Source organism: Corvus cornix, chromosome 1 (assembly GCF_000738735.6).
Source record: "Corvus cornix cornix isolate S_Up_H32 chromosome 1, ASM73873v5, whole genome shotgun sequence".
Lineage (NCBI taxonomy): Eukaryota > Metazoa > Chordata > Aves > Passeriformes > Corvidae > Corvus > Corvus cornix.
The window spans coordinates 52,235,135-52,378,800 of NC_046332.1; the positions used below are offsets into that span (position 1 = coordinate 52,235,135).

Below are 143,666 nucleotides of genomic sequence, written 5' to 3' on the forward strand. Positions count from 1 at the left end.
GCTGTAGTCCAAAATAAGCAAACAGATGGCATTCAGGACTGTCTTCCAGATGGGGACCAGAAGTTGTAGCTCCTGAGACCAGCAGCTGCAATCAGTACCTGCAGCTCTGAGCTTCTTCTTTTGGTCTGCTGCAGGATGCCAAGAAGCACAACCATTTCTTCAAAATACCTCATGTTTGGAGATCAGCAAGTAAATGCATTGAGAAAAAGAGAAGTCAAATGATAGAAGTTGTCCAAAGTCCAACCTTCCTCTATTTACTTTATGTCAAAATGCTGCAGCACCAGGATTTCCCCATCCCAAGAACCTGCAGCCTGGGGCTGGAAACCTATAAGCCATGGCAGCAGCTTCTCCTTGTGCCCCTCTGCTGAGCTGTGGGCTGTTGGCTTCCCTTCTGCAACTGCTGTGAGCTGGTTTTGGTCCCCTATTAGCAGAGTGGCCTGGAAGTGCTCCCAAAGAGGGGGAAGGCAGCAGGCTCCCTCGGTGAGCATGTGTCTCCAGGGGCCCGTGGCAGGGGATGCTGCCAGCCTCTGGACCACCTGAGACGTTTCTCCCTGGTCTCCAGACATTCTGAGGGAGTCTTTTTCATCTGGTGAAGGTATGAAGTTAAAAGCTAATCAACTGCCCAGGGAATGAGGGTGTTTGGCTGCTAAACAAAGAAAGGCTGTCTGCTGTCAGACACTGTCCAAGATTTCTCAATGGGGCAACAGAAGTGCCGTTTTATTCCCACAGGATGTGAACCTCAGCTCTTTGGTGGCTCCTGGCAACCCCGGCTGGGGCAGGAGAGGTGGTTTTGGTCCTGCTCAGACCAGCCCTCTGGAGCAGTCTGCTTCTTGTTAAATGAGCTGTGGCAGTAAGTCCTAGAAGAAAGTGAAAAGCAAAGCTCAAGGAGAGGAGCTTCCTACCTGGTGAGTCACCAACACTGGCTGCAAGCGGGGCTTTTTCTGCTGCTGTCACTCAGGGTGTGAGTGGGAACCTGCTGCTTATCACAGATTGGTGGGCCAGAAAAGGAGTTAAATTCGTGCCTTAGAGAAAGCAGGCAGGCCAAGAGGGTGCCCCTGAGCACTAAAAAGCACCTGCTTATGGTAACAGTTGCACAAAGCCTGATTAAATGTTCGTAAAGATCTTAAGTTAATGACCAGAGAACACACAGTTCTGTAATTTCTAGGTTATTTCTTTTGGGGTTTTGCTCCATAACGTTTTGGCAAATGTAAATTAATTCTCCTTTTTGCCTGGTGCTGTCTCTCATGTGTCTGCACTTTAAAGGGGAACTGTCAGGGCTACTTTTATCTTCTTTATATGGTTCTTGATTAACTGGTCATACTGTGTGAATTTTATCATTAAAAAAACCCCAAGCCAAGCAAAAAAACAAACAAATACAAGAACGCCCCAGAAAAAAAACTCACACATGCATTTTACAATTTTTATTAGAAAATTACTATATTTTCAAAAGTCTAGTAAAATCAGCCCTTATGGCATCAGTGATTTACACTGAAAAAATGAGGAAAATAAATAGTCTCCAGCATCAGTGAAATAATTAACAGCAGAGATTTGTCAAAGTGGATGTGGTCTGAGCTTAGCAGTCTTCTTTCTCCTTCTGTATCCTTTTCCCCTTTACTGTAACTCCTGCTTTCATTTCCTTTACTGCACTTTCTCTGGATGAAAATGTTTCAAACATGCCACCTTCTGTCTTTTCCAGCTACTGCACAGCCCAAAGAAAATATACATCCTCTGGAAATGCGTAAAATGTGTGCATGTCCATGCACAGATACAGGCAGCCACACACGCATGCATGTAAATCTACACATGCACACACCTCCTAAATCCCTCCAAACTAGCTAAATCTCTTTGCTCACAGGCTTTTCTTTAGTTACAAGATTTGCACTCCAGCTGTTAGAATAAATGTGCTCACTACCGGGTTTTCAAGGAAACCAGAAATTAGGCCAATTCTGACCACTGTCACTGGAAAGTAAAGGGAAATGAGGAAGGTAGTACTTCATCCAGTCTCTCTTTAATGACTGCACTGAATGAAGATCTGTGTGTGCTCTTTGAAATTCTTATCTCCTTTACCTCTGGGTATACACCCACATATATGCATTTGCCCTCAGAGCTGCTCTGGGAAAATCTCCCTCCTCTCATTTCACTGATGCAGGAATGCTGAGGAGCTTCTGCTAGGGCAGATCCTGGGTATCCTCACTTGCACACCACAACAGAAAACAGTGTTGTGGGGAGATGGAAACACAGCTCCAGCCCCACAATTTTGCTTTAGTTCTTCTTGACTTTTAACACGAATTTTTGTATGGTTGATTATTCCTTTTCCAAAAAAAATAACAAAAAAAACCAACCCATCAAGAAAACCCCAACAAAAAACACCACAAGGGAATTCCTTATGCCACAACTCTCCCACAAGTTTATCCCAGTATCTTAGTCTTCTGTTATTCCAAATACAGCTCAGCATTATGGGTATGAGCAGATTCCTCTGCAGAGATTTTTCTACCCATGTTTTCTCTATTGCCATTTAAGGAATCTCCATAACTAAAGATAAACTTGGACTTTGGCAAGGCCAGGCTGGCTCTCCAAACTCCAAGGTATGAGAAATGCTTTATTTTCTTTTCTCTAACCACTAACAAGGAGCATGCCTCTTTCTAAGCAGCTGGGGCTGTGTTCTGAGGTCCTTAGATTCTTTTCACTGAGGACTTTGATAAGCAGGAGATAGTTCTGTGTTAGGTGACAGAGGTGAAGAGTAGACCCCATGGGTGAGGGCAGGGGGATGTACAGCATCACGTAAATGGTGTTTGTGGGTCTCCTTTGCAGGCAGATGCAGAGGTAGTCAGGCTACCTCTCTCAAGGCTGCAGAAAAGGGAGGAATGTCTTTTGCTTTATCTAAATTTGCATGAGGGGTTTTTTCTTAAGTGCATAGCTGCATTCTTCTGTACCTACCTTATACATAATTATCTTGCTTTTGGATGGTGTTGCACTGCTCTGTGTAGTGGATTCTGCCTGTTGGACTCCTTAGAGAGGGCACTTTCAGATATCTCAGTTACAGATAGGGTTATTTACTCTTTAAGAGCATGGTAAATATAACTAACACTGTCTTTATTTCTACTGTAACTCCCACATCAGAAGGGCTATCTGCAGACTGTAAAGAGGAATAAGTAGTAAAATAAATATCCTCAGAAAGTACATCTTTTCTCTGTTTTCTTAACCTCAGAGATACATGCTATGACAGAGAAGCCAAAGACCCTCTCTGCCTTTTCCTCTTTGCCAGAAATGTGTTAGCATTCCTAAACAGCTGGCCTTTTCCCTTAACGCACTTTAATTCCTATTAGAAGTAAAGTTAGTCCTCTGCCTACTGCGAAATAGAGGGAGCTTAAAGATGGTTTAAAGTAATCTTTTACCCTCCCTTCCAGTTATAAGTGGAATTTAGCTGGAACAGAGAATAGGGGCCCCACATTTTCAAGGCATCTGTTTTCCCAGATAAGCTCTTGACTCTTGGGGAGTGGGAAGAGTGTGTTGCAGTAAATCAGAAAGTCCATAAGATGTGCAGTGGGGTCAAAGTTCTGAGTGCAATAATCACCCCAGAAGGGACTGAAATGAGATAAACCTTGTACTTGGCAGTAAGGTGTGGTGGTCAGCACAAACCTTTTCATCTTGCTTTGCAGGGTCTCATGCCATGAGGCTGATGCACCTGGGCAGAGGGGAGTGTTCATGGCTGGCCCTGAATTGTGCTGCCAACTCAGGGCACTGATTTTATAAAAAACTTGCCGTGAAAATTTGTTTTGAACAGCACTGCTTTTGCTGGTTCATTCTCTTGCAAAATGATAAAATAGGGAAGCTGGATAAAATCCTGGACTTGTAGCTAGACAAGCTGGTTTTGGAGACAGGTGAGTAAAGGCTGTGATGCCAAGAGGTAGGCAATTGTCAGTATTCCAAAACGAGTCTTACCAGAGGTCTCTCAAAAGACAACATTTGATTCTGAACTGCCAGTGGGTTCCCTCGGACTTGTTTGAGGAGTATTATTCTATTTATTTCTTCCTTTCTTTTTGTTGCATGCAAGTGTTTAAGCACTTCTTGGAACAAACCAGGATGGAGGGCCTCCTTTCAGTAACCCAAACTGCTTTTTAAAACCTACCTATATGTATTGACTGTCACAGAGCTCGGACCCACAGGTCATGTAAAAGCATCCCGCGCTTTGGAGAACCACCTGAAGGCGTGGGAATCCGGAGCTGACTCCCTGTTGCTCCACGTACCAGTCTGGGAGGAGGAAGCCTGGGGTCTCAGAAAGCAGGGCTGGCAATTGCACAGTCCTTCAGGAAAGCTGCTCCACGGTGCAGAGCACAGCTGCCCTCTGGATGGCACCAGGACTCCGTTCGTGTTTGCATGCTCCCCTCCTGAGCCTCCCCTCCTGAGCCTCCCTGAGCCATCCCATCCATCACTGGCAAAACTGATGCTTTGCAGACAGGCACAGCAAGATTCTGGAAGCAAAATGATAGGGGGAAATTACAGATGTGAAAGCTGTGCAGGATGCTGTCATGGCTAATATTTTTAAAGGGGGAAATAATCTTTTATGGTGTGTTACTGAGATGGCAATGTTCTGCAGAGTGCTTTACATTCCTGTCCATACAAGCTGCTATTTCCAAATAATCACATGGAGAATAATAACAGATGTGGAATACACCTCTAACCATAGGGTAGAGGGAAAAGCATCATTTTTTTAACTGTGAAGTTACAAATCTTCCTTCTTGCTGCTCCAGGCTACAGTAACAGCAGTATATAAATGCTGCAGACTGTGCAGATTGTGGCTGCAAGATTCCGTGTCCTAAAGTATATTAACATCCCACATGTGACCCAGGTCAGAGGCATTAATGCTGCCACAGTGAGTCAACACTTTTTGATCCCTCAGTGGAGAATGCATGCAGCAAACTTATGGCATATATTTATAGAATAATGTGCAAGTTAATGCTCTTCTCCACAGCTACTGCAGCTGGGATTGCTGCCTAAATGTACATCTGCAGTGTACTTACTGAAGCCAAGAACCTTTACAGAAGTCATCAAAGAACGGGGAGCTGTTTGGAAATTTAGCAATCCATTACATTATGTTGTAATTCTTAATGATCTCTGACGACTGTGTTTTTATTTATTTATCACTGCTCAGGCAGAAGTGTAAAAGCCCATGAAATAGGAGCTAGCCCCAGATATAAAGAAGCTGCTGCTGCTGGTGATGCTCTGCTGATTTTTTCCTTTTTCTTTTGTATATTCTCCGTATTCTTTACACATACATTTGTAGCCTATTGTATTAGTGGCTGGTTTTCCCAGTAGTTTTCCATCCCCTTTCCCTAGGCAGAAAGACAAAACACATTCCAAGGGCCCCATCCTATCTAGGTTCTCCCTGGGAACCAAGGCCGAAAAACAACTCTTCAAGGCACATTTTCATCAGCAAAGTACAGCTGGTACCAAGGGGGACCTCCAGAAAAGGGTTGAACCAGAAGGGGGAATGGATGAAAAAGGCATCACTGGTGGCAGCAAGGAATGAGAAAAGCCTGCAAGGCAGAACACTGCACCCCGAGGCTGAGGTGCTCGGTAAGGGCCAGCCTTGGCAGCCCCAGGCTGTGTGTAACCTTGAGGAGGAACCTACTTCACCATTTAGGTGACAGAGGCCAGTGGGCTCCAGGTGCAGGGCTAGATGGTGTCCAAGCCCAGGAACAGCATAAGCAGCAAGGGAATTAGATCACAGATCTGGGCTTCTACCTGAGTCCTAGAGCACCACAGGCACCGGCTCTCTCAAACCTGCCCTTTATTTCTTCTACCCCACCGATCCAAAGACAGAGCCCACAATCACACCCAGTGCAGGGAGAAGAAGGAAAGCAAAGAGAGATGCCAGATGTGGATGGCAACAGCTGCCAAACCTCTCTGTCCCACCCCACCCAAAGAGGGGCGAGCAGAGGTACAGCCCCAGCCTTGCTTTCACAGCAGGGCTGCAGGCTGCCCTGCTGTCAGAGGTAGCAGCAGTGGGATCTTGCTGGGACCACAAGCTGACCAGAACAGTGCCGATATGTTTTTAGACCACATCTTGATGTGGCTGAAAATTCATCTTCCTCATTCAGAAGTCAGGTCAAAATCAAGGATGAATGGTCTGGAAATATGTCCCAGGTCACAAAAGTATTTATGTGTATTTTAAACCCAGGTAACAACCAAGCGCCAGAAAACTGCTCACTCATTCCCCTTGCATCAGGATGGGGAAGGAATTGGAAGAGTAAAAATGGGACAGTGGGAAGACAACGGCCATCATTCCATATGTCCCCCCCCTTCCTTCCTTCTTCCCTCAGCTTTGTATGCTGGGCATGACACCATATGGTATGGTATGGAATATCCCTCTGCTCACTTGGAGTCAGCTGTCCTGGTGTGTCCCCTCCCAACTCCTTGTGCACCCACAGCCCCCTGTGCGTGAGAACCAGAAAAGGCCTTGGCTCTGTGTCAGCACTGCTCAGCAGGAACGAAAACACCCCTGTTATCAACCCTGCATTCAGCTCAAGTCCAAAACACAGCCCCACACCAGCTACTCTGAAAAAATTAACTCTACCCCAGCCAAAACCAGCACAAAGTAGCAAGACATAGTCACATATTAGAAAAGGCAGATCCATGTGCCTTCCAAGATGTGTGGACTAAGTACATGAAAAAATATTTTTTGTTCACATCTTTTATAGCTTCACCTTTTTTTCTGTAGGTGCAATGTAATGCTAGCTGTGTAATCTGGGCAGGGCGTGTCTGACCCAAGTACCATCAGCAGGGCTTTGGGGACATCCAGTCAGTCCCCTTTTGAAGGCATCAATATTCCCCTCTGCATCTAAGCCACTGAGGGGGCAGCTGAGCTGACTTCTTCTGCATTGTTTTGCTGGAGGCGATTTTCTGTAAAACTGGGTTAGCGAGGGAAGAATCCTCCTATGATTGCCATGACCTGGCAGGGTACAGTACCTGTGCCTCACAGGACAGAGGCACATTGTTTATCCAAAGAGCTGCCTAAAAAGCTGAGTGTCACAAAGAGCCAGAGCTTCATGGATAAATTTCTGCAGAAAGAAGAGATCAGCATACATTACCTGAACAACTGTCCCACTGAGCTGCTACAAAAGCCATCCAGACTTTTCCCTCTTTACCAGGATAGCAGATGCCCTGCCTGCCACATGGGAAGGTGCTGCACTTCTTGACACTGAAACTGTTGTGACTGAGCAGCTTCTCCTTTATAATAAAAATAAAATTCTCCTGAGCCTTATATCCTGTCTCCTTTCCTCCTTTCTCTTCGTAGTTCTTCCTTGAAAATTAAAACCAAGGCATGAAAAAAGTGGGACAGCTTCTGATCTGTCAGTGGAGCTGACCTAAACTTGCTTGAGTGTGATGGATGTGGGAGCTGAGCCTTTTCCCAGCTTGGGAGAGGAGATGCTTTCTGGTGTCCCGTGTTCCTCTGAGTTACCGGGTGAAGTGGATGCTTTAGATTTAATTTGCAGATCAGAGCAGGGCAGGCTGCCAGTGGCAGGTAGGCACAAGGCTAGCTGTGGTTGTACATGGTATGGGATTTCTTTTCTCCTTTGCTCTGCCTGTAAAACATTTTCTAGTACAGTTGTGCAATCGTCTGAAACTTTAGAGTGCCCCCATGCAGCAAGTCAGGAAATCCTAGGAATGAGGGTCAGTAATAGTTATAATTTACTTCTCTAAAATTTTCCTGCAAAAGACTGGTTTTACTTGATTTCACAATATGCCTCCAAATCCACAGAACTGGATATGTCACCTTTGTTCTTACTCAGCTGCTTAAAATTTTAGCCTTTGCCACTGATAAGTTCAAGAAGCCTTTTGCTTTTTTAAACTTATTCTTACCTTTTACTCCCAAGAAAAGGAGAAGAAAAGAATTTCCTAAGGAGACAATTGTACTCATTACAGTCCAGAAGAATGGAGAAGTTGGGAAAGATCAAATTATTTGAAATACATTAATTTTTGTAGGTAATTTTTATTTGTTACAGCTGGTAACAAGGAAGAATTGGGGTTTCTTTGGGGTTTGTCATGAAATTGAAAGAAAAAAAAAAAAAAAAAAGAAAACCACAAAGGATTTGAGAACAAAAGAACAAGCCTCTAGATGAATATCAGGATATTTGAGTACAAGGTCAGTATTCCAAATATCCTATCTTATTTAGGCCAAGTTGTTTTATTCCTCATTTCCAACAGCTCTGTGCTTTCACCTGGGGTGAGAGGGTCACTTGCATGCTCAGGTATCTCCTCTCCTCCTGGCCATGACCAGTTCAATGACTTCTCAAAGGTGCCAAAAGCACTGAGATTCTGAAAAACATAGTTTACCAAAAAAACAAGGTGCATGATTACAATATGGTGAAATATTATGTCAGTAGTGTTATGCAATTATTGACCTAAAAGAATCCCTCCATCTTGCAACATATTAATTTTACAGAAGCAGTGCTGGTTTTGTGTGTTTTTTCACAAATCCTTTTTTTTTTTTTTTTAATTTTTTAACATGACATTCAGAAAATCACAGAATTTAGAGAATGAGGGAGAAAGAAGGGAGAAACCCATGAGAAAAATCTAAGGCTGGTTGCTTAATCCCACTGAAATCCAGACTCCTCAGCGAGAGCAGAAAATGCCTGGGTTTCCTCCTTTAAATTGGTTTTCCTCCTTTAAAAATATGATTTTTTTTTCAGTAGATACACTTAGAAGCACTAAATGCAGAACATTTAAAGAGTTTTTTTTTTATGGCAAAAGCATCTACAGCATTTTCATTTCATTACCTCAATTATGGTAAGAAAAAAAGTATAGTTTTAATTTACAATTCCAATTTATATTGACACTAAAGAGCAGCTATCCTGCTGTTAAGAGGAACTTTTCAAATTAGACCCACACTTCATTGTCTGCTGTTGAAAAAAGGATTTCAAAACCTAATTTTCTGAAATGTCAGAAGTGAAATATTGCCTTTTGTGTTTGTCACAACTCCCTGTAACTTGGCAAAGAGGATGTCACTGCAGTGCTTATTCGTGAAATGGTCTTTGTGAAGCTGTCCTTTGTACCATTCTGCCAGGCAGAGGTGAAAGAGCGCAGGACGAAAGTGAAAGAAGAGTTTGGTCTCGTTAATATTTAGGCTGATTAAGGGGAAAAAGGCTTTGGGAAGCTCTTCAAGCCAAAGAACAAAAACTGCTGCTGGTGCTCAAAACACTGTGAAATCCCACAAAGTTCAAACGAAGGAACTGAAAGGAGAGACAGCATATACTCAAAATAAAGCAATTCTGTCTCCCCAAGCCTGGGGTTCACTCACACATCAATCCCAGGCTGTGCTTTCCACAGCTGGACTGTGGGCCAGCTGAAGGATCAATAGGTGAAAAGTGGCTGATGAGTAAATAGGAAAGGACTTTGCTTTTAGAAAAAGAACAGGCATATAAGTTATTTTAGAGGGAATTTTCTGTGTTCTCTCTTGCATGCATATGCTGGAGACCTTCAACCAAGATTGTTTTGTTTTATTTTATTTTGTTTCATTTTGTTATATTTTAGTGTGGCTTTGGGCTGGAATGTTCTACATTATACTACAAATCACAGTGTGAAGAATTTGTGATACTAGAAAACTGATGCAATGGTTATTTTATACCAGCCCAGAGACAGAACAATTAAGCATAAGGAAATTTAATTCCCATTATATGACTGTTCTGTAAACTTGCTCTTTTGTGTTTGCAAGAGACAGTGAGAAAAAATTCTATTCAGTTGAAGTCACTGGTTTATATTTTAGTGAAAAAAATACCTTTATAAGAGTCAGAATGCCTCTTCAAGTATAAAATAGTTATGCAGCATATTGCTATGGCTAGCTGTTATGCATTCACATATATTTATTATTACTTCAGTTAAGGAAGAAAAGTGTACAAATCCAATTAAAATCAAGTGAAAGCAAAATAATAGCTTTTCCAAGGTCCCCTTTGGAAAGTGATCTGTGCAAATGTCTAGCTGTGAGTGCCTACATGGCTATTTGTATAGCTGTGCAAACAGACCTCAGTCCCTGACAAACAAGCCAGCCTGGACAATGGAAATCCCATCTCCTCCCCTCTGATAAAGATGGGCACAGAGCAAGATTTTGGTGTGACTTCACACTGCAGAGGTTTGGACCCTGAGGATCCACAGATACCTTTCCTCAAGTTTTCCTCCTTCCTGATGGCTGAAGTGAGAGTGGAAACCAGAAGAGGTGAAGGAAACTCACTGTCTCTTGGGGAACAAAAAAACCCCAACCAACCAAAAGACACAAACAACTATGCCTAGGGCAGGCAAAATGTAGCTTTTCCTGACATGAGTTTGAAGTCAGCTACTGCTGCCTACCCTTTCTGTGACTACCAGTGGACAGAGAGTACTTTCTGTCTGTTGTCAGACCTCTGGTCTCAGAGGCAGCTACCACACTTGTAACGCACTAAGTGTAAAATAGTGAACCGGTTTGTAGTCAGCTTCTTCTCTTTCCCTACCTCCTCGCCTTGAAAAGCAAGGCAAGAGATGTCACCACCTGCCTAAGCAAATGGTGGGGTGAGGGGAAGGTCCCATGACTGTGGGCAATGAGCCCTTGCTGTGAGTATGAATTCACCTTGCAAATAAGGGAGTGCTGATTTAAGGCATCCATTGCTAATAATTAAAGGCACAGACTTATCCATGGTGTATTAAAGAGCCTGGGATTAGCCATGTGATCATTTCTGGGATTTGACCTGCCTGTAAATCAGATGGGCATGTTTCCATTTTCATGGGTCAACAAAATTATGTTTGGGAGACAGCAATCCAGTAAAAGTTTGCAAAAAATGAGACCTGATGAGGGTTTCAGTTCTTTCATTTACCTTTGATCAAAACTGGTTCCTGTAGAATTATTCCTCAGATGGGCTTTTTCCCCCTGTTTATCAGTATCCTATGTTTTAAGACATTGTGTCCCATGCAGTCTGGAATGCCTTCAGCTGATGATTTATCTTACATGTTTATGCTGACACTAATTAGCCTCTGGAAAAGCCCAGTGTCTTGAACATAAAGGAAAATTGAGCTGAGTAGCTCAAGGAGAAGCATCAATTTAATTTTTGGTGACGTTAAAGCAGATTAATGCCTCCAAGCACCACAGACTAAGACTGAGTTGTGCAGGTAGATTTCCAGCACAGTTCCTTTGGTACTGTCTAAACCAGAAGGAACTTTCTCTCATCTTTGCTGGACTGCAGAGATGTTTGGGGTTAAATAAAGGCATAGAGAAGGTATCAGTCACCTCCGTTTGTCCTCATTTAGAAATACTCTACAGGCACTCCTTTAGCCACAGTGTCTTGTTTGACAAGGGTATTAATATGTGCACCACCAGCATGTCCATCACTATCGCTTGCACAGTTTTGCAAGTTATTAATAAATAACCAGTCTAGGCAACATTATTTGCTGCAATGTGCTGTCAGCCCATTTCCTACAGCCAGCACCTGCATTGATGGTGGCTCTTTGGTGCTTCTGTTCTGCAGATGTTGTAGAGTTTTCCAATGGAAAGGCTGGTATTGTTGGTGAGCTTTTGTTTGCTGCTGTCAAATACGCAACAAGCACCATCGTAAGTATATTTTATTACAAATTCTTCAATCCTAACAAATCCCTTGAAAGAGAAGGTCAGAAATATTCTCTCTCTCTCGACAGAGAATCAACAAAGCCAGTTTCTTGGACCACTGAAAATTTGTGTAACCTTCATTTGTGTAAGAAGTAAAAAGCTTAAAACCACCCTTTTAAGGCAGTTTTAAGGGAGAACTCTCTTAGGAACAAATAATTAAAAATGCCCTACTAAAGCATGTTGTTCACTCTGTTATAACTGTTTTCTCATCTATTGTTTGTGACATTCACTGGATTGAAAAATCTTGGGGGAAAGAAACCTCTTTAGTTGATTTATACATTGCAGAAAGCAAACGCTTAACTTTTGGGAGACCTTCAGTATTCTTCTGTACTTATCCTCTATTTTAGTGGAGATTTACATGTAAGTCAGGCCTTGTATCACCTTTTGCTAGGACTAACAGACTCTGAGTGTATGGAATTAACTATCAGCTTTATTCCCTGATTTCTATACCACACCTTTCATTTTATGCATTTAAGAAAGAAGAAACTTTTTTTATTTCAAAAAGTAAAAAAGAGAGTTCAGCCAACCCATTTTGGTAATAGCAAAATCATTTACCTTTCATTTTAGAAGTCTTCTGCGGAATAATTATTTTCCAAAAGAACCTGTCTTGAGCTCAGAACTGTTCTTTGTCTATGTGACATCATACATGGTGATACTTGGCTCTTCACACAGTTCTCTGATTCTTGTGTGTAAAATATACTTGGAAAAAAATGAGAGCAAGGATAATGATCTACATTTTAAAGGTCATGAAATCAATTACTAAGAAGCACCAGTGTAGAGTTGAATGAAGGAAAGTAATAAAGAGGAAAAAAAAGAAAATCCCAACCAGTTTAGCCTCCAACACAGCCCTTCCCAGGGCTGTGGTCTTACCTTCTGTGGTCTCCCATTTCCAACATTGCACAGTGATATTGCAATGAAGATCAGCTCCTTGTAGCCCCATACATATGGTTACATAGAGAATTGAGATCTCCTGACGTACTAAAGCATAAACTGGCATAATGTGGGTGCTACTACATGAAGATACATAACTTTGTAGCATTAATACCATATTTATGAATATGTATTCATTGTCTTCCAATGTCGTTTGTTTTGTTTCACAAAATTGAGTTTATAGAGTTTTCTCTAAGTATTGCATTGGTAGTCTCTGGAACATATTACAGGGTTTTTTCTCTCCTGTGTATAGGGACTGATGCTTTGTAGAACTTAAATGGGACAGTTCAGAATCTGGAGATCAGAGAAAATTATTTTCTTTTAACCTCTACTCTTGCTAACAAGGGCGATCTCCACAAGTCCCAAACTCAGCTATTCTGTGAGAGTCTGTTTTACCTTTAAAATTCATATTGCTTGGACATTCATTGAACATACTGGACAATCTATTTCTCTGTTGTTTTAGATTTCTTATTACTGCCCCAAATGTGGTGCATTTGGGCACACATGAGACGATAACAGTTCAAGTCCACGGGGCACAGAGCCCCGTGCAAGTTACTGCATACTTCAAAGATGAGACGAAAAATCAGCTCGTATCAGAGAGGATCTACTTTAACCTTAATCAAAATAATGGCTACCAAGAGATGAAAAAAATAATGGTGAGTCTGTCATCATAGTGATTAAAATTTTTTCGTTTGGTGATAAAAGCACATAATCTCAACTTGGAATAGGCTGGAACCGAGACAACACTGATCTCGAGAGACACATGACAAAACCAATTCCAGTGACAGCAGCACCCTATTCACCCAACCAGCTAATAAAACAATGCCTAATGTAATTTCAGTGGTAATTGTGAATATTCTTTTGTGCCCATATAACAAGACCAAGATTTTGTCACATGGTGATAAAGGAAATTTAATTTAAACACATTTTCTTGTTTTATCACTGTTGGGTTTTCTGCCTCATTTAAACTACGACTGCATTCATGCCTTTGGCTTACTACTGGCCATTTTACAGTACAGGATAAACCTTTAAATATGTGCAGTCTCTCAGACCAAAGCCTGAGTTTTTTCTGCATATTCTTAAGCTGATTGATTCTTTACATCCTGTGTTGCATCATTAGCTCCTGGTACAATTCTTTGAAGTCTGGCAGGATTTAGTCCAGTAGCACTAGTTTGGGCTATTTGGTTGGAAAAAAGCACACAGCAAGATTCAGTTTAGCTCTGGTTGGTCACTCCCAAAGCTAACAGCTGAGCTTTCAAATCGGGTTCCTGTTGAGGGTGATGTTTAGAAGCATCATATTATATATATGTTTAGAAGCATATAGACTGCATGAAGTAAAGCAGCAATCTCATAACCAAGATTTTAGCATAAATAGGGATTACAGGATACATGGTAAATGGAAATCAACAGGCATGTAGACTGAAGTCTCCCGCCTTGAATTATTGACATTGGACAGAAGAAAGTGTATTTCTGTGGTGGAAAATGGAGGATTAGATAGTATTTCTACTTTAAAAGAAATATTCACCTAGCAAGAAAGATATAACACCCAATAAGGAAGATATAATTGAGAATTTTCTGTTGAACGGTGCTAATGAGATTATTTGTTTCAGCTGTTGTGAGGCCTCAGCTATGTGGTCCCAAAGTTACCAGGCTCATCTCTGACTCTGTGGGGTTTCCCTTTTGTTCTCAGGTCAAGCCAGGGGCTCTGCAACAGAACCTGTTCAAGAAGAGTAATGTGCCCCATGTTCTGCTGGTCACTGAGAGCAAGGAGCTTTATACGACTGTCAAGAGCACTCGCATCCTCCTGTCCTCCAAGAAAGGCTACATTTTTATCCAGACAGATAAACCCATATACACACCAAGTTCCCAAGGTTAAAATACAAATGCTGCTCTTCAGGTGTTGAATATGGATGTTACAAGGGCAGGATTAGAAAAAGTAATAATGACCCAGTTATTTCTGCAGCCAGAGCTTCTGCAGGGTTTGCTCTGCACATTGCAGCAACTCCTGCGGAAATGCCTCCAGAGCCAGAGTCATTTTAAAAGGAGACAGACAAAATCTGCTCCTTTTTGTTCAAAAAGGTTAATGACAACTTACCTTTGGAAAAAAAATTCATGAGAAATCTGCCAAAAAACGAACCCTATTGCTTCTGCTTGCAACACTAGCAATACGTAACCTTTGCTCTTTAAGACCACTACTGCTTTGTTACTCATTAATTTAATTAATTAGCAAAAGAGGAAAGTAAAAAGAGGTTTTGAGTTTGGTTTTAGGCCTCAAATGCAGAAAGAATACAAAAGTGAATTAATTTCCCTGAGTAATTTTCAGAATTTGCTTCAAAAAGTCATGTAACATTCAAAGCCTGAGGAAGAATGCAATTATTTTTTTAATTCCTCAGACTTATTTTCACTAAAAGAAAATGTTTTATCTTAAATTCAGTAACTCAATTTACAGATTGCAATGATTAGTATCTAAAAAGGACAGAAAAATATACGTGAACATGTTTTTTCTTCTGTTAAACAGTCAGATACAGGATCTTCATTCTGGACAATGCTATGAGGCCGACACATGACACACTTACAGTTGCTGTGCTGGTAAGTATGCAGAAACACTGCTGATGAGTGCTTCTTCAGCACAGGAGCCACGGAAAACTTGCACAAAACATCCAAGAGCAGAACTAAAGCTATGACTCCTCTCCAGAAATCTGTATTTGTACATAGTGAGATATCTGTAGTTATTTTTGGCCCATATCAGGAACGTGGAGGAAAACGTGATGTGGGAATATTAAAGTAGGAAAGTAAGCAAAGCATTTTCTCTTCCATAGGACTAGTATATAAACTTGAGCTTTTGGATGTAAATGTTTGACACCTGGTGCATTATCTTGATGTTTGCTTTCTCTGTCTTAACAGAATTCCAAAGGAATGGTTGTCAAAAAGTTGGACCGGAAAATAAACACAGTGGTTGGTGATCACTTTGATATACCTGACATTGCTGAGTATGTAACTGTTGTGCCTTCTGCATTAAAACCTGTAGATTAAGATTTTTAACTGCTGAGTTTCTTGAATTACCTTTCAAAATTGTCTTTCTTTCACCATGGGGCAGATACTGAGCCTATGACTAATATCTTTTTACCTTTAAGCACATCATCTTGGAGAGATGAGTCCAGAATTTACTGTTAATATGCTGCAATTAGCAACATGTATCCTGGTAAAGAACAATTTAACAAACTTCTTAAATATTTGCTCAAACATATGGCTGCCTTCAAGAAAGGGCTAGTTTGCAAAGTGTCATTAATTATCTCTGATTTCAAACAGTCAAGCTTTTACTTAATATTCCATGTCTTCTGGCATGCTAGGTTGATTTTGATATCTCAGTGAAGATAAGGCATAGGAAATATTTCATGAGCTCTCTAGTTCTGAGGACTTTTCAAAGGTAGTGGTTTGCAAATATGTTATCTTGCACTTCCTCATAGAGTGTTTCCTAGGACATTTGGAAATATGTTGCTGGCTCCTCCCAGCAAAGAGAAATCCATTAATTAATTAGTTAGGGATGACATCAAAGCAAGGAAAATATTATAATTTAGTGATAATTTATACATTGGCATCATAAAATATCTGAGGAATTGTGATTAACTATTTTCTGCTGAATCTGGACTTTAGGCCTGGAACTTGGAAAATCAAAGCCTGGTTTCATCAACATGAAATGTCTAATGTTTCCGCTGAATTTGAAGTTAAAAGATACGGTAAGATATTATTAAATTTGTATTATAAATACAAATGCTATGTGTTAAAAGATATACTGAAGTGATTAAATCTGGCTGTAGTTAGGCACTAAGGACAACTTTCATGGTGTTTCAGCACATCATCGTTATCTCTGATGCACAGAAGAAAAACTCTGGGTTTTTGTGGCTTCCATGTATATTTAAAAAAAGAAACACCTTTGTTTTTATACAGATTTAGTAACTTTTTTAAGCACTTTTTTAACATTTTGTCACAAAACATTGGAAGAGCTTTCCTACTGTAGAAAAACAAATAAATGAGATGAGCTCCATTTTGAAGCCATTGCAATTCTGGCTAAAGTTTGCAGTGAAGACTGGGATGACAAAAAAAAAGCTGCTCATTTTCTCTCAGTAGAAATCAGTCTATTAGAGAATTCAGCTTATTAGAGTTATTCCTATACTCAAAGAATGTTTCTTTAAGTAAAATAAGGGCCCTGTGGATAAAGTAAAAATGTAAAAATTTAACAATTTGGCATAAGAAGTGGCTTGATTTATTTACACTGAAATTGTTGCTTCTTGTAAAATTAACATCGGTTTGTTGTTTCATACCTTTTTTTTTCCCTAAAGACAAAAGAAAATGTTGAGATTGTATCAAAATCTCAGTTTAACAGTTTAGCCAGTGGAGGCAGCAGAATAGTGGAGATTACTGCCTCCTCTCCAAACACCTGCAAGCAGGGGCAAATCACCCTGATATATCTTCAGGAGCAAATAGTTTGGCTTTACAGGAGCAAATTCAGTGTGACACAGCTGATGCTGAGGAGCTTGTATCCACACTCAACCCATTTCAGGCTGGGCTTAGTTCAGCCTGCTCCTAGTCCAGGGCACTTTATGAGCAGTTAGAGTTTATCTTCTGGCTTATTTTCACTGTAAATAAATAAATTTTGTGTGCTTGAAGATTGCTCCAGTATGTGAAGCAATGCAGAATAAGGGAAAATTATCAGGAGATTTGCTTCAGAAGTGCACTGCTGATTCAAACTAGAACATTCCCCCGGTGCAACTGCATCATCTCAGTGTGAGTTGCCACATTTCAGGAGTTTAAGGTATGTTTGAAACTCAAATGTCATGACCTTTTGTCTTCTTTCTTTTCCTGCAGAACTTCCAAGTTTTGAAGTCAAACTCATCCCACTTCATCCATACTACCACATCTGGAATGAAAGCTTTGTGTTTGATATCGAGGCAAAGTAGGTGTGCTCAGAGGCATGCTGTTTTAGGAGGCAGATAAGCAGATATGAGTTTTGTAACTTCTTCCTTTTCCTTGTCATTAATAGTTAACTAGTTCTGGCTTGACTTGGATCTGACTAATCTTATACACCCTCTGTTTCCACCACTGACTTGAGCCATTAGTGCCAAGTGCTACCTGGGCTCAATGGAAAATTAATTACACATGGTCCCATACCAAGTTAGAATGGTATCAAACACAGAGTAACTTAGGAAGGCAGACAATGAAAATGTAACCCATCAAAATATTTTTAATATAAATAATTTTTTGGCTGTTGAATTTTCAAGTTTCAGAGGAGTGGAAATGCTAAGAAACTGCCTGTTAGGAGAATGACTAAGTCAGAACTTGATACCTTTGGGTTTTTTTCTCTTTCTAAAGAGGAATAAATGTTATGAAATGAGAACAGGCAGGTGGAAACAGCTGGCCTTCTTTCATAATTGGGAGAAATCTATTCTGTTTCGGAGGAGTGAGGACTGTTGGACTTCTGCCTGCTGTCCTTGATTGTGTTGGTCCTTCTGTTCCCCAGCACACCTGAGAGAGCAGACAGAACCGGTATCCACCTCCTTTTGCTTGGCTGAACAAGCTCAACTCTTCTAATCTCCTCTTGATCACCTTCAATTCTTTATTTGGTTCTATTGAATAATTACTAGCTTTAGTCATGATCACTTGATATTGTGATATGAAGTGATTTCAAATCACTGGCTTGTGTATTTTAATCCTTTCTAAAGTTTTCTCTGTGCTATTGCAGCACTCTATTTCGAGGGCATGAATTTCATATGTATTTGATTCCTCATTAACATCATCATTATTTAAGAAGAAAAATTGAGGTTCTATAAATGGATACCATTCCTTCCTCTATTGGAAAATAATGTTACATGGGCCTGTGTGACTTTCATCAAAATCAGTATATGGAATTCCTGATAAATGAACTTATTTCTCTGAACTGGCCATGCATGTAATGAAGTTACTTGGTGTATTGACAATTGTTCCCCATTTATTAGCTCTGGCATTTAATGCAGTTTTCATAAGAGCCGCCTCTCCGTTGGCTTTATTGGTATAGATCAGTGCTGCTGACCAGGCCAATTTGAAAGAGGCTTTGTTTACAGAAAAAAAAGCCATTACAGGACTGCGGTGGAGCAGGATTTCCACAAGCAAAAGAAAAGAGCGTGGCCGTGACAGGTCCCATGTATCACATTGCACACTGTGCTGCTGGAGGATGACTGCCAGGGCTTCCTTGAGTAAGGAACCAGGTGCAACAACGTGCCCTATCCTCTCTCCCCATGAGCTGTATGGAATGTTCAGGGGTGTTCTGGCCATATGCTGCTCTGGAAAATATTTCACTCACAAGAAGACTCTATGCTATACTGCCTAAATCTGTAGGAGTGCGTAGGGCAGAGGGTGTCCACTCTACCCCATGCAGGTGTTAGAATATCAGCAGGTCTTTAGATGTACCAAATATTTCATATCAGTCCCTGAAATTACTTTCCCATCCCTTATTTTTTATGCTCTGCTCATGAGGTGTCTCATACAAAGGAATTAGCTGTTCATGCAAGCTAAATAAAGTGGACACCTCCCTTGCTCCCTCTGAACGGGATGAGTTGTGTAAGACCTCCCTGTGCAACTCAAGTTCTCATTCATTTGTTAAAAAAAAAAATTACTCTAGTGCAAATTTTATCAGATGACATCTCCCCATGTGATTCTGCCAATGTGATTTACTCTGTATATATCTTTGCATTTGATATCACCACTTGCTACACAGATCAGTAAAAGTTTTCATGTTTGCATTACAGGTGAGTGGGACTAATTTTTGTTTTCAAGCTGCTAGTTACAAATGGGATATTTTTTCAGCACAAAATGATTAGTCTGAGTTATGTTTGCTTTTTCTTAAGATAATGATTCCTCTCCTCACTTTCCTTCCTTCCAAAGACACTCTTATGGGAAAGAGATTCAAGGTGCTGCATATGTGCGATTTGGCATAATCGATGAAAATGAGAACAAAATATTTATTCCAGGCCTGGAGCAACAGCTATCAGTAAGTATTCAGTAGAACAACTCTGATTTCTTCTACCAAAGCTTTCAGGTTATTGTCAGAAATTCTGGAAACTTGGAAGTCCATCATACTGTAGTCATGACATAAACAACACTTTATTTCTAATGGCAACAAACCAGTAAGCGCTGTCTCTTTCCTTTTTTTTTTTCCCACTACTTTTGTTTTAGATCCAAAATGGAAAAGGAAGAGTTTCTTTAAATACACCTCTTTTGGAAGAGAAATTGAGAAAAAGTATTTCCACACTAGAAGGGTTTCATTTATATGCTGCTGTTACCACCGTAGAAACTGCAAGTGAGTCCAGTATGGCTTAGCTGATACGGTCTGTAAGATTCACACTGATCTTTCTCTGATGTAATCTGTTATGTGGGGAATCTGGTCTCACTGGATCCATCTTTGCTGCAAAGCTTGCTCATGCTGTAGGGCATGACAGTCTCTCTCATCTGACCTCCTTCAGTACAAAAACTTCACCTCGAGTGGGTTACACTTTTCTGAACCCAAATGTCCAGTACTGCTTTAAATGCCTTATGTGATCCTGTGTGATCTTCCAGTGCTGCTCCAGAAGTGCTCAGGCAGGCTGCCTTCCCAATGGTGCACTTGCTGGGCTTGGTACTAATTATATGCATGACAGGGCAAAGGGGGTGGGCCTACCTCTCAACCTTGGAGTGTTAAAGTGGAAAATCAGGATGTTAAAATATATTTCTAAGTGCATTTAATTTAAAGCAAGCCATGTAACAAGTTTCTTTAGATGTAGTTATGTGTAGTGGTGTGACTAGATATTAACTAGAGAAATTATTATTTTAACTAGAAGAATCTTAGATGGAAAGCAGATGCTCAAGCTCCAAGTTGCAGAAGATGACATTAGGTAACATTAACTTTCACCAGTAGCAAATGTAAACAAAATCTTTCATAAAATTAGATATCTAAGGTGTACAAGTCCATAGTTAGTGCCCCCATAGCAACACACACTGTTTGATATTAACAGGTGGTGAGATGAGAGAAGATGAACTCAGCAGTGTGAAGTTTGTGAGATCCCCTTATGCTGTTGATCTGTCTAACACCAAAAAGTATTTTGTGCCTGGAGCCCCCTTCTCTGTTGTGGTATGTAGTGTTCTGGCTGTATGTGTCTGCCTCCATAGCAATGCATTCATATCTGCCCTCTTTCCTTCTCTGGTCCAGTGGCAGCTCTCTGGGACAGAGACCTTCAAGAACAGGTCCAACACAGAGCTACTGTTTGTGTGTCTGGTTTGTCTCATTTCTGTATACTCAGAGCCTGAACAGCCAGAGAATGCTGGTTTCCTGCTCTAGAAGCCGATGTGCACTGTTGCCCTGCAAGGTTTTATAAAACACAACAATCTCTTCCTCACTTCCACATAAAAAGATTGAAAGAAGAATATTGTAATAAATTAATCCCACATCAAATTAAAATTCTGGAATCTAAAACAGGGTATTGTCTTTTAAAAAAATGCATTTGAGTTTTTGTGGCTTGAAACTTCACACCTTGAAGTTTTTCTAGTTTTCTAAGAAGAGTTAAAGTCATAAATTCACCTTATTATAGTTAATGACAAATATCTCTGGGATCTGCTTACACCAAACAGAGGTTTACTGAAAGTCTGGGGCATCTTGTAATCTGTACTCACAGATTTTTACCTTCACTGAAGTCCAGACTGAGTCAGTTGCTATCCCCTTTTCTCAAAGCTCAAATTTTTGAATGCTGGTGTGTACAGTTTTATATTTCTTCTCAATTTATAAAAATTATAAATTATCATTGCTTCTTTTTTGTGGACATTTTTTAAAAATAGGATTTCCTTTAAATAACAGAACTTTTTTCTTTCTAATAGGCATCTGCCACATTGGTTGATGGCACTCCTGCTGCCTTCCTATTTATCACTGCCACTGTTACCTTGCCTGGAACACCCCCAATGAAGAAGACTGCCTTCTGTAATAGAGAGGGTTTGGCCTCCATTACATTTGATATCCCCAAAGATGCTCAAAAGCTTGAAATAAAGGTAAAGAAAATGCAAACATCCATGTTTTAAATTATCCCACTGAGAATTGCTCGTAAAACAATTATAAATGACTGTGAAGATGATCACTTTTCATCAAATTAGCACCAAGTGTGGAACATGATTTCTTGCACCACCTGCAGAGCTTTGTCCAGATTGTGTAAGATATGTTAGGGAGACCAGGGGCCTGAGGGATGTTTCAAGTGAAGGACACTCTGGTACATCAGAGCCTTGGGAGTACATGCAATGGTCATAGTGGTGAATTTTTGTGTTTTGGGTGTGCATTTACCTGGCATAAGGAAAGAAATGGGACTGTAAGGAATATCACCATGCAAAGTGACAGAAAATTATGGGAAGAAAGTGACGGAAAATGTCCTGAGCAATGCAGAGAGTAGGCTACATCTGCCCACTCAGAGGGTTCAATTATGTGCACAATATAAAGTGGGAAAAAACTTGTCTGAGTACAAAACACTTTGTGATTTTTGACCCATTGATTCTCATTTAGAAAGAGCCAAGGGTGAAAAATACCAAATGCAAACACAGCAAGAGGCAAAATAGGGTGAGAGAATAAAATAATTAAAATCCTGGGGTTTGGTGCCAGGTTCTGCTAATGAGGTGTTAGCAATGATTCCTCTCACTTCACAGCATTTTCCAAATAACCTGGCACACTACGAATTATTGGTGACACTATACACTGTCTCCTGTGGACACTTTACTCACTCTGTCCTTTTCTTCCCTGACAGGTAAAGGCTGAAGAGGGTAAAGAAAGGTTGGAATCACCTGAAGCCAGTATCAGAGCTGAAAGGTACCAGTCTGCTTCCCCAAACTACCTCAGCATCAGCATCCCGCACACGGTTGTGGCACCTGGAGATACCTTACCCATCACCTTGAATGATATTCATCAGTCTGGCAGTGGAAACATTGGCTATTTCTATTACATGGTAAACAGAATAGTATCATATCAGTAATTTAGTTTAGAAATTATACAACCTGGAACATTTACCTAGTTATTAATACAAGGGAAAACAGAGGGGCCCAGCAAAGGGCAAGTGGGATGATCAGTGTTCTGCCACACCCAACCCACCAAGACAGGCTGAGGGAACTGGGCTTGTGCAGTTTGGTGAAGAGCCCAAGAGTGAGTTGATAACAACCTAAAAGTACTTGAATAGGATTTAAGCTATAATGGAGACAAGATTTCCTGTGTGGTGCCATGCAATATAACAAGGGACCGAGGTCAAAAATTATGGCCTGGAAGATTAATTTTGGAAAAATATTCATTAGTGATGAATGCAATATTGGAAGAGGTTGCCCAGAGAGTTGTGGGATTTTCCAGCCTCAGAAAAATTCAACAATCAACAAGAGAGAACCACATCTCACCTAATCTTACTCTGGTGATGTCTCAGAGCAAGCAGCTGGGCTAAAAATCTCTATAGGTCCCTCCCAGAATTTATTTCTATGATTCTGTTATTTTTTATACATTTGCATATATTTTTAGGGCATGTAAAGTGCACAGTATTTATCCTTCTGAATGAGACAAAGGTGTTCATGGGTACATTCCAGGAGTGACTCTGTTGTGTGTGAAAAATATTTAATCTCCTTCTCCCGCTCTGTCCCAATCTCCCTTGGCAGCCTAAATTTCACAGGATGATAAGTGCAAAGATATCAGTTCCCATTTATTTTTAATAGGACTCTGATACCTTGGAATAATTGTATCCCTAGGAGTTAAGTTTAGGCTTGGGGATTTGTTTTCATTGGATGATTTCTCACAGCGTTGGAGTTCGCGCTGCCAGGCTCTGGGAAGGCATAGTGCTGGGCAGGCAGGATGTGTGGGAGGGATGGTAGCAGACACTGCTGGAGCTCAGCAGTGAGTATCTCTCCCAAACTTTGGTCACCTAAACAAAGCAGTGAGGATTTCAGGCCAGGCTGTAGCATGCCTTTGTTTCTTCCTGAAACCTGTTCATGATGTGTTTAGGAAAGCTTCATGCATTTTGTTCAGGGAAGAACCCTATCAGTCCTGCCACTGGGTCTGTTTTTCATTCCTCTGACAACCCATGAATACAGATAACATAATGTAGGAAGGAAGGAGTTAAATAGTGAAAGATGGGCTGAAATAAATTAAAGACCAGTCTGTGATACTTCATCCTGAAACCTCCTGCTCCAACCCTTTCACACCATCAGAAAGATTCAGTACTGATTATATGTTAAATAATGCTGCTATCATCCTGGGTGTGATGACCAGACATTGTAGAAGACAAAATTTAGATGACTACTATCTGGGTACCCCTTCTCAAGCTGTAAGGTTGAGTGAAGGGTGACAGATTTGTGTTCAAACCTGGGCCACAAGACCAGTGTAGCAGAGATTCACCACCACAGTATGCAGGTCTCCTCCAGGCTACTGGTATACAGCTTGGGAATCAAAACTGTTAGTGCCATTAGAAGAGAACAGAAATTGCCTCAGGAAAAAAAAGAAAAATTATGCAACATAATGCCCTTTCTGGAGCATAGTCACAACATTTGATTTCTTTTTGTCTCTGCCTTGCAGGTTGTGACAAGGGGACAAGCTGAGGTTTTGGGAAGGGTCCCAGCCTCAAGCAAAGTAATAAACCTTAGAATCACTGAGAAGATGGTGCCTGCCTTTCGATTTTTAGCCTACTACTTCATTGGGAACGAGGGCCAGCAAGAGATTGTCGCCGATTCTGTGTGGGTGGATGTCATGGATGTCTGCGAAGGAAAGGTGCTTTCAAAGCTCGTGGCTTCTGCTGTTGCATTCCAAAATTAAAGAAAAAAAGCATGGGGTACTGGCAGAGCAAGTGCAGGCCTGGGATTATAAAGTGAAAGACATGTCGTTTTTATTGAAAAGGAGTCATCAGGAGTCATGCCAAAAGGCTCCCGGGTTGTGCCTCAAAGAGATGAAAATTACAGTTTTGTACAGAAAACATCTCCCCCTGTGAGCGTCTATATATTAGAAATCCATCAAAAATATGCTGATAGAATTGTTGAGGGGGCAGAATCTCTTTATAACTGTCTTTTGGTAGTGATTTATATCATATGAAAGAAAGTGAAGCCATTTATTGAGGAAAAAATATGAATTTGAAGTAATTTTTTAATCTTTTCAATTTCTGTTAAAAGTAATTTTCTGAGATTTGTTAGCATTTTAAAAGCATTTTAAAATAATAGTTTAAGTTAGAAAATAAAGTGTGGATAAAATAGGAGGCCCTCTAAGCCTTTCTTTCATCTTCCTCCTCCTCTTCTTCCTCCTACTTTTTGGGACCATAAGGTAAAATGAAAAAAATAAGACACAGGAAATTTTTCCAATAGCATGAAACACAACTGCTGAAAAGTATCAGCTGTCTAAAATTACTTTTTCCACTGAAAGTGTTTGTTTTGAAAAAATAATGGCATAGTACATTAGGCAAAAAAAAAAATTAAAGAAAAAATTTTCCATCTCTATCACACAAACCAATTTATACGAAGACAAAACTCAGTTATGTTCGCAGGCATTTCGAGTAATAATTCCCTATAATTTCATAATCAGCTGGGCTACTTCCTCTTAAACCACAGAAGTCTGTGCATCAGAACCAAATCTGTGTTTACTCAGTCATGCTAAAAAATTCAAGTGTGTTATAGAAAGCAGGCAATATTATTACACACTGGTTTAATTCGGTTAGTTTTGTACATTAATTAGATCTTCTGCTGTCTTTCATGGTAATTTTGTTTCCACTGGAAAATGACAAAATTATGTTGAAGACCCCAGTTCCACAAACCCCTTACACATACTTTTAATTTCCTTTGGTGCTTAAATGTCGTTGAAAGCCAGCCGCCAGTATTCTGGTAGACACACCTTTCAGTTCCCTGTGATTTCCTTCAGTGTGAAATATCTGCACCTACATGTTCCGAAACACAGGATCACAGGCAGAAACTCCACAAAACAGGAACTTCTCCCAGCCTCTGACTGCTGAAAGTCGCAGCTGACAGTATTCCTGGCCCAAAGAATCTTCACTTTTTATTAACAAATATGTAATTTTTGTTTCAATCTTCTCTATTTAGATTAAAGTGAAAACAGAACAAGAGATATATGAACCAACAGACCACGTCAACTTAGAGATTGAAATGGACCACGCAGGAAAAGTTGCCTTAGCTGTGGTTGATAAAGCAGTTTTTATTCTGAATAAGAAAAATAAGCTTACAGCCAAAAAAGTAAGATATTTGTAAGAAGAAAATACCACATCTACTAGTCAAACAAAATTTTCCATGACTAATGAGAGGATCAAAATGTAATTAATGGCTATTAATTGCTTAAACAGCGCTTTGCTAAACTTGAAAATGTTTTTTATTTTGCAGTTTAGGATCTATTTCAGATGAGTGGTATATTTAAGATGGGGATTCCCATTCTATGGCAGACAAGTTTGTAAATTAAATAAAGCGTTGCTTGAAAGCACTCCCTAACTAGAACCTCCCTCAGCTTTAATCTGCTTCTAAATGCAGCTTGCACCACCAGTTTGTCTTGCTTCTGCAAATTAAAGGCTACAAGAATTTTTCTGATATGTATATAAACCCTTTTCGAGCATGTGCAGCCATCTGTGCTATTTTATTTGGCAGGTATTTAATGCCATGAATTCATATGATCTCGGATGTTCTGCGGGTGGTGGTGCAAATAGCATTCAAGTTTTTACTGATGTTGGTCTGGCTTTTATATCAGACACAATTCAATCCAGCATTCGGGAAGGTAAGTGCAATCTGCCCTTTAGGAGTTTGTGTAAGACCACAGTAGATCTGGGGAGGCTGATTGCTTAATAATCAGACATTTTTACTACCATGTTGTAAAATCTTCTTTGCCTTTGGATTTTTCTTCTGCTCTTCCACTGGATGCTGGCAGCTCAGATATCCCAGATGGTTGGTGCTGGTCCTTTGGTGACCACCTCAGCTGGGGCAGGCAGCAGTTGGCTAGGGCTGGAAGATTTGTGGGTCTCTCTTTCAAATTGTGGGCCTTTTGTCAATGAGATGGGTCCTAAGACAGGTCTTCATGAATGATGTGAATGATCAGGCTGTTCCTGTTGTATCATCATGACCAAGTGCCTCTGTTCTGCCTTCCCAGGATATAAATGCCTCCAGGGTACCAGAAGGCAGAAGAGATCTTTGGATTTTCAGAAAAAAATGTCAGGAATTGGTATGTCTGCTCATCTGGATGGCCTGAAGGTCTAAACAGGGGGAGGGATCCCTAGGCAAAGGGATCTGTCTGAGATCTAGGGAGCAAGCAGTGATGGCATAGTGAGAGATGCCATGATATTCTTAGTCCCAGTTCTTGCATTAAGTGACATAACCCAGCACAAGTGTGTGTACTATGCTGTGTGACCTGACACATCATTCATCAAAACAGCTCAAAAAACAAAACCAAATGATGTCTGTAAATGGAAAGTAGTTCACCACTTTATAATCCCAAATGTGAAGCACTTCTACTGGATAACATGTCATGTCATCAGTCATGACTAAGAGGCTTTTCAAAATTATTTGTATGTTTAGAAAATGTTTTAAAACCTTTTTTTTTTACATTCTGCTTTGAAGCTATGCCAACTTTAGTACTTTGGGCTTCAATTAAAAGAAGAGTTAGTGTAGTATTTGGTATAAATTGGAAAAAAGAAAAATTATATGCAAATTGACATTTCCTTCCCAGAAGACATGAAGGCTTGAAGCTGGACTCTTCCTTGCTTTTGAAACCACACTCTTTATTCAAGGAGAACACTGATATTGCTACTTCTATTAAGAATTCCAGCCTGCAAGGCGGCATTTTTAATTCAGTCTGACTGTGAAGAGAGGGCTTAGAACAGAATGTCTAGGATGCCATAGAGCCTATGCTTTCCTCCTGTGTTTGTGGACTGTTCTTAGGATGGACTCTTTTCAGGGTCCCAGGCTGAAGCTTGACTGTTGCAATAAAAACTAATGTTAATGGCAAGGAATGACAGAAGTGAGCACAATAAACACCTTTACACTGATTTCTACTTACACAGCACTAATTCTGGGCTTTAATTCTATTGCAGCCAACACATACCAAAACCCTGATCTACGAAAATGCTGCCAAGATGGAATGAAATTAAGTCCCATGAGGTTTTCTTGTGTGAAAAGGCTGGAAAAGGTGTCTGGCTCCCATGAATGTAGGAAGGCATTCCAGGACTGCTGTGACAAAGCCACAGCCCTCAGGAAGCAGGCGAAGCAGAGGAACAGAGTGGGCTTGGCACGACGTAAAGAGCAGTGGCATAGAACTCTGCCATTTTTACCCTTCTTGTGGTGGCAGGGGAGGGTCAAGGGGCATTTTAGTGCTGTGGGGCTGGGGAAGAAGTTTTCACATCAGCATGTCAGAGAGCCCCGGTACAGTATGCAGCAGCCATGCAGCATTGCATCTTCACACCTGGACACTGGGAAGGTGGGAGTGGGATGGGATAACGTCTTGGGGTGAGAAAAGGCAGGAATCACTTTAGCCAGTGCTGGCCCCTACAGTCTTACAGAGGATCTGATGGCTCTGCCCACACCCCAGAGAGGCCACAGACAGCAGAGCAGGGGAGGGGGTGGTTGTTTGCATTCAGGGCTGTAAGTGGTCTCAGATTTACGACTCTTTTTTTAGTGGTACTACTGTTATAACACCTTCACCTTCAAAATGATGTCTTGAGAAAAGTCCACTTTAGCCAGGAATAATTTTTTCTCTTTCTTCTTTTCTTCTCCCCGAAGTCTATCACTGACCACACATTACATGTCCCCTCATGTTACCAAAAGAAAAAATTACTTTGCATCTAAAATAATCCTATTCGGAGTGTAATTTCTGCTACCATTTCTCACAGATTTTCCCTTTCATCCTCTCTCTGTCACAAGTGTGGGACAGTGGGAACATCTTTGCTAGCCTTACTACAGGGAACTGATTTCTCGTTTGGTACCATGTAGTTTTGAAGCTGTCAAGAGGAACTATCTTTTTGTTCAGTGACAAGCTATGGTCATTGCTTCTCTTTTTGCAACATTTTCTTTAATGTACAAGATGGAACACAGATGAAATCTTTTCATTCAGAGCATTTTTTGTGCTCTGACAAGCTGACTCTCTGCAAGACAGTGTAAGGTCAGCAACCAAAGACTTCCAAAAAGAAACCTCGCTCCTGTTTTGCAGAATACAACGAACATGAAGAATTGTTTGATGAAACCTCTGTCACCTTGCGCAGTTATTTTCCTGAGAGTTGGTGGTGGAGTTTTGAAGAAGTGGAAAGCCCTGGAAAGCACAGGTACTGTGTTGCCTGAATATGTTTAAATTTGTACTGTCAAATGTATAAAAATATCAGCTTTATGTAGTATCTGATGCAGAGGACTTCATAATATTTGCAAGTACTTTGTCTCCACAACTGAGGGAATATGTTTTTCCCTTACAATACTCAAACTTCATCCAATGACAACGTTTACATTTTATATATGCCTTCTAATAAGTCTTATTTTGTGTTTTTTAGTGTAAAAAACTTTGCTCCTGACTCTATAACCACCTGGGAAGTTCAGGCAATAAGTATATCTCCTGAAAAAGGTATAAGTATTGGGTATTTTTTGTTTGTTTGTTTGTATGGATAAAGAGAGAAGGTGTATCCTTTAAAAGAGAGATAAGTTATGTTGATAGTATAAAAAAGTCTGTACTGGAAAAACACAAAGTGATTTGTCCATGATATTTACTTCTCTCTTTTATGCCATGTTAAAGCCCAACTATAAGTTAAGGTATAGATTTATATTTATAAAAGCAACATGAAGGAGGGTCTTGAAGACGATGGATTGTACAATCAAAACTGTCTCTTATTCTTTCCACTCTATAAAACACCCCATTTTAGCTTTCACATGGCCAGGAAGCCACAAGAAAGGTAGCAGTAGTAACGTCACTTTTCTTTGAATAATTCTGGGACCAAATTCTGGCCATCTCAAAGCATGAAAGTCTGTGGCCTCTAAGGCAGAGAAGAGCACCAGGAAACCAGCAAAAGACCAGCAAGGTCTGGACACCAGAGAGCCCAGGTTCTCAGGTGCTGCTCTCTGGGAGCTTCTAGATGATGAGGATCATGCAGGATGGACAAAGAGTCTATCTTGTACTGCCCACTCCCCTTTGGAAGGGGAGGCTCATCCAGGGGTGCAGGGATGGGCACGGAGTTTATTTTCAGAAAGCAAGGAAAGGTCATTGTGTTTTAAACATGAAACAAAAAAAAAAAAAGGAAAACTGGGCCACATTTCACTCATGAAACATGCAAACACTCCTGCCAAAAAACCATGGCAGTGACTTCAGGGGGCAAACAAGAGACAGGTCTCTAGAGCAGATGAGTTTAAATTAGCTCTGAGTATGCCTGTTTTCCTCTCCTGCTCATTACTTCAGGGGAGCCCAGGTGCTGAGTTTTGATTAGACATTGAACTTCCTATCAGCTGATGTTAAGTACGGAATTCCCAATTCTAGTTGTTTTTTTCTTTTTCTCACCCCAGGGTTCTGTGTAGCTGACCCCCACACCTTTGCAGTTTTCAAAGACTTTTTTGTGTCCCTGAGATTACCGTACTCAGTCAGACGAAACGAGCAACTGGAAATAAAAGCAGTGGTTTACAACTACCTGCCCAATGATCTCCAGGTAGCGTTATCAACAGCTGCTGTGCCGTGCATGCCTAGCTAGCTAGTTCTATAGTTTTGTAAAATTTGATGTGAATGACCCTTCAGTGCCCTCCTACAGCCCAGACATAATTCTCCCATCTTGAAAGCTATCCCAAGGCCAGGATCCAATTCTACTTGCTAATCAAACTTACTTGCATAAAGCAGATCATGCTATATAGCCATATCCTTTGTCTTTTGGTACGTCTTCTTCCCCTCCATTGAAGCAGTCAGTTCCTTTCTTGATGCCTGCTTGTCTGGGCAGCACCCAGCTCCTGACACTGATACTTGCTGACACTTCACAAGCACAGAGGTATATTATGAGCACACCATCCAATATGTTAGCCACAAAACTCATTGTGCCTGCAACGTGAAGCCACTTTTTGTCTTCGTGTGACTCCTATGCAGTCCTGCATATGGTCACAGCTGTCACTGGGCTCAAGGCCTCCATTGTCCTAAGGCTGATACTCCTTTTTTCACTTCTTCCCATCTCCCAGCCAGCTGTTTGACCAGCATCTTCTGAACTGCACTGAATTGTGTAGAGCTGGGATGTATGAAAATGCACTATCCTTACTTCACTGTGGTTTGGGTGTAGGCCAAAACTCTGTTGCAAATTCAGTGTAAAGAAGAAACAATAGTTGATTTAACTTCAGAGCGCTAATCACTGTAGGTGAATGTTAACAGACCATAGGGTCACAGAACAATTTACATTGGAAGGGACCTCCAGAGGTATTTTCCCTGTGCAGTGATGCACTAAGACTGATCTTGGGCGTTGCCTTGTCCCCGCAGGTGGTAGTGAAGATGGACGCAGTGAAGGGGCTGTGCACCGCAGAGACGACGGAGAAGGCTGTGCAGCTGCCACTGCTGGCTAAGGGGAACTCAGCAACACCAGCCTTCTTCTCAGTTGTCCCTCTGATTGTGGGAGAAATTCCAATTACCATTATTGCTTTCGACCAGGATTCTGGGCACAGTGATAGCATTAGGAAGAATCTCAAAGTTGTGGTAGGTATAACTAATTGAGGGCAGGCACTTCACAAATGTGTGCTTGTCCTCAGGTACAACATTCACAGGCAAACAAAGATGTTGCATTGATTATTTAATACCTTAGCTCTCTTTCAAAATTATAAAAAGGAGGAGCCTTTAAGAAAAAAATGATGTTTCAAGCACCAACACAGACTCATTACAGTATCCAAGCCATCCATTGAGGGCTTTTTTCCATCCACACAAAAAGTGCAAAATATGAATCCTTACACCCCTGATATCAGGGGATAGCCATGTAGGTAAGGATATAAGGCATGGGATGCTGGGAACCTGCTGTTGTTAAAGGCCATAACTTTTGTAGGTATAAACACAGCCTCAGAGTTCAATGCTACACCAAAACATGAAAAGTAACTGTAAAATTAGCTTTATTAAAACTGGAAGTGTAGGAAGACAAATGTGAGCAATCAGAAGGAAAAAAGTTTAAGTCTTACACCAAAGACATACTCAGAATTTCATGGATTTCATACATGAGGGGTTTACAAACACGAGTCCCTCTGTGAACGTGACTCGATGGGTCGCAAAGCTGAGAATAAACTTTGAAGTTTAATTTTGGGGGGTTCGATTTGGTTAAAGGAATTTCATCCAGGGAAATGGTTCAATAGTAGCACAAAACATTCAGGAAAGTTTATTAGTATTTCTACTGGGAAACTGAAATTCTGATTTGAAGGCTGAGTTTTACCTAGAGAGAAATCTCCCTTCAAAATCACTTATTTGTGCCACCTGCTGGCCTAGTGCTTGTATGGAGCTCACGGGTTTCCTGCAGCTTAATTTCAGCCATGAGCGCTTGCAAATGTTTTGACTTTTCTTTCCTTAATTGTGCAGGCTGAAGGTGTTTTACAGAGAGAAGAAGAGACCATTTGCATTAACAGTGGCTGTAAGTTACCCAAAAGGGTTAGACACAGATGTGGTTTGGTGTAGGAATGAGGGGTGAATGATGGGCGCAGTGAAATATTTCTTAATGCGCAGACGTTCCTTTGGTTAACCAGAACTTGTCAGAAATCTCTCCATCCAATAAATAGCAAAAGACTCATGAAAAAAAAAAGTAAAAAAATTCTAAATTTTTAGAGTTGACTTATTTTACTTTTGTTTTTCAAGGTATCATTCTTTATATATTAACTGGGCATCTATTTAATTCACTAATGGGTCTTAAAAGGTGTTAAAAACAAGTTTTGTTTCAAGTATAAAATATTGCTAAAGACTGAAAATTAAATCAATTTAAGAAAGATAAGTATATTTTTTCTAAAATTACATAGTATGCTGTTTATTTTTTTAAAGTCTGGATGTAGATATCTATTTATTATTTATTTACAGTGAAGTCCCATACTGTGGACCTGAACAGACCATCTAACATGGTACCGGGTTCTGATAGCCACGTGTTAGTTAGCCTGAAAGGTAAATGTCATTTTTTCATCAACAGCTTCTCCATAGGTGACAAGGCACAGGCCCCTCTGTGCTGCTCATTCCTGCATGGCAAGTCTCCATTCTCTCCTAGTTTTCCTGTTATGACTCAAGTGGTCTGTGCTACATGACCAGGTCATAAAATAAAACATTCCCAAGGTTGATCCAGTACCTTTTCCTCTTTCTAATTACTTCTTCTTACTTGTAGTGGATGTAATAGCTTTATGAGATCCATCCTTCCTCACTGTGCTCGGGTCAACATTATGGGAAGGCCAGAGGTGAAGGGAAGAATTCATCTTCTCTAATAACCCCACGCTGCATGTAGGGCTGTAGAAATCTGCTTTAGATTTCAGAAATAAGGATGCCAGACTCTGATGTATAGGTTCTGAGAGTTCTGTTTTTCTGAAGAGGAGATATGTGCAACCATATATTCATTTAATGAAATATAACTGTATGCATATATATACACTCATGCATACATATTTTAAAAACATCTATTAGCAAGCACTTTTATTAGTGATAAGTACTTTTTTTCCCCCCCCAGGAAATGTAAAAGAATGCATTTGTGACACAAAAGGTATTAATTTCCATTTCAAATCCCTGTTCTAAAGTAAAGGGATCTTTGAATTCATCAAGGTATAAACTTGCAGAGAAAAAAAAGACAAACACAAAATGTTTGGCACAATTAATGCACAATCTTTTTATCCCTCTGTGGGAGGATCAGGGCTGGTCTGACAAGACTTTTCCAAACCTGATACACCAGTCTTTCCCCCTTCCCTTGCTTCCCTGCCTCCAGTAGCCTCAGGGCTTTTTCTCCTTCATATTCCTTCACTGGGCCAGCCTCCTTTCTCCAGCTTTCCCAGGGCCTGACACCTCATCCTTGCCCTTCTTCAAAGAGCTTTATGAAGTAGCTAAAAACAGTGTTTAATAGTGAGGAGTATCAGGCCATGCTGGAATGTCAGCCTACAGTTATTATCACCTTTATTCATATTACACCGATCAGTTTTACATAAGGTAACTATTACAGCTTGTGTTTTTAACAACAGGGAACATTATGGACGAGTCTGTTGAAAACTGTCTGAGTCTCAGTGGAGTTGAGAAGCTGATTCAAGTGCCCACAGGCTGTGCAGAGCAAACGATGGTGAAAATGGCCCCTGCAGTCTATGCTATAGAGTACCTGGATGCCAGCGAGCAGTGGGTGAACTTTAACCCTGAACGGAAGCAGGAAGCCATTGGTATGATTGAAAAAGGTAGGCAGAAATAAAAACAGAAACAAAACAAAAAAACCCAAACCAACCAGAAGCCAAAGGATGGGATCTTTGTTATCTGTTTGCACTGTGCACTGGCTGAGGCTGCTTCCTGAAGGAATGCCCAATGTCTTACCCCAGCCACACAGAAATGCCCCTGACTGTCTGCAGACAGACATGAGAAACAGAACTTGTGAAGAGGGCTTGGGAGACTAATTGCCAGAATCTGACACTGGGTGGTATTGACATTGACAGCCCATCCTCTCTCTTGCCTAATTTAGAAGTAGAACATAAAATCTGAGCCGATCAATGAAAACTCTTCTCAGAGTAAATGAACAAAGGCCAGTTATTCTTTGCCTCCCAATGTTCAAAATCAACCAAGGTAAGCCACATCCTAAAAAATGCTTATTTCTCCCCATGGATCACAGACACTGCTTAGGATAGCCAGCTGGGATGTAGACATCTCTGCCAGTGGCTATCAAGAGGAATATGACAAAAGAAATTCCCAGTGCTAATCATGATATTGACGCCTTCCCTTCCCCACTCCTGTATTCATCATTACATAAGCTAGAATGAATTCAGCAGCCTTGGACCGAGCCAGGGAGGGAGTTTCCTTAGGGAGAGGACACCTGTAAGTCTGCTTCTGGAAGACTCCACTCCAAGATGAGATCCAAAGCTGGTATTAAACATACAGCAAAGCCAGGACCACAGTATGTGGAAATGTCACTAACACAGAGTTGTTAGTATTGGAGCAGGTACAGCTGATCTGTCTAACTGTAGTGATGTGCTTATGGCATAAAGCAATACAATGCACCTGTCATTATGATCTTCAGATGTGAGGCACACATTTTATATGTGATAAATAAGTGTATAAATAGAGATTAAAAGCATGCTAGCAGTTGCTGCGTGGAGATCTTTGCCTATTTATCCAAGACTGCCAAATGTGACGTGAGATCCTGCTAATTAAGTATTTGGTATTATCATCATCGTTTAGTCCCTATATTACGGATTCTTATTGAAGTTCATCAGAGTAGAAAATGAATTGTGTGGCTATGATACAAACTTCATCAAGATAACAGCAGTCAAGATCAGAGGCCACAAATTATGATTTCTAAGCCTGTGTCTGACCCAACAGGTGATGTTTTGTGTACTTTTTGATTCAATGTACCATAAAATCAACAGCTTGAAAAGTTGTCAATAATGGGAAATAATTTCCCTTTATTCGCAACACATAAAATGTTTTGTAACCATAGGTATCTGCAGTTTTCAGGTTATTTTCAAGGCTCAGTTAAGTCAAACAAGACAGAGGACCTTCTAAGCCTGATCATTTTTCTGTGAATTTCTGCTGACCCAGTCATTTCCTCCTTACACACCAGTGAACACCTCCACGAACTCTTCGACCAGTCAATACAGAATGTATCCATTATAATACAAGTGATGTAAGAAAATGCCCAGTAAATATGGGTGTTCTCTGAACAGTTATGTGCTCTCCTGTTCATGCAGGTTACACTAGACTGCTTGAGTTTCAGAAGGAGGATGGCTCCTATGGAGCATTTAAAGAAACCCCCAGTAGTGTATGGTAAGAGATTTTTTTTTTCCCTGGGGTTTTATTTTTGGGATTTTATTTTTGTTTATTTGGTTGGTTTTTTTTCAATTTACCTCCAGTATCATTTGATGCATCAGAAGCTTTTCTTTGGCGATGGACTTTGAAAATCTGGTGGCTGCCTAGGTACTTTTGTCATGAATAATCAGCCACAAAATTCTCTGAGCATGTTCAGCCCTTGGTGAAAGAGATTTCTACTGAGCCACTGATTATTTTGCATTTGCCACAGAGTAGAAATATTCATGCTGATGTTGAGCAATAACTCACTAGGTTCCAATGAGTGCACTATACTGAATATGAGTCTGTGCATAAAATTAGTATGTTTATCTTTCTGTCAATATAGTCAGCACATATAAATTCTATAAATACCTGTCATCACAAGTTTGGAAAATTTTCCTTTGTGCAGGTTAACTGCATTCATTGTTAAAGTACTCACAAGGAGCAGAGAATACTTCAGTATCCAAGACAGTCACATAATCAACTCCATTTCCTACTTGGTTAATCAACAGCAGGCAGATGGTTCATTCCATGACCACCACCCTGTAATGGACAGGTCGATGCAGGTAGGTTATCCATATTTAGAAGAATTTGTTGTGCATTTAGGGCTATGAGGTATTGAAAGGAATATTCTGAGTTGTTGAGTAACAAGAAATGTATCTAAAGAAAATAAATCTGTAATGTAAGTACAAAATCTTTAATGTAAAATTAATTTGTTAACAGGTCTGCAGGTCTGTTATGTCAGATGCATAGCTAGCACTTCATCACCTTTATCTTTTTATCCAGTCTTAGCTACTTGTTTCACCTATGCCTATAGAGCACTTAGAAAATTAATTTTGAGGGTCATGTTTGGTGAAAAAGTATGTCTTTTATTGCCAAAGGAAATAGAGTGTAGAATTGTAACTTCATTTTGAAGGGGTGTCCAGAAGATCAGATTGTACAGGACCATGTCCAGATGGGTCTCAAGTACCTCCCAGTCTGTCTGGGTAAACAGCTTCAGTATTTCACCACTCCCATGGTGAAAAAAGAAAATGATAACACTTAGTCAGAATTTCTAATTGCATATCTTGGTCTACACATCCTCTATAACTGTGTAGAAACACAAACTTTTTATACTGCCCGTGAACTTAGTCTAGGAAAATAATGTGCATCTTCCAAAACTCATTGGAAATGCAGTGTAGTGACCATATATAAAATAATCATGCATTAATATTACTAATGATCTGTGTCAAATAGCTAGTGAGGCTTTCACCCTCAAAGCCAGTTTCACAGCTGATGTAACACTATTGGGGAAAAAGAAACAAGTAGCTCAAGGATTGGTCAGAGGGTTTTTTTGACCTGTGTTCAAGCTGAAATAATCTTACATATACTTCAAGAACTTTCAGGGGAAAAAAGCTAATGAGGGCACTGTGCTTACTTTACCAAGAAGAGGGATAAGAAATGATCTGGTATTGGTGTATAAATACCTCTATAGGAGAAAAGTTCTGTCTGCAAGGTAGAGGGCTCTTTAGTGTGTAGAGCAGCACAGAAATGAAAAAAGACCTCACCTCCCTAGTGATTGGAAATTGAAACCATGAATGTTTCAATGAGGAATTGTAAATTGTTAGCTGTAAGATAAATAACTAAATTTTTGATTATCAACTGAAGAACGTGGCAGTTTCCTTATCTCTTACACTGTTTAATGCAAACTGGCTGCCACCGTAGAAGACATACCTTAGAGGGACACATATTATTGAGAAAAATTTAAGGCTACAGATACATGGTACATGATCAGAGGGTTTGCATAGAAGATTCTTACCTTAATGGAAAGTGACTTTCTAGATTTAATCACAAGCATGTCCATGCACTTCTAACTTTTCCTTTCCATGTTTCATCTTTCAGGGTGGCATTAAGTCAGCAGAAGAGGATTTGGCAATGACAGCCTTTGTAACCATAGCATTGCAACAGACCCTGCGTGTCTACCAGTCACCTGATGTGGTAGGAAGCCTGACTCTTTAAATCTGCAGGCTCTTGCACGGGGGCATATCCACCCTACTGTCTCTTGAAGAACTGCGAATGAGGAGTTTAAAATCTGCTCACATCTGTGGTGGATAGGAAAAGATGCCATGGCCTAATATACAACAAGGTGTTTTGAGCTACACGCTCCATCATCAGTGGCTTTAATCACTAAGCAAATATTATTATAATTGTCTTAAAAATTACTACAGTGAAGTATTCCAATTTCCTGGTATTCTTGCCAGAAGTTACAGTAGGTCTCAGTGATCTTTACAAATGGATCCATTCTGTTTCCACAGGCACGAGTGATTACAGGAACAGTGGCTTACATGAAAAATCAATTTTCAAGAAATACTGACTGCTATTCTACAGTAATCACTGCTTATGCTCTGACACTTGTGCAGTCTGATAGTGAAGATGCTCAGTTTGTGAAAGAAAAATTAAGGGACTGTTCTTCTTTTGATGGAGGTACTGGTAACCATTCTTAACAATAACTTTTGGAAAGCACTTTTCTTAATTGAAACACTCTGAGCACACTTACATGAACAAAACAAATTGAAGTAAATTAAGAACAATTAATTTTATACAACTGTATGTATGTACATACAGACAACTGTATGTACATGTGTACTTAATTATTTAAATTGTATAATTAAATATTTCAATGTTTGAAATTTTAATATGTAATTTTTGTAATTAATAGCACTATAAAGTGACAGCATAATGAAGCTTGGATCATGACCTTCTCTGATTCTGGAATTGGAACAAAACAACAGTAACTATTCATTTATATTTTCTGCTTCCCCTGGGAAGAAAAAAAGTCCAAGCCAAATGAGAAAGAAGAAACTTCATATGAGAAAATAGTAACATACAGGAGTAGTCCAGACCGGATTTGTGGTCAAGAGGGAGGTGTCTCTTCCAGCCCACCTGCCTTCAAAGCCCCCCATGAGTTCTGAGTGCTTTGTCCCAGCTCCCCATGGATGTCACCACTTACCCCACAGGGTGACTGCTGAGTCAGTCAGCTGCACGGCCGTCCTGGTAATTCCTCCCAATGCGTTTGGTAAATACACTGCAGTTTAACAGCCCCAGTTTAAGCATAGGGAATATGGTTCTCCTTAATCAAGGCTGGATTTGTGGCCATAATTAATACTAATATTAATAATTATGCCTGAAGGACCACCAGACACAATGCTACCTCTCCATCAGATGGACATCTTTGTACAATGGGATCATTAGACTGTGATGGTTGGAGAAGTCAAAATCAAAAGTTGTGGGTTTCCTTTTCCATTTTCTTTGCTTGCCAAGTGATTTGTTGCTCTCACAACAGCACCCGTGTCTTGTGGTGATGCCTTATCCTGGTCTTAAAATCAAGAGTCAAACACGGTTAGAAGGGAAAAAGGGTTTTTACCTTGGTATTTATTTTAAGGATCCTTAGGTGCACACGTCCAGGTCAAATGCACCAAAATGCACCCCGCAATTCCCCCAGAAGATCTGGTATAACATTATAGGTTTTACTGATTAGCATATCTATCAAAAATTCCCCAATGAGAGGCTTGAATGAGCCCCCCTCCCCAAGGAGCCTTCCCCTGCATGGTTCTATCTTGGTTTACAGAATGTGTTCTGGAGAGGACCTTGGGGTCTGGGGCACACTATCCTCTGCCTACAAAGCTTCTAAAATGTTGAGTCTCTCAGCCTGACAAACAAGTCCAAGAATGCAGGTAAAAAGCACTAGGAATACAGAAGTTGCAAAAAAGGTAAAACGGGTATAAAAGAAAAGGCAAAAAATCTTCATGGCATCAGTGGTTCCGCAGTGCCATGACATGAAATATCCACTGTGTAGAGCAATAGCGATTTTTGGCAAATGTCTCTGCCAGCGGCATTCAAGACTGAATTATTCTTGCAGCAAAGCAGCAGCGCCACTGGGGAAATGGCAACAACGCAGTCTCGGTGGAAACCACTGCCTATGCCCTGCTTCAAACCTTGCTCCTGGAAGACATGGAATATGCCAGGCCTATTGCTGCATGGCTGACAGAAAGAAGGAACTACGGTGGAGGGTACTGCTCTACACAGGTGCCTGACCACCAGTTCAGGGGGAGTCTTAAGGGGAGGGAAGGAAATAAAAGTCCCATAAAAACTTTTTCATTTATATTTGAAAGCATCATAACAGTTAATTTTCAACTTCTTTGGTGTATGAAGCACTTAAGATTTTGAATCGTTAATTAGCAATGGGCCCAAGTAAAATAGTTAAAAGCCAGCAAAGAAAATTCTTTGTCTTCATGAAGACATATGACAATCTAAGGTCAGGACTCCAATTTGTTTGCAATTTTAGTGCTATAAGAAGAAGCTGGGAAATTAAATGAATAGTCTGTGCAGGTAGGAACAGACAAATGCAGGAGCACTTCAAAGCAGCAAAAAGCATAAAACTGAATTCAAGGTGGCTGATAATGTCATCTCACATGTTGTTGAAATAACCTGGCATAACTGCTAGGTTTTTTTGCTTTTCTTTCTCTCCTAGGACACAGTGGTGGCCTTAGAAGCTCTGTCAGCATACAGCATACAGACACTGAACACTGTTTCCACCGACCTGACTGTCAGACTGGGAACACCTGGAAGGCAAAATTACTACAGCATTGTTCTGACTGATGCCCATGAAGAATTTCAGAAGCAGCTAGAGGTACAGAACCACCATTTTTTTTTAACATTTTTGCCTCAAACAGGAGAAATTGGATCATCTGGCCTGAGTTTTGTCATGTTAAGCAACCATGAGGTTGCTGGTTTATAACACCTTGAAATAATTTAATCTCTAAAACAACAGAATCTTTTTTAAGTTAAAAAAAAAAACCAAAGAAAAAAAACCAAAAAACACCACCCAGCAGGTGCTTAGCAGCACACTTGAGAGGTGCTTTCCTGCCTCTTTGAGGACTTTGGTGATGTGAATCTTTCCCAAAAGTGAAGAGCAGCCAGGAACCCAAGGGAGCCAGGATTCCCTTTTTCAAGGGAATGAGGAAGAAGGGGAATATTCTGATCTTCAGTGTGCTGAGAACTGTGAAAATGGGAAATCCAGGATACAAAGGAGAGAGTGAAGTTGCTAAAATATATCTACTGGGCCCTAAAACAGCACAGTAAGATGCAGTAACACAGCACACCTAAAATCTCATGAGACTTAAGGTATCATAATTCCTTCCATAGCTAAAAGTTTTCCCCACCCAGGTTTGGGGGGTAAAAGCATAGAAGACTGTCAAGATGTCAGGAAAACAATAGATCAAATGCTGAGCACAGACTAATAATCTTTTTTTTCCCCTTGGTTTGCAGTTTGAACTTGGGAGAAAACTTGAAGTATCTGTAAACGGCAAAGGAAATGGGACAATGAGTGTAAGCTGTAAATTCACAGTCCAGAGTCCAACTGGACTTCTTTTAATCCCTTTTTGAAAACAAAGTGAAAACTTACTTGTCATGGCCTCAACCTTTGTGTTACTTCCTCTAGAATTCTAAAATTTGTGGCCTAAAGCCTGGCCTTATGAACAGTCAATTTTTCCTGTCTTTAACTTTATTAAATGTATAAAATGTCAGGGGTGATAGAGGGGGCTGGAGTTTGAAAGACCTCTTTGTGGTCGGGAATGGAGAGTGGTTATCTCAAAAGAGTCCCACATCATTTGCGAATTGCACATGGGACCTGCTTATATCCATGAGAGTCCTCTGTGACCAGTTTGTGCTACTGGGGGACTGGTCTTTCTCTCCACACTCCCATGTCCCATCACCATGTGTAGAAGTCCTGGATGAGTAAATTCCATGTCATTTAAATGATATTTTTAGTGGCTTGCTGTTTATGTGTTCATCTTAGATATTAAAAATGTACTGGTCGCCTGAGCTGAAGAACACCACCTGCAATGATTTGATTTTGACAGTGGAAGTGGAAGGGAGCCTGAAGTACTCTGGTGAGCGAAAGGTTCAGGGGCTGGGTCTCAAAGGTGACACATTTGGCCAGCTGCTAATAATATTTCATAGCTTTCCAGCCTTGGAAAGTGGGAACAAATGAATGAAACAAGGAAAAGGAGAAGCCCCTGAACTCTGCCTAGCTATTGTTGCATGTACCTTATTATTCTTATTCTTATTTTAAATAGTATAATAACTATCTGAGTGACTGTAGGCGCAGCAGGTACTTAACAGTTACACAGTTACAGTCAGACACTCTCAAGAAACAGGAGGTGAGCTCCCTTCACAGAGGGAAAAGCCCAGCTCAGTTCCCTGCCTAATAAGGGACCTACCGTGTGGGCTTAAACTCTTTGAGGCTGATCTGTCATAGGTCTTTCATATGAGCAAGGATGTGCTTTCCATCCCCTAAAGTGTGTATTCATCATCATCTCTGTCTATGTCTGCATTTTTTTCTGTTTGAATTGTTAACTTTTGGAGGGGGGGATTGTCCTTTACATATTTATGCATAGCCTAAACCCCATTCTTAGCTAGATTTGTTAGTTTTTCTTACTATAGTTACCCCTGAAATTCTAACTCTGAATGAATTGGAAACACTGACACAGTGAACTGTTATAAAATTCACAGTGATGGCATGACTGCCCAATGATATTTATCATTATACCAAAAGGAGCCAAGTTGCAGGCAAATTTGTGCATGGCTGACCGTGTCTCTCACCTCCAGAAGCTGAATACTCTGATGAAGACGATGATTATGAGGACTTGACTACGTCAGGACACAACACATCTGAGACGCTGTCTAAAATTGATTGGTTTGATATCCGCAGCAGAAGAAAAAGGGATGTGACTACTCCCAGCAAAACAGAATCCTTGCAATACAAAGTCTGTGTCAGGTAGGTCTGCAAGATCAGCTCTCCTTTTGTTTTTCTCCTTTGTCACGTTCTTCATAACCACAAGCTCAGCATCCAACCTAGTGACCTTCTGTGAGTGTGCATACACTGTGAATGTGTGTCCTCCCTCCCATGGCAGGAGAAAAGGTTTCCACACAATGGATGAGGTTTATTTACATGGCTTACATAGATTTCAAATGTCCACTGCAGATTCTGTCCCATCAGACTCTGGGGAGACTCTAAAGCACCTGGCAGGCTAATAATTTGAAAATTTGAAAAAATTTTAATTTTTTATTAAAAAAGGTAAATACAGCTAGAATGCAGTAGTAACACATTTACAGAGTTTCATCGCTTTCTGGAGAGATACTGTTGCTTCCTTTGTGGTCACACTCTGGCCTCATAAAAAAAGAAAGTATGTCTAATACTATCTAGGAGAGCAGAGGGGGGTAGACGGGGTTTCTGTTGTGACAAGAAGTTGGCAAGGGCAGAGGTAGTAAAAACAGAAACCCTCCCATGCAGCATAATACTGAAACACCTGTCTTTGTTCCCATTTACAGTCTGGCATTGGTCTCAGAAGCACAAATTTGTGGCTATCCTGGGTTCCTCTTCTAGAAAGGAGCAGGATGACAGAAGCAGGTTTTGCTCCCCAGTAGAATTCTGGTCTTCTACTGGCTTTGGCAAAGCCCTGAAGACAGTGGTTTTATCCCCCCTTCCAGACAGTGTCATGAACAATGGCAGGGGAGAACTGAAGTTATCCTCATTCCCAAGTTTCACTCTCCCTCATTAAGCACATATCCAGTGAATCATGTACTGGCCAAAGCATCATCTTCCCCGTAAATTGCTATGCACCATTTATCACTCCCACATCCACTGTTCTGCTGAGTGTTATGCCGAGGCTTAGACAATAGTGTGAAACTCCTTGTAGTTAAGACTGGGAGAAAAACTGAAGGCATGAGTTACATCACCATTCTTCTTCCCCACACTGTGGTGCACCCCTTATGGGAAAGGGACAGTGCCAAAATAAAAAGTTCTGAAGTACCACTAAGTGTATGTAAAATATCTCATGTCAAGGCACCCTGTGTGAGCACAGAACAACTTCGCTTTCCAGCAATGACGCAACTACCCAATATTAGAGAAGGTGAAAGCAGAAAGATTGGAAATCCAATACATGTATTTAGTGGATAATTACAGCAATGAGGATTTTTGCCTCAGACAGCAAAGGTCATGTAAATTTGACTTAGTCTGTGAAAAATTTGGATAAATTTATTTCCTATCTCCACTTTGTAGGCAATAGAGAACAGAGACTTTGTCAGTATTGTTTATTTCCCTGTCTTCAACAATGCTTTTAAGGTGGAATGAACTGTTGTTTACAGGTGATTTTTTTCTGCCTCTCAGCTCTAAGGAAAGTCTTTATGAGAAGCTCAGGCAAGGCACCTGGGTTTTTGATGCCCATTTGACTAGTTTAGATGACTCATTTTACCTCGTGACTCTTAGTGAATTAGGCAGCTAATTTTCAAATTAAAATTCACTTGGGAAAGTTAAATGGAGCGGAATGTTTTGCTTCACCTTTAGCAAGCCTGAAGATCCAAACTCTTCAAAGCAACCTGGCTGTTCAGTGCAAGTGTTCACTGCTGACCATCTCCCTTATAAAGGTCCACAGGTTCCAAAGCACCAAAGATGTCCCTGGTTGATCTCACTCTGCTGAGTGGGTTGGAGCCAGACACGAAGGAACTCGAACAGGTTAGAAACACATTTTTCTGTGCAACCTTTAATAGACCCTTTAGAAAATTTTTCTTTCAAAATATTCCAAAAAATCCATAGAATAAACATGGGAAAACAAACAGATGATGGATAGATAGATTGATTGATTGATTGATTGATTGGTTTTCACTATTCTCATTCTAATACAAATATTTGCTGAATTTATACAAGAAATGCAAAGCTTGTGGTGAACAGAGTTCAGCCTTCTTAGTCCCTTGTAAAAGAAATTGGGGCAGGGCTCAGCAGGGCACTAATGTGCCTCTCCTTATCACATTGCTGTCCTGTGACACACCAGGACAGTGCATCCTGTGCTTGCAGAGCAGAAGGCAAGTAGTCTTTTAGAGGTGATTGGTGGCAGGGCACAGTGACAAGGAGATGGGGCACAGTGCTCTGAAAATGTGGCTAGGGAGTTTTGGGTTCTGGAGCCTGCTTGGTTGAGGGAGCTTTGCTCAGTTTCATGCTCTCAGGGACTGTCTCCTTTAGGGAGGAAGAAAGAGGGCTGAACAAAGCAAGCAGCTGAACAAAGCAAACTAGAATATGGAGGATGGTAGCAAAGGTGTTCCTGTTCTGCCAGGGGTTTGTTCTGATTTGTTTGTTTCTTTCTTTTCCTGCAGCTGGTGACAGCTTCAGACAGGTACATTCAGCACTACGAGTACAAGGAAGGGAAGGTTTTGCTCTACTTTGGTGAGGTAAGCAAACCCAATGATTTTCTAATCCCTGCCATTTCAGATAGCTGATAGACTTCTTAAAAATCTAATCATTGTGTTTTTCACTCTCCATTACCTTTCTGTAATTTTTGTCATTTATTATTATTGAACGGCTCATTGGAAAGAACAATGAGGAAGGGAAGAAGGGAAACACCCACCTTCATCTTTCACCTTTCTATGTCCCAGGCAATGTAGTTCATATTCAAGATTTGGCCTTTGACTCAAGAATAAAGAGAAATCCTCTCCCTCTCTAGCCAGAAGGGATGCTTACCATCCACAGTAACAAAAGTGTTAACTGGCAGTCCTGTAAACTCCACATGGACATCTTGCATGTCAAGACAAAGATCCATATAGTGACAAACAAATGTAAACATCAGGATCCCTAGTTTCTGTGTCTATTTCCCAATATTTTGGATAATGACTCCACCCTACACCCACTTGTTGCTTCCCCTCCACAGCAAAGCCGATATCAGTATTAGCTCAGCTATGCCGTCAGAAACAAGTGTTCAACAACTAGCACAGGCACAAACATTAAGGAATTGATTGAGGAGAGAGAGTTTTCTCATCAAAACTGGTGCTCCTTTTTCCTCCAGCTCCCAAGTGGACCGGACCCAGACTGTATATCATTTGGGGCAAAGCAAATCAATCCCATGGGCTTGGTTCAGCCAGCAAATGCCATCCTTTATGATTTTTACAACCCTGGTAAGGACACAGAAAAATGATGCATAACTGCTTAAAGGAGAGACCCTCAAAAAACCCCTCCAGTCTATAGAAAGTTGATTTTGATGTGGCGTGTAAAACCATGTAATTTTGTCAAGTGATAAAATAACCTGCTTTGCATAACTGTCTTCCACTTACTTCAGATTATCTAAACAGAGATCTTCTCAGGAATGGTCCAGTATTGCAAATGGACTGAAAATATGAATTTTTGCACTCATGGATTTTTAAATCAGATTTCCTGACTTCCTGTTTCTCAAGGTGCTTTTAAGCATGTTTCACTCACATTTTGTTTTGTCAGGCTGTGTCTTTATACATCTAAGATAGGCAATCTTAGAGGTTTGACTTTTGTAGTGTGCTTGCCAGGGAAACCAGTCTTGTTCCTCATTCAAAGAATGTTAAATGCAAATCATCCCCTTTTGCCAAAGTTATGTAAACAATATTCGAAATTAGGTCAAATCTCTACTTTGCCTTAACTGAGGAATTCAAGACAGTTTACATTGGGTTTAACCCATTAACTATTGGTTGATCCTATCTTCTTGTGAAACAGTGTACTGTTCACTGTTGATCTATGGGCTAAAGATGCTTTCAAGATGAATAGTTTCCAGAGTGAACAAAAAAAACAGGGTGGGGGGAGCGAAGACTACAACTTAAAAAAACAGACCAAAAGAAACAAAACACCACAACAACAATAACAACAGAATGCCCAAACAAAAATTTTCCAAACTGAACAAAAATGACCCCAAACTGTTGCCCAGCTGAAAGGAAATGCTGTACTCTAGGTGCCTAAGCTATAGGTCTTTGTGAACTGCTGATGTGCATCTGGTCCCTCAGTGCTCTGCTTTCTCTGGACCAGGGAAAAGCTGGGCTGCAAATGTATGTACTGCAAATGCAAATGTTTGTACTGTACAGGCTTTTCCACCTGAGCTCTCCCAGACAAGCTGTTTTGTTCCTTGTCCACAGACAGGAAGTGCAGTGTGTTCTACAGTGCTCCCAAGCACAGTGCCATGCTTTCAAAGCTGTGCCATGCCAACGTGTGCCAGTGTGCAGAAGGTAAGGAATGACTACACAGGCTGGTCTAAAAGAAGATAGTTACTTCTAGGAACATTTAACATGGGAATTGTTAAGCCCACAAAGGACCAGGACCATTAGAATTATCCTGATGTTTAATACAGGACACATTCATCCTCTAGGATGTTCAGTATCAAATTGGTTTTTTTCTAAGACAGCCAGGATCTTTTGATAGCTAAATGCAATATATATACACAGTGCGTGTGTATGTAAAAACCCTGTATGATACCACTAAGAAAGTTGTTCTGCCATTACATTCTCTGTTATATTGATGTGTGAATGTGTGCGAACTACATCTGTCTACATACCCATGCCTATGGAGGTGTATCACTTGTTGTCTCCCCTCCAGGTCCCTGCCCAAAACAAAAATCAACTTTCAGCAAAGCATTAACACAAACCACACGTGTTAGTTTTGTCTGCTACCAACCTACTGCAGATTATGGTAAGGCATGAAAGACAACTGTCAATTTCAGCATTGTTCATTTTAATAAGTATAAACTTGTGGGTTTACATGCCCAGACCTCTCCTGAATTGAGTAGGGTTTCTGAATGTGACCGAGCTGCTGAGGAGATGAAATGAAGGCATGTGCAGTCCTAGTCATCAGGGCAGTGAATTGGGAAGTAAAGGCCTTGGAAAGATGCAGCAGGATGCTGGGGGAAGGAAGGATGGCATTATGTTACAGGGTTTGGAAAAAACCCATGGTGCAGTACCCCAATCCCATACATCCCTCATTACAGGATGTAAATAGAGAGTAGGTTTTCCATGTCATGCCATGGTGCAGTAGCTTCTTCTGCAGAGCTAGATTAACATTTTTCCCTTTGTTAATTTGCCTTTCTGGGCTCTTCTTTGAATAAAAAATTGGATAAACTACTGAAGGAAAACTGGTTGGTCACTATTGGTAAGTTTGATGCTAACAGAAGGACAGGAAAAACAGTGAAAACCTCACCACAGAGGAGCTTCCTTCAAAAAAAAAACAGAGAAAGGAATACAAATCTAGAGTCTCTTGATTAATAACTCCATGGTTTGTGAATAGAAGCTACACTGGTCTCTGTTCAGACACTTGGTAAAAGCACACCTATTAATCAGTCTTTGGATGCAATTTCATATTGCCATGTGGCATCACAGAGTTGTTGTCTGTTGCAGCATATGAGGTGGAGATCCTCAACAGTACAAAGAAGAATGTCTTTGATTATTATGAGGCCAAAATCCACAAAATCCTTAAAGCAGGTAAGTATTAAAAAGTTTGGCTCCTTTCATTCACCTGTAGGAAATCTAGGCTGACTAAATATTACCCAGCATGAGCCACGCCAGATGCCTTCTTCTGCTGTGGAAAAGTAGGGTCAGATATATTTCTACACTAGGCTTGCAAGAAGGTATATTTATTGCAGGGCTTACTTGGTGCAGCTGCCTCACTGTTCAGTTCAGCCCAGGGGTAGATTTTTGTTCACATTGTGCAATCCCAGAGCACACAAACTTCAATCATTTCAGATGAAACTAAACCAGAGGACACGCTCCAGCTGCATTGAGTCCCTGGCTATAAACTGGAGCTAGTCTAAGATAAACCCTTCAAAAAACATGCATAGTGTGTATATTATGTCCTCTGCATCATCTAGTTCATTTTATAGACTGTTGACAGATCCTTATTTTTTCTAGTGTAGATATATCCACTGACATCTGTTCTGATACAGGATGAAGATTTGAAGTGCTTATTGCTCAACTAATTATTAAGCAATTGCAACCCTTGTGGAGAGTTGTCCACAGTGATTTGCCTGAGGTCAATGAAGACAGGAAATCTTCTGGAACTTCAATTTAATAACTGTGATAAAGAAATAGGTTTATTTGTTGTTAGGTGCAGTGTAAAGATTTGCACAGCTCTTAAACAGCGTCCTTTTGCAGGTCTGCCATCCCAGCTGCTCCCATGTGAACATAATCAGCAGCATCAGAGAGCACTGATACTCATCAAAGTAATTTCTGGGGAAGCTGTCAGATGTTGTGCTAGGCCTCAGCTGCTGGAGTATCATGTTGGTCACCAGTTTTGAGTTTGGCAGCCAGAGATTGCATTTAAAAAGCAACTTCAAAGGCTTTGAAATCTTCCCTCTTAGGAACAGAATAATTAACTCACTCCATCAGTCTTTGCCCAGGGGACTGGCAATGTCACACAGCACTTCATGGCACACAACTTGTGATCTGTGCCCAATGTTCAGTTCCTGTAGGAAAATAAGGTCCATGCTTCCTGAGCCCAGAGAGAGCATCTGACATACCCAGGGCTTTCCATATGGAGGGAAATGATAATGTACCGAGTGATCAAAATACTGACTAGAAGATTATGGTATCCTGATGGAAAGTTTTATTAATCCCTTCAGAATATCTACAAGATTTAAAAGCTTTAGGGCTCTGGGTCCAAATGCATTTGTACTCACAACTTGCAGGCAAGCACTGGAAAGATTTTGGGTTTTGGTAGCTGAGAGAAACATCCTTTAAATGTGAAGTTGGAGGGAAAAGATGTCATCTATTCCCATATACTTGAAAATTCTTCTTGGTTTGTGCCGTCAGATGTAGCTTCTGAGCATCAGTAAGTTTTCAGCAAGCGTGAGAAAGGCTGGCAGGAGGCATGAATCCATATGAGGATGAAGAAAAAGCTAGGTGTTGCACCCAAATCAGCCTGTGACTGAACTAGAGTTGTTATCTCTTGTACTCTCTGTGGCTCTTTTGAGTGAGGTTGGCCTCTGTTGCTATCACCAAGTGTAGGTGAGAATTAATAGGGTAAAATCTCACTCTCTGGACCCTGGCACTATTTCTTTAACAGTCTTTGAAGTAAAGGGTTGGTTCAGAAGACAGATGGAAACACATATTTGTGTTTGGGAGTCAGCAAAAGAGAATTTTGCAGGTGTATGCTTCTCAGATTACTTTGATTATTGCTGGGATTAATGTATATGTTTTAGATAGCTAATACTTATGTTGTCCTAAGAGTCCTTCAGGAGTCCTTTAGGGGAAGAGTATAGCCCATACAAAGTTGAATCTTTTTTTTCTGCTTCTTTTTTTCCCCCCATTTTTAAAAAGTATTTCCCACTATAGATTCTAAAACTTGAAATAATTGTTTTCCTTAAATTCTGCTTGGATGCTTTGAAACATTAAATTTCAACTTCTTTTTAAATTGGAAATTTAAAATTAAAAACTATATAATAACCATTTAAGGTAGCAACTCAAATGTTTATGATCCCACTGTCTAAACTGTATTATGAAGCATATGAACCGAGAAACACCTTGGTAATTTAAGCCCAATGAGGCATAACATCATCATTTTCTCAAGTAGTCCTGGTCCATCTCTGCATTCCATGAACAAAATGAAAATTCAGGACACAATATAGCAGAGGAACAGCAAAAAGGTCTTGGGTTATATGAGAAAACCTACAGGACTTACTATTCTCTCTAAAAATGCAGATGTATAAGTACAGTACATAAAACCAATGTAAGTTTTAACTAGGTGGGAGATAAGGTTCTTAAAGCTAGGTTTCACAGATCACAGTCTATGCAAAATTCTCTGAAATCTGATTAAAGTTAGAATATTCTACTTCAGGTTTTTATTCTACCTTTAGGGTTTTGGTTACTTGTAGTATAATATTCTCTATTACAGCAGAAGCTGCAGAAGTTTCTGTTAACTGATAAAAAGACTGTGGTGTAATTTACCTATAATTTAAACTGGTTTAATATTGAATTTGTGCAGGAAATTTCAAATTATAGTTAGAGTAAGAAACTAGAATATTGCTGTTATTTGCTTTTTACCCTCAAATGGACTTTGATAACTGTTTTAGTTAAGCAACATAATGTCCTCATGACCTGAGATTGGTCCAATGAATAAGCATCTTGTCAGCTCTCATGTCATTGCAGTATCTGAGCAGCCATCTCATCTGCTTTGGATGCCCTCTTCTGTAGTGGGAAGATTATTCTGAATAAATAATCTTCTGAGCCAGAATCCAGAGCAGAAGCTTCTAAGTTATTTTAATGTGGAGATCAGTAGGACCGTGTCCTGTGTATCAGATTCTGAGGGACTAGCATAAAGACTGCATCAGTAAGCTTCAGGTCAGGTGTATGAAGGAGAGTGAGATTTTAATACTGTTTGCTGCATTGTTGACGCTCAAAATATTTGAATTTAGTTTGCTAGCTTTTAAGACCACCCTGAACCTGAGCATTCTGAAATAGATGATAGCATGTTGTCCCGGCTTGAGACAAATTATGAGGAAACGTCCAAAATTAACGGATCCTCTAATAGAAGGCAGGTTTCAGCAGTGCCTCCCCCACCAGGTTTGGAAAGAGGTTTCTTGGAGGAAAGTGAAAAAATGCTGTTTATTTAACAAGCAGGGTGCACGCAGGCAAGAGAGAATGAATAATATTAAATAATAAAACCTCTTGCTGTGGAGAAGACCTGGGTAGATTCGGAGTCCTTTCTATGGGTGCAGCTCCGCTCTCTCCAGAGCTGGGGTGAGGCCTGGGCCTCTCCAGGCTGCAGCGTGGGGCCTCCCAGTAATGGTGTTCCGGATCTGAGCTGAACGGTTTCAGGAGAAGTTCTTGCCTCAGCCAGCAGGCAAGAATGAACTCTGACTCTCTGTCTCTGTCCTGAGAAAAAGGAGCCAAGAGCTGGGGAAAAGCAGGAAGGTGCTTCCTCGGCTCTGCAGCAGTGAGAGTGCAGGGGAGTCCATGTTTTTGAACACAGGCTGCTAAAAGAATTCCACCAGCTTTTCCCCATCTCTCCTGGACCTAGCTTTAAAAGCTCAGAACTCATGTCTAGCATAGGGCAGACAATAAGGGATACAGCATCATAAAGTCACCCCACGACACGTTTTCTGTTTTCCTTGGCTTTTCCTTCAGTGTCTGAGATTTAAGCAAACTCCATAAAGTCTGAAAAGTCCTAAGGTCTATAGGAAAACAGCTTCTTCAATAACTACTGCAAAGGCCAAGACAGCCAGCTAAGGCAAAAGTGACCTTTTTGTCAGGTCGTAAGGGAAATGTATCCTACCATAGCATGGCCATTTATTCCCATGTCCGCAATTACCAAGGGAAATATCACCTTGGCTTAGCAGTGGGGCAAATGACCACAGGGGGTCGTGTCCTGTGGGCTACAGTTCTTCTCTTTAATAGAAAAGTTCATGTGGTTTTCTCTTCTTGCCCCACAGCTGCTGATGAAAGCATTCAAGTGGGTGACCACCGACAGTTCCTAACACGCTCCATGTGCAAGTTAAACATTGTGCCTGGCAAACGCTACCTCCTCATGGGGAGAGATGGAGAAACGGTTGATTGCAACAACAAGTAAGTGCAAAATGGTCTCTGGGCAGCAGCAGCTGCTATTGTGGACCATAAACGCAGAGGGTACTCTGGGTTTTAGAATACCTCCAGAAAGCTAAGGCAGCACCAAATTTCTCAGGGACTGATTCTGCTGAATTTACTAAAATGGAAATAGTTCCACTCCATAAGCAAAAGGGGCACTGTGGGGAAAGCTGAACCACCCAGATCTATTGGGTCATGGACCTGTGGTTCCCAGACTTCTGATTCCCAGACTTCTCAGAATCAAATCTGGCCCTGGTTCCACTGGGTTAAAAACTCACAGCTAGGAAAGGAGAATGGGAAAAGCTACCCAGTCCATCTACTGCAGATGCCTTAAACAGCTCCTGTGTTTGCAGAAGAAATATGTGGGGCTGTGATTTAAGAGCAGCTCCCAAGGTTGCTGCTACATCATGCATGCAAGTAGCATATTCTTCTCATTTCTCACGGTCACACTTCAACAAAAAAAGGGAATTTATCTGAGTAGGAATTTAGTATGACACTATCAAATATTCAGGAAGGAAGACATCTTAAATGTTTCATTTCCCTGCACAGAACTGGACAAAGGTAGTGCCTCTGAAAGCTTCTAGGGAGGACATCTCCATCAAGCTGTGAGCACCACTTCCTAAAACCTTGAAAAGTCCCATCCCTGTCTCTTTATGACACTAAAGTGAGTGCCTAAGTCAGTGGCCTTTATCAAAAGAAGCCTGATAGAGACTGGGGTCTCCTAGCAGAGGTTTAACCTCTAAAGTCTTCTCCAGTTCAGTCATGAAATACTGGAAGTTACATGGCTTCTCATCACAGAAAATTAGGAAACATTCTGGAATACTCTGTTAGAACTAAACTCCCCCTCACTGTCCCTCTGGTGTGCACTTGGGCCTTTTGTGCCATTCTGGAAAGCTCTAACAAAATCTTAGCCCAAGCTTACCTGACACACTCAAAACACAAGTACAGCAAGGTCTGTCCCAGCTTGGCACTGAGACTTCCCAGACTTTATTCAATGCTCAGTTAACCTGATGGTGAAAGTAAGTTTCAGGAAAGTTCCTTGGCTAGTGTAACTCTTGATCTCAGAGGTGCCTCTGTGGAGGGATGCAGGAGCTCAGTGATCATGCTCTCCCATTGCTCCATGTCAGAAATAATGACCAACCTTGCTTACCTGTCCCATCTTCACTCAGGATGCAGTACTTACTTGATGCACAAGCCTGGGTGGAGAAAATTCCAGAGGCCAGTGAGTGCCGCAGCACCTTGCGCCGGCAGAGCTGTGCTCACCTGCAGGAATTCCTGAGCACCACTGACAGTCTGTGCCACATCTGAACGATGGCTCAGACCCCCACATCTCTCTGTGGGACTGCAGCTCACCTTCTGCCAGAATTCTTCCTGCAAAGCCTGTGCGTCCCAGTGGCACCTGAAACATTGCAGGGCTGCTTCCATTGCTGTTTTGCTGATTGTGGTATCCTCTTGTGGATGTGTATATGGGTAATACAACAAAAAATGCAGCTACTCTACTGGTTATTGTGTTCATTGTACCTGACATTGGGGAAGAGAGAGCAGGAGTTTCTGTCTCCTTGAGCCATTATACAGCAGTGCAATTGCCCTGCAAAGAGTCAAAAGAAAAACTCGTGCTTGCAGAGCTGATTAATTCCTGCAGTCCTAGGCAAGAAAAAAATAATTCAAAAAAGGCAAAGACATTTTCAGGGGTCAAAAAGAAAACTGGGCATTCATGGGCTTACCTGTGTTACACTGCTGCTGAAAGACAAGAGATACCAGCACTCATGCTTCAACACATCAGCTAGTTTCTGGCTGTGAGTCCTGCTGACTCCATGGCTGGATTCCATACACTTCTGAAACTGGAACTGAAAGTGGCACACTGGACATGTCCTGTGTTGGACTCGGAAGTCTTGCACAGGCTTGCTAGGATGGTAGCTCACTGAGGGCACAGAACTGCTTTTAACTGCACTCTCTAGCCACATGTGTTTCAAGCTTTTCTTTTTTTAGAGTTCAACTCAAAACTGCTCTTTTTTTAGGATAAGAAAAAGTCTGTAGAAAATGTTTTGGTATCACTGATAAGCAGATGACTTTCAAGTACAGGTTTTGCTTCTTTAGTTTGCCAGCAAAATACCATTTGGTAGTCATGTCTGAAGCAGAGAAGAGTTGGGTAGGTCACCATCCACAGATGCTCATATCACTCTGTGCCAGCAGCTACTGAGCACAAACATTTGCCACCTGGACTGCTTGTGATACATTGCAGTAAAAATAGAAGGGCCAGCTTCAGTGATATGATAATTACTAGGTCCATCCTGAGGTGGTTAATTTGGAGTCAAATGACCCTACTGATAGAAGGGGCAGCAGTGATGCTCATGTGAACAAGACATGGCACTGCAGCAGCACCTACCAGAACAGCTCCATCACAAGAAATTTCAGATTCACAGAAGACAGTTCATTGCTGTGTGCCTGAACTGTGAACTGACCAGCTATTTTTAAAGGCTGCAAATTCAAATTTAACATCAGCTGAACCTGGATATCAGCAACATCTTCTCAGTTGCCAAGCATTGCATGGATGGAGGGTAGGGAAGGCTCATTTTAGGAAAACCTGCATGACTGCTTCATGACATATGCAAAGGAAGATAAGAAACCTACTGAAGGTGTAAGACAGACACTTAAATTGACAGAGGACCTCGAGGTTTGCCCCAGCTTTCACATTCAGGAAATGTGATTGTAATGCCTGGTCATATATTCCCTTTATTTTATTACAGAGCTCATATAAATGTCAGTGATGAGGCAAAATACGGCTGAGGTCAGTAAAGCAAGTATTAATTTCTATTAATATAAGATAAAGAATAGGCTGTTCCACTGACATACCAATTATACAGTAATTCTGCCAATATTTATGAAAGAATACCTCTAAGGTTAAGAGCCAAATCCTTCCTTTCCACTCCACAGGAATTGAGTTAAATACCAATGTCTGACCCTTCTGCTGTGTGGAGTACATCAGCACCTCAGAGGTTCTTGCCTAGCAGACAAATCACCAAATAATTGCAACACTCAAGACTCTGTAAAGTGTGGTGAAATCATCATCAAAATTTTATATTAGGTCTAACATACATTTTACATATTTTCTTCCATTTTACTTGGAGGTGAGTCTAAGCTGGAACTGCTTAGTGTCTGAACTTTGCAAATGCAGTCTCAATGTGGGAGCTGTGTGTGATTATTAAACTAATTTTGCTCTTATTTTTGGGACAGAGGACCCAAACATGCTTCTACTTTAATTCTACCAATCGGGACTCCCTTGCTTCCTGGGAAAACCTTCAAATATCTCTGGCCTAGGAACTAGCTAGAACAGCCTCTATCCCCCTGTACTTTTCTGCCCCAAACTCCCAAACATATTTATAGGGAGAGGGAAGACAATAGTGGAATTATTCTGTGCTGCCACAGTTGTTAGTATTTGCAGGTAACGCAGCTGCAGACCTGCTGGAGACTCGGCCAGCACCATGGAGGCCTGCTGGAGAGCTTTGGAAGCATTCATTTCTCCTTCTGCTGCCACAACCTGCAAAGGAACAGAAATGGAAAGGGCATGGAAATGCTGCCCATCCAGCTTTACAATGAGGAGAAAACAAACTAGCTTGGATTCCTGGAACCATAGGACAAGAGGAAATGGCCTTTTAAGTTGCCCCAGGGGAAGTTTAGATTGGATATTAGGAAAAAAATTAGGTTGTCAAGCATTGGAAGAGGATGCCCAGCGATGCGGTGGAGTCACTAACGGTGGGGGTCATTTACAGGGTAGGTAGATGTGGTGCTTAGGGACATGGTTTAGTGGTGGACCTGGCAGTGCTGAGTTAATGGTTGGACTTGGTGATCTGAGAGATCTTTTCCAACACAGAAGATTCTGTGGTTCTATGAGAAGGAAATGAGAGCTGGTGGTTGACGCTGTCATGGGTCTCACCTTAGCTCTTGTCTCTCGAGCAGCCTCTGCTTCAGCTGCCATTGCCCTCTGCATGGCCATGGGAATCCGGATGTCTTTGATCTCCACACGGGTCACTTTGACTCCCCACTGCTCCGTGGCACTGCTGAGGGCAGCCTTAGGGACAAACACACAACACGCCAGGAAGGGCACAGTGCTGGCTGAGAGAAAGCCACGGGATGGACCCGCTTGGACAGAAGGACAGGGCAAACCCGCACAGCAGAAAGAGGGACGCGCCAGGGGCACCGGCACCCAGCATGGTGTGTGCACAGTGGGTACCACAGCCTCATGAAACACTTGCTGGTCAACACCAGTGTCTCCTGTGCAGATTCTCTCCTGCCTCCTAAGTTATGATCCTCATCCTTTCCTTATATGGCACTTAGTAAACTTCTCCCTTTTACAAAGAAATACTACAGCAACTTCCTTAAGCAGCACAACACTGTAAAAGTACACTGTGGGTGAGACACAGCACAGCCCTGCAGCACTGGCACACTCGTCTGTGCTCTGGCTCCTGGATGCTCCTGCAATCCACACCACCCCTGTAACCCTGGCTCTGCCCGTGGCCACTCTCCTGGCTCCAGGGGGTACAGTCTCTCTTTGGTCTGACTATGCCTCATCTCTGACTGAAATTAATAAATCAGGTGCTTGCCTGCCAAATCAAAAAATAAACCAGATGGTGTTTTAGAGCATACAACAACTCCATTTTGTACTCTTAGTTGTAATGACAGGAGATATAAGTCAAGGGTGTGCCCAATTTAGAGCTTCCCACAAGCAGCAAACCTCCTTCTCCATGTTTGCAGCTGCCTCTCTGCAAGGACTAAACTGATTTATTTAAGTCACTGGATAATTTCAGAATTTTAATTGCTTTTTGATACAGATAACTCTGCTACAAGAACCTGGGGAAATACCTATAGAATAACTTTTTCTGACTCCAAGCAATGAGATGTATAATTGAAAAAAAACCATAAAGGGAGATTTTTTTATCATTGTTGAAGAAAGAAAGAGAGGTTATTACTAATTTGCTACTCCCCAGGTGACATCTCCATGCTTGTCAGTGAATTTTGAGAGCCAGATTTACCTGGATATTGTGTGCAATCTCCTCACGACCTGCCAGCAGCTGAGCCAAGCTCTGTGTACCCAGGACATTTCTCAGGGTTGTCTGTGCCAGAAGCAAGGTCGCAGAATGGACATCAGTGACATTGGCAACAGCACTGACAGCACTGTGGATCTTGTAGTGCACCACCCCATCCACCTGGGCAGTAACAGCATCCCTCGTGAGAAGCTGCATTGAGAAATGCACACAGTCACAGAAAGATCCAACAACACATCCTTTGCCTAGAAAGGGGAATATTTTTTTTTACCCCTTAGTGAGTAAAAGGCACTGATAATTCAAAGAAACTAAGAATTTCTTTTGATTTCTTTGTCATTCTCCCAAGAAATTACTTCAAGAGAGCTGTCTAGCAGCAACAAAGTTTAAACTGGGGGGAAATGCTTTACATATCCTTTAAATAACTTCTTCAATAGTAAGTGAATCTCATAATTTGAATTAATTTCTTTTGCAATAATAAATTATGACTATCCTCTTCCTTTTGTGTAAAAAGGTCCATTAATGATTTTATAAATTTCATACAGCTTGGAAGATCTGTGCTACTTCCCCTAAACAATGTATTTGTAAGAAACACCAGCAAATTACATCCTGCTTGGAGGTATCTTGCTTCTTCCATCTATTCCTGCTTGGACCTGAGTTTTGTAGTTGGTTATCTGCTAATTCCTGTTAATTTAATGAGATTTGTTATCCATGGGTAGTTTGCCTTTTCAGACACATGTAGAAGGGTTTTTTGAATGGTGAGCTCCATGTCAGATCCAGTTTTATTAGGACATTAATTTACAATTGGGAATTTTGTAGCCACTCCTCTCTTGTCCTCTGTCTCTCATTCATACTTGTAACTCCCTTCCCTTATTTTTGACATCAAAGTTCTGAACACCAGCCTGACCTGCAATGATGCATCTGCAGATTTTCATTAAGAGAATCACAGAATGGTTCGGGTTGGAAGGGACCTTAAAGATCACTCAGGTCCAACCCCCCTCCCACACACAGGGACACCTTCCCTTAGACCAGATTGCTCAGAGCCCCATCCAGCCTGGTCTTGAACACTTCCAGGGATGGGGCATCCAGAACTTCTTTGGGCAAGAAGCTGTTTTGTAAGCAGCTTGAAATCCAGAAGATACAGCAAAGTAGCTAAATTCTATATGGCAGCTCAGCATGAAAAAATTATAAAACATGCATTATTTTTGGTCATGCCATGAATCCACTGCATCTTTTGTTCCTGTCTTAGATGGCTGCTAGAAAAGTTACCTCTTGTGGAGGAATCTTACAGGTAACCGTCCTAAGATCAACCTTGATAAATGTATCTGTACATGGAAGTACAAGGATCATTCCTGAAAAATAAAAATAATTAGATGAAACACCTCTGAAACTGAAGTCCAGAAACAGGTATCCTAGAAGAAATAAACAGATGGATATACCCAAAGGATGGGGAATGACACCCTACCTTATCACTTCAGCTGTCCTTTCTGCTTACAAGACATGACAAGAGTGATGTTTTGCATTTTCAAATAACAGAGGGAAATGCAGATATCTGCAAATAATGTGAACTCATTAGAGCTTAATGACCTAGGACTCTGGTCTGGAAATGGGAAACTTGAAGCTCTGGTCTGAAGTCTGCCATGAGACTTCTGGCAAAAATTCCTTCCATGCCTTTAATTTTCCGTGTTTAAATCACAAGCCATGTATGGTTCAGTATGTGTCCTCAGGAAAGACATCACCCAGGTCCAGATTCCTGCACCACATGAGGAACATTGTCCCAAGATGTGACAAACCCTGTGAAGGAGTCCCCACTCTCCTTCACTGGAAAGGGAGACTGGACACAACTTCTAATCTTCTATTCTTGCAATCTCAGCACCTTGCTTTGGTGTCCAGAGCAACACAGAAGAGCACTGTACCAGGCCTGGCTGCTCTTTGGACCACATGACTATTATTCAAGAGGGAGGATAGTACCTGAAAAGGACTTTTTCCTCTTATTTCCTGTTATTTCAACTTCCAGTTTGCCCGTTTCATTGCCCAGAGGTGGTAACTGCACCAATGCAAACACCGGATGTAGATGGGTTTGGTTTCTGATTTGTAACCTGGACCTAGGGGACTGTAACAAACTTGGTGTAGCTGCTGAGTGTCCCTGCCCCGACACATTTACCATTTTCAGAGCAGAGAACAGCTAAGGAGCTGGCACAGCAGCACTGTCGGAAGCGAGTACAGGGAAAGAGGCCACAGTCGCTCAAAAAAGACCATGGCAGACCTGAACACTGCATTTAAATCTGCCTGCAGTCCCCTGACAGTGTCTGCAGTATGAACTCATCCTTCTGTTGTCCAAATCACTCAGCAGCAAAGTCATACCTGATATCAAGGTATTCAAACTTCTGTGCTGTGACAGGAGGGTGTCTTTATCTTCTCTTCAGAAGAGTAAACAATCTGCAGGTAAAGGAACTGCAGTAGAGGGGACCTTCTCATTCCCCTCTATGCTATGAAGGATTTCATGGAACCTCTGCAATTCTCTGTGTGGTTAGACTGCATTGCAATAACATAAACAAACCCAGAGGACTTTAACAGAATAAAACTGCATGTATTCACCTGGTCCCTTTGCTTTCTTAGACAGTATTCGTCCCAGACGAAATACAACAGCACGTTCATATTCTCTGACAACCTAGGAAAATATTTTAAATTTAGAATTGTATAACTAATTCTATTCTCACTCCCTGGTGCCCTAATCTTTGGCACCCATATTAAATGTGAAGAAAGTACAAATAATATAGGGAGCAACAAAGCTGCAAATCACTTTCTTTCCATCTTCTACCTGACTCATGATTTGCTGGAAAAACTCAGCCCCTGTCCTTGGAAACAGGTTACAAAACAGATCACATAGGAAAGAATTAGCACCTATCAACAGAGGGTACCCCAGAGCTCTCCTCGTATCAGCACTACACTCAGAGGAGCTGCAGGCAAAGGGGGTCTCACCTCAGGTAATCCTAAACTAATTCACTTAGTGCATCACAACTACTGAAGGCCTGGGATTCTACCGATGTTTAACTGGAAGTTTAACTGGTGATGGAAGTTGAGACTGGAAGAAATTAAGTGAGGAAATTATGGCGATACAGAAAATTTGTGAAAGAATCTGTGTGGATCTTGTTTCCAGAGCACATCTTTGCTACAAACCCTCATGATTCCCAAAATGTGAATATGAAGTGCCTTGTCTTAATTGAATCAGTAAAAAAGTACCAGCAGTGATAATGGAGCATTCTTTGTGTACCTCATATCCTGCTGGCTTACCTTTATACATGCCCAGATGGAAATAGGAAAGGTAATAAGCACCATGAGGAATGAAAGGGAAACCAGGATCCAGCCACAGACACCAATTCCTTCCTGCCTGTCAGCTATAAAAAATATAAGGAAGAAGAGCAGTGAATGCAAACTTTGAGGAGTTATCCCAGGGATGTACACCTAGCCCAGTGCAATCATATTGGACCACAAAGTCCACAGAGACTCACTCCCTCTTCCTCCCTCCCATCATTCAAAGAAAGCCATAAAAGACCTAACCAAACATACAACCTTATTGGCCTTCTGATCAGAAGGTTTAAAAGGGTTCAGAAAATACATTTTGCAACAGGAAAAAAGAGAAAAATTAAAGATATTACCAAAGCTGGGGGCTGTGAAGGAGAGATAAATCATTGGGTGGAGTATCCACGAGTATGAATCTGTCAGGGTGCTATGGCTGGAGCAAAGGGTTTAGTTTGTGTGAAACAGGTAACAAGGTAAATGAGAGGAACTCCTGCTTTCTTCAGATGAACATTTTGAGGAATCATGGTCGACCAGTCCTTCCACTGGACCATAAACTTCAAAATTAGGGCTTGTCAAAATGCATGCTCATGCAGTTGTCTTGGAGCATTGAGCTCATCCCAAAATTCCATTCTAATTTAATAAAAAATATATAAAACTAATTTCATTGGTTTAGTGCCTGAAGGGAAGGCAGTAGTAAGGTAAGTTGTTTCAAAGGTGTGGGGAAGCACTGGGAATTTCTGACATCAAACAAAATTCACATGCAGACAGAAACTGATAAATAGGAAACAGTTCATTTTATACTGTCTCAGAAAAAAGAGACTTGTCACCATCGTGAAACAGCATGAGACTCCCTGATCTGTAAGGCACAAGCTGGCAGACCAGCAGAGCAGGACTGACAGGTTTGTCAGAACACTCCCAGCAACCCTGGGGTAGGAGGAAACAGCACAGCTCTCCTGAAACCCCTGCCCCTCCTGTGTCCCTGTGCCTGGCTGGGCTGTGCCTGCATACCTGAGGGTTACATCCAGCCCTTTGCTGCTCACAGCTTTGCCCATCCCATTCTGAGGCAGATTTAATTACTCACATGGAAACACATTTGCATTCAGGAGGGCCTGGTTTCAGGTCTCCCCGAGAGCTGGGCACAGAATTGGTGCACTGGGAGCCCAGCTTTCCTCCTCACCCTTCCCAAAATCCTGGTTGTTTCATGAGGTATGATGAGGCGCTCTGCAATCAGTGGTAAATTTGAGGAGCTTCCCTAAGCAAATTATTGTGCAAACCATAAGGCCATGTAGATAAAACCAGAATTTTTAGGATTTAGTGTGAATAGCTTTAACCCTTTCACTGCTGTTTGTTAGTGCTACTTCACATTACACCACTGGTGTGTCAGGCTACATAAAGTACCAGCAGTCAAGTGTCTTTTAATCAGTGGAAAGAGATCAAGAAAACTCATGGAATAGGCATCATTCATATTTCTTAATCTGAAACTGGGGGAAATTAATCATGAAGGGATGTTTTTTTCAGCAGAACTCAACATTTTTACTTTAACTCTTCATTTCACCTAAATGACCACCTTACAGAAAATGTCTGAAGATCTTCTTCTCCAGTGACAAAATTGGTTATGAAGAACCTCCTCAAAAGCAATTTTAGATTGTAGCATCATCTACCACCATCCACCTGAGCCCTCTGTGAAGACACCTGGTGGGAATGACACAACCCACAGACAGGGGAAATAGCTGGGAAAAAATGCCAGCACTCAGCACATTTATACCCAAGCAGCTGAGAAGAGTTAGGGGTCAAGATACCAGCCTTCACCACCGTGGGCAAAAAGCATGCATCCAAATCTTGGCAAAGTACGATTGAATCCTTCTGAAACTGAATGTCCTAGAGATCTTGATGCCAGCTAATACTGTAGGTTCCAGTTAGAAAAGGAGAACATGAAAATATGCCTTTGAATGAAACTTGTAGCTCCCCAAAACCACCACAGATCTTCTCTGATTACTCCAAAGTTTCAAACCATTTAACCACACAACAAATGAAAGACTCTAGAAAAAAACAATAGTGAAGAGCCAGTCACAACCCAATATATCATTGACCTGGGGTTGCCATCCCTGTATATGGATTATAATAGTCATAACCACCAAAAAAACTTCCCTTGGGTCTTTAGTCCAGACCAAAACAGGAGCTGTAATTCACCACAAACTGTGAGAGCTCATTACTCAGCAGTTGTGGAAAAACTCCAGGATGCTGGAATAAGATTCACTTTATTTTTTCTTGATACACTCATTAGGGAACATCACGAACACACTTGGAAAACAAACTCATGATGTGGGTTTCACAATTGGAAAGCAAATGAAAAACTCAGTGTGGGCAGAAATCTCCTACCGCAGAAATCTCCTACCGCAACAAAAAGATGGAGTAGACTCATGGAGTAGACTTTAATCACCATGTACCTTCCTGCTTTCTACTAGGAGCTGAAAAATTCTGTCTTCCCTAACTAGATCCTATTTTCCTCTCTCCAGCCCATCCCTCCATACACAAGTGAATCAATAGCTGAATCAGTCTTTTTCATCCATGGGGTCATGTTGGCAGAAGGTAGATGCTGATGCATGCTGGTAGGGCAGCATGAGGCAATTTGCTCTGTCACTCACAGTGGCAGATTCTGAGTTTTCATCTCCACTCTGTTAGACATCAAATGTACTTTTTTTGTTTGGTTAGTTCTGCTCCTTTTTAATATTATTGAGAAAAAACCCACTCACACACACAAAACAATGCTTACCAATTAGATGTTCTGTGTTCACTTTCTTGGGTCTCTCTCTCTGGGGATCCATCCCCTTAGAGGCAAGCTCTGATCCCCTCACAGATGAGACAGCAGTGTACCTTGAAACTGCAGTGCTCGTCCAAAATGCTGAAGAGGGAGGCAGGATGAAAGAAGGAGAAATCCCCTGTACGAGAGTCTTCTGGGAATTAGTTACCCTGGTGAGGACAGAATGTTTACAAACACAAAGTCTTGTGTCTCGGATGTAACTTGATGGTATTCTGTGGCCTTCCTCTGTCTGAGGTGCACTTGGCCCAGCTGGTCTTATACAATATAAGCAAAATACAAGCTGGAAATAATTTCTATGAATCCATCACCAGAGATTAAAAAAAAACAACAAACCACGAAAAAGACAGAAAGAGAAGATAAAAAGAAAACAAGTCCTGTGAGGAGCCACACAGGTTTGGCCTGAAGAAAACGAGGCTCAGGGGAGACCTTAACACTCTACACCTGCCTGAAAAGAGGTTGTAGCAAAGTGAGGATTGGTCTCTTCTATCAATAAACAAGCAATAGTATAAGAATAAACGGCCTCATGTTGTGCTAGGGGAGGCTTAGATTAGATATTAGGAAAAACTTACTTCACAAAAAGAGTTATCAAACACTGGAACAGTCTACCCAGAGAAGTGGTAGAGTTGCCCTCCCTGGTGGTATTTGAAGAACATGTAGATGTGGCACTTAAGGATGTGGTTTAGTGGTGGACTTCGCAGTGTTGGGTTAATGGTTGGACTCGATCTTAAGAGGTTTTTCCAACCTATGGTGCTATAAAGCCAGAAGGTAGAGATTGAGTACTGCTTCTCTGCTGTTTTGGGGCTCAGTAATTTTTCAAATTACTCAAACACCAGCATAATAAATAAACAAACCTCCAGATGAGGTCTCCAAGCTGTGTAGAATAGCTCACCACACCCTCCTTCATACTGTCCATCAATATAGGCTAAGCCCTGTTCAGCTGGGTAACCTCAAAGCCACAGCAGAACATTTCAGCTCCCAAGACTTAAAACTGTCCCTCAAATAAGAGTATTTTTCACAAAATATTTTGACAATCAAACTAAGCACAGCATTTCAGACTAAGCCATTTCTGAAGGCTTTAGCAGCAGAGGGCAACCCTCTCAAAGGAAAAGGCTGTTGCTTGTTATGTGAATAAAATTCATATGAGAGGTTTGACATAAAGCTGCATTCATTACAGGGCTGTTTTCAGTGGGAATTTGTTGTCTAGAACACCTGAAGATCTGGCTTCAGCTTCATTTTGCCCAAGTCTTCCTCCCTGCCAGTAATCACACTAGCCCCAGATGGGTCATTCAAAGCTGATTGTTCCCCAGAGAATCCTTTTTCAGTCTCACAGAGAGGAAACTACTACTCTGAACTGACATTTTAAATCCCACTGAAAGCCATAAGCATAGCTTGAAAAATCAGGATTTACATGTTTATTGCAATATGCTCCCTAAGTGTGACAATATTCATTTTAAGCCATTTGTAGAATTTTCCTCACTATTTGACTTCTGTACACTGAGCTGATCAAACCTCTTCAGGACAGATGCTTACTAGCAGGGTAGGAAGCATGAACAGTGACAAGAGAAATGTGGTTTAATTATTTCAGAAGCAAAAGCATAGTATGCAAAACTATCCCAACAAATTTTTTTTTCATTTTAGAGCAAAAAAAAGTTATTGAAAATAGCTTAATTCTGAGCCATTTGAATGCCACAGTTTACACTGCTGTTTATAGCATCAGATAAATGAGCAACATGTACTAAAAGTTAACAGACATAATTGCTCCCTGTTTATTGACAACTCCCTGAGGTGACTGTAAATATAGGTGAATAAAGCAGATGATGCTTTTTGTTTGTGTTCAGGAACATCACAGTATTAGTTCCTTCATTTTAACTTCAGTTGCACTTTTATTCCCTTCTCAAAATTTTGAAATCAAAGTCAGGGAGTTGCTAACACTTTCTCCTTGGGCCTATACTGGGGCATGGGTCCCAGAGTACTGTAAAACACTCAGAGAACAAAACACATGAAAGCTCTGGGGCAGAGCAGTTTACAAGCTGCAGGTTCACTGGTGCTGAACACTGGGGAGCTCCTGTGACACACGGCACAGCCACAAAGACTGAGTTCAAAGCTGCTTCAGCAGAACCTACTGACTTAGAAGTAACATCAGATGACTGTGGTTCAGACTGCTCACGGTTCTGCTATTTCTGCAGTTTTATATATGTGATATAGCTAAAGCCTTCAACTTCTATTCCAACAGCAGCATGAGGGCTCAGGTGAGACATGACCAGGTGCTTACCTGTAAGCACACCATTCGCCAACATTTCTCTGCACCAACTGCTACATTTACAAATGGCACCAGTCCTTTGCAGTGTCTCTAAAACATCCACTTGCTCCCACTTACCTCATGATCCAGTTATAGAGACTTAATCCACAGCCATTTCTAAACAGTGCTAATCCCAAAGGTGTGAAAAAGAATCATCAGGCAGTCCCCACATGAGATTTGCAAACAAAGTTGTAGGTTTGTCTTTTTCTGACCTTTTTAGGCCTATACTACTTTCCTTCCCATGCACTGGGCTTTGGCCAGTCTCTATAAATTTCTCATCTTAGTCCTTTCCTGGCCCTGAGTTCTGCCTACTTGCTTCAGGCTCAGCATTCCTTTCGCCCAGGTCAACATTAAGAAGACAGGACAGGACAGAGAGCAGATTAACAGTACTGTCCTGTTGCTTGTAGGAACATCCCCATATTGCTGCTCCTCATGAAAATGGCATCAGCTTTCAATAGCTGCAGATCTGGAGATGACAGAAAGCCCCCCTTTGGCCACTAGAGCATGAGTAAATATGAAAGAGCCATAGGTATTGCTCCTCTCTCAATACAGAAAGGAAGGCAATTCGCAAGAAAGTAACATTCATACCATGACAAGTTTTCAGGCCCAGCTAAACTGGGCACTCATTTGCAAACCACAGGAAAAGGATAGAAAATTACTCTGTTTCTCTCTCCTATTCACTGCATCTGCAGTTAAAGCACTTGAAAGAAACATTGAAACTTGTGTTTGCAAACACAGTCCCCGTATGTTCTTAGTTGTTGCAAAAGAGATTTTATTTCGGAACACTTCACCTTATCTTTTGCAGTCTGTCAATACATATGAAATAGAGCAGTAATAGGCAACTTGAACAGTGAAAAAAGTCATAGTTAGTCCAAAATTAAAGTCATTCAGCAAGAGTCCTCTCCCGGAACAGGCTCAGTTTAAGGTGGTTTGCCTCAGGAGCAGATGTTTCCTTGGCTGTCTAAAAATGGTGCTCAAGTAAGCATGAAAGAGCTCAGGACAAATCGTTTCCTTCAGAAATTCCAAGGCTGGGTCACAGCAGTTTGCTGCAATGCAGAACACAGACTTTATTCCTGAAGAGGGAAAACATTAATAAAAAACAATTTTACATCAGGAGAAATATTTTAAAAACTGAACTTTAATCCTAACCACTGGAGAGTTCCATTTACAAAATCTTTCAATATGATTCAATAGAAACCAGAAAACCCATTCCAGACATAAAAACTTCACAAATGAACACTTCTTAACCTATTCACTTGCCCAACACTGATGGGAGCATCAAATACTCTTCTCTGGTAAAGTGTGTGGACACCACCCTGTAACTACACTGTTTCAGGAGAAGAGCATTTAATATAGTGGATTTCACTACTTCTCACCTGTTTTCATTTGGAGAAACGAAGTTTGAGTCTCTTTGGCATCTGAGGTGTCCAATGCTCAGACAGGAACCCCCATACCCCATGGCTATTCAACAGGTATTTTTAGAAACAGAGGTATGAAATGCTTACTTTCTGACAAAACAGTACTACTTGCTTTTGACTACAGGGTGACGTGAATTAGTTCAAACTTTGATTGCTTGATGGGGAAACTAGGATTAAAATAGGATGTCAAACTCAGCATTTCAGTAAGGTTAGAAAACTCTTACTGACTTGGAACTACTTTACATTCACATCTAGGGGAGAAAAGCCAATTTGCTCTTGATAAGATACCTGTATCTTTATTTTCTCCAATAGATCTACAAAGAACATGTTATGGATAGAATGAGAAGCAGAGTAAAATGAAAGATGGTAGAGATCTCTTCCACAGATTTCTTAAGTCAAGATAGAAGGCACCAATTTTAAGAGCAGTTCAGAGTAGAGAATCATCAGAATTTAACAGGTTTCACAAACTAAAAAAATGTAAGGACACTATATTTTTTAGCTGTAACATAATATGTAAGTTTGATTATTAAAACGTCAAAAGATTTAAATTTTTCATCTAAAAACTTAATAGGATATTTCTAATGTCACTCTTTAGGAAGTCAATTTTATAATTTTGGACAGAATTCTGCATCATAAAGAAACAGCATAAGCAAGATCAAGCAGTAGAAGTATCTTAGTAAAAACAAGTTTATTCATTTGTATTTTAGGTAAATATGCAAATAGTCAGCAAAGACTTTTTGCCATGACTGTAAACTTTTTATTTAAAAAAATTATGTTAAAAACCAATACAGTAATTTCCATTAACGTTCTAAAAAAGTTTGTTCACATCTTGAAAGAAAATACATTAGCAACATCTCCCAGCAGAATCAATCTTTAAAAAAGTAAAACTCTAGGTGCAGAACATTTCTACAGTGTAGTATCCTCTACATTTTAATTTAATCACATGATTGAATATCATTCATCTCTATTGTCTCTAAACCATGATCAAGAGCATATCTTAAATAGACGATATTCAATGATGTGTTACACATTGCCACAGGTACTAACATTATTAGAAGAGTGCACAACTCAGTTTCACTAACAGAGCAAGACCTTTCTATATGCTGCATCGTAACAGTTAATTTAGCTATATGCCTTTAAAATCATGTACGTTTTCCAAGGAAAAATACTAAAAAAATCCATGGTCCAAATTCTGCTCCCACTTATACTCACAGGAAAACGTAAGCACCATCAAGTTGTAGTTTATAGCTGAAAAGCATTTAGAGAACCAGTTTGTTTGTGCGTATAAGGGAGAGAAGAACTTGCCCCATGTCTGTAAACATTCACGTAAGTCTGCAGTCAAAAGTGCCAGATAGGCAGCCTATCCGCAGTACAGATATTTCATTCAGAGGGGTGCTGGGGGCAAGGAGAATATTACAGAACGTTATTTTAGAGGCAAGTTAAAATGTTTTTATGTACTTTGGAAAGACATATTCTCAGCTAGCTAAACCATACTCCAATAAAACATAATCCACTTCTACCCAAATACAGTACAGCATCATTTCCTAGCTTTCATGTTCAGACAAAGGAGTACTCAATTCAGCAGCAAGCCCATGACAATATTTCAAAGCATAAGAAAATCCCCACACACCTCTGACCTACCCTCCCCTCAACATACTGCTGATGCTAACAGGAGATCCTCATACATAGGAAGAAAACATCTGAAAAGCCATAAACTGACCTTGATTTGTGCACACACAAGAAGTGTGTCTACACAAAAGGTCATCTACAGCTTTATTTGTCTAGTTTCAGTCTAGACTCAGTCTATATTAACCACGTATACCATACAAAACATAACAGAAGCATAGGTGCTTATACACACTATTAAGTATACTTGGTCTCCCTATTCAGTTTGACAGTCAATTGCCCTATTTACATAAATATCTGTTTGAATGTTCCTGATCCTGTAAGACACCAAACATTGAACTTTTAAAATTAAAGGAGAGTCAAGGATGCTCAGCAATTCACAGGATCAGACCCTGAATCAAATTGAATGCAATCACAAATTAAGTTTGACATCTGACACACCTTCCTGGAAACATTTTACCCTCATGTTTTCCCTTTCTTTCCTCAACTCAGACCATGCTCCCACTATCGCAGAGACAGCCTTCAAAGTGAATAGGATCAGGCTCTGTCAAGCAAACACTGCAGTCTTTAGAAATGCCTGGTATTTACTGCCATCCACTCTGGGGCAGACTTGTCTGCAATGAAAATGGTGTTCCTGGTGTTGATGGATAGTTAGCAAAACCTTCAGGCTGAGCTGTATAGTTCTCCAGAGCAGAAGCAGAATGCGCCTTAAAGGAAGATGATAAGTTAGGAAACAGCACTGATAAAAACAAGGAAACAAAAATCTAAATTAAGCAAAATTTCAGCCACAATACCAGTCCTACTCAAGCCATAACAAATGGATTATAATCTGAAGTGTGCAAAGAATAGAGATGAGCAATGCATCTATACACAGATGTTAAACTCTAGTGCAACTATTGCTCTGAAATACCAGAGAATGAAAAAAGCAGTTGGATTAAGGGGGAAAACAAAGAAGTGTTAATGGCATTTACTTTCCAGTGGAGTAAGCACCAGCTGATTTGGAAGGCATAGCTTAATCAGGAGCTATAATATTTTAGTGACTTTGAACTTTTCTACTCTTCATTGCTCAAGCAAGTAAGTGTTAATTTTAGTGACTGGATCTTATAAATAAGAAAAATTGTATTCTCTGAATGCAATCTGCATACATTTCTACAGAACAAATAGATTCCTGAGCTGCAAAAGCAGCATGGCCTAGGCAAAGTAACTTACTTCTTCCAATCCCCTGATATTTAAAAGACATCTGACAATATGCTGCACTCTGAACAGTACTTAGACACGTGCTCCATTTCAACAACTGATGTGTCACAGAAGAAAGAAAACATTAAGTCAAGACACTCAGCTCTCTCCTTTAGCATTTTGTAGAGAAGGAAAAGTTTTTTACAAGAATCCTTAATCTGTACAGAGGCTGCTTTTAACAAAGGACAAACTATACACATAAACACAAAGTCTGATTATAGTCTCAGTTAACTTATATAGGTTGATGGGTGAAACAAGCTGTTTCATGGACAATTGACAATGAAACTACGCATTACCCAAAGCCACTTCAAGCTTATATTACAATTCTATTTGTGGGAACTATCAAGAGAAAGGCAAAACCACAACAGACACAAATTCAAGACAATCTGATTACATGTGAAGAGGCACGTAACTCACAACAAAGGGTCCACAGAAATCTCTAAGTTACTCAAATGTAAGACTGGAACTGAGCACAAATTTTGCAATGGTATGGTCAGCTCATTAGATTTAACACAAGCCCAGGAAAAAAAAATAATTTCCACTACCTTTTCTTTTACTTCTTCCCATTTAACAAAGAGTTTTAGATAAGGTTTAGTCTCATTTATGAAGCATTGTACACTGGCCTTGAGTAAGAAGGTAATACAAGTAGGTTTTTATCATCATCCTTACAATCAGTTCTCACACAGGTTAGGGGTTTTTCGTCATTTACTGACTTAAACTAATCCCAACGAGTTAACAGGCAAATACATGCTCAAGAGGTCACTGGAAGAAGAACAGTATTAACAAATAGGCACGTTACCTGTAGTAGTGCTGACTGTGCAGCTGCACTGTGCTGCAATTCCTGTAAGGAAGATTGGGCGGCACTTTGGGGAAAGCCAGGGATACCAGGGAGAGATAAAAGACCAGGAAAAACTGCATTTCCTGGTGTCTGTAGTCCAGAAGTCAACCTGAAAGAATGTCAAAATGAGGCTATTATTAGGAACATCTTCACCATGTCTTATTCTGTTTCACTCTCTATAAGCTTATGTCTGCATAAAATACAAAAGCACTTCTTTTTCTAAATCTCATGAAGGCCAGAATTTCTAAACCGAAGTACAGTCTTTACCCACCTAAAAATTATTCATAAACACACAAGATTGTCTGGAACACACTTAAGGGGAATCAGAATTTCTGTTTTGTACCTAAACTGTGCCTACAGTTCACACGCAAAAACAACCTTACAGACAAGAATTTATGCTGAGTACTTCCTTAAAACATCTGAGATATTGTCTGCTGTTACTTGTATGTGTTAATGGATGCCCACGTGGAATCTATTCTTGTAAAAGCCTAGGAGGTGCCAAGTATCCTCATCTGGGAAATAAAATCACTGAGCATCTCACTGGATTAGACTGTTGTAACAAGGACTATTGAGGCCAACCTATTTAGTCACTACCCTATCAGCTTCTAAAGACAAGTGGAAATCTAGTAGTGAACTAACTTTAAAAATTATCTGCAATTAGTAACTACGAGTGAAAACATTGTCTACACACCTAAAGTAAAATCAGCTTTGCTCAAGAGAAAAAGAAATAGTTCTGGCCTCCTTCAGAAACAGTAACATACCCAGCCTGCGCAACAAGTGCAGAGTTGAAGTTTGAGCTAAAGGCCGAGGCAAACCCTGGCAGGACCGGAGCTGGAGATGGGGCTGTGGCAGCTGCTGGCAACGGTGCAACTGCTGCTACTGCAGAAGATGCCTGGAGGCCAGGGAAAGAAGGGAGAGCAGGAGTGACAGAGGGTGTGTTAGAGACAGGAAAACCAGGGAAGGATGGGTTTGATGATCCCAGAGGTCCCTGGGCAACGGAAAAAAGGGAAGGGACAGCACTGGACAAGTTAAGCGAGAAGGGTGGAGCGGAGACTGCTGCGGAGGCGGCGAGTCCTGAGAGTACGGCGGCGGTGGAACTCACATGGGGGGCGGACACGGCTGAAGCGGTTGTAGCCGGAGTGGCCAACAGAGACCCTGGGAGAGTGACGGGTGGGGTCAGTGCTGGGTTACCAGTAAAAGCAAAGTTACTGGTTAGAGACGTGAAAGGAGGGAGGCCATTGAACACAGGGGCAATGGGAGCAGAGGAGCCATGTGGGGCAAGGGAAATGGAAGCCAGAGAACTGGAGTTGTTCAGAGGAGCACTCAAAGAGGAGAGCCCTGACAGCGCTGGGTTCAGGGAACTGGGTAAGCTGACTGGCACTGAAGCTGCTGAGGTGTAAGCACGCCCAAGCCCTGACAGTCCTAAAGTGCCATGAGAAGGGCTGGCTGAATGAGAAGGACCTTTGAAGGCTGACAGGGTAGGACTCATGGGTTCTGTTTTGACCAGAACTGGGATACTGGTGGCAGCTGGGGCTGATGAAAGCTGCTGGTCAGGATTAGTAGGACTTGTGCCATGCAAGAGGGAGGCTGATGAGCCACAGTTGACTGGCATAATTGATGGTGAAGTGGTTAAAGGTGACTGTGCAGGCAATGTTGGAGGAGTGGAACTAGAATTGGCTACAGATGGGGATGGAAGACCTGGAAAAATAGCCAGCCCAGGTGTGGAGGAGCGCTGTGGGTTGGGGGTGGCTGATGGAGTGTAAGATTTGTTGACAGAGGAAGTGGGTGGGTCAGAGCTTTGATTAGCAAGAGCAGATAAAGAAGCAAGCTCACTTGTCACAGCAGAAGGTAAAGCAGATGAATTGATTAATGAAGTGTCATTTGATGTCAGAAATCCCTTTAAGACAGACAAAATTGGGTTAGGCAAGCTTAGTGAGCCAGGAATGGTAGTGGCAGGAGAATTAGCAATTGTAGATGGAACAGGACTAGAAATCCCTTGGGCATTGGGCGGCAAGGACAAAGGGAGGCCAGCAAAAACTGATGACAATGGAGCAGGATTATTAGCAGAAGCAACTGAGGAGGTTGCAGAGAACGGGAGGCCAGCAAATGGTGTAGCAGCAGATGCGAAAACTTCAGTAGGTGCAGGTGTGGCACATGGGGTGGAGGAACCTTGCGGAGCGGGCATAGCAGCGGGGATAGAAGCCAGCCCAGAGAAAACTGCGGGGATAGGGGTAGAGGTTGCACTCTGAACAGATGTGACAGGAACACCAGGCAATGAAAGGGATTTGATGACAGTAGGGGTTGGGGTGGATGGCTGAGATGTATGGATGGAAGAGGAGACCTGTCCTGGGAAAACAGGAAGGACAGGGGTAGACATGTTCATCCCAGAGATGAGTGGAGTTGCAGGTGCTAATGGATGGCTTATTGCCTTGACAGGCGATGGGGTAGGGACTGGAGTAGCAGCAGGTGTTGAAGGATTAGAACCATGAGGAGTAAAGAGCTGATTCACTTGTGCAGAGAAAGCTGCAAAGAAACAAAACCAGTAAGAATACTTGAAACTGTCAGAAATGTTTGAAATCAACAGAAAAACATTTTATACAGCATTTCAAAATATGACATACAGGCAATAGCTAACACACAATGTTTACATATAAACAATGAACAGCAGGGCCTATGAAAACAAACCAGAAAGGTACACACAAACACATCACACAAATCGTACACCATGTGGGCTAACACTCCTTTATAAAACACTCTGTGACATCTGCTACCTCTTCATGATCTCATGCAAAACAGTTAGAAACTCAAATATACTCTGTAACAACATCTAAGTGATACAGGTGAACACCCTCCCTCTGGTCCCTAACATTTGGCAGTACCCAAACCAGATCTAATATTCCATCAGCATCAGATCACCTGGGCTCCTCTGCATCCATTCTCACTGAAGGTCAGAATTTCCTTCAGAACCAGTTAATTCAATGTATCATGATTTCAGAGAAGTTTAGTCAACAACTGAAGAAAGCTGATTTCAGGTGCTGGTAGTTTTCTTTCCTTCAAAATCAGGTCATTCTCTTCACTGTGCTTCCTTCAGATTTTGATTCTAAGAAGGTACACTTTTAAATTCATGTATCACACTACAGTATTAAACTAACATTGGCACTTGACTTTATCAACAAGTATTTCTAGGAGTCTTTAGTCAGGTGTCTGTAATAAAGGCAATCACCTGCCACTAAAAGTATCAGCTTATGTCAATCCTACAAAGTAAGTTAGAGACATCAGTCAAGCTGCAGGAAAACAGGCAGGCACGCTGTGAATGGGGAGGTGGAGATTAATGGAAAGGAGCTGCATTTATGAACATGGGCATGTCAAGAGTCCCGATATGCCTGCCTCTAGTTTCCTGTAGAACATGAATATGTTAATAAATCATCCCTCTCAAGCAAACCTTGTGCTTTATTTTACTTTCAGAATATTCTGTTCAACTGTAAGCAAGACACTGATCCAACCAGTCAAACTCATCACCCATAACTCTCTAACAGCCTAAATGTCTCTCTTGCCTGAATTCTACATATAATTCTACACATAAATCCAAAAAAGTAATCTCTAAAATCTTGGACCTAAGCTGGTATGACAAACTCCCATTCTTGTGTATGTTGAAACTCTAAAACTAGCAAGTCTGCAAACAAACTATTTCCTTTGACATATTTTTTTCAAAAAAACCCAGACTGCCCAGCTCTGGATTCTGTTCTTTCCTCTTTCTGTTTCCAAGCTGAAGACTCTCCTAAAGATCACAGTTATTTAATCCTGACAGCCAAGATAATCACCAATGAAATACAGCTGCAATAGAACTCAGAGTTGTTGCTGAATTTGTGCTCCTAAGAGAATATTTCATTCCTTACACTGTATTCATTTAGCTGCATTAACTACTTTGTAAAATACATGCACACTTAAAGAGGGGTACATAAGAATGAAGTGATTCTCAAAACATTTCTGTAGAACCATCCCTGGACATAGAGAAGGAAAGACAAAACATAACTTTTTTTTTTTTGGCCCCTAGGAATATTTACAGTAGATAAACTTATCACAGTCATTTTATCTATTTGCAGTATTTGTTAATATGTCTGACTTAATGGCCAGTAAATTCTCTGTTTGGATTTGTCAAATCTAACAAAGTATTATCAAAGCCTGTTTATAAGTAGTTCCTAATGGGATTTATTATTATGCTTTGTACTAATTGTACAAAGCACCACACAAATAAAAACAATAAAAAATGCACAACTGTCTTTGTAAAGGGAACAGAGGACCTTACAGGGTAAGACAAAAGTGCAGGTAGACATAGTTGGATCTAACACTCTGGGATAAGACATTCAAAAATATCTAAATCTCTCTTGTATTACTACCTTCTTATTGCAACTGATCTATGAAATTAAAATGTCAATGGCTTTTCCAACAGACGTCCACAGTTTTAAAAATTGCAAAGATTTACTGAAGTATTTAAGTGCATGACATTGCAAAGGGTATTTTGATTTCGTTTTTAACATGATTTCTCACATACTTATATAATGAAGAATATAAAAAACTTTGGTAAGCTAACACAAAAGAATTGTAATGTTTCCATGCTTCTAAGTGACAAATTTCTGACGATTTTTTTTCTCCACTCTCAAGAGATCCTATTCCACATACTTAGCAGCTACATACTTAGAAGCTTATGAAGATCCCACTAAACAAATTGTTAACATTTTCTGAACAAATAACAAAGATACAATCAACACAAAAACCCCCCTGTGGATTTGCAATTTACCTTGATTTTGTGAAGGTTTTGCCTGGCTGGAAAGGTCTTCATTTTCTAAACAGAGAACCGCAACTTGTTATTGAAAAGCAAATGACACTCCAGCAGTGAATGAATGATCCACTCCCAACAACGAATCAGGAAAATCAGCATGAATATTTTTAAAGATATGCATGCTTTACCTGATGCCACTTGATTAGTAGTGTATGGTGGAGGAGCTGGTAAGCCTGGAGCTATGACATTGGCCATTGGAACTAAGCCAGCATTGTTGTAAGCACCTAAAATAACAAAGGCAATACACATCCCCATTGTCAGAAGAATCTGTATCTAGATGAACCAGTAAGAATCGTCTCCTTTAAAAGAACATTTTCAAGACTGTAAGACATTCCTTCATCAAAAAGCTAGACCAGTTAATTATTCAGGCTGGATGTTGGCTTTTGCCAATGTCTGCCTGAATGGCATGCATTGTGATCCAAATTTTACTAAGGGCAATTCTCTTGAGAGAGCCTGAAAAAGTCAGGTTTCAATTCCTTTCAGTTCCATTTTGCCTTAAAAAACTCAAAGGAGAGGAGTGATACAGAGTGTCTGCAGCATCACTGGTTCCATTCCTATTCCTAATTTAAAGGCTGTTGCAACTTCTTCTTCAACATTAAAGCTGGACAAACAAAGGAGCCAATCACAGATCAGTAACCATGACCCTTTAACACTAGCCAGAAAATACAGAGAAAAATGTCCCATCTCAAATACTTAATCTAGTATTCTTCAATAATCCTTTAAATGCTAAGAAATTCAAGTGGGTTAACAAACTATTTCAATATAAAATTTTTACAGCAATTAATGTATTAAAAATACCTTTTTTCCTCCCTTATTTTTTTGAGCAACTTAAACTGTTGTATTGCTGTGGTATACAGTTCTGATGAAACACATATGAATTTAAATTGCAGGAACACAAACACACTTCATAGTGGCCCTGAATTAATAGTTTAAGAGCATAAGAACTTAGTCTTCATGGGCAAAGGTAGCACTTGAACAATACTGAAAGTGCAGCAATTTGTCATATGCAACTCCTTTCTGATTTCACACTTTCACAGCAATTCCACCTGATGTTAAGATTTCTTGCACGACCTGAAAATCAGAAAAGCCACTAACAATCACTTCATCACCCAGGAATGAAATGTTCAAGAGGCAGAAAACAATTCATCATTCTGACCAGTGACTGAAAACAATCACATTCAATAGTTTCAGGTCAGCATCTGCAATCTCATTAAACACACACACACATGTATATCATTTTACCAGTTATGAGTTCTGTTGTCACAAGAGCTTTCTTACAAAATATGCTGCAGCCTAATAAGGCCCAGAAACCTCAAAAGCTGTTTCATATCCTAAACCTGTACTAATATTTATATCCTTTCACAAGCCAAATTTTGTGCTTTAAGATACTTTGGACAGGATTTATTTAATATAAATTTGAGCTAGTCTGCAAGTTTGCTGTACAGTTTCTTGGCAACAAGTAATTTCCTGGGCATAAATAATCAATCAGTCTTAGTTTAGCCACTAGTAGTGCCCATTTTTCTAAAATGGCTATAAAAAGTCTTGCAGACATCAAGTTGATTAGATGACTCAGCCTTCAGCACGCTAGGAGTTCTGCTTCACTTTCTTATCAACTACCTGAAAAACTCCCTGAAATCCCCAACATCAGTGAAAAGCAAGCATCCTAACGAGAGCACTCCTTGTTTTGCAGTACAGAATCTCAAGATGAGAAAAGCCTTTCAGCTGCCAGATCCAAATTTGACTACTTTACGTATTCTAAGCTTTCTTCCAAAGAAAGGGCAATTGCCTTGCTCCCTTCCAAAGATGTCTGGAATCAAACAATTGATGCAGCAGAGCAAAGAGAGAGGAGCTTACGAATAAAGGCTCAATCTTACCTAAGGCACAAGGCCAGAAACAGACCAATAGCAGGAAAAGGCAATCACTATTTCCCTTCTGAGACTGAAATCTACTTTTCTTTTAGGAAACTGTTTGCTCTCCATTATGATGGAGAGAAGGCAAAGCTGAAGGCAACTGAGAAGCAGATTATAGCCCTTCGGCAAGTTCCTACACAGTTCCACCCAATTCAGGGCTGTGGCTGGCCATATCCCAAGTTGGGTTCTACAGCAACAAGCCAGACTTGTCAAGCCAAAGCCCAAACCTTGGTCAAACGTTACAACAAAGCCAAAGCCCTAGTCTTGTCTAACACGCACAATGCCTCCCATAAATTAAATACTCTGTCATCAGAAAAGGATTGTGAATTTTTCTTATGGATGTTGGAAAAATAAGTCAATATAGTTCTCTTTTAATCAATTCTGCTGTCATGATAAGAAAAGGTAGAAACCAGTACCCAGAGCATGCTTGGAGAGCAGAAGCCAATTTCAGAGATGACCATGGTCAGAGAAACTGACACTTGACACATTACTTAAAAGGCAAATGCATGAAACAATAGCATCAAGCTAGAACACAGAAACCTTACTTGGTGCAATAGTTGCATGTGGCCGACATGGTGGGATGGGGTATGGAACTGGTTTGTGTGGATTGTACGTTGATGGAGCCTACATAAACAAAAAACAAATGGGAAAAGCAATAGTGAAAGCATTACCTAATGTTTCTCAGACAAAAAGCTAACTTTCAGATACTACTACAGACAGGCATTCTTCACTACAAATATATGTGACACAAAATTTCGTCATAATATCCATAGTGACTGCAACTATTTCGCTCTTTCTGAAAAGAGTGAAGCAAACATCACTAGTATACCTTTGGATTTTAATATAAAACTGAGCACAGGAGGGAAAGGGAACTCCTTTCTGCCTTGCAATTCTCACACTCTGCAGTCTTGGACTGACTTCTCATTTTAAATGTTTAGCACATTTAAAACTACCAAATATTTCTGAAAGTACCTATGCCTTTAAAATAATATAGCTTTGTGGGAAACATCTCATAATAAAAGTGGTAATAAAACATTTGGACAATACTTCAAAGTAGTAACAGGTGCAACTGAAAGTTTGTCCCACATGCTTAAAAATTTTGAAATACACATCAGCTGTGTTGTCAAGAAACATGAACCTCTAAGGCACTGCTGTAATTCAAGTTTTAAAGATGGAAACATTTTCTGTGTTCATGTGAGAAATCCTCAGAGAGGAGCTCATAATGGACTACTAAAAATGCTTTTAGTTTTCTCTTCTGCTACCGCAATTTAAATTCTGTCTTCAAACGCACATAGTTTGCATCTAGTAGAGGATCCTCCCCCCCGACAGATAAAAACTAGAGCTCATTTTCAAGCTAAATAAAAAAATACTAGGTCATATTCATTATAGAAGTTTAGCTTCAATTAAATTGCTGCTCTACAGTCTTCTGGCAACATAACAGAATTTTATAACAAAGCCTCGGTCAATTGGCTGGTGGTTGTTTTGGGGTTTTTTCAAAGTTTCATTTATTTATGAATTTATTAGACATACTGGTTTGGATGGTCCAAGTATACGGGCTGCTATTCCCTTTCCTTCATTAGTACACTCTTCTGTGTCCTTTTTGATAGGGGTTCCCTGAAACAAAAGAAAATTAAGCCAAGCATTAATTTAGAACCAAATCTTGCTGTACAATTTCTGCCATATTTTTTTTTTCCTGAACTACATCTGAGTTTGTGAACATTCTGAAAGTAACCGTGTTTGTCAGGAAAAAAAAACAAAACCAACAACCAACTGTTTTAGGCTTGTAAAGTAATGAGTAAGAGCATTCCAATAGCTTGGTTTGTAACACTGAGCTTTTTTAAAGAGAGGCATTTTAAACAGTACATGTTGATGATGAAATTCTGCATTTTGACTTGTGGACATGATAACACTAATTTTGCTGTCCCTTAAGTGTTCACATGAAATGCTTAACATGCTTGTTTAGGAGCCACACTAGGATTAGCAGTAGTATAGCAGTGACCCTATTAGGTCACCTTATCAACATACCAGTAAAGCTCTTGACACCTCTCCTGATTCTGCCAAACATTGCTAGAGTTTACAATGTTTTCCTGATATGAATAATGTTTTATTTATGAAGTAATCTTTACCTGAAGCAGCATAGAAACAATAGGCAAATAAAAATAATGCAAGTTCCCTATAAATGTGGAATGGGGTAAAACAAACCCAACAAACGCACTTTGGTTTTGATTCCAGTCCTCCTTCCATGTATATGAATTCTGGGTTTGGTTATACTACAATGAACCTTAAATCAAGGGTTCATTTGTGAAAAGCAAAAGCATAGGATTGTGCTTACTGGAAAAATTCCATTTATGCGGCTTGGTTTGCCCTTGGGATAAGGATTGCCAGGAATCATGCCACAGGATGATATCATAGCATGAGGAGCCTTACAACCTGTTTTTGAAGCCTGCAAAATAATCAAGAAAGAACATCATTTGCTATCAAATTCAATGTTCTAAAGAAACTAGTTACTACTTTATGACATTTAGACTGCATGAATCAACCTACATGGAACAATTGGAGTCTGTGTCTCAAGTCTTATTCCAAATAATCCAAATAGTATAAACTTCTACCAAAGTCCACCTCTGCTTATACTGAACTTGGGCTTAAGCACTTGGTGTTCTCTCAAACAAACAGTTTCCTCCGGCACTGGTTGCAATTCTGTGCCCCTTTTTCCGTATGTTCCTAATGCCTGACAGAAACTTCCCCTTTTGTTGCACGTGCGTCACACAGCTCTTATCTTTTTGCAGTTGCTTGTTTCAGTTTGTCTCCCACCAATAGCTCCCAGAAGTCCTCATGCTAAGCCCTGGCCCCTCAGTGACCATAAGGATGTAAACAGAATCCTAATAGAACCAAGGATAGTAGTTTATCTTGATTACCTGTTCGAGAATTCTTCTGCATCTTTTCTTCTCTGACATATTAATTCTGAACAGATCTTCAATAAGGCGATAATTCTGAGCATCAACAATGTTGCTGTAAAGGTATTGACAGACAATTACTGCCATTGCCTTTGCATAAGCTGAAACAATGCACCACTGCAAAGTGGCCCACACTTACTGAGCCACTACCCAACAGTACATTAAAAAAACATAATTAGTTCAAATTATAATATTACTATTGAAGTAAAAACCCCTGGCTTAAATATGGTAATTTTTTTTTCTGATATCCAGTCTAAACCTACTCTCAGTGTGAAGCCATTCCCCTTGTCCTGTCACAACACTCCAGCTCTCTTGCAGGCCTCCTTCAGGTACTGGAAGGCTGCAATTAGGTCACCCCAACTTGTTCCAGGCCGAACAAACCAAATTCTCTCAGCCTTATGTCTACTTCTACAATGTCTACTTCTAATTACTCTATTGAACAGCCCCATCAGTAATGGACATGTGCTTTACCTTAACCAGACACAGTGCTTCCTTCTAGGAGTATCTGAAGTTTTATATCCCCAAACACGAGATAAACCAATATAAGTTATGGAAATAAAGCACAAGAGATACTTACGAAGCTAAGATTTCAAGGGCAATAAGTTTATCTTTACTGAATGTGAAGCAGTTGAGAATATTAACTATTTTTGATGCTGGAACTGCCACTATTTTCTGATAAGAAAGAAAAAATGTGTGTATAAAATAAGGCAGCACAACTATTTTAAACTCAGAATACAACTCAGTAACATATTCATATGGTGTATTTCAGTGAAATTTTAATAGCCTCTCCCTCCCATTGGGAAGGAGACTCTACAGGCTAAATTACAAACAAGCAGCTCCAAAAAGCACTCACCCAAAGCAAAGAAATCAGGAGAGTTAACAATAGTTACAAAGGGTTACATCTATTACTGAGATACACAGGAAAGTAAAAGTCACTTTAGTCAGAAAAGATACCCTAATTTTAAGTATGAAGTTTCATAGCTTGAAACCACTGAAGAAGGAGATGAAGAAGAAACTTTGAAGATTTTAAAGGGTAGATTGACTCATCAGTTGAAAAGGAGGTGTCATAAAATTAAAATGACATTAGGAGAGCAAATTTATTCCAAAAGATTATGTCACAAGAACTTACATGTTGTAAAGCCTTTATTGCCTTGAGCTGCGGTTCTGCCCAGGAGAAGTATCTCAGTAATTCAACAACCTGCAACAGTAAGGCCTTCAATTAATCTTTTAGATATATTAAAAATGTATGCTAATAGCATCAACATGACCTTTCCACTTTTCTAGCACAGTGGTATACTGCTAAAAAATATCTGTATGTCTGTGTGTTTGATTGTTGGTGCCTACCAGCATCTAACCTTTTTATTTCTAAGTAGGCACCTAAAATTCTATTTTATGAGATGAAGATTTTCTATGGAAATATTTCAAATACTTACTTTTCTACATATATTTGCATATATGCATAACAATGCCACTGTTTTAGAATAAGTAAAAAAAAAAATCAAGTATCTCTGAAAAAGCTTATCAACAATCAGTATCCCAAACAGCATATTCCCAAACATACACCAAAAAAAGCCAGCAGGAAAAGAAACAGGAAAAAGAAAATCTATGTATTATCATATTATACATTATTACTACATCTCTATTTAGACAATACATGAAAAATAATCCTAAATTCCATTAAGATAAATTTCCACCATTTTCCTGACACAATAAAAATAAAAATGTAGTGATTTTGATGACAAAGCAACTTGGAGCTCTTTTTAATAGTGTCATGCTGATATAATAGTAAGGAATTAAATCTCCTCAGTTAATCAATATGAAAAGCTAATATGATCAGCCTCAGTATGACTGGCAACAATCTGTTTGTATTACTGAATACCCAAAAACAAAAGCTCCCATTAAACCCATGACAGTGTTGACTTTACCTGTTCACTGGAAAAGTATCCATGAACATATTCAATAGCTTTTAATTTGTACTCAGTCAATACAGCCTAAAAGATACAGAATAAAAAAGATGCATGATTAGTGACTCAAAATTATAATTTTAGCACAACCATCTGCTAATCTATTAATCTAAAATCTGCCCCTACAAAGTGACACTTCTATCAACTGCACTGCAGCACTTTGAAGCAAAAGTACATTCCTTAGGTAATTGAGAACAGGGAAGAGCAGAAATACTTGATTAAATTCTTCTGTTAAAAAAATACTCATTTTTTAATTTACTTAATTTTGCTTTTTTGTTGTTGCTTATAACTGAGAGAACATCATCACTCTCTTTTTGCTCCAGTGATTTACGTCAACTTTCAGTTAAACAAGATAACACAGTTGATTATTCAGGCAATCTTTTTGCACGGCCCCTGTAAACTAAGTAGCAAAGTATTTTACCTCAGCGAATTTATGAAGAAATTGGATAATGAGCGTATACAGACAGAATTAAATATACAACAAAGCTTGCACCAGAGATGGATGCTGTCTTACCATCATCCTCACACATTTCAAATTTTAACATGCAGTCATACAAAACAAACAAGGCACAGTACTTTAATGCAGCACTGGCCTTTTGACTTTGTGGCAAGACAGTTTTGTTGATAACCATGTGAGCTGTCTAATAGCCAGGACTTCCTCCCTCTCCTGTACTCAGCTCTCTGTGACAGGTACAAGATGTAAAGAAGACTGCTAACAGCTGAATTCCTGCCCCAGGCTGCTGAAAACACCTTTCTTCCACAGTTTCCAAGTTCCCCCTCTGATGCTAGATCTTGTGTATTCTCAAACCACCTTTAGCTTTATCCCCACACCCACTTCTATCCTTCTCCCAACAGCCCTAAAATCTACCCTCACCCTTGCTTTTTTGTTCCTGTCCCTCCACATTGACAGACATGGTCTCCAGCACTGCAGCTTGACTGTGAGTGAGTAGCAAAGGTGCACAGAAATCCACTTAGATACTGTTTGAGGCAACCTTCTTCCCTTCCATACCTCATTAACAGACAAACACAGACACACTGCAGTCACAGGGGAGAAAGAATTTCTCCCTTCATGCTCATTTTTTCTTCTGTCCTTTCCTCCTCTTCATGTATTTTGAAAAAAAAGCAGGGTATGTCATATTTTTTACCAAAACAAATGTTACTTTTCCTTCTTAAATCAACAACTGAATGACTTTGTAACAAGAGCACAAACAGAAAGCACTGCTATGCATATTTATGGAAGGAACAAACAAACAAAACCCCCAAAGTTTATTTTGCTAGTAATTGTAAATACATATAGTGAAAAACAGAAGTAAGCTAAGCATGAAGACATTTAAATAATTGTTCTTGCTAAATGTGGGACTGAAAATGGAACATGCCAACACAACAAACTTGCAAATCACATAATAAAGAAGGTTCTACCACAGAGGTAGAAATGAAGCTTAAACAAAAACATAGCAACAAAGACACAAAATCAGCATTTGGACCATGAATGTTACACTGCAACAGCACAACTATTATTAACACAGCACAGCACTGACCCTTAGATCAACAGCAAGGTGGAATACAGGAATAGAGGCAGATAACATAGAGGAAACATAATTGCCTAAAATCACATGTCTAAACCCTTTTGTCTGAAGTCTTTAGTAATCACAGAGCGTATTCTGAAGGACTGCACTGCAGTCATATAATTGAAGCACTACTCCCTCCCACCATCAATTATCAGAGAAAGCATTCATGTGCAAGTCGTTCCTTGATTTTTTTTTCGTTCCCAGATTTTGCACTCAAATTCATAAGTTGGGAGGGAAGTCCTCATCCTGAAATATCTTAGACTGTCATGTTTTCAGCTGTTTTATAAAGGAGACTTTATAACCATGACCTTATGCAAAAATGTAGTTGTGACAACAAAGACTCACCCCTGGGGCTTCTGTTGAACAGTTCTATACCACAATATGGTTTTATACCTCAATATGTTGCAAAACAATAATACTGCAATTGCAGCTGTCACTGCCTCATGCCGAAGAGAAACTGAACTGAATCTCAGCTCCAGTACCCGAGTCCAAATAAAGGAAATTTACCTCTCCTAGAGAAACCAACATAACAAAAAACCCCACTTATTACGAAAAAGCTATGGATCGCTGTTCTGCCACGAGTAATCTCATCTAAAACAAGCCCCTCATCGTCACACCAAGACAGTTTCAGCAGGTTAACTGCTCTACTGTGACTCTTAAAAAACCTCTGCTTAACTGCAACAAAATACATCCTCACAGGTTTCTGCTTCCTAGGCAAAACAAGAAACATTAATCTCAAAGGTTCTGATTTTTAATCTCTCCTTTTCTCCTTCTACCAATTTGGGGAAGTGTGCCAACCACTAACTTCGAGCTTTCCTGTTAAAAGCAGGCCTCTTGTGCAGAGAGGAACCAGAGCCCCGCCAGACACGAGGAAGCCCAGGTTTGTATCTCTGCTCCCCACAACTAGCAGTACTTGGCTCGGTGAGGTTTTAAACAGGAGATGCAGAAGCACAGCTTAGAGCTCATATCAAAATGCAGACTTAACACCCCAGAGGAAGAAGGTGGGCACACACTCCTGAACTGTGGGAGAAGTGACTTCCACAAGGACAAAAGAGTGCAGCTTAGGAATCAGCATTCTCACGTCCTATTTGTGCGCTGTACCTCCTAAATCAGTGTATAAGAGGTGGATACTTCACACTGACACCGCTCGGGCCAAGCAAACGCAGCCCCTCCCTCGCAAATAAGAGGTGCTTGGCTACTTTGTTTTCATTTCTCATCTTCCTTGGAAGAGAAAATGCTGCAGTAATCTTATCCAAGTGCTAATTTCAAACGACGACTCAAGATCATCCAGTCCCGACACCCTCTGCCATGGGCAGCGACACCTCCCACTAGACCGGGTTGCCCAAGGCCTTGTCCAACCTGGCCTTGAACATTGCCAGGATTGGAGCATCCACCACCTTCCTGGGCAACCTGTTTCAGTGTCTCACCACCCTCATAGTACAGAATTTCTTCTTAATATCTGATCGAAATGTTTCCCCCTTTCAATTTGTAGCTATTAGTCCTTGTCCGATAGTCCATCACCAAATGATTAAACTAACACACAAAACGAGAATTTACCTTCCTAATTTCATCCAGCACGGTTTCAAATGATTTCTTATCCATCTCGATTATTTCATTCAATGTCGACACTTAAACGTGGAGGAAATAATACTAGTAATAAAAAAAAATCCTAAGTGTCTTTAAGCATACAGGAAAAAAGGATTTAAAAAAAAAATAAAAATGCCGGGCACGGAAGGCGGCCCGGGCTGTCGCCGGCCCCGGGGATGGAGCTCTGCCGCTTCTGCAGCGCCGGACACAGAGACAAAGGCGCCCGCCGGGAGCCGCCCGGCGCGCCCGCTCCCCGCGCGTCCCGCGGGCGCTCCGGCGGGAGAGGGCGGCGCGGGGCGCAGGGGCCCCGGCAGCGGCAGGAAGGGCGGCAGCGGCGGCCGCCCCGCTCAGCACGCGGCACCGAGGCCCGGCCGGCCCGGGGCGCCCCCGCAGCGCATCGTTCGCGGCGGCGCCGCCGCCCCGCGATCCCGGCGGGCAGAGCCCGGGCGGACCCCGGGGCAGGCGGGGCAGGTGAGGAAGGCGGCCCGGGAGCGGCGTGAACCCCAAGACAGCGCACCCCCTCCACCGGTCCCGCCTCCCCGCCGTCGCGCCCCTATGGCATCACAGCGCCGAGAGAAGGCCCTTTACTACGCTGCGCGACGACAGCGATGCCTGTGCAAAAGCGGCGGGAACTCCGGGCGGACTCGCCCCTCACCCAGCTCCCGGCGCCGCGCCGAAGCGCTGAGCGCTCCCTCGGAGCACCACCGCGCCCGCCCCGCGCCGTGCCCGCGCTGCCGCCCCTAGTCCCGGGCCCGGCACGGCGCGGGGAGCAGCGGCCACCGGGGCGACGTGGGAGGGGCGGTGGCCACGTGGCTGCCGTGGCAACCGGCCCCGCCCCGGGAGGCGGGAGCGGCCGGGGGCCCGGGGCTGCCATGGCCGGGACGCTTCTGGCCCTGCTGGCCCTGCTCGGCGGCTCCCAGGTACGCGCCGGCCGGCCGGGGCTTCGTGCCAGGGCCTCCGGTTAGGGCGGACAGCGGGGAGGGCTCGGCTGCGAAGGGCGCGCCCGGGGCGGCGGGACCGGAGCCGGCTGGGCGGGGGGTGCGGGCGGCGCCCCGGGACCCGGTGGCGCTCGGTGCCTCCCGCGCCGCTTGTGGCTGATGGGGTTCCAGGCGGAGGCTGCGGCACTGCGCGGCTTCGCAGCCCCGCTGAGATAATGCCTGCGCGGGGCGGCCCCTTCCAGGGGGCTCCAGGCGGTGTGCTGCGCCCAAGCGAGGAAAAAGGAGTCTGTGGGTGAATAACTTCCCACTTGATACTGACAGGTTTTCTCCTTGCTTGATTGCTCTCGGTTTTCCTTCATGATAGCCCAGCCTGTCTCTCCGCAGCTCTGTGTCCCCTGGTCGCGGCAGGGCGAGGAACAGAAATGTCAGGTGGCCGTGGGCCGTCAGTCACCGCGTTACTTCTTAGCTCTGTGCTGAGTGCTCTTTTCAATGCTTACCTTACAGCATTGCTTAGCTTCCACTCTTTTGCTGGAAAAACAGAACAAGAAAGTGGAAGATTATTTTTCTCCATTTTCGTTTAAAATGTATACGTTGACCCGAGTCTGACTGTTTGTGGCATTTTACACTTCCTCATTTCCAAGGTGTAGTTTTCTTTCTTGACCTCTACTTTTTTTCATTTTCCTATTTTCCACATCTTGAAGTGGCTACTGAATCTGGTGCATTTGGAACCTTCTCTACTATTTCCCTTCTTCTGGAGTGGGACTTATAGATAGCAACAGCAACTCTAGTGTAAGAAATTTCGGGGTGTGTGTTTTGCCTTCTAATTCCAGAGCTGCCCAATCCAAAGGACTTGATTAGCTTGATCAGTTTGTTGAAGTTTTCCCACTTGCAGTCCAAACCCCTGGCTACAAGCCTGCTTCTGTTAATCTGTCTTGTTAATTTAAATTGAATAAATGAATTTATGATGCTTCAGCACACAGTTACTTTCAACTGTTGTTTCCTTTGATCCCACCCTCATGGAATTTGACTACTATATATTTATTTTGTATTTTCAGGTTTTAAAAGCAGAGTACTTCTCTCCTTGGAGGGGAGAGCAACAGATGTACAAGCTGGACATAGGCTGGCCTAAAACTCCAGAACATTTCACTGGCCAAACATTTTGTGTTGCTGTTGACTCTCTGCATGGTTTGGTCTATGTAGGACAAGTGAGTGGGAATACTGTATTTCTTTCTGTTGTTCTTGTGTATTTTTGCCTTCAAAGCATCTGGTTAAGATTAGGATATATATGTGTACATTTATTTTTATATATTTACATTTTTATATACATGTGTGAATAATTATTGTATCAAACTCAGAGAAAATATAAGCAGAGATGTCTCTGCTACATCTCTTTTTAAAAGGAGTTCTGGTACATTTGTTCATGGGGGTTTTTTTTTAAAGCATTAAATTTCTGTGGTATGAATGCATGATCCAACTTAACTGAGTTACAGCAGCTTCTTCCCTTAGCTGTAAGATAAAATGTGATTCTGGGGCAACTGAATCTTCCATTCTTTGAGGCCTTGTCCCATGAAATCAAAACCACACAGCTTTTTCAACCAGATAGAGTAACTGGAGGCAAATTATTTCCTCTACCCAGTTCCCTGTGTGACTATCTCTAGGCCATGGATAAGACATTCTCTCCATGGGACGTGGTAGGAATTTCTTGTACAGTACAGTATGAGTACTTGAGTGCCATGCAGCTAATAAGCACTGTTGCAGTTTTTCATGTCCATGTTCCACTGGGCATGCTTTTCAGCAGGAGCACAAAATCACAGTTCAAACCGAAGACCAAGATAGCTGCAGGCACCCGGCTGCTCTGAAAGCTGGACTCTGTGATGTAAGGTTAAAGTCTAGACTGACTGGAAGGTTTCTAATGCTAAATTTAGACTCTTAACTCTTTTTCCTTTTCTAGCTGGAAAAAGAGTTCTGGTGGACAATGACATCCGGAGATTCTTACGGTTCAGGAAACATTGCAAAAACTTCACAAAGAGGAATTTTAAATGATTAGATTACTTACTTAATGTGTTTTCTTTAGAACTTTTTTTGCCTTTTCAGCGGGGAGACAATGTGCCTAAGGTACTTGTATTCTCAGAAGAAGGCTATTTTCTTCACGCCTGGAATGATACAGTTGAAATGCCTCATGGTATCTTTGTATGGAACACTGCAACTGGAAGTTCAGTATGGATCACAGATGTTGGAACAGGTATGCATGGTGGTGATATGAGAAATATTAGGTGGGGAAGAAAATGTAGTACTGCAGATTTTGCTTTAAACAACTCACTTATTTAGGTCTTTCACACAATTCTGAGACAGATTTGTGCTTTTCTTGCCAGGAACAAACTTCTTGGGTGCTGCACAAAATAGTCTGAAGTTTCTTGAGTTGTGCTGTGTGTTTGCTTACAGCTGCTGAGCTCAGTCAGCACTCTCTCTGCTGCCCAGAAGTATCAGGGAAAAAAGCCTTCTGGCTAGACCTAGGTTTAGTGGTCCTGATACAACGGATGAATATTGTTGTAGCCTGTGGATTTACTAACCCACTGTTGTAATCTCATTATAGAGTTTTGTCTGTTAGATGTATTAATACCACTTCTGAGTATCATATTTTCTTTTTCAATCTCTCCAGTCAGTTTTAATACTTACATTTTGTTTTGTTGAGACATTGTTGCATTTTTTTTTTTTCCTTGATTCAGGGAAATACGGACACACAGTGAAACAGTATAGTCCTTTGGGTAAACTTATGCAGGTCTTGGGCACACCGGGTAATGCTGGTTCAAGTTTGATTCCCCTGCAATTTGATCAGCCAGCAGAGATCTTTGTGGAGGAAACTGGAGAAATCTATGTTGTTGATGGAGATGGAGGAATGAACAACAGATTGCTCAAACTATCAGATGGTATGGAAAAATGAACTGTTGCAGTAGTTGACCACTGAAAACTGCATTTGAAATAACACGGCTTGGGAAAACTTTTAAGCAAATACTAGGCAGAACTGTCATTTAACTTTAGTTTCAAGACCTTAATGAATCAAATCCTGTTTTATTGCTTGTCACTTCAGAAGAAATCTTCTAGTCATTTGTGAGAAGAGGCTGAGAGTGTGACTTTGTTCAGTCTCCAAGAAAGAAAGCTAAGGGGGATTCTTATTGCTGTCTTCAAGTCAGTAAAAGGAGGCTATAGAGAACACAGAACCACATGTTTCTTGGAGATACACAGTGAAGAATGAGGAACACTGAGCAAAAGATTCAAGAGGGGTGAATTTCAATTTAATTTTTGTTAGAAAACATTCAGAGTAAGAGTGGTCAGACAGTTAATGACAGGGTGGCCCAAAGATGGTTTGCACTCTCCATTCCTTTAGATGTGGTGAAAAGCTGATGAGTTATGAGCAACCTGATCTAACTTCAGAGTTGGATATTTTTATCAAGGCTAGTCCTGCTTTGAGGAGCAGGTTGGACTAGGCAGTGTCTGGAGGACTTTTATACTTAAATAGTTCTGTGATTCTAATTAGCTCGCTCATACGCCTCATTTAGGGCAGTGACTAAGGAGTCTGCACATGTCACAGCTGGAATAAGTGGAGGAGCTCCTGTTTCTCTGTTGTGCTATCATAAAGCAGATAGTGTCCTAATACATAGTTTGCAAAATGGTAAATTGTTAAAAGTAATAACTTCAGGCAACAAATGTTAAAAATCAGTTTAGGAAACAATAGCATAATCAGCCATCCTATTTTTTTCCTTTTTTTTTTATTTTAAATTCAGTGCTTAACAAAACCTTGGGTTATGGCCCTGTGTATCAGTTGCTACATTTCTGTAACCATAATCCTGAAACCACTAATAACAATCCAGTAGTCACTGTAATAGTCATGTTTTTTCTCAGATTTATGTATTGGGAGTACTGTGTTTAAACAGTTTGGAAATTTCCCCTTTTACAAATTACACAAAGTAACTTTGCAAGAGAATGACTTAAAAGCTGGTTTATTTGTTGTTTTCTCACAGTTTGTTTTTTTTTTTACATTTATTTTTCATGGTGCTCACTGTTTAGACTACAAAGAGATATGGCTGACTGGAACAAATGGGAGCGGCATTGGTCAGTTCAAGATTCCTCACAGTGTAACACTGGATGCATTTGGACGGGTAAAGAGTAAAGGAATTTTTTTATTTCATCTTTCAACAGACTTATTTATATGTACTTGGACAAAACAAAATGTATTTCTTTTTTATTTAAGCTGTTGGGATCTGTGTTGCTTTATGGGGTTACAGTTTTTGGTGTGATAGTCATGAGCTGAAGTTTCATACTGCAGGTTCTATGGAAGCAGCTGACTCCAAGGTTAACACAAGGATCCTGACCACTTACACTGTCAATGTCCATGCAACAACAGACTGCTTCTCCTGCAGTTTGTAACAGGTTGCCATTGTGAGACTACAGGAGAACTGTGTTCTCTAATAAATAAAAGCACTTCTGTTTCTTCATGTAGAAGCAGCAGCCTGCTTGGGCCATTCTTACCTTGACTAACAGCTCTTCTGCCATGGGAAAGAGCATACCAAAGGATCAAGTCCAGCTGTAAATACCTATGCATTGACGTACAGCCCAGAAAACTGGGCTGTGAATGTGTGTGGGATGAATGATAAGAGCTAGAAACATTGGCTCTACTCTTCTTGTTTTTGTGTGGTTGCTTTCTCTCTCCTACTGGCTGCCTGTGTAGTTGATCCTAAAACTTGTACACAGAAGAAACATATAAAGACAATCCTGCTAGATGACAAAGTGGTGGTCTGTTATCCTCAATCGCTACACTTCAGGGGGCTTTAATTTCATACTTGGAAATTCCAAGTAAGCTTTAGGTGATAGTAAGGCTCTAGCTAGGTTATGAACATTACTGTCTTTTACATGCAGCTCAAGGCATTCCAAGAGTCTGCTTTTGCCAGGTGTTAATTGTAGCCTGGCTTTTGCTCTGGCAGTCCTAGAGAAGAATTATGCAGTTGCTTCTTAATCTGTTTCAGGGCAAATAAGATTGCTTCACTAGAACTCCACTGGTTGAAGCTAATTCTGCTGATGCTGTCTGAATCAGAATAAGAAGTGTATATCAAAATCAATTCTCTGCCAAAACTGGCAGAGTGGGAGAAAAAACAGGAGGAATATGGTCACTTTCTGCTGCAGGGTAACTGTGAGTTTATTCATTCAAAGACAGCGACTGGGATGAGCTGTGATTTTACTACCAATGTAGTGTTGATCATCAGTTCAGGTTGAGAAATAATTGTTAATTCATAAGAAAGCTAAGAGAATGCTGTAGTAGTGTTTCATTTAACAATAGTGATGAAAGATCTAAGGTTATGTTTATTGCTCCCTTTTTGGTAATACCCCAGAAAAGTTACAAAGTTTACATACCAGACTGATGAGTTGTCAACAACTAAAACTTCAGTGATTGTTGTACAAAAAATGCCTTCACTAGAACTGTCTAGTGGTATTCCTAGCTTGCAAAGTTTGTGAACCCAGTTAACACAGGGTGGGACAGAGACAAAACTGGTTAGACAAAACCAGCTAAACATGCTCTAAGTGTTTAAATTGCTCAGTATTTGCAGTAGTATTAGGCATATCAAGAGTGTTTGCAGATCATGATCATGAAATGAGACTACCACTGGAAAAACAAATGCAGGTGACAGACCTTTAGACAGATCTTCAGAATTTTATAGGTGGAAATATGTCTTCATTGTGGGGATAAAAATCCTATAAAATATATCCATATAGCCACAAAAATGAAGAGAAGGCACTGATTTCTCTGTTAAAGTAGTATAAAATAATTTGTGTATGTTAGCTACAGGCCAGTTTTAGTTTATATCTGGAAGTCAGATTTTCTAATTTAGTTTTGAGTGGGAAGGTATACATTCTTCCAGGTACATTCTTCCATTTTTACTACAGGGAACTTTGCTCTTGTAAGAAACAAATGCATTTAATTTGTTCTATTTGTTGACAGCCATGATTTTTCTTTTTAACAGGTATGGGTTGCAGACAGAGACAACAAGAGAATCCAAGTTTTTGATAAAGTCACAGGAGAATGGCTTGGGTCTTGGAGTGGCTGTTTTTCAGAAGATGGACCCTATTCTGTCAGGTATTGTTGAACAGTTCTAGAAGCATGCAGTTGCATAAATAAGGTGTACTCTTACTGATGAATTAAAATGTTGATATTTAATGCCTGCTGGCAAGGAGTTAACTAACCAGTGTAGTAAGGTGCTGGGTGTCCTAACATATGCAAAGATCTGCACAATTGCACCTTGACCAGGAAATTCTGGCTTTTAACAAGCCCTGTGGATTTGAGTGCAGGCTTGGGAGCTTCACTTCAAAGTTGTTATGATATTAACCTTACTGTTACACCTTCTACAGGAATAAAGATTTTCTTGAACGAGTTTTCTGTAGCATAATGTGTCTCAATTAGCAGCCATATGAAGAGCAAGGCTTACAAGTTAATTCTCAATGTCACATTGCATTTTTCACTCAGTCCTCAAAACTGACTTTAAAGAGGTTTTTTTTGTGTTAAAATGAGATGTCATATGGAGTTCATTGTTCAAAAATATGTTTGTCTTTCACAGGTTTACTGCTGATTACAAATACCTGATTGTAGCTCAGCTGAACATCAACCGGTTGGCAATCTTGGCAGCACCTCCAGTTGGCTCCATTGGGGACTGTGTCATGGTCCACAGTGTCCAGCTGGCTGATGAAACCAAACCACACCTTGTGGATGTAGACATGAGGTCTGGAGCAGTCTATGTTGCAGAGATTGGAGCCCAGCAAGTACAAAAATACGTGCCCTTAAGCTGATGGTTTCCCACAACTGCCATGGCACAAGCTGTGCGTCATACAAAACCTATGACCACATTTCCATGAGTTCTTTATAGCTGGTGTTTCCTTAGACAAGCACAGAACTACACAAGTGCTCCCAGAACTCTAGAGCTAAGACTCTGTCCTAGCTGTTCTGGAGAAATACTTGATCTTGAGCTGTTACTTGTTTAAGTAATGATATGGTGGCTTTTACTTTTGTTGCAACTGTAAAATGATAAGCATTTTCATTTTATTATTATTTTTACAAACACTTATTATTTTTACAAACACAACTGTTGATCTTAAATGCATGGAGTCAACTTGGGGCTCCTCTGCATAGACTGTGTTGTTAAATGGTCAGAAATGTCTGAAAGAAGTTTCATAAATTATTTCCTGGGAGAAGAGCACTTCATTTCAATGTTTCTTCACTTTTCTTTTTTTACTGTTCAACACAGAATATAAGGATGTGTCACAATGTTAAATTAGATGCTGCTGGATATTGGTGTCAGTACTGATACTGGCATCTGCCTCAGGTGGTTAATGACGTAAGTATTGAAATCTGTTTTCAGCTCTAGCTAAAGCCATAAAGTCTGTAATAAGCTTGAGCTAAATTGATATTAGACACTTCAAACTAAATTAAAAGTATGTGCACAGCAGCCAAGTACTGATTCTTAACTAAATCAATTCTTAACCTTATTTGATTTATATCAGCATGAGTTTTCTGTTCCATAAGATTTCATAGGGGAACATACTGAGGTTCAAGTCATGTAAGTTCCTCAAGAAAAACAAATTGCAATTTGCTAGGAAAGTCTTAATAAGCAGTAGGGACTGGGAGACATATGATTTTCTTCTGGCTTAATTGAAGCTCTGTCAGTTAACAGCAAAGCATCTGTTTTAATTTATTTCCAGAACTCAGACTTCATCAACTCCACTAATGTCTAGAGTTAAGTTTCTTACACTATATTATAGCAGATGTCTCTAAGCTCTGTCCTAAAAAATCCTGCTTCTCCATTCCCAGACCAGAAGGATTCTGCTTTCTTTACATGTTGCTACAAGATTTTAAGTTCACTTTATAGCATAGAGGGAGCCAAGTATGGGAAAATGGGATGGGGAAGATGGCATGGCAGAAATGAGACAGTGGATAACTGATCACCATGGTAAAACTGTGGATCCACATTCCAATCCACATTCCATATTTTCTAGCTCTTCAAAACACTTGAGATGATTTTTGCTGTTTCCACACACTTATTCTGCTGTGGGGATTATTTTAATGCTAATTGCCAGCTAAGAGAGGCAATTTTTTTTCTACTTTCTTAGAAAGGGAATATGGGAAATAGAATTGTACTGATGGGAAATACCCATTTCAGTGAATGTTATCAAAAGCAAATGCTACTTAGTTTGGTAGGTGCCAACCTATGATCACAGTTTGTGAGTCAGTAGATGGAAAATCTGTCCAGAAAAGTCAGATTCATACCTTCTCTGGAAAGTAACTCAGCTGTGGAACCTGACTGCCTGATTTCAGTGCTATTTGAGATTAATGCACTAAATGTGAATGCTTTGTTGTTGGCTACATCCACAACAATAAAACCAGATCCCACCTGGAGCTGTCCTCACTCAAGCCTTAGAAGCAGAACTTCAAGGTTATCCACTAGCAAATATGGTCCATCACTTGTGTGGTCTTGAATGGGAGCTAGTAAGCAATATTTATTTGCTGAAAAAGTAGCAGTACTTCCTCTAGACCATGTGGATATGTCCACACAGTGTGTTGTCTGGCTCTTCTAGCTGGTTTTTGACCAGCTCAGGGATCTCTGCTCTCTGTGCAATTTAGCTATTTCTTGTCTACACAAGGTGGATTTATTTTATAAAATTTTACTGTGATGATATGATATTTGAACATATCTTGATGGTATAGGGGGTCCAGGCATACCCATCTCTCTTCACTACATCCTCTCCTTATTTATTTTCCCTTTGTCACATCCATTTGAAAGTAGAACTACAAGCTCTCTGGGAATATGTTTTTGTGTTCAGTAAAGCAATATAGTGCACTTTTGGATGTTGACAAATAACTTACATGTACAAGTTTCCGTTTGCTGCGTGGATCTGCTCTCAACTCTTTTTCATGAGCCTGTGTAGCCTCAAGAAATTGGGAGCATCCATCCAGTTTTGTCTGGCTTTACTGAAATAGGCCAAGGTGCCAAAATGTGCCTTGCCACCAGGCATTAGGGTGTCTGTGATAACAAGGGACAAGGGATGCTTATTATTAATAATTATAAGATGCTTAGACTCTGGTTTATCTCTGTATCTATGACCAGACTGAGAAAATGATTTTGTGCACTAACTTGCTATTTCTCTGAATGTTTTCTTATGTATCACCTTGATACTGATCTCTGAAAAAATGCATAGTAGGAGAATTTGTTAAAATAAATTGAGAATTTCCCATTATTAAAGTCTTGGGTGCTTTATTTCTGTTCTAATATAATTACATTCCACTGTAATGGATTACTCTTCTAAATACAGGGCCCTAGGCACTTAAATAAGGTATTAATTAATTTCTGATAATTTAAATTACATTTAAATGTAATCTAAAATTCCATGTTATCTTTATGCATCACTATTTCTGTGGCCAGTCTCTTTTGCATTCTAATTTATGTATCAACACAGACACTTAAATATCTCTCATATGTTTCCCTCTGAGTAATTAGTAAAATGGAATAATGAGTTACATAAGTGCCAAGTTTAAAAAAAAATATTTAAACTGTATACACCCTTATGATGCTAGTAGGGAAGTTAAAAAGAAACTAACAAAACACTCCTTATACCAAATCAAGTTTTACTTTCAGAAAGGATTTACTGAGCAATTCATCTAGTTTTTAGAAGACCAAGAAGGGTTCTCTATGGATTAGAAATACTTGCACAAGAAAAAAAGTAACATACTGCAGTGTTAACTAGACAAGAGAGAAATCTAAGGTGATTGCTAGAAGTGCCCAGAAATGTAATTTTAGGTATTAAGTGCCAGCTTTAAAGTGTGAGCAGTAATCACTGGAGTATTCAAGTAATGGAAATAGAATTACCCTCTATTTTGTTGTCTCCAATTCTGCAGGCCTTTTTTTTTAATGATACTTTTCTCTGAGTAAGTACCTAGATGTTAACTGGATGATGTTTCCAGGATGTAAGACCAGATCACACAGTCCTCTCTCTTCACAGAACCATAGAATGATTTGGGTTGGAAAAGACCTTTAAGATCATCTGGCTCCAACCCCCCTGCCATGGGCAGGGAACTTGCCACTGGATCACGTTGCTCAGATTGTCCAACCACACCTTGAGCACTTCCAGGGATGGGGCATCCACAACTTCATTGGGGAACTTGTGCCAGTGCCTCATTATTCATGATTTTTTTGTGATGCTCAACAGCCTTTTTTTGTGTGTGTGTTTGTGCTCTCATTATCATCAGAAACAATATTTGGCCAAACCAAAAAAAGCCTGAGTCAGGTTTGTGCTGTGCAAGATCAGTTTAGTGAGGCTGAACACCTCAGTAAAACCTGAAGGGAATGGTACAAAAGTATGTCCGTGGCTCTGTTCATTGCTTGAAGTTCACTGCCTCTGTAAGTTCGCTTCCTTACAGTGGTTATTAACCTTTTTGAAGCATTAAGTAGTCAGTTATCTTAGCTGGCACTTAGTTTCTTAACAATTTGTATCCTGAGAAGCCTTCTCAAGCCATCCATCACCCAGCAGTGTTTGCAATCGCTCAAGTTGCCTGTATCCAACGTAAGAGGGCACCAAACCCCTGCTGATGCTGGGGGGACTCCGTGTGAAGACAGACAGACCTAACGGTGCTTCCTAAATGCTTTAATAAGTCAACAAAGATAATGAATTGCTCCAGACTTCCTTTCTCTTTTCAAAATAGACTGCTTTAAGCATAAGCTGATCACAGAATCATAGTAATTTTGGCTTATTATTGCTGGATTTATGTCCATCTTTTATTTCCATATTTTTCGTAGGAAAAAAAAAAATCAGTAATTCACAGTCCAGAGACAACTGGATATCGTGAATTGATTCTTGTAGTCCTTACATCCTTGGTTTCAGTGGAATTACTACTGATATGTTGCTTTGGAAACATAATAATTTATAATAGTATAACTGTAGCAGCATAATTATACCATGAGAGCAATGCCAGTATATTTCCCTACAGAGGTGACCCTGAGCAAGATTAGAGCTAAGCTTACTTAATCTCATTCACCAATTTTATTCTACCCCTCCTTTCTCAGCCTGTGTTTAAAAAAAATCTTGCTCTGGTTTTGTATTACTATTTTATTCTACTCCTTTGGGAGATTGCATCTGCAAAACTTGTGTTTTCCAGCAGTTGCCATAAAAAGGTTAGAACAAAGACTTTTCTTCAGGTAAATGATTCAATATATTTGAGTCTTTCAGTGTTCATAAAACATCAAAGTCATGTTGCTTATATGAAATTTTAAAGTAGGAACATATTAATTTATGCACACAGGATGATTTGTTACTGCATTAAAGCCAAAGTAACACTGATACAAATGAGATATGGGATAGACATACTTTATCATAGTATCACATTTTGAGTCTGAGGAAACTACATGTAATTGTGTCACTGGGTCTGCAAAACAGAGGTGAAGAATACTGCCCAGTTACAGCAAGAACAAGCCTGGTAATTCACTCTCAGCTATGGTGGGATCTCTTACAAACAAATTAATAACTGAACTCCTGAATAACTAAAGTCTATGTATTTAAATTCTTCTTAGTAGTCAATAAACATCATTATGAAGGGGAGGCTTTATTCTGGATTAATTTGTCTTCAACATCCTGTGTTCTGTTTTCAGGTAGCTTAGAGATTTAATATGGCAGGTTTTTTTTCTTATCACCCATAGAGTCATTTACAGATGATGACAGAGTCATCTCTTGCTCTGCTCCTTATCTAAACTGTGTAGATTGGAAAACTTGACTTGCAATGGAAAACTGATAATACTTTAATTTCAAAATGTTTTCATAGCACTTTTTAATGAAAAAAAACAATCCAGAAGAATGTTTCCTGTGCGACAGGAAGTCTGGATATTAGAACTGCCAGCACTAAACCTATCTGTGTGCTGTATGGGAGTAATACTATCTCCCCATGATTTGATGAGGCTGAATTTGTTCCTGCTACTAGCTCTCAGTATAGTACTGTCCCTGACAGTTGTCAAAGAATTTGGGTGACTGTGTGGTCAAGGTGTAAATGTGGAAGAATAGACCAGAATGGATACAGAGATTTTAATCTCTATTTGCTGTTGACATGCTTAGCAAACTTTTCATGCTGTTAACAATTTTTGACAGGATCTTAATCAGAAGATCTGGCTGAATTTAAGTGTTAGTAAATGGCTTATTGAAACACTCTGATAAGTTACTAGCAGGTGGTCAGTTCATTAAGGTCATTAAGTATTTTCATGAGATTTCTGAAATACTAACTTGTGCTTAGAAGTGCATAAGTATCAGAGGAGAGAAAAAAATGGCAAATATGGTTCAAGGAAAGAAAAAAATTCTACCACACACACACAAACAAACAAAAAAAACCCCACCACACCTGTGTGTGAGATTTCTGTAGAGGTTCAAAAGAATTGATGACTGTACCTTGCCAATTGACATAAACCATAATGAAAGAGTAGATGTATTGGATACACAACCATGAAATCTATTACAGGTCTTTGGAAGAATCTCTGAGCATGTATGTCAGAATGATCTGGCTAATAAAGTTTGCTTAAATCTTAAAAGGGCTTTTAGCAACATCTCATGCCTAGTGTCCAATTGTGTGAAATGAGAAAGAAGGGATAATTATGGAAGACTAATTAAAATATTATAAATGAAGTTAAAAACTAGTTCTGTGCTGGTCAATGTATTGATTAATGTTCTGGAAATGAATTTGGGAAGTCAGGGACAGAATTTACTGACAATACTAAGCTACTCAGGCTTGAGAGTAAAGACAAAAGCTGCAAAGAGTTGCAGAAGGATATCATGAGATTGAATGACTGGGCAATAAAATAGCAAAAGAAATGTAACACTGATAAATATAAAATCAGGTACAATTAGTAAAAAGAAGTCCAATTTTATACATTGTGATAGCTTTAATATATACTGCCATTCAGGAAATTATTCCAGCTCATAAAAGATGATTCTATGAAAATATCAGCTTCTGGACTCAGCAGCAGTCAGGAAACAAAGAGAATAATGGACGGTACTAGGAAAGTACCAGCTGATCAAACAGAAAGCTTTGCAATGCAATGTGAATTCCTAGAGCATGCTCATTTGGAATAGTACAGGCAATTCTGCCTCTTCTTCCCCCTTCTAATCTCAGGAAGGCTAAAGCAGAATTAGAAATAGTAGAGCAGGGGTAGAAAAGTCTGTAAAAAATCCTTGGCTGTATGCAGTTACTGTGTGGGGCATCGTTGGCATTTCACCACGTAAGGCCTCTGTGTGAACTTGCCTTTTCCCTATAGCTGCTGCTGTAAACTGGTTTGGCTTCAGAACTCAGTGAGGATGTACAGACTCCTGGCATGCCACAGTGGGGTGGAGGATACAGATGGGCAGAGACACGTGGTGTCTGTTATGCAGGAGAAGTAGGTACCTAGGTAGGTACTCTTACCTTGAAAGGAAGGTAAGAGTTTGCAAATATCTAAGATTTTTAGTGGTGAAGGTACTTTATGAAGAGGACATACAGTCACAAACTCAGTTCATTTCTCTTACTGAAAATCAAAAGTTGCAGCAAAGAGACCAGAGTTGCCCTCATTCCAGTCTGATCACCTTTAATGTTCCTCCCAAGGGTCATGCTCTCGCTGCCTGTGCCACCTGTCCACTGTCCCAAAGATGAAAAGCATTATACTCTCTGCATCAGGTACTAAAATATAAAAAAATAATAATTTTTTTGGTAACACATCATTACCCATGGTCTGACACAAACACAAAGTAGCACAAGCTAATTTTCGTTCAAAGACTGGAGCCCTTGAAAAATGTTTGAATTCAAATGAAGGTGCTCTTTAAATGTTTTAATGGTTTCCAGCCAAGACACAATGCTGATGGTTGTGCTGGTTTATCCATGTGCATTGGTGTAGCTGGAACAAGCAGGCAGAAGATGACTCTTGCCTCCCAAATGGGGTCTCCCACTGCAATGTTCATGGCAGTGGGTAACTGGTCTACAAGCAAATACCCATAATTGTCACTACAGGGATGCTGTAAAAGAGAAAGGAATCAGAGGCATGTGCTTCAACATGTCTATAAATCTTACAGTGGAAATATGCCTTTAATCAATTAAGGAGGAGACCTGGAGGTCAGGGGGGAGGAAAGGGGAGGGATTCTACTTAGCAGAGGGGAGAAGAGAGGAGTGATTGTACCTAGCAGAATCCACACTAGCTCTGTAATAAGGCTTGCCCCATCTTACTTAATGCCCACTCTAATTTCAGAGCTTTTAGTAATGAAAACTAGAAAGTTGTTACAAGAGCAGGAGATTTTACTATAAGTAAAGATTGCCATGATGTGCCTCCAAGCTGTTGCTTTAACAGGGCTTTGTGATGGATGATGCTACTGGATGAAAACAGAAAGAAAGTACGTTTGAATCATCTGTAAGACAGATAATGAGCAGGAAAAGGTAAAAATATTTGGGATGACTTTAAAGGTGGTACCTTTCAATTGATTTGAAAATGCTTGCCAGTGTTCTAACAGGGATGCACGGGGCAGCAGAGAGCTCCTGATTTTCATTTTGCCCAATCTCCTTGTCATAAATGTCCTTCTTTCTCACAGACAGGTGAGTCAGGAGGAAATACAGGCCACAAAACAATATTTATCAAATATCTTTTATGAATTAAACTGTTGATATTAATAGAGTCAAGTTAATATTTTCCTTATAGTTATGTCTGATGGTGTTTCCCCAGCTGACCCATGTTGATCTACCTCCAGAGCTCACCCAGCGGCAAAGGGCTGCCACAGACAGCTCCCACCATGTACTTACCTTCTCTCTGGCCTGCTGCTTTCAGTCACAGTTTCTCCATCCTCACACAGGCTTTGGCAGTGCACAAGTCTTCTTCCTTGCACACAGCTCCCCAGCAGTGCACAGGAGAGGAGGACAGACTGCACATCAGGAAGCCCTGACAGCACTGGAGGGGCTTATGTTAAAAAAGTTGGGTTTTTTTTTTAACCAAGCATTGCAAAGAAAGACACAGCTTATCTAAAGAGGCAGATTTGCTGGCAGTCTAGGAGAGGCCACCTCTAAAGCACAGCTGGCCACCAGGCAGTCCTAGGAAGGTTGCCAGGTGCAGTGAAACCCATGCACCTCTGCAGAGCAGTCAGTCATGCAAGGCATGGTGTGTCACATGGGCTTCTCCCTGTGCCCCTCCTGCTCCACGTGGAACCAGAGGGTCCTTCTGTCATGATGGCTGCTCTCTGAGCAGCACCTTCCTTCTCCAATAGAGAAAGCAATCACGCTCCTGATGTAAAACCTATCATGATCTGCAGACACAACTTTTGCAAGGAGAAATATTATCTCTTGTTAGCCCATCTGAGGCAGTTTAAAGCAGGGGGCAAACATTTGGGTACGCAAAGCCTTATGTAATTTTTTTTTTTTTAGATCAACTTTCTCATTAGGTATAATAAAGGATATCACCTTCCCCAGCAAATTTCAACTTGCTCAAGATGATGTAACAAATTTCAGATTGTATGGATTGCATATTGTATGTATCCTAAACACAAAGACACACACACTCAGGTCTACATATAACATATCAGGAGAGGTGTGCAGCAGATGCAGTATATATATATATAATCTAACATTCATACATATGTATGTTATTTTAATTTAATTTTTATTGATCTAGTCTGGGTCTAAGGCATGCTGGGAGAGGAGAATAGTAGCAAATGCTTCTATAATGAAACTGCCCAAGCCACCCAGCATCAGCAATAGCTCCCTGCTGTGTTTGCTCTGTACAGAGACAGCCCTGGAGGCCTTCCCCAAGGAAATGGGCTGGTGTTAAAGAAAAGCAATATATAATTCAGTAAGACAATCTGAAACCTCCATGCTTGCAAAAGGAGGTCTGGTTTGGTGTGAGGGATCCATTAGATCAGCTCAGGTGTCCCAAGGAATGCTATTTCACCAGTGTAACTCACTGCAATAATTACACTGTATGAGTTTTAATGGATTTTATGACATCCTTAGTTCTCACTCTTCTGCTTGGGAGAAATTTCAGCTGAGATAATAAAGGAATAATAGTTGCTTGACCCAAAATCTTTATCAGAGAAGAAACACTTGCATCTTGATCTAAAATTTCAAACCCTATGTTATTTCAAAAGAAAAAAACCAGCACTTGGCACTACACAATACATGAGATAAAAGCCTGCACGTTGCCAAGAGAGCTTGACGTAAGCACATTGCAGATAATGAAACAGTGGGAAAATTAATAGAGAGGAAATTATGAGCACCTTCTAAAAAGTTTTACTATAAACATACTTGTTAGCCCTTGGAAGAATTTCTTTTTCACTGCAATGTGGTTAGAGGTGAATCCAAGTAAACAAAACATTCAAAAATTAAGTGGAACACAGTGGCATTTAATGGAAGTACAAGTCCATGACACAGGCTGGAAATTCATCCTTTTCATTCGGCAAAGATTTATGCAAGCCTAGTCAAATTGAATGTGGTTCCCGGTGCACACACTTAAAGAGCTAGTACCAGCATGGATCCATCCCTAGGATAGCAGTCTTGAATCTGAAGTTTAAATTAGGCTCCAAATCAGGAGTGGCAATTGGTAACATCTAAATAAACACCAGCAGGCCAAGTGACTGATAATCCCACTGCTCATCCCTTGCTAGCCTGTGCCTCCTTGGTGAGGGTGAGTGACAAAACCGGGTACATCCTCTGAAGCGTAATAATTAAATGGGCTGAATCCTGCACGGCTGGGTGTTCAAAATGCAAATAATGCTACTTTTTAAAATTCAGCAGAGAATTTATTAGCCTTTTATACAGATAATCAGATGGAGTGGGGGAGGGATGAATGGCAAAATTGAAGCAATACTGGCAACCCAGAAACGGTGGGACAAATGGGATTGGGTGGCTTCATTCCTGTTCTGGGGAAAGACTATTTTAGCTGCTGTAGTTGGTTTAATTGCCTGGCCTTAGTTTTTTAAGTGGGTGAAAGCAAACCTGGAGCCTTGTGTTGGTCACTTATTTTTTGCTGTCTTGCTTGCTCCACAAAGGAAGGGAATGAAACCAAAAGGGAAGCTGACCACTCCTCCTCCAGGTCTCCAGGTGCCCAACAATGGTGGCTTTTGCTTTGCAGCAACACCCTCACCCACAGACCACGCTGAGGGGATAGAAGGGACAAGAGAACAGAACCAGCCCTGGACACTTCTCCTCCCATTTTTTTTGCAGCTGTTTTACTTGGAGCCCAGACCTAGACCCCAGCCTCTGGTGTCCTGTTCCTCTTCTTCAACAAGGCTCTTGAGGAAACTCCCAGGACTGCAGTGGGCTTATCAAAATACAAACTGAGTGATCGATAAAGCCAGTCATGTCACCCAGCCAGAACCTTCCAACATTCACCTTTATTAGACATTGGGTTTGTTTACTTTTCACCTCTGAAGTTAACTATCCAGGCTGAAGTCATCCATGCAATGGATTTGCTTTATCCTCTGCTTAAATCAGTGACTCCTAAGAAAGTATATTGTTTTCCACTTATTTAGAAGAATTTTAAAACAGGCAGAAGCTCTAATGCCTTCCTACTAAATATGGCTTTAAATTCAGCAAAGGTCACGTACTCTGCATGAGATAATTTCCACTTGTTATTCCTGTGGAAAATATGTGGATGTTTGGCTGTGCAGTGAGCCTGGAGATCTCCAAGGAACAGGAAGCTGAAGGAGGACCACCCAGCAGAGGACACTAAATGAGACAGGAGCCCCTGGGGAGAAAATAAATTGGTGATCATGTCATTAAAGATTGCAGCCATGATGCATGTGGGGAAAGGGCAGATCTAGAGTTGCACAGATGGCATTACCTCTGACACTTCCCAGGCTTTTGCCTGCTTGAGTTAATAGATTTTATAAGGTATTAAATGTGCATATGTGCATGTACAGTATTGTTTTCTGACAATGTCCCTTTAACCTGAAAAACCAGTTTGCAATTCACAATACCTCGACACGCAATGCCACTCAATGAAAATAACTGTTGTGTAAAGTGATCCCTAAGACATAGCTGAGGAGAAAGTAAATTTACAGTGCAAAGTGGGCTTCCAGAGTTACTGAGAAAGAAAATAATCCATGTCACCAGAGGTGGGCTGCTGCTTTGGAGCTTATTCTCTCTTTACAGTTTTCCTTACAGCTATGTCCAATGGTGTTTACAGTGTATCTGTTTAAGTGGAGGGGAGAAAACTGCTCACCAGAAGCCTCAAGAATCCACAACAAAAACATTCTTCTTGGTTTGTCAGTTACTTGTTTTTGTTACTTCTGTAATCAGCTCTTTTACTCCTTTTTAGCTTTTAATTTTATTTAGCTGACCTTGTCTGTACACAGATCCACAAATAGAACAAGCCAGTCTCCCCTCTCACAGTGTAAGATTCAAAAATTAGTTTTTAATGAAAGATGCTTCCAGTCTTTTTAAAAGAAATAGTAATTTGAGTCACAACAAGGACTATTAGACAATTTCCTGTACTGAGCTACAATAGGTGTTTTCATCTCTACACCTCTTCTAATTATTCACTATTATTCTTACTGCTTATATATCCTGATGGGTTTTAATATGCTTAAGATGCTTCTCCAAAGTATTTTCCTATATTATAGTGAGCAGAGTTATTATATGGTTGGTCCTTTCATCTTCTGAGCATCTTATTACCTTATCAATTAAGATTTTATGAGTAGTCCTATCTTGCTAAAATTTGCAAATCAACTTAACTTAAAGGATAATGATTTGATGGTAGTGTCTGCTGGGTTTTAGCTAAAGTAAATCAAAACATACTCAATGTAGCTGAAATTGTCTTGAAAGCAGAAAGGCAGTTGCACTGTGAATCTGTGGGGGTGGAGGTGATGAATTACACTGTGAAAGAAAATGAAAACCAGATGGCACTTGCCAAACACCAACACAGTGCAGTTATGCATAGTGGAGGCACAGCCACATAGCACTTACACAAACCTGTTACCTAGATCCTCACCAGGCTGCTGAGCAGAGTGAAGCCTGAGTTTTGCTGAGGTGTCTGGTGACATCGGGGTTTTGTGAGATGAAGACAAAGCAGCAGCTTGGGCTGAATGAGCCCAGGCTTCAGACAAGATGATGGACGGGCAGTTCGCCAGGACCTCCCCAGCAGGGGTGGCTTTGCCCAGAGCTGCTGCACTGTTTGGAACCCCCACCAGCGCCTGCAGGGCAGGGAGCTGCTGGCTGCTCTGAGAACAGGGCATGAGGGGGGGTTGAAGTCCGAGCTTGAACAGCATGGTTTTTTCTATTTTACAACAGCTCAGGCATCGCTTTGGTGGCCACAAATAGTTTTAAACTCACAACTTCAGTTGCATTATGAATCTAAGCTTGGTGTAGGAGGAATCCAGACTTTATATAGGAGGAGACAAAACTTGTAGGAAAGGTTAAAACACTGACTGCACTGCAACCAGGAATAAAATTGTCACTGACAGCTACAGCAAAAACAGCATTTCCCCCTATACAAATACATCACATATTTTGTTGTTGCTAATATGACCCCACTCACTAGGACCATAGCAAACACAAGAAGATGCAAACTCGTGATGAGGGACTGACATCAGAGTTGGGTTTGTTCTGCTGCTCCAGAGCATCCACAGTTTACAAGCTGGGGAGTGCAGCTGTAAGTGAACAGAAGCTTTTTGCTCAGCAAGTTATTGCTTATTAAATGTTGTTGCTTGAATTTCTTTGCAACTTTAAAGTAGATTTTCCAATCAACAGATGAGTCATTCCCCTAATCCTCTTTATTTTGCCAAGTAAGAAGACTCAGCTGATACACACCTTGGCATACTGCCATTTTATGATTCAGTCTACTATCATAATTGTTTGTTGTTCTGCTTTGTTTCAGTGAAAATGATGGATTATAATAATTGTTTTGCATATTGTACTTCTCTTTTAGTCCTTAGATCTAGAAAGGGATTTGGACCCATTTTCCTGCAGGTGAACCACAGCAGAGGCATGCCATTTTTATTTAGAGATACCTAGGTTAATCTTTATTATCAACATCTCTTATTAGCAGCATTAAAGAGGAAAATCAATTCCCAAGAAAATCCTTCTGGGCACTTTCCCATCAGCAAAAGGTCATGGCACTGCAGAGTTAAAGCCTCATCATCTCCACATGACTATTCTTGCTGGGTTTGTTCCAGTTAAAATATCTTGTGAAATGGTCATATGAGTGCTTTATGATTTAATTCAGCAATTTATAGAAGATTCCCTTTGGCTAGAATTTTCCACCCTGCAGCTGAGATGCAGTAACTGACAATATGCCTGGAGCAAAGGAGGGACAAATTTTAACTGGAGATGCTAAAAGCTTGTGTAGGTATGCATTTTTAGGGGTTCTGCCGTGCTGTGGCACCATGCATGGTGCTAAAGGGGAAAAAGTTTTGATCCATTAACGTTGCAAAACTGACCCCTCCTTCAGCTAGGGTGAATGTTGAATCTGACAACATAGAAAAAACTTCTCTGTGGGAGAGTTTCCAGATGAGATCTCTCATCCACCACATTGTGAAGGCAAGGGTCTAATTAGATCTATTAGCTGTGTTTTCCTTGCAAAACCCACCTGTGAGCTGGTGCTGAGATGAGATGTGCAGCTTCTGGCCACAGCCCTGATTTACACCTGCCTGATGCTCTCGATGGGAAAAAGTGTTTGTTCTTTTCCCTGGGCAGCTGGAGGAGGGTCTGAACTCCAGTATCTCAGGTTGAAAGGTTGGATGGCAAAGACTATGTCCATTCTATTAAAACTAACAAAACAGAGGGTTTGGTTCCTATCCCTGAGTGACATGGACTGTCTCACATCCACACAGCCCAGGACACGCTCCTCGTGTAGCACTCCCACTCTATCCTCTCTCTGGATGTCCTCTGGTACCCAGTTGGTGCCCCTTCAGCAACAAAATTATGATTTAGAGGGCTGGGAAACTTTACCTTGTTTTCTTTTTCTGAAATAATCTAGGGTTTGCTCTGCAACTCTGAACTTCAAGAACCTGTAAGTGGATGTTTTATTCACACCAGTGTGTGGCACGAGCACATACGACAATGATGGAGGGTCAGGTTCATTCATGGTGCCTTCTGGCAGGAGCTGCTGAGAAAAGACTCTCCCCAGAAGCACTCCTGGGCTCTCTCTTGGAAAACATTCATTGGAGTGGTCAGGTCAGCCCTTGAGCAAACTAAAAATTCAGCAGAGATTAGTTGGGACCAGTGCTCAGCCCCACCCCCTGCCCCACATTTGTTTAGCAGTACTAACATACCAGGAGTCAGCACCTTATTTTTGCCAAAACAGTATTACCAAATGAGCAGAAAAGGAATGACATGAGTCAAATTCAACATTGCACATACCCACTCCCTGCCAGGAAGCAAACATTCCCATCAAACAGTTTAATCCAGATTAGAAATACATATATATACATCTGGCAGAGAAGGAATCTTAAGTCTCTCAAGTCAAACTGCCTCCTGGGACTTCTCCTGAGAAAGTCAGCTCATGCCCCACCTCCCACTCAAGGTCCCATCCAGAATTATGGTTTCATCTTATGCAAAATACCCAAAGTTTTTGGCAGAATATTTGAAAATTAATACTGCAGCACAGTCATGGAAATTCCTCTCTTTTTAATGGGATTTTCTGCCTGGCTAATAAGCAAATTGTCTTTTAAATGAAAGCTGCCTCTGAGTTTGTTCTCCTGCTGGATTCCAGCCCAGTTGACAGAGAAGGAAACTCCAGAGAATTTCTGTTCTCTCTGACAGTGATCATGCTGTTAAGTGATGTGTAATGGTTATTTATTTATTTATTTATTTGCTTGCTTACTGACTTGCCATAGTTAATCTCTGTCGCCTTGCTGCCTGCTGTCTCTCCCCATTGGTTTAAAATGAGCATTGCACCCTGGGTTGTTTTTTCCCTCACAGTACTTTAGCCACCCAATCTCTTGGTGGCAGTTGTCTCCTCTCTTCTAGCCCTGGGGATACTTTTCTGCCATAATCATCCTTCATCTGTCTTAGGGTTAACTCTTGCAGTCCTTTTTCGCGAGGTGAGGGAATGGACAGAAATGGAGACAACAATGAATGAAAGCAGCACGGCTGCATACCCCAGCAGGGTAAAATGCTGACTTAACCAGCAGTGCTTTGGACAATCACAGTTTCTTCCCAGTTACCTTACTGGTCACAATCTCTACAGGTCATTGCTGTGCTCTGTAGTCACAAGCTTCTCAGACAAAGAGTTATAAATTTTAATTTATCTGTGAGGCAACCAGCACAGCAGCAGCGCTTCTGAACGTAGATGATAATTCATTCTGGCACTGTGCTGTGCTGTGTTAATATGAAAAGGCAGTGCTGATTTTGTTTATTTGTTTTGTGTACGGAGATTGATGCTAAATTTCCCCCTGCAAATCCAACAGGATCATTGTGGTTTAAGATAATTGCATAGCTTAGCATAGTTGTAAAACTGCAGTTGAGTCTGGCACTGGGAGCCTGCCTTTGATGTGTCTCAGGTTCATCTCCTGGAATGGAGTGCCAGTTTGTCCCACGATCCATCATTTATTTATTTAAATCTAAAAAATCAAGATCGGTTCCCAAGGCCCTATGGAATTGCCATAATAAATTATGCAAAAATACTGTCAAGTTAAGCCTCAGCAGTTCAGCCAACTATCTACCTCCACTGTCAGCTGGAATGCACATCTCTGCCTCCTCTGAAAACCCTCTTACATAAATGTCTTTTGCAGTGTGCCTGGAAAGTCAGCAACTTTGGTATCTTTAAAAGAAACAGTGGAAAAACCTCCAGAACCATCAAATGTAACACTTTGCAAGTGCTGTGCTTTTTCCAGTTACTGGGAGCTTCTGAGGAAAGGCCATTTCTTGGTGCTGCAGGCCCAATCCACAGAGGACTTTACAGAGCCCAAAAAAACTGAGTGTGTGACAGGACAAGACACTCTTAATCCAAACACAGAGAGTAAGGAAAACTGCAAGGGATGAACAGAGATATATTATTTCTGCTTTCCCAGGAAAACACCATAAACTCCAAGAAGCACTAAACACAGCTCTGAAGCACTGAACACAGCTTCTGAGACATCAATATCTTATCTCTGTACTGGGTCTGTGTGGCAAGGTTTTGGTGGTGGGGGGTGCTACACAGGTGGCAACTGTGAGAAGCTGCCAGAAGCTTCCCCATATTCAACAGAGCCGATGCCAGCTGGCTCCAAGGCAGACCCGCTGCTGGCCAAGGCCAAGGCCATCAGATAGTGCCTCTGGAAAAACAGAGTTAAGAAGGAGGAAAAAACACGGCAACTGCGGCCGGAGAGAGGAGTGAGAATATGGGAGAGAAACAGCCCTGCAGACACCAAGGTCAGTGGAGAAGGAGGGGGAAAAGGTGCTCCAGGCGCCAGAGCAGATTCCCCTGCAGCCCGTGATGAAGACCATGGTGAGGTAGCTGTGGCCCTGCAACCCACAGAGGTCCATAGTGGAGCAGGTATCCCCCTGCAGCCCATAGAGATGTGTGATGAACTGTCTGCAACCACCATTCCCTGTCTTCCTGCACTGCTGGGGGGGAGACGGTAGGGAATTCAGGAGGGAAATTAAACCCAGAAAGAAGGGAGGGGTGGGGGGAAGTTGTTGTAAGATTTGGTTCTATTTCTCATTGTCATACGTGGATTTAATTGTCAATAAACTGAACGAATTCCCCCAAGTCGAGTCGTTTTCGCCCACTATGGTAATTGGTAACTCTCTCTGCCCTTATCTCGACCCACAAGCCTTTTTTTTTTATTTTCTCTCCCCTGCTCAGCTCAGTAGGGGAGTGACTGAGCAGTTTTGGTGGGCACCTGGCACCCAGCCAGGATTAGCCCACCATATACTCCCAAATATTCTGCCTAGATTTCTATTGTTGAGCTGCATGAGGCATGTTTACCAGCATCTAACCCTGAGGTAGCCATCACGTGGATCATGTTGTCAGTGTTTGTGCCCAAGAGGGAAGGCTGTGTGTGTCTCATGAGACACATATTACGAAAACTGGCTAAGAAGAATGCTAGCAAAGGAAGAAGAAAATGATAAATAAAGTAGGCTTAAAATAGTGAAATTATTAAACTATTACTTTCAGTGTAGAAGCTCTAAACTCTGCACTTTTTTTCCCCTAAAGCCTATGTCCCTGGTATCTCCTGAATAACTTCCCAGTATATCCTATTTCTTCCTACTCTTGTCAGTACTGTGGCAAAAAAGGTCACAAAATGCTATTAAATTCCTTTAGCCTTCAAAACGCTTGGCTGCGTCTCGTCTGCCTGTTGGCACTGCTCTTTGTTATGCAGTAACTCCTGTGCTCATGAATTGTCTGGAAAAATGCTTGTGGGCCCGTTCCAAAACCATGCCAATGACTTTTTGCAAAAATGAAAAACAATTCTGGCAATTTCGGCTGCATGATGCACCTTTGGCAATCAACAGAGGTCAACAAACTGTGTGCAGCCAAGGATGCTGCCCATCCAAAAAAGCTCTTGACTCAGGGGACTCGAGATCTGCAGCTGAGTCTCAGCCTGTTGTCCATATGTATCTCTGGTCTGCACAATGCCTGTGCCTTGGAATGGATTCTAAGAAAAGTTCAGGCTGACTGTGGGCCCAATACTAAGTGGAAATAAAGCACCTTTTCTGAAATCTGGTTCCTAAACACAAAAAAGGGAAGTGTAATGGAAACTTGAGTGAATGGAGGCTAGACTTTAGCTAGATCACTAAGTCCAATTTTTCCAGATCTCATCTCTAGACCTTAGAATACCAAATAGAGCCAAGCACAAGCCAAGTAGAAACATTTTCAATTGCAAAAGAGTAATACTCTGCAAATCATCCTTAGCCAAGGCCACACCCCAAATGGGTTCTGTTTTTCAGTGTTTCAGTAAAGAAGCAGCCTCATGGGAAGGCTAAACACCCTGGGACCAATATTAAATATTGTGTGATAATGGAAGGTCACTTACCCTCTTCAGTATTTTCTGAATGAAAGACTCCTTAGAATGGGGAAAAGTAAAAGGCTGTAGGATCACTTGTAGACATCCTATTAACTGAGGCTGTTATCTTGAGATTTCTAACATGGCATTGCTGAAGTTTCTAAAACAGCTTTCAAAACTTGCAAGACCACTAAAAGATTATTCAAGGATCAGGAAGCACAATCCAGGAACTGAAGTGGAAGAGTCTGTAACTGGTTTTGATGCAATTACCAGCATGCACAGTTAAATCATACACGTACATGCTGTATGTTTCACCGAAGTCGTTTAAGCTTCTTTTCTTATTGAAAGGCAACGACTGGCCCGCCTTTTCCACAGGTGAATGCAATTTAGATATGTTCATAGGTAAAGCAGACACAGCAGCTGGAGGATTAATTAAACGTTTGCCTAACTACCTAAACAGACAGTGATATATCTTCATAGCATCTGGCAGTTTAACCATTCACTAGGCATCCTATAATTAGCATGCTGATGAATTTAATAGAATACTGTTCTAATATAGTGCCAGATGGTCCTTCTGACTTACAAGGGGAATGACAATCTCTGTCATGTTTACTTCAAGGGCAGCAGAACAGCCAAAAAGATCCTTCTCAGACTACAACACTGATGATGTAAGAGGTTATGTTTGCTGTCCTCAGAAAAAAATGGCTTTAAGTGTTGCTATGTGAAGTAAGCATGGTTCAGGAACTTCACATGGAAAGTTTGCTTGGCTTTCCTCGTTTGCTTCTGCTATTTGGTAAAGACATTAGCTTGCTTTCTGTGTTTGCAGAAGAACTTTGTGTAAGACAAATAAGCACCAATCCCAAGGTACTGTGGAACAGGAGGAGGTGGAGGATATTGAGTGCTGCTCAGAGAGGTCTGCTCTGCAGCAAGGCCTGTGAGATGACCCCTAGCCACATCAGTGGAGCTTTAAGTTAGTCCAAACATTACACAAGTGACTCTTTGCTGTAGTTCCATTCATTAGAGAAATTAACTTTTACAAAGCAACTAGTGAAATGGCAAGGAAAATAAAATGAGGAATATCCATGGAAGAGAAACTAAAAGACAGAGATGGAGACATATTTGCTGTCAAAATATAAAGAAAATTATTATGTAGCCAGCAGAGAATTTCAATAAATTTCAGTATCATTCTGGAGTTTATAACAGACTTTAGTGGAATTAGTAGTCAGACTACAGCAATCAAATCAAAGGATGTCTTGTAACTTAAAACCTCTGGGAGAAGATACCATGTGTGACAGATAAATCTCTCTGGTTCTTTCATTTTGAAGCTGGATGCAGCCTGCTAGGCCAAAGTCTTCTTCATGAAAACTATTGATCATGTTCCAGCTGAACTCCAGCTAACATTCTGAATATCAAAACTTGCTGTCTGGTTTTTACTCAGCCTATCTCTGTACAATCCTTTTCTCTTAAATAACAAATTATACTGTCAAAACGTCAGTGTAGGGACTCTGTACAGACTGCTACCTTATCAGCATAAGCAACACACTCCACACCAATATCCTAAATCCCCTGGTACAGAGAACAATTGCTTTTAAATTCAGGACCTTCCAAACTGTATCTAGACTGATGGAGATATCAAACTACTTTTGTGGGCTCCTGCAGTGATTCTGACTTAAAGACCATTGCACAGTGAGGATTAGTGATCCATGTAACAGTGCATCTGAGAAGGCACAAGGCCGTGCTGTGCTGTGCACCAACAGCATCACCTTCAGGCCTGGGCCATGTTGCACTTCTGCCTTGGTGCAGGGCAGATTCAGTCGTGTGATGGTAACAGAGGAACCTGTGGGCAGCTCCCACTTTATACCAGTGATTACACATCTGCGTGGCCTTGCCTTTATCTCACAGTGCACCAAGAAGTTCTTATGTGAACATCTCTCTGTTTGACAATAGGAATGATGAATGGAGTTGTTTTCTTCTAAGAAAATCCTATAAAAGCTTGAATCACCAGAATGGACTAATCCTTCCTTCTGATGGGGTCTGCAGGGCATGCTGCTACTCTCCAGTGCTGCACAACACGGGGTTTCCAGCATCTAAAGGGACGTAAGCTTAACTCTACTGTTCTCCTTCTTTATACTGTTAACTTTTGTAAGTTTTATTTTAAATGATGCTTTACAGAATGCAGATGCTTTTCTTACTGGGATCGTAACCGCCGTGTGCAAATCCCTTGTTGCAGCCGGCAGGTCCCACTTAGAAAAGCCTCTCTGGAGAAAGGATCCTGAGGAAAGGGGAGCCCGGGAGGGTGCATGGGTGACTGCCCAGGGTGCAGCAGCGGGTGGGCTGCAAGGCGAGTCGCCCCGGTGGCTCCCGCGGTGGCCAGGGAGAGCACGGAGGGGCTGTCTGGACGCCTCCCGCGGCGGAAGTGCTGGGGTGCCCCAGTACGGAAGGGGCAGGGGAAGGGAAAGCCGGGGGACGCTTGCCCTGCGTTTGCCGGCGGGCAGCGAGCGGGGCGGTCCGGCCCGGCCCGGGCACGGCGGCGGCTCTGGGGGGTGAGGAGGAGGCGGGGGCGTGCAGCCGCTGGTGACGCCGGGAAGATGCTCCTGCCCCGGCACCGCCTCTGCCCCCGGCCGGGTCGGGCCGGGGCGACCCCCGCCCGCTCGGTGCACGGGAGGGGCGCGGTGAAGGCACCGGCGCTCACGGGCTCCGCTCCGCTCGTGGTACGCTGGGGATGGCAGGATATGCGACGGGTTATTGCTGTGCCAGGCGGCGGGGCAAGGGGAGCCCCAGTTCGTGGAACCCCACCCCACTACCCCAAGAATGAGCGGACAAATACGAACTTGTTGGGGCGGGCAGGGTGGGAGGGTCGTAGGCACGGATGTCATGCGGGACACTGTCAAACGATTTGCATAAATCCGGGCAGACGATGTCGTTTTCTCTGCCCCGCCCGCCAACGCTGCAGCCCCGGCACAGAGGGTCACCAAACCTGAGAGGCATGATTTGACCCTAGTAAAGCCATGGCCGCTGTTACCAATCACCTCTTTGTTTTCCATGTGCCCTAGGATCATTTCCAGGAGAATCTGCTCTATGATCTTGCCTGGCACAGAGGTGAGACTGACTGGTCTGTAGTTCCCTGGGTCTTCGGCTTTCCCATTTTAAAAATGGGGGTCTATTTCCCTTTTCCCAGTCATTGGTGTCTTGGTTTCAGACAATTTAAACGAGCACCCTCTGGAATGAGTTGTCTCTCTTTATAGGAGAATATATATAAACATACCTGAATTGCATTCACCTGTGGGAAAGGCGGGCTGGTTGTTGTCACCTTCAGGCTAGTTGGTGATGACTTCCAAGATCCCAGGGCAATTTGCATTTCCTGTTCAAGCTCTTTGTGTAGTGGGGGCAATCCATGTACTTCAGGTAGCATTGGTGGCATGATGGGTTGCAGGGACCTTTCCTTTAAACATCCAGCCCAGCACTGGTAGTCAGGGTGCCAGAAGCAGCTGTGCTTCAGTGCCAATCACCTCTGACGCAGCTTGAACCCCTTCATAGGCTGCAAGACTCTCTTTCACAGTTGGAGTGTAGCTGGCCTCAGATCCTCTTGATACCTTAAGAGGCCTCCTAGACACAGAGACTAGATAGGAGTAAGGCAATAAAAGTAGGTATTTATTTGAAAAGCCTTCAAAGATACCCCCTGGGGAGCCAGAGGCTATTGCCAAGATGGACCCCAAGATGGATGACAGGTCATGAGTTCTTCACACTTTTATAGGTTTGGTTCATTTGCATATCAGGGTTAATTCTCCAATTAAAGTTTCAGTTTAATGATGTCATTTCCCCTCAGCTTGCCCCCCTCTCAGAGGCTCTTTGGTTTATACTTTTTGGGCCTAGGACGGTCTGGGTGTCCTTGGAGAGCAGGCCTGGAGAGGCTTTGTTATGTCTACCTAGCCTGAGAGAGCAGAAATAAACAGGCTACAAGAAACTTCGGAGTTACACACTAGGCAGTACAGGATTTGAAAAATATAAAAGTTAAAACCTAAGGCATCACTCTGTATACCTGACTCCAAAACCAAAGAGGTCATCCTTGAGTCTCTCCAGGCACCTTCTGCCAGAGGCTCCAAGCTGTGGTGCACGTTATTCACATCCTGTCCTGCCTGGCCCTAGGGCTACTGATGAGCAGTTTCTTGTTTGATCTGTTCAAAGGCTTGCTGTTTTTCTTCCATGTCACAAGGTAGAGAGGGCTTACAGTCTTGTTGTATTCTGAGATGTGCATCCTCCAAAAACCCATGGTGCCTAGGAAAGCCTGTGTTTTTTTCTTGCTGGTCAGTGAGGACATGGTAGCTATCTTATTAATCACCTCTGTTGGAATCTGTTGACAGCTGTCTTGCCACTTTACTCCTAGGAACTGAATTTCCTGGGCAGGTCCCTTGACGCTATTTTGTTTAATGACAAAAACAGCTTTCAGGAGAATCTCAATTATTTTCTCCCCTTTCTCAAAAACATCTTCTGTTGTGTTGCCCCATACAATGAGTCATTGATAAACTGCAAGTGTTCTGGAACCTCGCCCTTTTCAGTGCAGTCGGGATCAGTCCACAGAAAACGCAGAAAATGGTGGGACTGTACTTCCACCCCGATGCAGTCAATTCCAAGTATAGCGCACGTCCATCCAGGTGACAGCAAACTGTGGCCTGCATTCTGCTGCTAGAATAGCGAAAAACACATTTGCACTGTCAAGAGTGGAGTCCCATTTTGCTGCCTTGGACTCCAGTTCATGCTGAAGTTCCAGCATGTCTGTCATGGCAGCACTCAGTGATGGTGTGACTTCATTCAGAATCACAGAATCAACGAGGCTGGCAAAGACCTCTGAGAACACCACGTTCAACCCATGACCTAACACTGCCTTCTCAACCAGACCACGGCACTAAGTGCCACATCCAGTAATTTCTTAAACACCTCCAGGGACAGTGACTTCAACACCTCTCTAGGCAGCATATTCCAATGCCCCCTTTCTGTGAAGAACTTCTTCCTAAAGTCCAGCCTAAACCGCCTCCCCTGGCACAGCTTAAGACTGTGTCCTCTTGTCCGGTCACTGGTTGCTTGGGAGAAAAGACCAACCCCCTCCTGGCTCCACCCTCCTTTCAGGCAGTTGTAGAGTGATAAGCGTCTCCCCTAAGCTGCCTCCTCTCCCGGCTAAATAACCCCCACTCCCTTAGCCACTCTTCATAGGACTTGTGCTCCAAACCCTTCACCAGCTCTGTTGCCCTTCTCTGGACACACTCCAGCATCTCAACATCCTTCCTAAATTGGGGGCCCAGAACTGGACACAATACTCAAGGTGCAGCTTCACCATTGCCAAGTACAGGGGAAGAATCACTTCCCTAGTCCTGCTGGCCACACTATGTGCTGATACACACTGACTTCCCCAGATGCTTTCCATATGACCTTATCTCCTCCCCCTGTGTGTAGGGGTTTTATTTGGGCAGGACCAGGGAGGTTCACAGATCCCCTAGTGTTAACCAGCCAAGTGGCTTCTGCTCAATTTGCATCCCAATCCTTCCATGCCCCATTACCAAACACTTAACATAGTCTTCAGCAGTCCATTATACCTCTCAGTCTTTCCAGAGGCTTATGGGTGATAAGGGATGTGATGTATCCACTCAGTGCCATGTTTCTTCACCCAAGGGTTTATAAGGTTGTTTCAAAAATTAGTCCCATTGTCTGACTCCATTCTCTCTGGGGTACCCTGTTGCCACAAAATGTGTCTCCAAGACCTGAGATGGTGTCTCAAGCAGTGGCAATGGTTTACAGGGTATGTTGCCAGCCAGCCAGTTGCTGCCTCTACCGTGGTGGGTATGTAATGCTTGTCTTGGTGTGCCCACGGCAGTGATCCAGTGCAGTCAGTTTGCCAGACATCACCATACTGGAAACCCAGACGCAGCCCTCTATTCCAAGGAGGTTTCCCTCATGTGGCTCCCTTGATTGCAGCACAGGTTTCACATTTGTGAAACACCTGTGTGATGGCCTCTGTGGTCAGGTCCACCCATTGATCATGAGTCCATCTGTCTGTTGTATCCTTTCCTAGATGCCCTGATGTTTCATGGGCTATAAATAGCTCACCCTTTCCTTCCTAGTCTAAGTCTACCTGAGTTAATTCAGTTTTGGCAGCCTTATCTACCCATTCCTTGTTCTGATGTTTTTCAGTGGCATGCCTTTAGGCACGTGAGCATTTACATGGGGTACCTTCAGAATCATGTTTTCTGCCCATGAAGCATGGCCTATTGGCACACTGCTGGCTCATGTTCAGCCTGATGTCAATCAGCACCCCCAGCTCCCTTTCTGCCTGGCCACTGTCCAGCCACTCTGTCCCCAACCTGTAGTGCTTCATGGGGTTGTTGTGGCCAAAGTGCAGGACCTGGCACCCGGTCTTGCTGAACCTTATTGATGGCCTAAGAGGCCTCCTAGAAACAGAGACTAGAGAGGAGTAAGGCAATAAAAGTAGGTATTTATTTGAAAAGCCTTCAAAGATACCCCCTGGGGAGCCAGAGGCTATTGCCAAGATGGACCCCAAGATGGATGACAGGTCACGAGTTCTTCACACTTTTATAGGTTTGGTTCATTTGCACAGCAGGGTTAATTCTCCAATTAAAGCTTCAGTTAATGATGTAATTCCCCTCAGCTTGCCCCCCTTAGAGGCTCTTTGGTTTATACTTTTTGGGCCTAGGATGATCTGAGTGTCCTTGGAGAGCAGGCCTGGAGAGGCTTTGTTATGTCTACCTAGCCTGAGAGAGCAGAAATAAACAGGCTACAAGAAACTTCGGAGTTACACACTAAGCAGTACAGAATCTGAAAAATATAAAAGTTAAAACCTAAGGCATAATTATATCCTTGGATTCATCCCATCGATCCATCCTGTCCAGGTCTCTCTGCAGATCCCTCCTACCCTCCAGTAGATCATCACTCCCCCCTAGCTTGGTGTCATCAGCAAATTTGCTAATGGTGGACTCAATCCCCTCATCTAGATCATCAATAAAGATATTGAACAGGACATGGCCCAACACTGATCCCTGGGAAACACCAATGACTGGCCAACAACTGGATGCGAACTGGAAACTCAAGACGTGCATCCACCTTTGCAGGCCATGAGGCTCCCCCAACTTTGCTGTGACAGTAGCCCAGCTTTTATACTGTTAAACAAACAGGCTGACTAAATTTCTAATATCATTCTCCTGCTGGCTTTCTCCCAAAGCCTGGCCAGGGCTCAAGGAGAAACTAAGGGAGTTGTCTTTGATCCTATACCCCCCTAATTAGGCCAGAAGTGGCCTTATCTGGTTATTTCCTAGATATGGAAAGGTAAATACATATTTTGCCAATAAATGGACACCTATAAAATGACTTTGTTAATGAATGAATATATATACAACATTTGGTTGGAAGGTTCATCTATAGGTCAGCTTTGGCTCAGGGCCTGTTATTCAGGCCTTAGTACTTCAGTTGCTAAATAATGGGAATATGTTTCTGGCCCTAGCTGTGCAAATTTCAGCCATACCTGTGATGTGCACTGGACACTGTCTGGACTTTCAGGGAATCTCTTATCCTCTGAAAAAATGATCTCTAGCATAGCTAATTCCCTCAGGCATCGGATACCTTGCTCCATAGTGTTCCAGTGTCCTTGCTGCACATGGAGGTCCTCCTTACAAAGGCATCTTTCTCTCACACTTGCCAGCAGTTACTGCCAGAGGCTGAGAGTTTCCCATTTTTTCCTGATCCCCTGGTCAATGACTACATCCCAGGACAGGGATACCATTTGCTTGACCTCACTTTTGTCCAGAATGGTGTCACTGGCTGCAGTGTCCCAGATGCGGAGCAGCCAGGTCAGGATGGACTTGTCTGTCTCTCCGCAGATCACACAGCTCACTCAGGGATAGAGAGTGGGTGATGATCTCCGGCTCTGTCTCTTCTGCTGAGTGTGAAGGTCCAGCTACCTCTTCATCAGTCACTATGTGGACTGATTTGCTCTTAGATTTCTTTTTCTGAATGGGGGCAACTGCTACCAGCTTAGGCTGTCATGGCTCAGTGACAATTTGTGTGGACACAGTGACTGTTGTTTTGGTTCCTTTTCCCCCTGGCCCAGTGATGGTTTGTGTTGACATAGTGCTCGTTGATTTGTTTCTTTTCTCCTCCTCCTGAAGGTGCTGTACCATATCAGTGTCCAGTAGGTAGTGGCCAGGGCCCAGCAGTTGCAGTGAGCTGTCCATCTCTGGACCTGTCAGAACATTTTCCCTTCACTGGTGGTAAACAAAAAAACCAACTCTCAGTCCAGAGCTACAAAGGAGGCTGCTATCACCTAAAGGTGCTTCAGTCCTGCTTGCTTTCTTGGTAGTCCTCATCTAGAATCCTCTCCTCTCTCTCATGAGTTACCTGCCAGAGGGTCAGCTGGTCTCTGGTCTTTAGCAGAAACACCTGGTTCAGCACAGCTGTAACTCTTCAAGGTCGAGGCTGCCTACCTGCTGCCTTGTTCTCCTACACTTCACGTACCTTATTACTTTAGCAGGGTCCTGCAGTTGTTCAGGGGTGAACTTCCAGATCACTGGAGGAGAAAATTTTTCCAAGTACTGCCCCATATCCTTCCACATACTGTGCCACTCAGGATTATCCACTTCCAGAGCAGGCCTCCAGAGAACTTCCCTGGAAGCCTCTGTCCTGACTCCAAGCATGGTGTAGACAGTGCAGGCCGTACAGAGAAAACACAGCAGAACTAACAACAAGATTATGCTGTCCTTAACATCTAGAGGAAACTAAGTATTTTCAAAAACTGCTCTATCAGGCCTGAAGGGATGGAAGAAGACATTCTCTCCTCTTCCCCCCACAGGATGGGTGCAATTATTAATGAGGCCCCAGAGGTGACAGCTCAGACCAGGACAGGTAAACAAGACCGAATATACCTTCCAAATGAAACTCATTGGCTGTGATGTTATTGTCCCTTAAACACAGTGTATCAGCAACGTGAGTGACCAAGATACAGACCCAGACCAGCAGGGAATCTGAATCATTTATTCAAAGAAACAAGCTGTTTTATACACTTTTTCAAGGCACAGTATTTCTCACTACGTGACCCGTGTTGCCACGTCAGCAACACACTTTCTAAATGTCCCTCTATGGGATGATCACTCGCTGTTCACCCGTCTGTCAGCTCCTGGCAGGCTCCTCTCCGTAGGGGTCTGCCGTGTGACACCTCCTCCCCCCAGGGTCCAGTGGAGACAAGCCTCTGTGTGCTGCCATGTGCTCCTTTGCGCTGCCATATGCTTCTGCAGGTGCATCCCACAGCCCACAGCTCAATTCCATCCCATCTCTTTTGACACAACAAAGCAATTTATACTTTTCTCCCTGATCTTAAAAAGAATATCATGATGGGCAAATAGTTCCCCATATGCGGAAATATATATACAGGGTTAGGTAAAACATCCATATAAATACACCAAGAAACATGACTATCAGGGAGCTTCTGTACCCCAATACACAAAAGTTTAGAACAAAATTATAATTCCAACTACTCTCTTGTGCCCTACATTGGACACCAAAAGATGTGCTGGTTTAAAAGTAAACCAGTGGGAAAAATAAACCCCACTCAGAATCACAGAATAAGACGGTTGGAAGAGACCAAGATCATCAAGTCCAACCCATGTCTTAACACCTCAACTAGACTGTGGCACCAAGTGCCATGTCCAGTCTTTTTTTAAACACATCCAGAGATGGTGACTCTACCACCTCCCTGGGTAGACCATTCCAGTACTTTATTATTCTTTCTGTGAAAAACTTTTTCCTAATATCCAGTCTATACCTTCCTTGATGCAGCTTGAGACAGTGTCCTCTTGTTCTGTCAGTTGCTGCCTAGTGGAAGAGACCAACCCCCGCCTGTCTACAATCTCCTTTCAGGAAGTTGTAGAGAGCGATAAGGTCATCTCTAAGTCTCCTTTTCTCCATGCTAAACAATCCCAGTTCCCTCAATCGTTCCTCATAGGGCTTGTGTTCCAAGCCCCTCACCAACCTTGTTGCCCTCCTCTGGACACACTCAAGCATCTCAACGTCCTTCCTTAACTGAGGGGCTCAGAACTGGACACAGTACTCAAGATGTGTCCTTACCAGTGCCGAGTACAGGGGAAGAATGACCTCCCTGCTCCTGCTGGCCACACAATTCCTAATACAGGCCAGGATGCTATTGGCCTTCTTGGCCACCAAGGCACACTGCTGGCTCATGCTCAGCCGGCTATCGACCTGTACCCCCAGCTCCCTTTTTACCTGGGCACTGTCCAGCCACACTGTCCCCAGATTGTAACGTTGTTGGGGATTTTTGTTGTGGCCAAAATGTAGAACTCGGCACTTGGACTTATTAAACTTCATCCTGTTGGACTCTGCCCATCCATCCAACCAATCCAAGTCTCTCTGCAGAGCCCTCCTACCTTCCAACGGATCGACACAAGCTCCCAGCTTAGTGTCATCTGCAAATTTACTGATGGTAGACTCAATCTCCTCATCCAGATCATCAGTAAAGATATTAAACAGGACAGGGCCCAGCACAGATCCCTGGAGGACACCTCTAGTGACTGGTCGCCAGCTGGATGCGGCACCATTCACCATCACTCTCTGGGCCCGGCCATCCAGCCAGTTCTTAACCCAGCAAACAGTGCACCTGTCCAAGCCATGGGCTACCAGGTTTTCCAGGAGTATGCTGTGGGAGACAGTGTCAGTCCTTGCTGAAGTCCAAGTAGACAACATCCACAACCTTTCCTGCATCTACCAGGCAGGTCACCTGGTCATAGAAGGAGATCAGGTTGGTCAGGCACGACCTACCCTTCGTAAACCCATGCTGGCTGGGTCTGATGCCCTGGCCATCCTGTAAGTGCTGCGTGATAGCCCTCAGTACTGTTGCATTACCTTACCTGGTACTGAGGTCAGGCTAACTTGGCTGTAATTACCAGGATCCTCCTTGTCCTGGGTTGCAGTGTATTCTATTACCATCCTCATGAGCTGTTGAAATCAGGTGGGGCAGTGTTTCCTTGCCTCCTCCCTGCAGACTATCTCTCTATTAATGGCCCATCATTGTCCTGCCACATGACTCAGAGATAACTCCCTCCGGACTATCTTCTGTTAATGAGCCTAATCAACACTTGGCCTCATGACTCATTACCCCACTGTGAGATGTTCCACCCAGAGGGAGGAACCAAGCATTCCATCCTGGATATAATCTGAGATTCCAAACACCACAGACACCCTTTCCACTGGATTTCCAGAGGACAGGAGCTACACAGCCACCACTGGACCTTCTGAGGAAGAGCAGACCCTTTTTTTCTACAGGATCACTGCTTCAGAGAACTGCAGCCACCATTCTACCAGACTGCTACCACCACCCTGACTAACAGGGAGTCAGGTTGTATCTTGACTCTGTCAGTTTGAACCAGTGTTTTCTTTTAGTTTTTTTCCTTTTCTTTAATTTCCCCATTAAATTGTTATTCTGACTTGGTGCCTCCCACTGGTTTGTTTTCAAACTGGTACACTCCTTCCTACCCTTTTTGTAAACGGGTGTCACATTAGCCAGCTTCCAATCATCTGGAACTACGCCAGTGAGCCATGACTCCTGGTAAATGATAGAGAGCAGTTTTGTAAGCTCATCTGCCAGCTCCCTCATCACCCTGGGATGGATCCCATCTGGTTCCATTGATTAATGAATATCCAAGTGTCTCAGCAGTTTTCTGACTGCCTCTTCTTGGTTAACAAGAGGACCATTCTGCTCTCTGACACCATCTATCAACCCCTGAAGACCGTTGTCTTGAGGACAAGCTGTCTTCCCACTAAAGACTGAGGCAAAGAAGGCATAAAGCACTTCCACCTTCTCCTCATCTTTAGTTACTAGGTTACCTGCCTCATCCAATAAGGAACAAAGGCCGGTCTTACCCTTCCTTTTACCATTAATTGTAAAAACTTTTTTTATTACTTTTAACAGAAGTTGTCAATTTAAGTTCGAACTGAGCTTTGGCCTCCCTAATTTTTTTTCTACATGCCCTAGCAGCCCCCTTAAACGCTTCCTGAGAAACTCGACCCACCTTCAAAAGATGATACATCTTCTTTTTATTTTTAAGTTCCTTCAAAACTTTGTTGTTCATCCAGGCTGGACGTTTGTCTCATCGACTCATCTTTTAGTACACAGGGACAGTCTGTTCCTATGCCCTCAAGATCTCTGTTTTGAAGCACGCCCATCTCTCCTGAACTCCTTTGTTTTCAAGGGCTGTTTCCCAAGGAACTCTTGGAATAAGTCTCTTAAACAGGCCAAAGTCTGCCCTCCAGAAGTCCAATGTAAAGGTCTTGTTGATATTCCTTTTGATTTCAACAATTATCGAGAATTCTATAATTTCATGATCACTGTGCCCCAATCGGCCTCCAACCTCCACATCACCCCCCAGCCCATCTCTATTTGTGAACAACAGGTCTAACATAGTCCCTCCCCTGGTGGGCTCGCCCACCAGTTGCGACAAAAAGTTATCCTCCACACACTCTAAAAACTTTCTAGACTGCCATTTTTCTGCTGTATGAAGTTCCCAGCATATGTCTGGTAGGTTGAAGTTGCCTACAAGAACAAGGGTTGATGATCCTGAAACATTCTCCAGTTGCTTATAGAATAAGTTGTCTACCTCTTCATCCTGGTTGGGTGGACGATAACAGATCCCCAGTAGGATGTCAGGCTTCTTGGCCTTCCCCTTAATTCTTACCCATAAACATTCAACTTCATCATCATTAGTCTCAATATCTCTGACATCCAAAACCTCCCTAACATAAAGGGCCATCCCTCCACCTCTTCTCACTTTTCTGTCTCTTCTGAAGAGCTTGTAGCCATCCAGTGCAGTGCTCCAGCTACGTGACTCATCCCACCATGTTTCTGTGATGGCAAATACATCATAGCTTTGTTGTAATACCATAGTCTCCAGCTCTTCTTGTTTGTTACCCATGCCGCATGCATTAGTATACATGCACTTCAGCTGGGCTACTGATTTCAACCCTAACTCAGGCTTGCCACCCTTAGGCCTGCTTCCAGATAGCCCTGCTTCATCCCCTTCTATTACAGCTGGTGGTGGGGTCCGAGGCTGTGACCCAGGAAGAGATGACCGGTCTGGGGAGATGGTCCCGAAAGGAATCGCCTTCCCGGGGTCTGGTGTCTTCCTCTCAGCTGCTGGCAGAGGAGCCCTTGCAGAAGCTGTCAGCTCTTTAGTGATATCAGCTCGTGGTTTCAGCTCAGCTCTGCAGGGCAGCCTCCAGGCCAAACCAGACCAGAGAGAGAGACGAGAAGGCCCGTGTGGCTGGTTCCGCACGAAGGTAGCTTTATTATGGGTCCCCTCCGGCGAAGGGAGGCCAGGGACGAGCTCTCTCTCGAGGGGCTCGAGGGAGCTTGCCTTTATAGGGATACAGGGGATCAGCAAGGGGACCAATGGATTACAGAGGGTCTGGGACAGACCAATGGGTTACAGAATGATCTGCATAGGGTATCCCAAAGGATTGTGGGTCTACCTTTCCTCGCCATGACCCAAAAGTCGTTTCCTTTCCAGGGAGTCCTGCTGGGCGATTGTGAAATCTTTTATCTCAGCAGACATCCCTCCAGGGCAGTGGCTGGGCATATCCCACACCCTTCCCCCTTCAAACCTAGTTTAAAGCCCTCTCAATGAGTTCTGCCAGTTCATGAGCTAAAATTCTTCTGCCCTTAACAGAGAGATGCAGCCCATCCAGTTCCAGCAGGCCAGGTGCCGTAAGGGTTGCCTCATGGTCAAAGAACCTGAATTACTGCCAGTGACACCAACCCTTGAGCTACTTGTTGATAATGTGGGCTCTCCTCTTTCTTTTACTGTATTTTTCTACCACCAAAGGGACTGAGGAAAAAACTACTTGTGCTCCCGCCCTATCAATCACCTGACCCAGTGCCCTAAAGTCCCTTTTAATTGCTCTGACACTCCTCTTTTCAATCCCATCACTGCCATCCTGGAATATCAGCAATGGGTAATAGTCAGAGGGCTGAATCAGCCCAGGAAGTCTCTCAGTGATATCCCGTACCCAGCCCACAGGGAGGCAGCAGACCTCCCTGTGGGTTGGGTCTGGTCAGCATATGGGACCCTCTGTTCCCCTCAGAAGCGAGTCCCCTACTATGACTACCCTTCTTTTCTTTTTAATGTTAGAGGTGGTGATCCGTCAACTGCCACAAGAGAGATTTCAGGTGAGAGTTACGATTTATTAAAGAGATTACAATCACACAATCACAGAATTAACTAGGCTGGAAAAGACCTCTGAGATCATCGAGACAACCTATGACCCAATACCACCTTATCAACTAAACCATGGCACTGAGTGCCACATCCACTCTTTTCTTAAACACCTCCAGGGACGGTGACTCCACCATCTCCCTGGGCAGCCCATACCGATGCCTAATCATTCTTTCAGTGAAGAACATTTTCTTAATGTCCAACCTAAACTTCCCTTGGTACAGCTTAAGACTGTGTCCTCTTGTCCTGTCACTGGCTGCCTGGGAGAAGAGACTGACCCCCACCTGAATACAGCCTGCTTTCAGGTAGTTGTAGAGAGTGATAAGGTCACCCTAAGTCTTCCTTTTTTCCAGGCTAAACAACCCCAGCTCTCTCAGCTGTTCTTCATTATGGCTTGTGTTCCAAGCCCTTCTCCACCCTTGTTGCCCTCCTCTGGACACATTCGAGCATCTCAATGTCCTTCCTAAATTGAGGGGCCCAGAACTGGACACAGTACCCAAGGTGTGGCTTCACCAGTGCCGAGCACAGGGGAAGAATGACTTCCCTGCTCCTGCTGGCCACACTACTCCTGATACAGGCCAGGATGCCATTGGCCTTCTTGGCCACCTGGGCACACTGCTGACTCATGTTCAGGTGGCTGTCGACCAGCACTCCCAGCTCCCTTTTTACCTGGGCACTGTCCAGCAACACTGTCCCCAGCCTGCAGCGCTGCAGGGGGTTGTTGTGGCCAAAATGCAGGACTCGGCACTTGGACTTATTAAACTTCATCCTGTTGGACTCTGCCCATCTATCCAGCCTGTCCAGGTCCCTTTGCAGAGTTCTCCTACCTTCCAATGGATCGACACATGCTGCCAGCTTAGTGTCATCTGCAAATTTACTGATGGTAGACTCAATCTCCTCATCCAGATCATCAGTAAAGATATTAAACAGGACAGGGCCCAGCACAGATCCCTGGAGGACACCTCTAGTCACTGGCCACCAAGCGGATGCAGCACCATTCACCATCACTCTCTGGGCCCGGCCATCCAGCCAGTTCTTAACCCAGCAAACAGTGCACCTGCCCAAGCCGTGGGCTACCAGCTCTTCCAGGAGTTTACTGTGGGAGACAGTGTCAAAGGCCTTGCTGAAGTCCAGATAGACAACATCCACAGCCTTTCCTGCATCCACCGGGTGGGTCACCTGGTCATAAAAGGAGATCAGGTTGGTCAAGTAATGTAAAATTTTGGTCCCCCCGCAGCCATAATAAGTGCATCCTTTTTAGCCCCTGGAATTGCATCTGCCGAAGCCCTTGGCTTATTAAACAAGCTAGGCTGCTGGCTTGCTAAGCAAACTAATGCCACTTCAAAAGCATTATCAGAGCTCTTAGTAGATGTAGATTCAGTGAGGCATGCTACCTTGCAAAACCGAGCTGCGATCGACTTTCTGTTGCTAGCTCACAGACATGGTTGAGAAGATTTTGATGGAATGTGTTGTATGAATTTGTCCGATCACTCCCAATCGATTCACAAGCAGATAAGTGAGTTACATCGATTAACCAAACAATTGCAGAAAGAAAATGGTCTCGGCTTAGAAGGATGGTTAGAGTCACTTGGATTAGGACCATGGCTAGTCTCACTCGTGCAGCATTTGATTACTGTAGGACTGGTAATCTTATTAATAATAGTGTGCTTACCTTGCCTATGCCAATGCTTGCAGAAGATGATATACAAAGTCACTACGTCTGTAACCAATCAAGTGTTGCTTGTAAAAAAAGAAAAAGGGGGAATTGTTGAAGAATGGTTAGAGGATCAGGGGCATGGGTCATTGATAGCATTATGGGATCAATAAAAGAACTGTACAAGCAAAAGGCCTGCAAGCAAAGGTTTGTGAGAGAAACTGCCTGCATGAGAAAGCACCGGTGTGAGAAACAAGCCTGAAAAGAAAAAGGGTGTTTTGAGGATGTGCAGCTGTGCAGATAAGATGTACTGACCAGGAGAAGGGAGGGTGAACTCTGAATTCTTTAATCATAACATAACTAGTAGAAGCTTGCCAATGTAGTCTAATTATGTAGAAGCAGAACTGCGCTTTGATAGGTTTAAGCCAACTAAGAGTTAACAAGCTTGTATACTATATAAGTGCCTCTGGATTGCTAATAAACGGAGCTTGCTTCTATCAATCATATTGGTTGTCTGCAAATGTCTCCCCCCACTGAGTTCGTCGAACTTTTCCAACAGTCAAGCATGACCTGCTCCTTCTAAACCCATGCTGACTGGGTCTGATACCCTGGCCATCCTGTAGGTGCCATGTGATTACACTCAAGATGATCTGTTCCATAACCTTGCCAGGTACCAAGATCAGGCTTCCAGGCCAGTAGTTTCCCAGATCCTCCTTCCGGCCTTTCTTGTGGATGGGTGTCACGTTGGCCAGCTTCCAGTCATCTGGGACCTCCTCAATGAGCCAGGACTGATGGTAAATGATGGAGAGCAGCTTCACAAGCTCATCTGCCAGCTCCCTCATCACCCTAGGATGGATCCCAACTTTATATCTGAGCTAATGTCATATAGTATGGAATATCCCTTTGGCTAATTTGGGTCAGCTGGCCTGGTTGTGTCCCCTCCCAGGATCTTGCCCCCTCCCATCCCCTTTGATGGGGGGAAGGAATGTCAGAGGGACAGCGCTGCTCGGCAGTAGCCAAAGCACTGGTATGTTATGAACACCCTTCCAGCTACCAATGTAAAGCACAGCACTGTAAAGGCTGTGAACTTTACCTCAGTCAGACCCAATACAATCTCCACCCCTTATTCCATACCATTTGCGTCATGCTCGGATCCCATATAATCTATATATTCTCATTACTAGAATCCTTTCTTACCCACACATACAGCTTAAACTATGTCCTTAAACCATCTCTATACCAAATATACATTTTTATTAACTGCTATCGCCTGTCTTTTCACATGCCTCCAGGTAGTCTCCATTCCAGCAGGATGTGGGGTCAGGACAGGAGAAACAGTAAACTTGATTGTTGGGCAACGACACTGTCCCAGTTCATCATCACATCCTTCTTGCTCCTCGCAAAATTCATTCTTCTTCAGTTCACGTCACCCTGCTACTTTACCTCCTGCAACATATAACTTACACCATAGATTATTCTTACCTCAAGGTTAAATCTCCTTGAGGTACACACCAGGTCTCCCCATCCTCCTGCATCACCCACCAAGTACACCCTGGTCCTTTGGCAAAGACAATCCCACAAATGGGTTTGTCTTTTCCCATGGGGGAAGAAATCCACACTGTCTTCCCCAGCCACTTCCCTATGTGTAATGCAGGGACCTTGTCTCCTTCCACAGTGTCTTAGTTTGGGCAGGACCTGGGCGGTTAGCAGATCCCCTAGTGCTGACTAGCCAAGTGGCTTCTGCCACATTTGCATCCCAGTGCTTCCATGTCCCATTACCTAGTGCTCTTAACATAGTTTTCAGCAGCCCATTATCTCTTTCAATCTTCCCAGAGACCTGTGGACAATAGGGAATGTGATACATCCACTTAATGCCATGTCTCTTTGCCCAGGAGTTTACAAGATTATTTCGAAAATGAGTCCCATGGTCTGACTCAATTCTATCTGGTGTTCCATGTCACCACAAAATGTGTCTTTCAAGACCTGAAATTGTGTTCTGGGCAGTGGCATGGTTTACTGGGTACGTTTCCAGCCAGCCAGTTGTTCCCTCTACCATGATGAGGATATAACTCTTGCCTTGGCACGTTTGTGGCAATGGCTCAAGGTAATCAGTCTGCCAGGTTTCACCATACTGGAAACCCAGCCAACACCCTCTATTCCACAGAGACTTCACCCATGTGGCTCACTTGATGGTGGCCTATGTTTCACACTGATGGATAACCTGTGTGATGGCCTTCATAGTCAGGTCTACCCCTTGATCATGAGCCCATGTGTATGCTGCATCCCTTCCAAGATGCCCTGATGTTTCATGGGCCCATTGGCCTATAAGTAGTTCACTCTTTCTTTCATGATCTAGGTCCACCTGAGCTATTCCAATTTTGGCGGCCTTATCTATCCATTCATTGTTTTGATGTTCCTCAGTGGCACAACTTCTGGGCATGTGTGCATCTACATGACGTACTTTCAGAGTCATGTTCTCTACCCATGCAGCAATGTCCTGCCATAAAGCAGCAGCCCAGATGGGTTTACCCCTGCATTTCCAATTGCTCTTCCTTCACTGCTGCAGCCACCCCCATAGGGCATTAGCTACCATCCAGGAGTCGGTATAAAGTATGGGCCACTTTTCTTGCTCAGCAATCTCTAGGGGTAGAAAAAACTGCATGTACCCACTTCATTTTGATCTTCTTAAATATGTTACCACAGAGGCATTACAACCTCTCTAATTGGCCAGCAGCATGTCCGTCTTCAGAGCCATCAGGAATTGGCTCTGCTAGACATGGTGGAAACTTCTAGCAGCTTCTCAGAGAAGCCACCTCTGTGGCCCCCCCACTACCAAAAAACAGGCCGTGCAAAACCAACACAGCTAGAAATAATGTTCCCTTGTGCTGCCACTCCAGATCCACCTGTGATACTTTCACCTTGGCAGCTTGATCCACCTGCTTGTTTATGATGTTCTTCATTAGCCCAGCTCTTGGGTACATGTGCATCTACATGTCAGACCTTCAAAATCAGCCTCTCCGCCCAGGCAGCGATGTCCTACCAAATCTCAGCGGCCCAGATGGGTTTCCCTCTGTGCTCCTAGCTGGCCTTTCTCCACCAATCCAGGCATCCCCACAGAGCATTAGCTACCATCCACGAGTCATTGTAGAGATGGAGTCTCGACAACTTCTCTCATTCAGTGATATCCAAAGCCAGCTGGACAGCTTTAGGCTCTGCAAACTGACTTGATCCGCTTTGTCCCTTGGTATCTTCTACAACTCGCCATGAGGGGCTCCATACAGCAGCTTTCCATTTCAGGTTAGCACCTACAATTTGGCAGGAACCATCAGTGAAGAAGACATACCGCTTCTAATTCTCTGGTAGTTGGTTATATGGTGGGGCTACCTTGGCATGTGTCACCTGCTCCTTTTCTTCTTCAGAAGATAGTCCATAACTCTCACCTTTGGGCCAGTTTGTTATGATCTCCAGAATTCCAGGGCAATCGGGATTTCCTATCCAGGCTCACTGTGTGATTAGAGCAATCCACTTGCTCCACATGGCATTGGTGTCATGATTTGTAGCATCTCTTCCTTTGAACATCCAGTCCAGCACTGGTAGTCAGGGCCTGCCCAGATCCCTTCTGCTGGAGGCTCCAGAAAGGAATGTTCTCCCCAGCTGGCTCAGTCAGTAGAGCATGAGACCCTTAATCTCAGGGTCATGAGTACAAGCCCTACATTGGGCACCAAAATGTGTGCTAGTTTGAAGGTAAACCAGCGGGAGAAATTAACCCCGTACAAATACCTTGTGAGAGATTTTAAGTCGCAGTTACAATTTACTAGCAAGGTTACAATAAATGCAATGAATACAGAAAGACTGGCTTAAAATCACAGAGTACAACCTGACACCCTGTTGGTCACGGTGTTAGTCGCAGTCCAGTTAAGCAGTGGTAGCCATGCTGTTGAAGTGATGGTTGAAAGCGGTGGTCCTGCAGAAGAGTTCTGGCCCCCCTCTGAATCCTTGCAGTGGTGGTTTCACTCCCTACACCTCAAGATCATATAGCCTCAAAGTCCATGCAGGAATGTTCCCCAGGGCAGGGAGTTTCAAAATGGAGTGATGTTATCCTATGAGTCATAGGATATTTTTGGAGTCCCTGATGGTTGTTCCAGTGGTCTATTCTGCTGGAGCCATTGAGTTCATGATGGCCCTTTAGCAGAGATGACACCCTCAGGGTGGGTGGTACTGCTGCTTCACCCAGAGGGTGTAATCATGGTTGAGTCATGGTAAAGAATCACAGAATGAACTAGGTTGGAAAAGACCTTTAAGATCATCAAGTCCATCCTATGACCTAATACTTCCTCATCAACTAAACCATGGCACTGAGTGCCACATGCAGTCTTTTTTTAAACACATCCAGGGACGGTGACTCCACCACCTCCTTGGGCAGACAATTCCAGTGCCCAATCACTCTTTCAGTGAAGAATTTTTTCCTGATGTCCAACCTAAACTTCCCTTGGCACAGCTTAAGACTGTGTCCTCTTGTTCTGTCAGTTGTTGCCTGGGAGAAGAGACTGACCCCCACCTGAATACAGCCTGCTTTCAGGTAGTTGTAGAGAGTGATAAGGTCTCCCCTGAGCCTCCTTTTTTCCAGGCTAAACAATCCCAGCTCCCTCAGCCATTCTTCATTATGGCTTGTGTTCCAGGCCGTTCACCAGTCTTGTTGCCCTCCTCTGGAGATATTCGAGCATCTCAATGTCCTTCCTAAATTGAGGGGCCCAGAACTGGACACAGTACTCAAGGTATGGCTTCACCAGTGCCAAGTACCGGGGTGTATTAGTTTGAAAACAAACCAGTGGGAGATCACAAGTCAGAATTATAATTTAACAGGAAAACTAAAATAAATGCAATAGTACAAAAACACTGACAGAGTCAGGATACAACCTGACACCCTGTTAGTCAGGGTGGTCTTAAGTGTCACAGCAGCTGGACGGATGATGAGGTGCCGTGACCTTCTGGAAGCGTCTTCAGTACGAAGCTGCTCGGTGGTGCAGACACACAGCACACATGCACGGATAGCTCCAGAACATGGGTCGATGACAAAGAGATGGGAAGGGTCTTTGTATGGCATTCCACAGGAGGAGTTTAACGCAGCCACACACGTGAAGGGGTCCAGGGACAAAGACAAAGAATATGGCAGGGCCAGGTTTATATTCAAGAGCAAGGGAGACAGCAGGGAGCAGCTAGCCAGGGGCGGCAGTGGGGATGGATTGGCCCGGGGCAGGACCACTGGTGCAGGGGGCGTGAATATGGGCAGGACTCACAGCCAGGAGGGGAGGGGCTGCCATGGGCACCCACATGGCCCTGGGGGAGGGGCCCGCAGCCGGAAGGGGACACCTGGTGGCGAGGGGAGGGGCCGCCGTGGGCACACGCGCTGCCACGGGAAAGGGGCCTGACACAAAGGCACACCCCATCCCAGAGCAGTGGACCAATGCAGGGGCACACAGCAATGCAGTGGGCAGGGTTAGGGAGGGGCCAGGGGTTCCCGCAGCAAATTCGAAGAAGAAGGCAACATGGCGGAGCCAAACACACAGCAGCCGCCATCTTGTGAACTAACTAAGGTCGACACTGTAGGACTTTGGGGGGTCAGAAGGAGGGTTAGGGGTTTCTCCAAGGTGGGGTGATCAATCCCGACCTGAGGAGAGACTAGGGGGGATCCGGAAAGATCAGGGGGCTGGTGGCTCCCTTATAGCATGTGGTGGCTTTTATTTTCTGGTGTCCCCCGAGGGTCAGGGGTGGGGGGAACACAGGAAGAGGGAAGGAACAAAGGAGCACCACCACCAAAGGGACCCAGATTCCCCAGCGCTGCTGATTCAGTCTCTGAATTTTTAACTGATTTAAAAATAACAACTAACAAAGGGAAAAACCTTGCAACTCAGGTATCTCTGCTTTGTCTGAGTAGAGTTAGCTTCTCCCCAACTTTATCCCAGAACCCCAGAGACTGAACAGAAACCTTAGACACACCTGGGAAATATTCAAACAGCCACCGGACAACACTCTTCAGGCTTCTCTTAGAAAAGGGGAATTTTCCCGCCTTAAGATAAATCTTAACTTGGGTATATACCTCCTTTTGGGGAAGGGCTACTTTCCCACCTATCCTTCCCCAGAACACTCTTCCCAACACTGAGAGAAAAAGGTAAAACAAAAGAGTGCAAAAAGGCACCCAAACAGAATACCACTTACACAAGCCTGGTGCTCTGGGGGTCAAATAAAACTCACAGCGTGGTCCTCTGGTGTTTGGCTGTTCCTCTTGTGTCTGGAAGGGTCGCAGCCACCCTTCGAAGCAGGTCTAATAAAACTCAAATCTGCCCCTCGGGAGCAGCAGCACCAAAACATGACTCCTGATAGGCCAGAGGCCCCAGGGACATTTCCAGGGACTTTTTTAGCAAAAGTCCAAGTTTGGGTGGCCACTTTGCCATGTGGTGGTGTTCGGGTGGAGGGGAGTTCACTGTGTTTTCCCCTGAAGCATCCCTGGCAAGAGATTGCTTAGCGTGATGCCATATAGCACCTAGAGACCTTACTCCTTCATCCCTGCACAGCTGTTTAGACGCAGATCTCACACACACACACACTCAAGCCAGATAGCTCAATATTACCAGAGATAAGTAGTCAGGAGGGCTCTCCCGCATGGTAATTCCATGGATGAGGTTTATTTCAGTCTCACCGCAAAGGGTGAACGGATACGAGAGAAGTGGCCTGCTCAGAAGCAGGCTTACATAGTGTTACAGAGCCAATGATCTGAGGGCACGGGGGTGGTACAAAGGCAGGACTAGGGTAAGGGAACTAATAGGGAAGGTCAGGAGGTGGGTAGGGTTACAATTCATTCACAAGGCATTGTAGGAGGGGCTTTTCCTTTCTTTACACGTGGTAAGAAGGATGTTTTCAAACCTCTGAGTTTTTCTACCAGCAGGCCTTTGCTATTTCGGGGCTCCCTGGCCCCTTGGCCATCACAGCTGCTGGCTCAGTGACCCCAACAAAGGATTTTCAGGCAAGGTTGCTTAATTCCTTCAGTCTCTACAGCAGCAATTCCAACAGCCCATCACTGTCCCTTTGGGTCTTTGAAGTATACTTTCCTAAGGTAGTTAATGCCCAGGATACATGGGGCATTTGGGCCAGTTACAATGGGTTTTTTCTGCCAGTCCTTCCCAGTCAAGCTCATTTCAGCTTCTAACACTGTCAGTTCTTGAGAACCCCAGAAATGGAGACAGTTTCTGGCCCCACATATCCTGATGGCATTAGAGTACATTGTGCACCAGTGTCAACCAAAGCCTTGTATTCTTGTGGGTCTGACGTGACAGGCCATCAAATCCACATGGTCCAGTAGACACGGTTGTCCTGTGCCTCTGCCTGACTATAGGCAGGGCCCTTCTAACAGTGGTCTTGTGAATACGTATGGAAGGTACCTTCCAGTGGGTCAGATCCTTGCCTATGGGAAACTGCACTCACTTTCACCGACTTCCCTTTTTCTTTCTCCTTCAGTTCTTGTACTCAGGCTGCCAGGACACAGGTAGGTTTCAATAGCCAGAGGTCTGCCGGGATGAACCACGCTTCTCATAGAGATATGATGGAACTCCGTTTATTCTATTGTCAGACCCATAGTTATACTCCAATTCCTCAAGCACACGTAAGCAAGCTCCATACTATTGGATTACAGCTACTGTTCACGCGGCCTTTAATAGCAAGCGATTGGTTACAGATTAATATGCACGCGACTAACTAACATAAGTCTTTCTCTTTCTATGGTCAGCATCCCCCTCCCCAACACCATGTTGCTTGCCACATCAGCATTGCTCTTCTCTTTTTTCCCTAGTCAAGGACAGTTCACTAATATAGCTTGGATTGTGCATGTATACATGTCCCTGTTCACTCAGCCATTTCTCTACAATTCCCCCTTTTTCTTCTTGCACAAGCCAAGCCCAATGAACAACTTTCTCTAAAGCTTTCCGTATGCACCCAAAACCACAACAAATTATTACTGCTACATTACTAGTGTAGCTAGCAGACGTAATCCTTCTTGAACCAGGTTTCCTAACCACCTTGTCAGACCAAGTGAGGACAGCCACTCAGAGAAGCTGTCTGTATGGATCTGTATCCTTTGAAAAGCATCTTGCAGTTCTGAGAGCTGTCGATGGATACTCTGGGAATGGTCTGACAGGTTCATACAACACATACCTTCAAACTTTTCAACCATGGCCATGAGCTAGCAATAAAAAATCAATCGCAGCTTGATTTTGTAGTACAGCATGCCTAATGCTATCTACATCAGTTAAAAGCTCATTTAATATATGGGAAGTCCTATTAAATTCCTTTTCTGACCAACGGGCCAACTTTTTCATATTGTTATAGCCATGAGCTGCAGCACCCCCTGGGTTAAAAATAGCCAATGCTATAAACGCACTCAAACTCATAATGTTTACCTTATCATTACAATCTTTATCAAACATGGAAACATTACGCTGGTATCTATTTTGCATCCTATTTTTCCAACTTTCTGATGCCATAATGTTTTTCCATGCTCGTATAGAAGGGGCAAACATAGTTAGCTTTCCCAGGTAGCAAGGACCCCCAATTGGACTATGTGGAATCCCATTCCATGCTCTATCTCTGCATACCAAAAACACTCCAGGAGGTAAAACCTTTCCTCCGGTTGTGTCAATAGACTCAGCTCCTCCCAACGTGGCCGGCACGTTCCAGCCTCCAATGGAGTGTCCTGATACATTCTGTTTCCATGGAAAGGAGGCCATGTCCTGTCTTGCCTGATAGTCCTCCCAAGGATCTCCAAAGAAGAAAACCCCAGACCCATTGGCATATTGCATTGGAGGCACCACATTGGAACAGCTGGTCCATGGCGTTACGTTAACAAGCGTACTGGGAAAGAGGGACCCATAAAGCTGTAGCTCTTGAAGAGGCAAGGTTGCATTTTTTGTTAAATTGGCAACAATATGGGTTTGCTGCAAGGAGTGCTGATAGCTAGACCAACAACCTAAGCACTCACCCTGGTTTCTTTTGCTTTGCATTTGTTGTTCCACTTCCTCATTGATTTTCGCTATATCTGTCACCCATTTTTGAAATGTGTCTTCGAGTGAGATCCATGGCATGCCAATTAGACATGTGCAAAATGGATCTGCTGCCGACCCCATGGCCAGACAGAAATCTGTCTGGTTCGCCTGGTGAACCCATGTTACCCACACGTTTTCTCTTTCTGACACTGAAGTTATCACAGCTTTACTCAGGGTGAAAGTACTTGAGAGGAGGAGCCACATGTAGGGCACCATGCCTGGGTTGCAGTGGTCTTTTTTACTCACTTGCAGACGTCTGATGGCTTCCTTCCCTTCCCACACTTCCAAGCTTAGTAAAAACTTGTGTGGATCCCTAAATGAGCTAACTCTAATCTGTTGTGGTGGAATTCCGAGCACGATAGACGCACACTGCCTAAAACTTCTTGTCCCAGGCACTTGATAACATTCTTGGCATAAACTACCTCGCTCATCTACATTCCAAGTTCCCCTAGTAAGCTCTTCCCCACGGCCCCCACAGCACAAGCGCAATCACAAGCTATTATAACAGCGTAAACAATTTCTGCGGCGATTAGCATGCACACTCGGTGACTGTTCCCAGAATCCGAGTGGTTGTCCAAATGTGAGGTCGTCAGCCACCAAGTGAAGGTTCACTTCCCAAAGGTTTGGAACATCCGCTGTACGTGCCACGTCCTGGCTCAGTTGGGAGGTGGAGCAGAGGGCTCGACTCGAGCCCATTCCTGTAGTTGCAGGGCCGTCTGGGCCACACCCTTTCGGGACTCAGTGGGACCCTGTTGTGGCTCGTGCTTCTGATGGAGCTTTTCTTCCATAGAAGACAAAGCACAATCAAAATGCTGTTTCATTTGATTCATTGCCTCTTCTACTTGACGAGCTGTTGGGGTTTTAGTTTAGTCCTAGTTTTTTTTTCCTGTTAAAGGAATTTTTTCCCATATGCATGTTGCTAGGGGACAAATGGCTGTACTTAAGAAAGACAAAAGAGCTGCCCATTGGGCGTGGGGTGGGCCTTTGTTTCACGTGGGTGTGGAGTCAGATGGCTCTTGGCGTTCTCGGGGAGAGGAGCCTGGTTCTTTTCGGCCATTTTTCTTTCTGCGGAGAAAGATCCCAGGATCCCCGGCCCACCTTCCCTGCCCTGCTGGAGGCCGGGCTGTGGCTGCCCTGCCCCATCGCAGATTCAAGCCTTCGCTGCATTGTAGCTGTGCTCGTCCTGCCTGCCTGGACCTCCGGGGGGTTTCCCGTTTGGATACATCTCGTCTGCCACCCGGGATTTGTGCTCATCCCTGCCGCTCCAGCCTGCTGCTCCAGCCTGCTGCTCCAGCCTGCCGTTCCAGCCTGCCATTCCAGCCTGCTGTTCCTGACGCTCCAGCCGGACACCGGGGCCAGCTGTCTGGGGTTTGTGAAGCCTTTGTTCCATCCCTTCCCAGGATCCCAGGGCACCGGTGCCGCGTGCTCCCCGAGCTCGCTCCGGAGCGCCCCCTGCAGCCGCGGGGGAACCATCGCACCTGCCCTGCTCACCGGGAGCCGCCAGCGCCCCTGCCGGCTGTGAGCGGAACTGCACCCAAGGGGAAAGGGCCCGACAGCTGAGAAGGCTGGGACTGGGTTTGTGATTGTTTGCTGTTACTGCCATAGTTATTGTTGTTTGTTTGCCTTGTTATACACATATAGATATATAATAGTAAAGAACTGTTATTCCCATTTCCCACATCTTTGCCTAAAGGCCCTTGATTTCAAAATTATAATAACTTGGAGGGAAAGGGGTTACATCTGCCATTTCAAGGGAGGCTTCTGCCTTCCTTGGCAGACACCTGTCTTTCAAAACCAAGAAATTGAATAAACTTAGCAAAAACATCAGCAAGAGTACAGTATCTTTAGCATCTAGGGGAAATTTAAACCCTTCAAAAACTGTTGTGGTAGGCCTGAAGAAGTGGCTGAAGGGTTGGGAGAAAACACACCCCTGTTTTCCTCCCCTACAATAGGTACCATTATTAGTAAAACCCCAAGGGTATGAACTTAGGCTGTGATAGTTAGATAGCCACATGCACACATTCCAAAAGAGGTTTACAAGCATTGAATTCCTCACCCAGTCTACCCATTCTATAAACCTGATAAGTCAAATGTCCTTTGTTGTCTTCTCCATGCTCCTGAAGAAAAAAACAGGTTACCTCATGGAGTGTATCCTCTCTCCCTGGCTGGGGGATGACCACTCCTAATGGCGGAGTCTCTTGTTGGTTCTGGGGAGGTGTGGTAAATTCCTTTCTTAAGCTCCTTTCTCAGTTTCTGATGGCCCTCTTCAGTTTTCTCTTCCAAGCTCCGGACATGCTCAGCCAGCTTTGTTTCCACAGATGAGACATGGGTACGTAATGGGGTGGTGACAGTGTCCTCATAAATTTTTAGTTTGTTGACCAACATTCCCACCTTGTCTTCTCCTTCCCTCCATTGCAGCATCACTAGGTAATGGGATTATATCTCTGGTCCAAGATGTGCAAATCTCAACCACATCTGTGACGCGCACTGCACAGCATCTGGGCTCCTAGGAAATCTCTCGTCTTCTGAGAAAATTATCTCCAGTACAGCCAATTCCCTCAGGCACCGGATACCTTGTTCCATTGTGCTCCATTTTCCTTGGTGCACCTGGAGGTCTTCTTTACAAAGGTACCTGTCCCTTACACTTGTCGGCAGTTGCCGCTAGATGCTGAGAGTTTCTTGGATTCTCCCTATCCCCTGGTCAATGACCACATCCCAGGACAGAGATCCCAGTTGCCTGGCCTCACTTTTGTCCAGAATGGTGTCATTGGCTGCAGTGTCCCAGATGTGGAGCAGCCAGATCAGGATGGACTCATTCGTCTGGCGGGTGAACTCTCTCCGCAGGTCACGCAGCTCACCCAGGGATAGAGAGCAGGTGATGATCTCCGGCTCTGTGTCTTCTGCTGGGTGCGAAGGTTGAGCTGTCTTGTCATCAGTCACTATGCAGATTGATTTGCTTTTTGATTTCTTCTTCTGGACGGGGGCAGCTGCTACCAGCTTAGGCTGTCATGGCTCGGTTATGGTTTGTGTGAAGACACTGACTGTTCTTTTGGTTCTTTTTCCTCTCTGTGACAGTTTGTGTAGACATGGTGCCTGTTGCTTTGCTGCATTTCTTCTCATCCTGAGGATGCAGTGCCACACCAAGCATTGTTCTGACTCTAAGCATTGTATACATGGTGCAGGTCATAGAGAAAAAAGAAAACAGAACTGACAAGAAGATTATGCCATCCTTGACATGCAGAGGGAATTCAATATTTTCAAAAACTGCTGTGTCAGGTCTGAAAGGCTGGGAAAAACCATTCTCTACTCTTACCCCCAGGGGCTGGGTGTGATTGTTGAGGAGGCCCACAGACATAGCAGCCCAGACTAGGACAGTTAAATAAAGTTGAGTATATATTCAGAATGATGTCCATTGCCTCGGAGGTTATCATCCAATAGACATAATAAATCAATAAAGCAATTTTTATACCATATCTTGGTCTCAACAGAAGCATTACAACATGCCGGTTTGTGCCCATTTGGACAAATTTGGAGGAAAATATCCTCTGATAGAAGGCAGATTACAACCAACCCTCCCCCACCAGGTTTGGGAAAAAAAAATTTTCCTTGGAGGAAAATGAAAGAGATAAAAACTATTTATTTAACAAACACACTGGAAAAGGGTAATAATGCTAAATAATAAAACCTCTTGCTGTGGAGAGAAACCTGGGAAGATTTCAGAGTCCTTCTGTAGGTGTAGTCTCTCTCCTCCTCCTCAGAGCTGGGTCGGTGTGGGCCCACCTCCGGGGCCTTGGTGGAAAATTCTCCCAATGTGTTCTGATGTTGAAACAGTCCAGAAGAGAAGAAGGAAAAAAACCCGAAGTCCCAGGAAAACAAAGTTCAACTCACCATCTCCCTCTGGAGAAAAGGAGCTGAAAGCTGGTTGAAAAGCAAGCAAGGTGCTTCCTCCCCTCTTGCTGCTGTTAGAAGCAGAGGAGTGTGTATCTGTGCCCTTGAGCAAACTGCTTTGAAAAGTTCGCTTGGTTTTTTTGTCTCCCCTCTCTCAGGCTCAGTTTAAAGGCACAGAAAGGCACAAAATTAATTTCTGGGCATAGAGCAGCAATAGGGGATACACATCATAAGGTCGCCCCAAGACAAGGTAGTTCCCCACTTGTGGAAAAATATAGAGAGCATGTTGAGCATCATGGTGAATAGGTGGTTTCTGTAACACAAAATTGTAATTCTGACTTCTCTCAGAACTGGCCCCACAATGGGCGCCAAAAGATATACTAGTTTGAGAGCAAACAAGTGAGAGGCTCGAAATAAGAACCACAATTTAATAGAAAAATTAAAAATAAATGCAATAGTAGAAAAACACTGACGGAGTCAGTATACAACCTGACATCCTGTCAGTCAGGGTGGTGGTAGGAGTCTGATTAAATAGTGGCTGCAGTCCTCTCGAGCTGATAGATATGGTTCTGTTGAAGCAGTGATCCTGTAGAAGGGTCTGGTCTTCCTCTGAAGGTCCACTGGTAGTTATGTAGCTCTTGTCCTCTGGGAATCCAGTAGGTAAGGGCTGAGTGTGATGTTCCTCACAATCTCAGCTTATATCCAGGTAGGAATGCTTGGTTCCTTCCCCTCAGTGAAGCATCTCACAACGGGATGATGTAATTTTATGCGTCATGCAGTAAGGCTTGATAGCCCATTAACAGAAAAATATCTCTCCAGAGAGAGTTATCAGGGATGTGTCAGGGAAGAGATAAAGAACACTGCCCCACCTGGTTTTAACAGATGGTGATAGAATACATACTTTTGGTTAGATCTTACATTGCAACCTAAGACAGTCTCAGAGGCTTTGCTGAAGTCCAGGTGGACTACATCCACAGCCTTTCCTGCATCCACCAGGCAGGTCACCTGGTCATAAAAGGAGATCAGGTTGGCCAGGCCGGACCTGCCCCTCTTAAATCCATGCTGGCTGGGCCTGAGCCCTTGGCCATCCTGTAGGTGCCATGTGATCACACTTAAGATGATCTATTCCATTACCTTGCTGGGCACTTAGGTCAGGCTGCCAGGCCTGTAGTTTCCTGGATCCTCCTTCCAGCCCTTTGGGTTGGCTGGCAGGTTTGTTGTTTTAGTCTCACTAATAATGAGTATTAATTAGTATCACCTGAATGTTCAAGTATATCCTCACCAGCCAGAAGACTGGGTGTATGTCCGGACGTGGAACAAAGAGCTCCTTAAGCAGAAGTGGAAAGGACTTTTGACTACTCACAAAGGTGTGAGATCTACTACTAGAGACTTCTAAATTATGTGAATAAAATTAGCTCTGGACAAAGAGGAACACGGGGAACTATTGGACAATACAGTAAGCAGAAAATCCATCATAGATGAAGCTGCAACAAAACATGAAACTCCAAAATGAAAAACATTAAATGGTTTATATTTTTTGTATTTTCAGAACAGCGTCCCCAGTATGGGAGCATGGTCGTTTGGTCCTGGATTAGTCAACCATCCTAGCAGGACCTTGTACCTAACGATTGTAATAGCAACTATGGCTTCAAATGCCAGAGGGATAAGTGAGCAAGAAAGGAGAGTGGTATCCTTTTCCTTGAGGACCACTCTAACATCACACACAAAGAATAAATTTTACATGAATAGAGTCCAAATTTGCAAAATAGGACAGAATGTATAGATCAGACAAAAACCATTTGATCTAAAATTCAAAAGTTCTCAAACAGATGGCTGGCTACTCTAACTCAAGTTTGCCTACATGGTGCTAAAAATCCTCATCAGTATTGTTAAGGTAGTAAATAATTTAAATAAGTTTTACCAAATAAGTTTTATTAGTGATTGTTGCATTTTTGAAGTCTTCTAAGCTTGTTTTCACAGATTGTTTTTGCTAGTTTGATTAAAGATTCTCTGAAACTTTCTAGGGCAGAGAACACAAAAGAATAGCAGGTGGATAGTTCCTCCTTTGAAGTAGGTCCAAGTGGGACCAAGTTTTCTCCTTCTAGAAGTGCTCCATGAGAGGGTGAAGTGACAACAGGACTGAAAAGGTGCCATTCTTCACTGCTTTGAGTGATTACATGTTTTTATATTTATGTTCATATATGGCTTATATGTTCATATATGGCTGGTTTGTCACCAGCAATGTTTTAACATGTTTGTATTTTTTTCTCTGGTTGTCACAGTGGGTGGGAAAGACTCCTCCTTCAATTTAGTTTTGGGAGCTCACAAAGGATTTCATATGATTATGGAATCAAATTGTGTACCTCTTCCTATCTCCTCAGAGCAAAGCATAAAATTACTATTTTGATGGAAGTGCATCTAGTAATGGTAAGCAATATGTGAAGCATAATTGTGCAGAGAAGGGAATGTGGAACTGTTTGTGGCCCCTGGAAGGAGGGAGAAGAGGGACTGACAGGAGCCAAAGTGACAGCTTGAAAGTTCTCTCCAGCTGTAGACAAAAAAGGTGTAAGTAGTTAAGAGAAGAAGAAAGATTTTGGGTTTGAGAACTACTGAAGAGTTTGGTAAAATTGAAAAGGTAGTTGGTCTGAAGCTAGGACCCTGACTGAAATGATATGCTGAGGAGGTTGGAATGACTTGAGTTTTGTTATATGACTCCCACACCTGAGGCAATCCAGATTATTAGGCAATAGAATTTTTATGGAATGTAATTTTCCCATGTTGTCCACTGACCTTTTCCTCTTTCCCTGAGTACAGATTCTGGGCATCCCCCTGAAACTTGGTTGGTGGGAGGGATAAGTGTGGTAATCTGGGGCATGTCTATTTGTTTGGGTTGTGGGGATACCTGGACCTGTAAAACGACAGACTCAAAAAGTCAAGGTGGCCTAACTATTGATCCTTAGAGTTTGTCCATAGAGAACTGGAGGGGTTTTCAGCCACTGGGAGCTGGCAGAAGGGGGTTTTACCCCTCGTGTGCCGACACAAAGAAGCCCAGAGGTCAACGCTGGAACCCCTCTGGAAGGCAGCACTCGGTGCCCAACACACAATGAAAAAGGGGTACAGCTCCTCACCCAAAAGGGGCTGTATCCTTCTGTCACTGTTAAGCAAGAACGCAGGTGAAGGCAAAGAAGTAAAGAGAGGGGACTCTCTGTATGTGTTCCATGCACGTTTATTCCAGTGAAATCACAGGGACAAAGAGGCCAATTGCTGGGAGCGTCCAGAGATCTTAAACTGGGTACAGAACAGGTGGGGAAAGGGATCTCAGCCAATGAGATAGAGACAAGCAGGTGGGATTGACAGGAAGGGAACCAATGGGAACACCACATAGGAGGGACTCAGGGAAGGATCCAATGGGGCGTCGAGGAACAAGGAACTTTCTAGAACTAATACATATTAAAGAAGGAAAATGAATATACATAACTGCATACATAAAACAGAGAGACAAAATATTCACCAGTCAGGGGAAAACATGCAAAAGCCAGAACAAGGG

The 143,666-nt window shown here is 42.3% G+C and overlaps 5 protein-coding genes across 8 annotated transcripts; 2 read left to right on the plus strand and 3 right to left on the minus strand.

The window, feature by feature from the left end:
- The first annotated feature begins 833 nt into the window (after positions 1-833).
- LOC104689934 (complement C4-like) lies at positions 834-53,416 on the plus strand. Of its 2 annotated transcripts, XM_010400362.4 has the most exons (42): positions 834-905; positions 11,493-11,575; positions 13,023-13,215; positions 14,250-14,430; positions 15,078-15,148; positions 15,464-15,549; positions 16,214-16,296; positions 17,426-17,513; positions 19,478-19,583; positions 19,769-19,892; positions 20,584-20,699; positions 21,440-21,607; positions 22,348-22,545; positions 24,147-24,338; positions 25,652-25,801; positions 26,204-26,330; positions 26,700-26,771; positions 27,640-27,840; positions 28,752-28,863; positions 29,083-29,153; positions 30,083-30,222; positions 31,029-31,241; positions 32,103-32,154; positions 32,592-32,672; positions 33,725-33,928; positions 35,429-35,504; positions 35,935-36,091; positions 37,407-37,502; positions 37,820-37,988; positions 39,424-39,590; positions 40,036-40,194; positions 40,833-40,892; positions 41,362-41,455; positions 42,174-42,342; positions 43,992-44,079; positions 44,715-44,789; positions 45,401-45,509; positions 46,488-46,577; positions 46,945-47,037; positions 47,739-47,822; positions 51,767-51,899; positions 53,087-53,416. In XM_010400362.4, exons 2-42 carry the CDS (start codon positions 11,511-11,513, stop codon positions 53,223-53,225), a joined length of 5,052 nt encoding a protein of 1,683 aa, XP_010398664.1. In that variant the 5' UTR covers positions 834-905; positions 11,493-11,510; the 3' UTR covers positions 53,226-53,416. The 2 variants fall into 2 exon arrangements, with proteins under 2 accessions (XP_010398664.1, XP_020440286.1); XM_020584697.2 differs by lacking the exon at positions 834-905 and having other exon boundaries at positions 11,431-11,575.
- A 951-nt stretch (positions 53,417-54,367) lies between these two features.
- On the minus strand, positions 54,368-63,343 carry STOML3 (stomatin like 3). The gene is made up of 7 exons (XM_019286343.3): positions 63,033-63,343; positions 60,251-60,354; positions 59,555-59,627; positions 58,226-58,308; positions 56,948-57,151; positions 55,852-55,986; positions 54,368-55,455 (listed from the first exon to the last, which is right to left on the minus strand). The coding sequence occupies exons 1-7, from the start codon at positions 63,082-63,084 to the stop codon at positions 55,255-55,257; spliced, it is 852 nt and encodes a 283-aa protein (XP_019141888.2). The 5' UTR covers positions 63,085-63,343; the 3' UTR covers positions 54,368-55,254.
- Positions 63,344-66,130: 2,787 nt separating this feature from the next.
- On the minus strand, positions 66,131-85,589 carry PROSER1 (proline and serine rich 1). Of its 3 annotated transcripts, none has more exons than XM_019286342.3 (13): positions 85,291-85,589; positions 82,127-82,192; positions 81,331-81,399; positions 80,779-80,873; positions 80,163-80,256; positions 79,580-79,690; positions 78,778-78,861; positions 77,793-77,871; positions 75,466-75,561; positions 75,296-75,340; positions 71,259-73,020; positions 70,459-70,606; positions 66,131-66,425 (listed from the first exon to the last, which is right to left on the minus strand). In XM_019286342.3, exons 1-13 carry the CDS (start codon positions 85,333-85,335, stop codon positions 66,393-66,395), a joined length of 2,727 nt encoding a protein of 908 aa, XP_019141887.1. In that variant the 5' UTR covers positions 85,336-85,589; the 3' UTR covers positions 66,131-66,392. The 3 variants fall into 3 exon arrangements, with proteins under 3 accessions (XP_019141887.1, XP_010398667.1, XP_010398666.1); XM_010400365.4 differs by having other exon boundaries at positions 66,131-66,452; XM_010400364.3 differs by lacking the exon at positions 66,131-66,425 and adding an exon at positions 67,532-69,130.
- A 324-nt stretch (positions 85,590-85,913) lies between these two features.
- Positions 85,914-95,534, plus strand: NHLRC3 (NHL repeat containing 3). Its single transcript, XM_039566879.1, has 7 exons — positions 85,914-86,240; positions 87,314-87,463; positions 88,353-88,500; positions 88,985-89,185; positions 90,324-90,415; positions 92,273-92,385; positions 92,864-95,534. The coding sequence occupies exons 1-7, from the start codon at positions 85,929-85,931 to the stop codon at positions 93,090-93,092; spliced, it is 1,245 nt and encodes a 414-aa protein (XP_039422813.1). The 5' UTR covers positions 85,914-85,928; the 3' UTR covers positions 93,093-95,534.
- Positions 95,535-122,658: 27,124 nt separating this feature from the next.
- On the minus strand, positions 122,659-123,346 carry LOC120410315 (the record flags this gene model as incomplete). Its single annotated transcript, XM_039555540.1, is given in 2 exon segments — positions 122,659-123,157; positions 123,159-123,346. Coding segments are annotated over 2 exon segments (687 nt in total), but the record flags the coding sequence as incomplete, so codon positions are not given.
- Between the last annotated feature and the right edge of the window lie 20,320 nt (positions 123,347-143,666).

Coding starts and splice junctions, on each gene's coding strand:
- LOC104689934 (XM_010400362.4), top strand. CDS start 11,511: ATGGAAAGGCTGGTATTGTTGGTGAGCTTTTGTTTGCTGCTGTCAAAT. Junction 19,893..20,583: donor TACCACCGTAGAAACTGCAA/GTGAGTCCAGTA, acceptor TGATATTAACAG/GTGGTGAGATGAGAGAAGAT. Junction 24,339..25,651: donor TGGATGTCTGCGAAGGAAAG/GTGCTTTCAAAG, acceptor TTCTCTATTTAG/ATTAAAGTGAAAACAGAACA.
- STOML3 (XM_019286343.3), bottom strand. CDS start 63,084: ATGGATCCCCAGAGAGAGAGACCCAAGAAAGTGAACACAGAACATCTA. Junction 59,628..60,250: donor CCATCTGGGCATGTATAAAG/GTAAGCCAGCAG, acceptor ATATTTTCCTAG/GTTGTCAGAGAATATGAACG. Junction 55,456..55,851: donor CTCGAGAGACAAGAGCTAAG/GTGAGACCCATG, acceptor GTTCCTTTGCAG/GTTGTGGCAGCAGAAGGAGA.
- PROSER1 (XM_010400364.3), bottom strand. CDS start 85,335: ATGGATAAGAAATCATTTGAAACCGTGCTGGATGAAATTAGGAAG. Junction 77,872..78,777: donor TACTTGGACCATCCAAACCA/GTATGTCTAATA, acceptor TTGTTTATGTAG/GCTCCATCAACGTACAATCC. Junction 75,341..75,465: donor TACTAATCAAGTGGCATCAG/GTAAAGCATGCA, acceptor TTCTCTGTTTAG/AAAATGAAGACCTTTCCAGC.
- NHLRC3 (XM_039566879.1), top strand. CDS start 85,929: ATGCCTGTGCAAAAGCGGCGGGAACTCCGGGCGGACTCGCCCCTCACC. Junction 88,501..88,984: donor GATCACAGATGTTGGAACAG/GTATGCATGGTG, acceptor TCCTTGATTCAG/GGAAATACGGACACACAGTG. Junction 92,386..92,863: donor GATGGACCCTATTCTGTCAG/GTATTGTTGAAC, acceptor TGTCTTTCACAG/GTTTACTGCTGATTACAAAT.